The sequence below is a fragment of the Zosterops lateralis genome (assembly GCF_965231275.1).
Source record: "Zosterops lateralis genome assembly, chromosome: 2".
NCBI classification, from domain to species: Eukaryota; Metazoa; Chordata; class Aves; order Passeriformes; family Zosteropidae; genus Zosterops; species Zosterops lateralis.
In genome coordinates, this window is record NC_139763.1 from 4,028,370 (window position 1) to 4,171,421 (window position 143,052).

The 143,052-nt window shown below is 43.8% G+C and overlaps 3 protein-coding genes across 9 annotated transcripts; all 3 read left to right on the plus strand.

Moving 5' to 3' along the window:
• The first annotated feature begins 7,699 nt into the window (after positions 1–7,699).
• B3GALT5 (beta-1,3-galactosyltransferase 5) lies at positions 7,700–22,091 on the plus strand. Of its 5 annotated transcripts, none has more exons than XM_083884996.1 (3): positions 7,700–7,794; positions 18,640–18,822; positions 19,304–22,091. In XM_083884996.1, exons 2-3 carry the CDS (start codon positions 18,742–18,744, stop codon positions 20,255–20,257), a joined length of 1,035 nt encoding a protein of 344 aa, XP_083741122.1. In that variant the 5' UTR covers positions 7,700–7,794; positions 18,640–18,741; the 3' UTR covers positions 20,258–22,091. The 5 variants fall into 5 exon arrangements, 4 of the variants coding, with proteins under 4 accessions (XP_083741122.1, XP_083741123.1, XP_083741121.1 ...); XM_083884997.1 differs by lacking the exon at positions 7,700–7,794 and adding an exon at positions 8,189–8,358; XM_083884995.1 differs by lacking the exon at positions 7,700–7,794 and adding an exon at positions 10,683–10,775.
• A 12,241-nt stretch (positions 22,092–34,332) lies between these two features.
• Positions 34,333–62,407, plus strand: IGSF5 (immunoglobulin superfamily member 5). Of its 3 annotated transcripts, none has more exons than XM_083854815.1 (9): positions 34,333–34,576; positions 36,454–36,655; positions 42,341–42,661; positions 43,361–43,669; positions 47,762–47,890; positions 48,358–48,382; positions 51,709–51,821; positions 53,040–53,113; positions 61,945–62,407. In XM_083854815.1, exons 2-9 carry the CDS (start codon positions 36,598–36,600, stop codon positions 62,011–62,013), a joined length of 1,098 nt encoding a protein of 365 aa, XP_083710941.1. In that variant the 5' UTR covers positions 34,333–34,576; positions 36,454–36,597; the 3' UTR covers positions 62,014–62,407. The 3 variants fall into 3 exon arrangements, with proteins under 3 accessions (XP_083710941.1, XP_083710943.1, XP_083710942.1); XM_083854816.1 differs by having other exon boundaries at positions 34,334–34,465; XM_083854817.1 differs by lacking the exon at positions 43,361–43,669.
• A 19,609-nt stretch (positions 62,408–82,016) lies between these two features.
• Positions 82,017–130,720, plus strand: PCP4 (Purkinje cell protein 4). Its single transcript, XM_083855521.1, has 3 exons — positions 82,017–82,104; positions 100,174–100,225; positions 130,098–130,720. Exons 1-3 carry the CDS (start codon positions 82,096–82,098, stop codon positions 130,223–130,225), a joined length of 189 nt encoding a protein of 62 aa, XP_083711647.1. The 5' UTR covers positions 82,017–82,095; the 3' UTR covers positions 130,226–130,720.
• The last annotated feature ends 12,332 nt before the right edge of the window (positions 130,721–143,052 follow it).

A 143,052-nucleotide genomic window follows, 5' to 3' on the forward strand; every position in this document is an offset into this window, starting at 1 on the left:
AAGAGTTACAGTTTTATTTCAAAACATGGCAATATGTTATAGATTTTTTCCAGAACTAAGAAATAGAATAAAAATATAAATACAAGTAATATAAATATAAATAAGAATATGAATGAGAAATAAATGGCATATTTTTCTTTTCACCAAATGGCTTTTTTTTTTTTTTTTTTTTTTTTTTTTTTTTTTTTTTTTTTTTGTGAAAAATAGATTTTACTCTTTGGAACTCATCATGAAACAGTGGAAACATTTCAAAGAGTCACAATATCAAAAATATTTCATTTCTGTTGAGCTTTTAGGAGAACTGTTTTGAATTTTCAATTTCTTTGAAGGTAATATTGTATCACATTTCCTTTGCATCCCGTTTTTCACCAATGCTGCGCCCAGCAGCAGATGAACTCATAATCAGCAGGATTTGGAGCCTTCTGCTCAACACAGGGCTCTGCAGTACATGTGCAGGGCAGGGTGGGCTTTGTTTTTTAAATTTGGAAACTTTGGTATACTTGGTTTCAACCCAAATGGCCTGAAACTTCCCTCTTGACAAGCCCTTGTTTTGAACCAGATCAAAAAAATATTCCATTTGGATACCTTCCCCTTGGCTTTTGCTCTCTTGCTGGCCCAGAACAGGAATAGGCTGATAATAAATTTAAAAAAAAATAAAATAAAAGCACATTGAACTCAGCATCTCAGAAGGATCCATTTGTCAGAGCCATAGCTGAGTGAACATTTTTTGGCACTTCAATCAGGCTCCATCAAAACCTCCATCTCATGCTCTGCACCAGATAACAGCACTCAGAGCAGTCAGGCCTGAGGAAACATTTGCAGGCAGATAAGGCTGGGAGGGAAGGAGTGGGAGTTTTATTAAACCTGGGGTTCAGTCATTGTTCCCCAGGGATCACATCCTTGGCTGGTGTTGTCCTTCCCTCAGGGGTCAGGGGGATGAGAGCTCTGCCCTTTCCTCATGGGGAGGCTGCACATTCTCTGCTCCCAAAGAAGGGTCCCAGGCATGGATTGCTCCAGGCTGGTCCTGCAGCAGAGCCCAACACTGGTTTTCATCCTCTGATGAAACAGCTCCAGGATGATCCCTGACCTTCCCCTGGGCTTTTCATGGCTGCCTCACTACTGCCCTCACTACTGACCCTTTCCCTTTTCCCTTTTTCCTTTTCACTTTTTCCCTTTTTTCCTTTCTCGTTTTCCCTTTCTTCCCTTTCCATTTTCTTCCTTTTCCCTTTTCCTTTTTTCTCTTTCCCTTTCTTCCTTTCTTTTCCATTTTCCCTGTCCCCTTCCCCTTTATCTTGTTCCCTTTTTCCTTTTTTCCTTTCCCCTTTATCTTTTCCCTTTTTCCTTTTCCCTTTTCCTTTTTCCCTTTTCCCTTTCTCTTTTTTTCCTTTTCCTTTATCTCTTTCCCTTTCCATTTTTCCTTTTTTCCTTTCCCTTCCCTTCCCTTCCCTTCCCTTCCCTTCCCTTCCCTTCCCTTCCCTTCCCCTTCCCCTTCCCCTTCCCCTTTCCTTTTCCTTCTTTCCTTTTTCCTTTTTTATTTTTTTTTTTCTTCAAAATGAGCAGACAGGGCAAAAAACCCCACAAACACATGGAAAGCCTTCACAAACTTCCAGTTAATTGTGCAGTGGGCAGAGACCAAAAAAAAAAATTTAATCTGCTTTCCTTATTCCTTCAGGCAGAAGCCCTGGAGCGTGTGATTTGATTACCATCACTGCAAGGGCCATGCTCTGTGCCTGCTGGGAGAGAGGGGCAGTCCTGGTTCTGGGGGGATCAGGGGGTCACTGGTGCTCAGGGCAGATGTGGACACCCTCAGCTGTGTCCTGTCCCTGTCCCTCCAGACTGTTCCTCACACCCAAATCCAGAATCCCTGGTTGGAAGAGACTTCCAAGATCATCGAGTCCAACCCAACCTTAACCTCAGCTAAACCACAGCATTGAGTGTCCCATCCAGTCTTTCTTTAAACACATCCAGGGATGGTGACTCCACCACCTCCCTGGGCAGACAATTCCAAAGCTCCTTCCAGGAGAGCTCCAAACACCACAGGTACTGAGAGGGGAGGTTGTGCTGCACTTTCCTGGTGGCCCCAGCATTTCATAACCTGCACCACTGATTGAAACAAGTTAAAGCCTAAATGGCTCCAAGCCTAATCCCCCTAATGCAGATGAGGGATGTGGGCAGGGCTGGTGGCACTTGGGTCACACTTTCACCCTGGCTGCTCTGCCAGGTGCTGGAGGAGGGGCATGGAAGTGAAGGGAAGAGTTCATGGGAATCAGGCCCTGGAGAGCAGCACAGGACACGAGATGTGATCAGCTGAGATGGCTCAGCCTGGCTGGGGGGATGAGGAGGGAGCTGCCTGCTCTATGTAGGTCACAGCTGAGGCCAAACCTCTTGAGCCCTGTCCAGCCAGTGAGGCTGGTGGGGATGAGGGTGAGGATGGGATGAAACCCACAGTGCCCTGGCTGCCAGCCCCAAGTCCATCCTCAGAGAGCAGGGAGAGCTGAAAGCCACGCAGAGTCAGGGTTCCCCCTGCTCTTTGGGGTGGTGAGATGGGTTTGGAATTCTCAGGAAGGTTATAGGGCAGGAATTGTTCCCTGGCAGGGTGGGCAGGCCCTGGAATAGAATTCCCAGATTTGCTGTGGCTGCCCCTGGATCCCTGGCAGTGCCCAAGGCCAGGTTGGACATTGGGGCTTGGAGCAGCCTGGGACAGTGGAAGGTGTCCCTGCCCATGGCAGGGCAGGAATGAGATGATCTTCAAGTTCCCTTCCAACCCAAACCATTCTGGCATTCTATGACCTTATCAATGCACCCAAATATCCTAAAGGCAGGTGCCAAGAGGATGGGACCAGACTTTTCAGTGGTGCCCAGCAGCAGGACAAGGCAAAAACTGCAACACACAAGTTCCATCTGAATATGAAGGAAAACTTTCCTGTAGTGGTGACAAAGAGGCTGCCCAGAGAGGCTGAGGAGGCTCCTCTGGAGATACTCAAAACCTGCCTGGACATGACATTCTGTCAGCAGGAAAAAACCTTTCTGTGCTCTGAGGGTTTAAAGTAGGACAGGAGGCAGCCCCAGGAACATTGCTGGGTACAGCAGCCAGCTGTGGGGATAGTACACAACGCTGGCTACACACTTATCTTGTTAACTGTTGATGCTGAGAGGTATTCAGGCCTTGTTTGCACAAGTTGTAGTAGAATTTTACATATTTTGATGTAATTAAGTGAGCACAGTTCCACCACCCCCCCCGCCCAGTGGCAGAGGTGCTGTTATAAAATCAGTGAATTTAAATCATGCACAGTGAGGTACCTGGTGTGTCTTGTCTGCCAAAGTCCCTGCACTGTCTGCAAGAGGTGTGGGTTTGGGTTGGAAAAGACCTTAAAATTCATCTCATTCCATCCCCTGCCATAAGCAGGGACACTTTCCACTATCCCAGGTTGCTCCAAGCCCCAGTGTCCATCCTGGCCTTGGACACTTCCAGCCACAACTTCTCTGGGCAAAACCATTTTGCATCAGCAGAATTATATCTGAGGGTAGAAACCATTTTGCTGCCTTACAAGTAGGTTTTATTGGAAACAATTTCCTTCATATTAGATTGATCTGCACTGCTGTTGTGTCTTTGTAACACAAACTGTGCCCATTGAAGGGCTGGGGCTGTTATTTTGACAAAACAACTCCTCTTGACTGAAATAAATCTGTAGATTTCTGTAGAGAAATCTTGAAAAGCTCTACATGAAAACTGGGTTTGATTTTGCATTAGAGTGAATATCCTTAAAGCTTCCAATGCCATCAGGCAGTGAAGCCATGAAAGCATCCCATTCCTGCACCAAGTGGCAAAATCAGTGACCCTCTTCATCTGCAAGAGCTCCTGTGCCTGCCCCCAGAGCTGCTTTATCAGCAGCTCAGAGAAACCCAAGGACAGAGCTCCTACTCACATTGTCCATCCTGGTGAAAAGAATAAAACGTAGCAAACCTCAACCCCGGCCAAACAATGGCATCTTTTGGTGGGTGTTTGCAGCCTGACCTTATTCCTGGCCTGCCTTATGCCCTGAAAAATTCAGGTGTGGAAATATTGTCTGTCACTTAGCCAGGTCATGGTCCAGCCAGACTTGTCAGAGGAGATGACAACACAGAGCCCCTGATGCAACCAGGGACTCAAACTTTTCTGCTTGAAGGATGGATAAGACCATGGGGGGCTGAGTTTGGGGCTGAGTCTGGCTTGGAAGGCAGAAACACCTCTTGGTTCAAGCAGAATTTTAAGTCTTATGAGGAGGGGCTTAGGAGGTTTCCTAGCCTGGAGAAAAGGAGGCTCAGAGGAGACTTTGTCAGTCTCTGTGACTCCCTGACAGGAGGGTGCAGCCAGGTGGCCTCTGCTCCCAAGTGACAGGACAAGAGGGAACAGCCTCAAGTTTTTCCAGGATAGGGTCAGGTTGGACATCAGGAAGAATTTAGTAACTGAAAGAGTGATTAGACATTGGCAGGGGCTGCCCAGGGAGGTTTGGAGTGCCCATCCCTGGAGGTGTCACCTGGATGTGGCACTGAGTGCTCTGGGCTGGGGACAAGGTGGGGATGGGGCACAGCTGGGACTCCATGGGCTGGGAGGGCTTTTCCAATTTTAATGATTCTGTGAATATCCTGCTCCATGAGCCCCACCTCCTCCTCATCCTCTAAACAGCATCCACACCGTCTTTTTTTTTTTTTTTTTAAATTTGATCTGGCCTCTTTTGATGACTAAGGGAACAGGAAGATTACAGTTTAAGTATATAATTTTCATTTGATGTGACAGGTTAAAGCTACGTACATTCAGAGCAGGCTTAGATTATTTTAGTTCAACTGCAACACTGATTTAGGCCCTGACTCACTCTTTGAGGGGCCTGACTTCATGTAGAGATATATGTTGGCTTAAATTTCCTGCTGGTGAGATGCAGGGACATGTGTGCACTGCTCTGCTGAAATGCTGGGGTAGGGGTGGACTCACACAGCAAACTCAGTCCTGAATCAGGAGCACAGAGGAGTAGATTGTGCTTGTTGGGTGATTATTTTTTTCCCCAGCATGAAAGCTCAGTATTCCAGAGTTTATTTTCCATCCCCTGGTGCCCCTCCCAGACCCTGGGCTGTGTAATCTGCCTGTGCAGTGCTTTTTCTGCCCTGGAGCCTCCCTGGCTTTGCTGACAGCTGGGCAAGGCTAAAAACCTCGGAGAAGCAAATTGCTGAAACTCACAGAGCAGGCTGGGAGCAGTGACCTGGAGGTGACTGGCCTGGCTGGAGGGAGTGGAAACTGGTTTGTGTGGCTTGGCAATGCCTTCTCCCCCTCCACAGTGCCCCTGTGAGCCCCCAGGGCTGCATCCAGCTCTGGGTGTTTAGCATGAGAAATACATGGAGCTGTTGGATTGAGCACAGAGCAGGGACATGGGGATGAGGGGCTGGAGCTCCTCTGCTCTAGAGACAAAGCTGAGAGAGCTGGGCTTTTGTCCAGCCTGGAGAAGAGACGGCTTCAGGGAGACCTTTGAGCCCCTCTCAGTTAATGTGTTACAAGAGAGTTGGAGAGGGGCTTTTCACAAGGAGTGACAGGACAAGGGGAATAGTGTTGAACTGGAGGAAGGCAGGGTTAGAATAGATATGAGAAAGAAATTCTTCCCTGGCAGGGTGGGCAGGCCCTGGAATAGAATTCCCAGATTTGCTGTGGCTGCCCCTGGATCCCTGGCAGTGCCCAAGGCCAGGTTGGACATTGGGGCTTGGAGCAGCCTGGGATAGAGGAAGGTGTTCCAGCCATGGCAGGAGGTGGTACTGGATCATCTTTAAGGTCTTTTCCAACCCAACCCACTCTGTGATTCCACGATTCTCATTTTAGGGCTGCCCTGATGGCAGCTGTGTGAGCTGTGTGATGCTCAGCAACAATGTGGGCAGTGGTTTTCCTGCTTTCCGTGGGAAAAAGCCCCATTTCCAGGTGGAGGGTGGATAATTTGCATGCAGAAGCTTTTGTGTGTTCAGTAGCTGTGTCAGACTTTGTTGGTCAGACTGTGACAAAGGAAGTGTTAGCACTTTCCTAAAACTGAAGGCAAAGTTTTTTTAGGAGTACAAAAGAGAGAGTCATGCACACAGAGGGAGGCACAGGCATTCTTAGGTGCCTTAGCTAATGCTTCCTCATTACAAGAAACTAAAGCTACCCAGGAGTGGGTGGGTTTTTTTTTTGAACAATTGAAAAAAAAAAGCTTTTGGAGCAGTCCTTCCCTCAGCAAACCTGGAAGTGGCTCTGGACCTCTCTTCTCACTCGCATTTCTCCTGCAAAGTACCAAAGTGCAGCGTTTTGTTGAGCAAAGAGCGTTTTGTGCGTCTCCTTAACTACATCTCTCCATCTCCAGCCTTGGAGTGCAGGGAGGAGGAGAAAGAAAGGGAGCTGCCAGCAGCTCGCAGTGATTGATTTGTCTCGTGTTTTTCTTATGCTGAGCTCTAACAACCTGTTTCAAAAAAAAAAAAAAAAGAAGGAAAAAAAAAAAAAAAGAAGAAGAGAATGACAAATCAAAGCGAATATTTTCTCTCTAGAAATTCCTGGTTATTTTGCTATTAAATGTGCGGCTTTATCCATAATGTTTGTCTGAGACTTTTTTTATTTATTTTTTTTAATTTTTCTTTCCTGCTGGAGCTTGCAGCGTTCAGAAGAGAAATGTCTTTCCCCCCGGAGCCATTTGCCTCAATAATTGTCGCGGTGTGAAGCTGACACCAGGGGACAGGTCAATAAAGGTAAAAGCACCGCAGTTCTTCTCCAAATATTGGAGTGAAGTGACCCTGGGAAAGGGATGGGGTGTCCCGCCTGGGTTTGTACTTTGCCCTGGGGCTGTGGGATGTGTCCTGAGCCCGGCCAGCTCCGGGGCCAGGCAGACACGGGGATCCAGGGGAAGGAGGGTGAGGGATGCTCTCCTCTTTGCCCTGGGGCTGTGGGATGTGTCCTGAGCCCGGGGCCGGGCAGACACGGGGATCCAGGGCAAGGGGAGGTGAGGGATGCTCTCCTCTTTGCCCTGGGGCTGTGGGCACTCCGGGGCCGGGCAGATACGGGGATCCAGGGCAAGGGGAGGTGAGGGATGCTCTCCTCTTTGCCCTGGGGCTGTGGGCGCTCCGGGGCCGGGCAGACACGGGGATCCAGGGCAAGGGGAGGTGAGGGATGCTCTCCTCATCCCGCTGCCCGGGGCGCGCACAGGGTGAGCTTTGTTCTCCCTTTTTTCCCGGCTTGTCATTCCCCATCAGGAAAAAAACCCCATCTGAAGGTGCCCCAGTGCAGGTTTTTGGGCAGAGCAGGATTTCTGTCCCTCTCAGCAAACCAGGGTTGTGTTGTTGGTAACCGGGAGCGCCCGGCCGAACTTTCCCAGCGCCGGGAGGGGCCGCCGCTGCTCCGACACCATTTCCCACCTCCCGCTCCTTCCCATCCAAAACACCCCCGAATAAAAAATAAAAACCATCCCCAGAGAGCTCCTGACCTGCCCTGCCCTGCCGATAGAGCCACAGCGGTTCCGTGGGTCTGTCACCCACCGGAGAGAGAGAGAGGGAGGGACGGACAGAGAGGGAGGGAGAAAGGAGAGGGAGGGAGGAGGGAGAGAGGGAAGCGACAGGCAGTGAGTTCAGGTTACCGCCGCCGCATCTCCGCCTTCCTTCCCTTCTGGCTCCGAGGATGAGCCCTCGGCTGGGGCCGGCGGGGCCGCGGGGGGACAGCGGGACCTTCCCCATCCCGCCGGGAAGCGCCGCCGGAGGATGCGCTGCGGGCTCCCGGCGTGAGGAGCTGGTGCCGCTTCTTCCTTCGGCCGGATCCAGGTAGGACCCTGAGCAGGGACCCCCTTCCTTTGGCCACCTCCAGGCAGGACTCTGAGCAGGGACCCTTTTCCTTCCTCACCCCCAGGTAGGACCCTGAGCAGGGACCCCCTTCCTTTGGCCACCTCCAGGCAGGACCCTGAGCAGGGATTCCCTCCAGCCCAGGATGTGCCTCCAGAGCAGCGTCTCCCACTTTCCCAAACTCTGCGGTGGGTGGGGAGAGGGGAAGGGGTTAAAGGTATCTGACCCTGCTGGGGTGAAAATCCACATCTCCCTGTCCCAGGGATGTCCCCAGCGGTGTGTGACCCCACAGTGAGCTCTGGATTATTATGTCCATCCCCTGGTAAAGCTGATCTGGTGGTAATTGGCACCAGGACGGGCTGATTTGGGGGTGAAATGGTGGGAAATGAGCAATCTCACCTGCCAGATTTCATGGGTGAAGATTTTGGCAGCCCCTCCTAAAGAAAGACCAGGAGCAGTCAGGACAAAGCCAGGGCAGAGTTCTCCTTCCTGTCCTGCTGGGAGCTTGGAGAAAATGCTGAAAAAACCAAGCTCCACGAGGTGCAGGTAAGTAATTTAAAAATCCTCCACTGGACCTGATCCCAACAAACATTTCTGTGTACAATCAGCATTTTCAAAGCCAAGTAGTTATTGACAAAGGATTTGCCAGCATGAGGGTTTGGATTTGTGTTATTTTGCCCAGGAAGAATTTTCCTCCCCAAAGTACCAGACTTGATGCTTTAACACTTGAATGCAAAGACTTGGTTGAACTATTGGAGGAGCACAAAGTTCCAAACACCAAAAATTGACTGTGCCAAGAAACAAAAGGGCAAAGCAGGCTCACCTGCTCCAAGGGCTCCCCAAGCTTAAAATAAGGGGAAAAAAACCATCTGCAAGGTAACATCCTGACAGGTCCTCATCCTACAGTGATGTATCATCAGGACTGAGCAGCAGTCAGAGATTTAGGAGTGATATTAGAATATCTTTACTGGCAATATTTCCCATTTTGAATGGCTGAGGGTTTTTTTTTGTACAACCTGCATAATTACCACTTTTCCTCAGTGCTATTTTACTTCTTCTTTTCATGTATCTCGAGACTGTTTCCAAGGGAGAAGAGCAAGATCCTAATTCTATCCGAAATACCATTTTCAGTTTTATTTCTCTTTTGCATTGAGATGAGGAAAACCAACAAGCAGTACTACTTGTGAATGAGGCTGCCATAAATAATTTGGTTTGGGAGCACAGAATTTTTGAAGAAGGGTGCTTCTATAACTCAGAGAACTGGACTTTTTGGAGTCCTGGCAGTGACAACAAGAGCCTAAGGAAGAAATTTCCTGATTGCTTTGTTTATGAAGATAAGAGGAAAGCGAATTGGATTATTATTGTTCCTGTTCAGCACAATGAAGCACACGGGTTTACACAGGGTCAGGTTGCTCTGATTCATCCCATTGTGGACAGTTGCTTATCTGTGCTGAGATCTGGGGTTTGGAATAGAGCAAGTAAGATAAAATTGCTGATTCATGAAGCCATTCTGAAATAAGTTAAATATGCCCATTAGCATCAGTGATAAAAAGAATATGGGGATATTGTAGGAATAGAAGGGAGCATTAGAAGAAGAGTCTATTAGCATTGGAGAGAAACCCAGAGAGGGGTGGTTGGTACTCAGCAGGTGAAGGGAGGACAGAGGCAGCAGGAGGAAAAGGCTTTTAGGCTGAATGTTTGGGGAAAAAATTACTACCAAGATGAGAGAGAAGGAGGGAGTGCCCCAGGGCACTGCTCTTCTCCCTGCCTGTGAGAGAGGATGCCCTTGGCTGGCTGCCTGCCAGTTGTGTTTGCATCACTGGTGCCAGTGGATTAAGTCAAAAGTGTCCAAATATGCTCCTAAAAAGGACACAAAGCACCTGCAGTGGGGGTTGGACTGCACTGGGTGTCCTGTGCAGTGTCCCTGCATTGATGGCCTGAGCTCTGCAACAGGGCACTTCCAGCCCCCACTGCAGCATCTTCCTCCATCCTGGAAAAAGGATCTGGCCTTACTAAATACCCAAACTGAACTTTTTTTTTGTGGGAGTTTAAGGGCCAGGATTCATCCAGAGAATTTTGCAGGTGGCTTGGAAAAGCAAGCTGATATTTTAAAATAGAAGCAAGCTTCCTTAGCTTGGCTAAAGTCCCTGGGAATATATTTCTTTTTTGACTCCTCAGTTGCAGCACTTATTTCCTGTGACATTACCAGAGCAGCGACACCTCTTGCCAAACTCTTTTGGCTTGAGTCACTCCAAGACACAAACTTTTTGCTGGTTCTGAGAGCAAAATTGCAGTTTGGTCTGAGGATGCTTTTTTGGTTTTCCAAAACAGATGTTATGAGCAAGTGCTCATGGTTGGGTTGATGAGATCAAGGTGCATTAAGAGCTGATGGCTCTTGATTTTATTTTATTTTTTTTAATAAGGAGGAAGATGAATCCTCTGGTTCAAAAGATTCCTGTGCCACAAAGGCCTTCCTTCCTTCCTTCCCTCTTGCCATGATCTTGATTCTCCTTTAGGCATCTGGGAAGGGACAGAGGCAGAACCCAAGGACACCTGGTCTGGGCCACTGTAACCATTTTAATAATGGAAATTTCCACATCCAAGGTGACACTCCTGTATCTGAGCTGGGAACACTTGTCTGAGTGGATGAGACCCACAAACATTTGTCCTTTCCCTGTAAAAATAAAGATGCAGCTGTAAAATGGATGAGTGTTGCCTGCAAAAGTCCCCCCGTGCCTGTGCTCTGCCTCTGGCCGTGTTGAAGTTGTGTTTATACAATCTACTGAGACTGTGATTAACCACAGCAAAGTGACACAAAAAAATATGACCCAGAGGAGGAAATGATGCAATTTTGCCTCTGAAGGGGTGAGGTTAAGAAGTTACTGAGGGTCAGGTGGCTCTTCTGAAACTGCCTCATTGCACGATGGGGCAAAGAAGTCAAACTTGGAGGGACTCTTGCGCAGGTACGGAATTTTTGCAAATTTATATTTTAAAGTTTCTCTTTTTTTTTTTTTTTTTTTTTTTTTGACCGTGGTTTTTCTTTGATTGCTGTGAAAAATGTTTCTCTGCTTATTATAGCTGCCAGTGAGAATACAGGCCCTTGAGAATACAGCTGTATGCATATTATCTGTATATGTGGTAAATGGTATTTCTTTTGGCTTACATTAATCTAGAATGTAACTCTAATTTCTCAATCTAATTTTTCTTTCTCTAGAAAATTCATAACTTCACTGTTGTTTTTACTGTACATCTTTTATTTTTTTCTTTTAATTATTCTTAATGCCCTCCTTATTAAAACCCAGAGTGGTAAATGAAAAAACAAAACAGCCCAACCTTTTACAAAGAAAATTCAATCTGCTGTTGGAGTCACAGGGTCAATCAGCTAAATGGGTATTAGTAACATAATGACAGAGCATAAGCCAGGCAACGTAGTAGGATTTTCAAATCCATAACAGTAATGCTCCTTTTCTATCTCTTGTCTAATTGATGGCTTTAGGGACTCCTGCCTTGGGTCTGTGACAGAGTCACTCCCTGGCCATAAAACATTTTGGCCTTTCTGGAGAACCAGAGGCTCATTTTAAGCATGGAAAGCTTAAAAACAAACCCCAAGCCTAAGACCCCTTTTTTTTTCCATGCAGATCCCATCACGGCAGGCCTGGGAGGAACTGGGAAAGCAAACCCCCTTCCCACCAGAGTAGCACTGCAGAAAAAAAGTGAGAGAAAAAAACAAAGAGACAAAAATAATCAAAACGAAACAAGCAAAAAACCAAAAACGAAGTCAAACCAAAAAGAAACACACACACAAAAAAAACCCCAAACCCCCGAAAAAGCCAAACAAAAATAATAAAATAAAGAGAGGATCTGGCCATAAATAATGAGTCCAGCACTCAGTGCTGGAGTGAAAGGAACTGGTGTGTGTGGAGCAGAGGAACAGAGCCTTGCTCTGTCTTGCTGATGGACTGACAAGGAGACACCACGCTGAGAGCAGAGGCTGGTGAGAGGGATATCAGAGGGAGAAAGGTTCAGTAAGGGCAGCACACAAAGTTTTTCCCTTGTCCCACACTTTTTTTGGGGGGAGTTTCCACCCTTTTTGCCTGCCAGTTTGGATGAGCACACTGTTAATACATAAAACTGGTGACCCAGCCACTGCTGAACCCATTGCATCACCAAAATGTCATTTTGGAGAGCTCCAGACTGGCCCCTGCTCCTCTGAAAGACTTGCATTTAGGAAAGAACTAAATGTTTCCCGCTGTTCTTGACATTTTCTTATTATCTATGTGTGCTTAATCCTTCTCTGTGTCATGCTGAGCTTATGAAAAAGCAATTTAAGGGCTTTATTCCAAGGAAAATTAGGAGTTAGCAGCTTTTGCTAGTCCTTATACCAGGGCATACGTTACATGCAGTGATTAGGAAAGGGAAATGGGAATAATGCTGCTGACTGGAATTGTGCAAGATTTGAGGTTGGAGCTCCTGGTCACACTCTTTAAGTTGTGCCTCTGATTTTGGGGCTGCAGCTGTTTGAGTCATTTTTCAAAGCAGGAACTCTTGCAGCACTTTGCGTTTGGGTTTTTCCCTGGCTGATGTGTGTGACCTCAGTGCAAAACATCACCAACCATCCACTGACACCTGGCTGGAGCTTTGCCCCAGAAAAGTTAAGAAAAGTGCTCTTCTTTAAATTGATATTTTCAACCTGTTCCTCAGGGGGACTCCAGACCTACTTCCCTGTCTCTGCCTCAGGCCAGAGAACTGCTTTCCCTGAACTATATGGCACAGAGCCCTGATCTCTTGGTGCTGCTCAGATAATTACACTCATTAACAGACCTAAAGGAGATGTCAGGTTAATTTTGATGCAGTAATTAGGCTTTGGCACAGGAGCTGCCATGGTCTGATCTCTGGGAAACACAGAGGAGCTCCACCAGCAGGGTCAGTGGTGTGAGCAGAGAGACCCTAAAGCCAACCTGGTGCCCATGGCAGGACCTGGGGGGGAATTTGTGGAAATAGGGACTTGCAAAATAGAGATTGTTGTGGTTTGGGATTAAGATCCCAGAACTTGGCCACCTTCTTCATAGGGTCTCAATGATAAATAACATAGAGAACAAATATTTTCAGCTCCTCTGAAGCAGCTGAATGGAGCTTAAAGACTAACTGGCCAAAAAAAAAAAAAAAAGGGAAAACAATGTCCAAGCGTGCCCAGAGGATGATAAATGTGTCTGGGACCAGTGGGGAAACAGATAAAGAGGCCTCCAGTGGGTTTTTGGCAAATGATGTGAAAAGAAGCAAGAGAAAGGAAGTTAGAAATGTTTTTTCCTGCCAATTTTGGTTTCATTTCTGCTGAACCTACACAGGAGAACTGCCTGGTGTCCACTGAGGCTCCGGGATATTTTCATGCTGGCACCAGGATTTTCCTGGAGAAAATCACAGATTTCCCCCAGATTCATTTGGGACACAGGTAGGATCCCGTTGTGACATTAAGCTTGGGAATCCTGCCCATATAAGACACCTGAAAATTGTTATTTTGGAATTGAGTGTTTTACAATTTAATATCTTGAAGTTGGGTTACTTTGATATTTTGAAGGTTGGTGTTCTGGTATTTTGAAAGAGAATTATTTTAGTCTTTTGGAATATGATATTCTAATATTTTGAAACCAGGTTACTTTGGTATTTTTGAGCTTGGTATTTAAATATTTTAAATGTGTTACTTTGGTATTTTAGAACTTAGCATTCTGGTATTTTAAAACAGAGATTTTTGAAACCTGGTTTTCTAATATTTTGGTGGAACAGCTACCAGCATTTAGATTGTCAATGAAAAAAGAAAGTTTAAGGCTTAGCTGTGAAGTCCTGTGCATAGAGAGCTGAAAAGGCCAGCTGCAGACATAGATAAGAGAGAAATAAAGATAAGAAAATGTCTGAGAAGAAGATAAAAGTTGCCTGGCTCCTATTTTCATAGGACAGTCCTCAGATGATATTAGAATAAAACTACCAAAGAAAGGGATGGTTTTATTACAGGTAAACTACTTGATGTTGCATGTGTAGCGTATCAAAATGTGCAAATCCAAAAAAAAATTTAAAAAAGGAAAAAAAACTAAACAGAAAATTATAGTAATTATAAAAGAAAACAGCCAAAAATTCTTACCCCCAAGGAGGAGTCTTGTAACAGGGGAAGGGGCTCAGTTCCTCCATCTTCATTAGGAAGATTGGGAACTAATCAATACACATATTACAAAAAATATATATAAATATTGCAAGTGGGATTATCTTCAGGTAAAACCCAGAATTCCTCCAAACCCTCTCATGGCAATAGCAGAGCCTCTGATAACATCCGCATTAAAATGAAAACCTGAATATTTAGTAGGCACAGGAACCAATTATTCAGTATTAAATACCCTGCAAGGGAAGTTCTGTGATGCCTCCATCACAATTGTTGGTGCCACTGGAACTCAAGAACTGCAGCCCTTTTTCAAACCAGTTAAGTTCAAACTAGGAAAATGATAAATAACGCATCAATTTTTGTACCTGCCTAACTCTCCAGTGCTGTTATTAAGGAAAAAACTTACTGGGAAAATTGACTGTAAAAATCAAGTTTCAGGCAGGAGACACTCAAATTAAAATTCCTGAGTCTAAATACATGTAAACTTCAATTTTTATTCTACACTGACTTCCCAGTCTGAACCTATCCAAAAGAAAATTAAGGATGCAGTAATCCCCATTGTGTGGGCCAGGGAGATTCCTGGAAAATCAAAAAGAGCAGAACCTGTGAGAATCAAATTAAATCAGACACAGGCCTGATAAGACAAAACCAATATCCTTTAAAATTAAAACATTGAAAAGGCTCTTTATTTTGCCAGTCAAAAATGGTAATAGTAAAGATTATCAGTTAGTACAGGACTCAAGAGCAATTTATAAATTTACAAATGGTATAATTTCTAATGGTAATTAACCCAAAAATTGCCAAGTAGCCCGAAACACTCATAACCACACTAAAAAAAAAAAAAAAAAAAAAAAAAAAGTAAACAAATCAATAAATAAATTTGGAATGATTCACTGTAATAGATTGAAAGGAATTTTGGATTATTGGTCCACCCTTTGTATGGACTTTTAAAATTGCCCATAAAGACTTTATTATCTGGCCTGATGATACTTGGGCTGCTTTCAAATGACTTGAAAAATATTAATGAAATCTCCAGGTTTGAGATTTCTAGATCCTGTGAAATCTTTTGAATCATTCCCTTATGCCAAGGATGGCCCAGCTGTTTGTGAGCAGTCAGAGCTGCAGAGTCAGATATTAAACCAGAATATAGTGAAAAGAAATTGTCAGTTAATCAAAGCATTATATTCTAAATTTCACCCTGGTGGATGGGCAGTCACTCCTGCTGGACAAGTAATAGTTTGTGAGAGGATAAAGTAGTGATAGAGGCTATCAAATGTAGTAACTCTCCTGGGGATTATTGGCAAAATTGACTTTACAGAACGTCCATGCAAAGAGATCTGGAATTATCTTTTAGTGGATCCTTTTTCTGGGTGGCTTGAAGCATTTCCTCGTTGCACCAACATGGCAAAAGAAGTAGTGAAAATATTTCTAAATGAAATATTTCCATGTTTTGGAGCTCCTCTAGGAATGTCATCAGACAGAGGGTCTTGTTTTATAGCAGGAACAGTGGGACAAGTTAGCAAAGCCTTGGGAATCCAGTGGGATTTTCATACTCCATGATGGTGACAAGCCAGTGGAAAGGCAGAAAGAATGAATTATACTATGAAGTTTAAATTATTACACCCAACCAGAATAAAATTGAGGAAAAAGGATGAATAACCTTACAACTGGAGCACCGCTCACATGTGTAAGATGTATCTTAATAGTTCACCCAAATTTTTGTTTGCCAGAATCACCTTTAGAGTTTCATGGAGGGATTAGCCATGAAAATTCCTATGAAAAGTGAAAGTAGCTAATATTAAATGTGACTAATTGCTGGTATTTTCTCAAGGAATGTTGGTAGGAATGAGGCTCTGCAGAACCACACGACCTTAGGGAAAAATGTGCTATTACAGGACAAGAATGTTGCACTAACATCAGGGATGGGTTTTGAAGCCCAGCAGACAAAAATTGATAGAAAAAACAACAGGAGAGTGGCAGAAAGGAGAAAACTCTTTGATGAGGTTGGCTCAACTCATGGCTACCAAACTGGAAAATGCATTTGTAGCAGTCATTTGTAACCACTGCAGAGTGTTCACTTGTTTGTGTTCAATGCCAGAGTTGTTGTAACATCTTGTGGTGACAAATGAACCATCCAATGTACTATTGTGACTTCTCTAAAAGAGACAGTCTCAAGTAATAGGAGGGATTTGACAAATAACAAAGAGAATAAAAAAATTCAGCTCCCCTTAAGCTGCTGGGAGAGAGCAGAGTCTTTTTTTTTGTGTGTTCATTTCAGGTGAGTGTGAGAAGAGGCTGCAACTCCCCCATGGTTTGGTGCCAGGATTCCAGGCAAGCCACAGCTGCAGAGTCCGTGAAGTGCCAGTCAGTTTAAGAAAAGTCTCTGGGATGTGAAACAGGCAATTTTTTTTTTTTTTTTGGCAATGCCCTTCATAAAATATTTTGCAGTTGGAACAACAGGAGATGGAAAAAGCTTTGAGATAATTAAAAACTCTGATTTCTGGCAGAGATCACAGAGAAAAATCAGGTAAAACGTCATGCAAAAGGAGTTTATATAAAACTAGAAAGGTTTGTTTTGATGCAAAATGGGGATGGGAGGGGGGGCTTAGCATCTCAGGGGTAGATTTAATTCCCTGATACAGAAACTTCAGTGCTCCTGCTCTGCCTGCACTAATCTAAAATGGTTTTAGTGTTCAGAATTTTCCCTATTCATCTGAAAACAAGGATGGAATGGATGGTTTTTGAAGAAAAATGGCCTTGGCAAGAGGAAACAGCTTGTGTCTCCTGTCACTCCTTTCCCTTGGAGTTCTCACAGTGAATGCCAGGTTGGACACTGGGGCTTGGAGCAACTTGGGACAGTGGAAGGTGTCCCTGCCCATGGCAGGGGTGGACCTGGATGATCTTTAAGGTCTTTTTCAACCCAAACAATTCAATGGTTTCTTCTTATCAAGGCCACTGCCCACCCCTTAATCCCTACACAGGAGAGGATACGTGAACATGTGTGCCACTTGCAGAACTTCTAAAATGCTGCTCACAATTTTGCATGTATTTGCAAACATTTGCATTGCCCAGCTGTGTGTGTTTGTGTGTTTATGTGTGTGTACATGTTGTGCTCCTTCACTCATGGGCTGAAAGGGGAAGGCAATCTGGTAATGGTAAAGGTGAGAGGCTGCTCACCCAGCTGACCAAAACAAGGATCTTTTTTTTGTTGTTTTGTTTTTTGTTTTGTTTTGTTTTTGTTTTTGTGGGGTTTTTTTTAAGATCTGTTAGCAATGCTGAAACAAAAGTAAATAACGGTCCTCGGTCCTGTTACATTAGTCTGATTCCCCCCAAAATCTTGTGAAATAGTTGTTGTGTTTTGTGGCACCTTGCACTTGGATATTTGTGAAAAGGTTTTAATGGTTTTTAATAGAATGTTGCTCTTCATTGTTTTCTTGGTTGAGTGTTTGGTTTGTGCATGTTGTGGAATTTCTGTAATAGAGAAATATCAGACTCTCAGTCTTTTGTGAGCTGGTGACAGGAACAAACTTCTTGTAGGTCTCCATTGTCAACCTCAAAACATCATCCTGTCCTGAAAACACAATTCAGGATATTCCTGTGAGAATGTGAGAACAGATGCAGAGCACATTTTTGTATAATCTTTTGTATATACATATAATATAACTGCATATGTATAATCTCACACAATTCTACATACATATTTAACTAAAGCAGTTGTAAAGTTAATTACAAGACTACTCTGAGCTATAAATACAAGCAAAAATCAGATCTGAGGAATACTCTATTTAAGGATAAAGTGAATTTAAGTGTAAGTGCCAGAAGAAATGTGAACTTTCGAAATATTTTCAAAATTCTTTAGTGAACCATTGCAAAAATGCACTTCACTGTGGGAGCAATTCCAGTAAACCAAGACTCCAGTTCTACTTGTTTCATGCTTTGGAGAATTCCCACTGAAGTCAATGGGGCTGTTCTTGGGGGTAAAATGAGCTGGATTTGGATCCAGGAACACCTGGCTGGACTTTCAAATGAACTTAAATCCTGCAGTGCAAAAACCTTTGATTGCCTGGAAAGGGGAATTTGAGCAAAAGGAAGGCACTAATGTGAATTTGGGGGAGTCTGCACAGAACATTCCTGATCAGAAGGCAGAGATCAAATTTCTACAAAATCTGCAGCTCTGGGCATGGTTAATTTGGTTTGCTGTGTTTTTAGCTGGGGACCCAGAAACAATTCTTTGTTTAGAAGGGGAAAGGTGGAAAGGGTGCCCATCCACCTGGTAAAAAATTGCCCCATCCTTGTGCTCTGAAATAGCAGTAGGAGAGTCTGTGGCTTACTGGAATGAGCAACTCAAACCTTAAAGTCCTCTCACCAGGTTAATTTATGGAGATGTGTAACATTTTTTGTCACTGTAAGGATTTGGGGTTTGCTTTGATGATTTTTCTCTCTCCCAAAATTTCTATTAGATCTATAACCAGATGTCCAGCTCATTAATCTCTTACAAGGTTAAATTGGTAAACATTGTTGTAATTTGGATCTTTCTCACTTAAAAAGGGGAGGGAAATAGGACAAGCCCTTTCTCACCTCAGCATGTCCTAATGAGTCACTCAAACTCTGCACAAGCTCAAACATCCCAGTGAAGTGACCCACTGCTGTTTTGGTTCTGTTCTGTTCTTTTTTTTCAGAGCAGCTGACCCAGCTTCAAAAATGTGACTCATGGCCCCTCCAGCAAAAGGATCAAGAGCAGTTTCTGGGTTGGGGCAAGAGCCCCACAGGACACAAAGGTGATGAAGATGAGAGGAACCTGGCTGGGTGTGCCTCTTGGACAGCTGCTGGCCTTGGGACACAGGCACAAATGGAGAAACATGGTATTTAATTAAAAAAAAAAAAAAAAAAAAAACCAAAAAACAAACCCAAAAAAAAACCAAAACCAAAACCACTATCACTATTATTCTCTGCCCTCTGAAATGGATACATAAATCTGCTCCTTCTCTGGCCGTGGTGGGTCTAAACTTGGTTTGTAGAATGCTGAAAATGGGGAGGAGAAGGTTTGAAGCATCAGCCTGGGTTACCTGGACAGGCTTGTGTGGATTTCTGAGGATACACTGGCTCAGAGGGCAGGTTCAAGTTAAACCCAAATGTGAATCTGCCAGCAGAACATCTCGTGGGGGTGGCAGGAGGAGAAATGCACCTGGGTGAGTGCCCTCAAACAGGCAGCTTTCTATTAGTGCTGGCCTGGCTTTAAACCCCTGTGCAGGGAGTTGGGAGGGGAGCGCTGAGAGGAACCAGAGATTATATTGAACCAGAGATTATTTTTATGGATTTGCCGTTCCCTCTTGTTCCTTTCAGATGGATTCCAGAAGGTTCAGGCTCTTTGTCTGCCTGGTGGGGCTCAGCAGTGCCAGCTTCTGGGTTTTCTACAACTGGCCTGAGTTCTGTGTGTCCTGTGAGAGCAGCCAGAGTTACACCTTCCCCATGGAGACTTTCAGGAGGGTTGAAGGGAACTTCTCACAGCTCCCAGACATCGACTGCCACAAGAACCCTCCTTTCCTCGTCCTGCTGGTGGCCTCCTCAGCCCAGCAGGTGGATGCCAGGATGGCCATCAGGCACACCTGGGGCAAGGAGAGGACCGTGGCTGGGAAGCGCCTGGTGACATTTTTCCTCCTGGGGAGCCCTGTGGATCCCAGCCAGCAGGCTGACATTGCTGCTGAGGGCCAGAGGCACAGAGACATCATCCAGAAGAACTTTACAGACACCTATTACAACCTGACTCTGAAGACCATGATGGCAATGGAGTGGATTCACAGGTTTTGTCCCCAGTCCAGCTTTGTGATGAAAACCGACACGGACGTGTTTGTCAACATTTTTTACCTCACTGAGCTGCTTCTGAGGAAGAAGAAGACTGCTGGATTCTTCACAGGCTTTTTAAAACTCCATGAGTACCCCATCAGGACAAGAGGGAGTAAGTGGTATGTGAGTAGGGAAGAGTATCCAGGAACGACCTACCCACCCTTTTGTTCTGGGACTGGATATGTTTTATCCAGCGACGTGGCCAGCCAGATCTACAGCATTTCTGAGAGTATTCCATTCATTAAACTGGAGGACGTGTTCATAGGACTGTGCCTTGACAAACTAAAGATTGGGCTGGAGGAGCTCCACTCGGAGCAGACGTTTTTCCCGGAGAGGATCCAGTTCTCTGTTCCTCGCTTTAAGAAAATTGTGACGTGCCATGGGATAAAACCATCTGAGCAGCTGAGCTACTGGAACCACTTGGTGGCAGGGACTGAAGGAGGGGTGCTCTAGCACCCACCCTGCTCCACTTAACAAACTGAAATCCTCTGCTTTTACAGGGCTGCTCCCCACTCCAGCAAACTCCCAATTCACTCCAGCTCCAGCACGTTAAAGACTTTTGAAATGGTTATTTTAATCACAGAACCAGAGAATTGTTGGAAAAAGTTGGAAAATATTTCCAAAACCATTGAGTCAATCCTTTGACTAAACACCACCTTGTCAATTAAAGCAGAGCACTGAGTGCCACATTCCTTGAACACCTCCCTGGGCAGCACCTTTCAGTGCTTGATCACCCTTTCTATGAAAAAATTCCCTATTTCTGCCCAAAAACATGCAAACCTCCTTCTCTCCCACTCATCCCACCTCTGTGCATCCCTTCTCTACACAAGTTACAATTATTATTAATTTTTTCCCAGGTTAGGCCTGCTAACCTCTCCTCCAAATCTTGCTGCCAGAGGCCTGGGAACATTTCTGCCGTGGCAAACAAAAAGTCAAAGCACTTTTGTTCAGAGAACAAAATCCTCACCATCTTCCTGGTCGCCCTTGATAAATTTCTGCACCCATCTCTGCAGGCACTGAGGGAATGATATTTGTAGCTGTCAGGATGCTCCCTCCTGGCACAGGAAGATGCAGCCCTGCCCTTGCAGCCAGCTCTGTGTGGGCTGAGCTGCATCCTGGCACAGATCCCTCCTTCAGTCTACACCCATTTCTTTTGCAGGGATGGTAGAATCTGCCCATGCAATGCTCTGGGGACAGCCTTGGGCACTGCAGGTCACCTTATGGACGTGTAAAAGCTGCTGCAGCTCTTTCCTTGTGTGTGCTTCCTGCTGAAAATAATCCATGGTGGAGCCAGTGGAGGGTGTCCTGCTCTTCCTGTTAAAATAGACCCTGGAGACATCTTTTATATTTATGTCTCACTTGGATTGCCTGAGAGCTGCTATGAATGGTTTGCCAAGGCTAAACTAGAGTCACTTACAGTGATTTAGACATTTTTTTCTTCCAAAGAGAAACTGGGTGTGTGAGAGAGAAGACAGGAGGATTTTTCTCTTTTGAACAAGACCTAGTGGGAAAATGTGCTCAAGTAATCATTCAGGCTGGGAGCCCTATTTCTTATTTCATTCCCAAGCAAAGGCTCATGAAATCTCTGGGATGATTGTAAGTTTCAGAGATAAGGAGTGGGGTCTTTACAGCAGATGCTGAAAAATTCCTTCAGGGCTCTGAGGAGGGAGGAGTTCAGAGATCCTCCCTTATGCAATGCTCCTGTTTGATTTTCCTGCAGGCACAGGCAAGGTCAGTGTTATCAGCATGGAGTGGCTGTAATGTCTGTGGGAAGTGTTTTTTTCCAAAAAGCAGTGAAAGTGGAGCTGTTCCCAAGGGGAGCTGGGGGGATCTGACACCCAGCATAGTAAAAGCATGGAAAAAACCCCAGGAAAATAGATTTTATTATTTTGGTGTTATTTATTTTTATTGTTTCTTTTCATTGAAAAGGATTCTTCTTTCTTTCTTTTCAAATCCTTCTTGGAGAGGATTTCCCAAGTATCTTGTTTTACTTGCCTGTGTCTGAAGAGCAGGATAAATATTTTCAGCAGGAAAATCTTGAGAAGTGTTTAATAATGGTTATAATATATTATTTATTTTCCTCTGGTGTACAGTAACCTGAGATCATGCACTTACTTTTGACCACTGATGATGAAAGAAACAATGTTCATTTGTTTGTCAGAAGAGCGGCCTTCTTCATTTTAAGCTTCTTTAATAAACTTTTAACATTTTATTTAAAGAATTAAAATATTTAAATAGCTCAATTTTACTTAAAATTCAGCTATTTTCTGAACAGTTTTTCTGCCTTCAGAAGGTGTGGTGGGACTGAGAAAGCCAAGCCAAATTACTATTCTTTCCAAGTAATATACAGAAATATCTTGTGTTATTCACTGCTCTTGTGCCCAAGGTGCAAGCTGGTTGTTCCTTAAATTTATGGAAAAGTAGTGAGCAGAAGGGAATGTCTCCTGGTCATTCCTAGCTCTGTGTCTTGAGGGGCAGAGGTCTGTGAGCTGGGACAGCATCATCAGGAACATCATGATGTTCTCTTCTTGTTCTCAGAGGTAACAATATAGTAATATAAAACATTAATATATTAATTAATCAAATTATTAATCAAATTATTAAATAATTAATATAAAATATTAATAATGAAATAATGAAATAATCCTGCAGGCAATTGTAGGTTTCACTTCCACCTCTGTGCCTGGCAGTTTGTGGCTTTGCATCAGCATAAAAAAAGTCACCCTTGAGGACCAAGTCCTGCCTGACCTCTTGGCTGTGGCTTTTATGTGAGTTCAGGACTGTTCCCAATCATTTGAATCCAGCTGCTAATTGTTCCCAGTCAGTCACTTCTGCAGAATCAACCTCTGTATTTTTGGGGTTAAATTCTAGTGGAAGATGTGGCAAGGGGGTGGAAATGGATGTTCTTTAAGGCCCCCTCCAACCCAAACCAAACCATTCTGTGGTTTTACGTAATCCATCTCTGATGTGCCATTGGAAACAAGGTCCTCAGGCATGGCCTAAGAAACCATCCTGACACCATGTCTTGGTTTGGAAAGACAGGTGTCTGATAAGGAAGGCAGGAACCTCCCTGGAAGATGTAACCCCCCCCCCCCTCCGAATTATAATGATTTTGAAATTAAGGGGCTTACAGGCAAAGACACGGGAATAGGAATAACAGTTCTTTACTAGGAAAATTAAAATAAAAATGTAAGAGTACAAAAAACCCCAACCAAACTAAAAGAAAATACTGACAGAGTCAGAACACAACCCAACCCCCTGTTGGTTCAGGGTGTTGGTGTCAGTCCAGTCCAGCCCTCCTGCAGTGCCAGATGTGGTTCTGGTGGAGCAGAGATGATCCTGTAGAAGGGTGAAGTTTCCTCTGAAGGTCCAGTGGTGCTGAGATGGGTCCAGTTTCCCTCTGGGAATCCAGTGCAAACAGGCTGTGCTGCTGTTCTCAATGCCAGGTTTGATCCAGGTGGGAATGCTGGGCTCCTCCCCCTGGGTGGAGCATCTCCCCATGGGCTGATGGAATTGTATCAGCCCTGCAGTGAGCCTGGATGGGCCATGGACAGCAGAGATCCCCTGGAGGGAGGATGGGGCCTGGAAGGGATAAAGAACACTGCCCCACCTGTTTTAACAGCTGGTAACAGAATGCACACCTCTGGTTACATCTTGCATTGCAACCCAAGACACACCATTTCCAGGGAGATGTTTGCAATTTCAAGTGACCTGGACAAGAGGTCTCTGTTGCTGCCTTCAGAATGTTTCATCCCCACATCAGTCCCCAATGGCCTGACTGTCCAGGAGCATTTAATTTGTCACTGCTGAAGCTCTGCTGAGGAGCAGATGAGTTCAGGTTGAGATGTCAGGGATTTGAGGAGCTGCTCCTCTCCTCTTTGCAAAGTGACATCCCAAGTGAATGCTTTTAGTTGCTGCACAGAATTTTCCTCAATGTAATGATTTTCTTGGTGTAAATGAGAAACTGATCTTGTCATTCACAGAGAATTGTTTAGGTTGGGAAAGAACTGCAAGTTCACTGAGTCCAACCATGAAGCCCACAAGGTGTCCCTAAGCACCACATCTACACATTTCTGGAACACTTCCAGGGACTGTGATTCCACCACTTCCTTGGGCAGCCTGTTCCTGTGCTTGACCCCCCTTTCTGTGAAGACATATTTCATAAATGCAATCTAAACCTCCCCTGGTGCAACTTGAAGCCATTTCTTCTTGTCCTGTTGCTTTTCACTTGGGAGAAGAGACCAACCCCCATCTCACCACATCCTCCTGTCAGGGAGTTGTGGAGTGACATGAAATCCCCCCTGAGCCTCCTTTTCTCCAGACTAAACCCCTTTCCTGCTCCCTAGGCTGCTTTGAATAAGAATATATATTTATTGAATAATTAATTACTTAAAACATAAAGTTACTCTGCTGGAAAATGTGATTTAAGAAAAAGCAGATAATTGCATGTAAGGCAAATCCATTTGTTTAAACAAAACCACTGTGCTACTGAGTTTATATGTTTCAGCTAAATTAAATTAGCTTTTGCAGCTGAGGGCTCAGGTCATGAATTTTAAAACAATCAAAACAGTATTAGTGGCTTTTTGCAAAATTAAATGAATTTTCCTATGAAAGACCATCAAAACCAATCAGAAACATAAGTAGAACTGTAAACACAATACTGCAGTGTACATATACTTATTTTTTAAATTTCGTATAGGCTGCTAAAAGAATTCAGGCAATTTGGGGGCAGTTTATCTGCAGAAGTTAAGCACTTCCCCAATGTTTTTATGCATTCTGAATTAGAAGTTTATTAATTTTTTTTTAATGAATAACTTTGAAAATGTCATCTAAAAGTTACTCCACTGCTTTTAGTAGGGAGGAGGAGTAGAGAAATCAGCAGAGCTGACAGTGTCTTAGGGTTGGTTGCATTTCAGCATACTCTATTTCTTACATGATCAGTTTTTGGATGCAGAAAAATGAATATTTTTTTCCCCCACAACCCCAAATCATCAACTAATGCCTTCTCAGTTTAAATTAGGATTTTCAAATCTGTGCAGGAAGGATTTGGTCTCACAGCTCCTCTGGTTCAGACTTATTGAGGAGGTACAACCCTCCCAGGCACTCCTGAAAATACAGGGTGGGTTTTTGCAATGGAAGTTTTGCCTTATTTCAAAGTTAAAGGGGACAAAAGGGCTCCTGGTCTCTGCTGGATGTGACAGGAATGCTGCTCCTCACAGATTTGTGCAGGTGACAATGCAATGTCAATTTAAAACTCATGACAATGTTTGGATTCTTTTCACAGAACATGAGAGTGTTGAGCCAACAGTTCAATGTTTGATATTTTATCAGTAAAGAATTTTGCTACCACAGTTTTGTGTGTGTTCACTTGTCCTTCCTGTTGTGAATGTATCAGCATTTTGGGGTGTGGTCATGTCAGGGGGCTGGTTCCTTTTCCAGTGAAAATCAGTACAATTAAATAATCATAATAGAAATATAGAATCATTTAGGTTGGAAATTACATTTAAGGTCATCGAGTCCAACCTTTAGCCCAGCACTGCTGAGCCCAGCACTGACCCATGTCCCCAAGTGCCACAATCCACACAGCTTTCAAATGCTTCCAGGGATGGGGACTCCAGCATTGCCCTGGGCAGCTGTGCCAGGGTTTGAGCACCTTTCTGGGAAGAAATTTTCTCTAATATCCCATCTAAACCCTCCCTGGCTCAACCTGACACCATTTCACTCTATCACTTGTTACCTGCAATAAGAGCCTGACCATCTCACTGCCCCCTCCTGGCAGGGACTTGTGCAGAGCCACAAGGTCCCCCCTGAGCCTCCTTTTCTCCAGGCTCAGCCCCTCGCCCAGCTCCCTCAGCCCCTCCCGGGGCTCCAGACCCTTCCCCAGCTCCCTCAGCCCCTCCTGGGGCTCCAGACCCTTCCTCAGCTCCCTCAGCCCCTCCTGGGGCTCCAGACCCTTCCCCAGCCCCTTCCCTGCCCTGGACATGCTCCAGCCCCTCCAGGGCTCTCCTGCAGGAGCCACAACTGGACACAGCCCTGGAGCACAGAGGGACAATCCCTGCCCTGCTCCTGCTGGACACACAATTCCTCATCCAGCCCAAGGGCCAGTGGCCTCTTGCCCACCTGGGCACCCCTGGGCTCGTGTCCAGCCCCTGGCACCAGCACCCCCAGGGCCTTTTCCAGCTTTTCCAGCCCCTCTGCACAGCCTGGAGCTCCACGGGGTGGTTGTGACCCAAAGGGAGGATTCAACACTTGGTCTTGTTAAATCTGCATTTGAAACTGTTGAATTTTCTCCCCTTCTCAAAAATGACTTAGGAAATAGTGATGGAATTAAAAGAAAAAGATAAATTTAACCACAGCTGGTATCTTTGGGAAGAACAAGAAATGATTTCTGCCCCAGTGTGTGCCTGAGGATGGCTGCCCTGATCCCTCTGGGACCTGGAAGTACAGGGCTATTCTCTTATCACTTGAAAGAGAAATGTGAAATAACTGAAGGCTGTCAGATTGATTTTCAAACACAAGCAGTTATAAACTAAAAACCATAAAGAGAAAAGTTCACCCTGGCTGCCTTTATCTTTTATTTTATCTTGCTTACATTTCTGATGTATTTTGCTTGGTTGTGTGGGTTTTTTTTTTTTTTTTTTTTTTTTTTTTTTTTTTTTTTTTACAGGTGAACTTTAATTCATTAGTTCATGACAGCAATATATTCAATATATTCCCAGTAATATCTACAAATATTGTCACAAGACTTAGGCATATGCAGCACATAGGAGATCCAGCCTGAAAAAGCAGACTTGAATTTGCACATATTCTGGCTGAGCAAATAGAGACTTTTTTCAAAGCCTGATAATACAGGAGATTTGAGCCTGTTCTTCAAAAGAGTTCACTTAAGTACATTTTCACTGAAAAATGTAATTAGATGATTTCAATGGTTGAGAAATAATGTTTCACATATTCAAAAAGGCATTATTTTTTTGCAGGGAAAAAGAAATAAACCCAAGTCCCTTTTTAGAATCTCTCCAAGTGAACCGTGTACACAACATTCCTCACATTCAGCTACTGACCTAACCCGACCTCGTTTAATTTATGCCTTTGGGTGCAGGGACAGAGGCCTGTAATCATCTTCCTGCTCCTCAGGAATCCCAGTTCCATTTACAATTCCACAATCCCAGAATCCAGAATTCCCCTGTACAGCCGGAGGCGCGGAATTCCATAAATTAACAATGTGGTTTGATTTTTACACCTCCAGCTCGTGGATCTTCCAGGCAGCTCTAATCCCTTCATGTTTAATTTAATTATTACTGCTGAAACAGCAGTTGTAAGTAAATGTTTGACTCGAGTACACAAAGGGACCTGCAGCTTTTACAGATCTTGCTGCTTGTAAAAGGTCCAACGAGGGGAATTGAAGAGCAGAGAGAGCTGAGCTGGGAGCAGGGGCAGGATGGGGTGTGGGAGGGATGCTGCTGGGTGCTGACAGACTGAGGAGGGGGTGGAACAGCTCAGGGTGAGGGGCTGTGAGGCACCTCAGCTCATTTTGGGAATGTCAGCCCCTTATCCCGAGGCCAAGCCCTGAGGGTGGGACTCTGGCAGGTTTCCTGAGCCAACACCACCTTCAGCAACTTTGCTGAGGAAAGGTGATGAGTGGGATATGGAAGAGGAGAGGAGTGGAGGCTTTATCCTTTAAAATATCAATCTTTACTGGATTCTTGAGATCTTTTAGTACTCACCAGTTTCCTCAGCTTTTAGGCAATCCCATTTTGTGTGCGTTTCAAAGGAAATGACCAAACAGAATCATGAAATCAGAGTGGTTGGGTTGAAAGGACCCTTTAAAGGTCATCCAGTCCAACCCCCTCTGCCATGGGCAGCGACATTTTCGGATCAGTCAGAGCCCTGTCCAGCCTGGCCTTGAAGTTTTCCAAGGATTGGGAATCCACCACCTCTCTGGACAACCTGTTGTGGCTTTCCTCACGCTCGTTGTAAAAAAATTCTCTCTCATATCTAATCTAAACTGACTCTCCTTCAGTTTAAAGCCATTGCCCCTTGTCCTATCAGTACAAGGTCTTGTAAAAAATCCCTCTCCAGCTCTCTTGTAGCCCCTTCAGATAATGAAAAAGTACAATAAGGTTTCCCTGGAGATTTCCCTGAACAGCCCCAAGTCTCTCAGCCTGGATATCAAAATAAAGTTCACTGCTGCTCTACAGGAGAAAGCCAAAAGCAGTGATTCTGCCACATGAAGAGGAATTGAATATCTGAAACCATCTCTGCCAGAGCCTTACTGCAAAAGGGCACCTTTCAGTCACAGACCTGGAATTACAACCTGAAGAGGAGATTCTGATCTCCAAAAAAAATACAACCCTGCCATTTCTACTTGGTGATCTTAACTGAATGCCCAAAGGGAGCAGCAAGGTGTCAGCCACAGGGATGCATTTCACAAAAATGCAAAAGGGAAACAGCTCTCCCAATCTCACACCTACTGTTCTGGTAACAATCTGCTCTCTCATCATGGCAGTGCCACTCTGGATCATCCCTGTGGGTCAGGGGATTGGGGAATATTCATTAATACTCTATTTTCAGAGGTGTGAGTGTTAATGTTTCTCATAGCTGGCAGCCATGGCAAAATCATCAGGGAAATAAGAAAAGCTTGGGGGTGTTGGACAAGATGAACTTCAGAGGTCCCTTCCAACCCCAACAGTTCTGTGTGATCCTGTGTGAAAAGGGGTTTAATTCCAAAGCCCCATGGTAAGTTTCCTGGGAAATCCTGTGGGATTTGGAGCCCTGGACAGTGTCTATGTGTGCATTCCTCTGACAAAGCTGTTCATCTGTGCCCAGAGCTGGACTCGCTGTGCTTGCTAGACAGAGGTGTTGAGCACCAGTTTTAAAGGAGCTCTGGATAAATTTGCACTTTGTTTGAACTCCTTGAAGAGTCTGGTTTTCCATGTAAGCCTCAGGAAGAGTCTAAAAAGCATGACCTAAAGCAATAATGAAAAATGCAATCATGATTATGAGTGTTGAGAAAGATGTTTCCCTCTCCTTGGCACATTATCACGCATTGAAAAGTTCTTTAGAATAAACTGAAGGATAACCAGAGCAATTAGAGCTGCTTGAACCAGAGACAAAGCATTTCTAAAGCTGAAGAAAATGTTGCCAGGGGAACTGATGTATTAAAAAAATTTCCTTCTCAGATTTACACTCCCTCTGACAGCACCAAACTGCATTTTCTCTCACTGTGTGATAAACTCTCTTACTTCATCTTGCCTGAGCTCCATGATGAATGTCTTCATCTACCTGCCCTGAATGATGACATTTTTATTTTTCCAGCTAACAACTCACTGGTTCCAGTGCTGGAGAGGAGAAATGCACCTGGCAAAGGGGAAGCATGGAATGTGGTTCACAGGGAGTGCTGGCAGGGAAGGACTGGAGAACAACATTCCAGTTGTGCAGATTTATTCAGGCCAAATAAAAACTGTGAGGATATTCCTGCCAGGAAAGGTGTTTAATCCTGTGGCCTCCTGGGTGTGAAAAGTCTGGAAGAAGATTATGTCCAAAGTTTTCCTCATTAAGGGCCCACAGGAATTCTACAAAGAGCTGTGGCTTTATTATAATCAGCAAGGAAAAAAAAAAAAAAAAAAAAGAAATTAAATAAAAAAAACAGATTAGTTAAATTTGTCTTACAAGGTTTTTGAGAATTTATCCTGGCATAGCATAATTTCATGAATCTTCACATCAAGGCAATTGATTACCTGACTTCCTTGGAAAAGGATAAAGCAGGATTCCTCAGAGCAGTGGGAATTGGTCTCAGGTACTTTTGCAGTTTAAACCAGAGAGTCCAGCCTAATCTTTCAGATTCCTTTAGAGCAAAATTAAGGAGGGAGACAATGGGGGGAAATGCATCTCAATGTTTACAAAAGTAAATGACCCAGCCCTATTATTTCCAGAGCTTTTCCTCTCATCTTCTGATAAAGGAAAAATGTGACTACACTAACAGACTAATTAAAAGATTTTTAAAAACTCGTTAGAGACAGAGAGGGATGTGTGTGTCTCACTTAGACTCCTACAGCTAACACCAATAAAATCTGTTTTGTTTTGAATGAGAAACACCTTCCAAAGCACCAGATATTCTGGAGAACAGCAGAGGAAAGGAGGAAGAGCATAGAAAGAAAGGAAAAAAACAGGCAGAGTTGGAAAAGTTATGGCTCAGCATCTCTTTGGCCTGATTTGCTACTGGAGAGCAGCAAGACAGAGACAGCTAATTCAATCCCATGGGCAGCTTTTCTCCTGCCTTTGTCTTTTCTAGGGATTTCAATTCCCTTCCTCTTCATGAGAGAACACAACATTTATTTCTTTGATAGGGAGCCATTTCTCAAAATCCTTGTAATGGTCAAACCTCCTTTCAAGCCCATTTTCATGAAGAAGTGAAGAATCTTATTCCTGTTTCTAGCACCGACTTCAAATCAGCTTTAATCAGTAAGTGGCTCTTCTCTGCTGTTTTAGTGCTCACACAGTCTGATCATGTTTTCTTTGACTCAGCTAAATAAGCCAAAATATGGACCTGTAGGGCCTGGTGATTTTACAGATGAAGGTGTCTAAATGCTGTTCATTTTCTATCACAGAATCACAGAATGGTTTGGGTTGGAAGGGACCTCAAAGCCCATTCAGTTTCACCCCTGCCATGGGCAGGGCACTATCCCAGGCTGCTCCAAGCCCCAATGTCCAACCTGGCCTTGGGCACTGCCAGGGATCCAGGGGCAGCCACAGCAAATCTGGGAATTCTAGTCCAGGGTCTCCCCACCCTTACAGGGATGAATTTTTTCCTAGTATCGAATCCAAACCAACTCTCTGTGAGTTTGAAGCCATTCCCATTGTGACAATTTGTCCCATTCTCCTGCAGGGGAAGCAGAAATTACACTTGTGGCCCCAGTGGCAGTGACAGAAGGTTTCAGTGAGCAAATCCCAGCAAGTCCATTTCCCTCGGAGCTCCCTGCGTGGGATTGCACAGCAAGCTGTGCAGACATATGATCCAGCCTCACACACCCCAGAACAAAAAATGTGGGGGGTTGTTTTAGGAGTTCACAATGTTCAAACCATCCAGAAATGGGTCTGGAAGGGTTGGAGGAGGGGAGGAAAAAGGGTGGAAATTCTCCCACTCACTGGCAGAAGAAAAAGGGAAAAAAAAAAAAAAAAAACGGAAAGAAGAGTCTAAGGGAAGAGGAGTGGGAGGTAGGACTCTGCCTGGTGTGCAGGCTGGTGATTCACAAAGTGACCAAGATGCTTTTCCATTTTAATCAGGCTGGCAAACTTAGGACCTGGTCTTTTGAACATCATGAGCATGGGTAACGTTGTTCATGCACACTGAGGACTCAGAGACTTCACCACCTCTTACCCCACTCCATCCCAACCCAGGGTTTTACTCATCCCAACACCTTTGGCTCATTAGGAAAGCCAAAGGAAGGAAGGAAGGAGCCGATGAGGGCATTAATTAATCATTAATAAAATGTCAATGCACATGCTGGTCTTTTCCAACACAACTGATTTTGTCCTCTCCACACTGAGGGGAGGGGCATGAACCTCAGAGCAGCCTAAGCCTACCTGAAGAGCAATTAGAGAGATGACAGAGCCAATCTCCTCTCAGCAGTGCCAAGTGATAGCTCTGTAAAAGTTTTAAAAGCAGCAATTATCTTTTCCAAAGCGTTTTTATGAAGTGCTATCTTGATTAATTCAAGGTGAAAATTCATTTTTAACCTTCTGCACCTCTCCTGCTTGGGCAACCAGTGTGCTCCTTACATGTTATTTATTCCTTTTCTTGCTCTTGCTTTATTCAGACACACCTGTAGGGAAGGAATTTCAGGAATACTGTTATTTAAGTCAGTGGAACAAGAGTGTGAGATTTTGGACTTTAAAAAAGAAGGTTTGTGAAGAAAATAGTAACATAAAATTATAACTGATCAAAAAATCCTCTTCCCACAGCTTTTGTGGCTATTTTAACAAGTCAAGGTGATATTTTTTTCCAATAAAGCAAAGTTTTTAACATTTATTTTCAGAAATTTCCCACATTTCCCCAAACTGAATGATTCATTTCCCTTTGCTGAACTGAACCTTTCCATTTCGAGTCACTGTGGCATTAATTTCTACTTGCTACTGCTACAGTGCTTAGTAGGAAATACAGTTCAGGGAAGTTTTATGTTCCTTTGTTATGATTTGAGATTCCTGGCAGATGGACTTATAAAAAAATCTGATGTGTCACATCACTTCAACTCACTGACCAACAATGGCATAAAATGGAAGATGCAGTTCTTGGAGGAAGACAAAGGCTGTAAGAACATCTCATGAGACAGCAGGGAGCACACACAACCCCCTCAGTCTCCTGGGGCCATCAGGAGGAATTTCTTCACAGGAAGGGTGATTAAACACTGGAAAGCACTTCCAGAGAGCTGGAGTTACTGTCCCTGGAGGCATTTAATGAAAGACTGGATGTGGAACTCAGTGTTCTGGTCTGGTTGACAAGGTGATGTTTGGGCAAACACTTGTCCTTGATGATCTCAAAGGTCTTTTCCAACCTATTTGATTCTGGCACTCTGTGATGCTCTCCAGTGAAGTGACAGCCTGATCCATCCCTGCCCTAGTCCTTGGATGGGCACCTTGGTTTTTTATGCAAAAGTTTTACACCACAGCTCTTACAAAGCCTTACCTCCACCCCTGCCCCATCTCCAGCTACAGACTGGGCCTCCTGGATGCTCCTGCCCCTGGCTCAGCCCCTCATCCTGTCAAGGGCTGCTGGTGGACCTCAGCACCCCCAGCTGTGGGGGACAGTGACCATTGGCAGGGGCACAGCTGGCACAGGCACTTCTGCTCTGTGCCACACTGCCTGAGACACTTTAACAGTGGATGGATGTGTTCCAGCCTTATCACACTCACCTACACCACTACAACAGGGGACAACAGTGCCAGGTACCATCACACTCACCTGTGTAATTTCAGTGGTTGAGAAATGTTTATTATTATTATTGTTGTTGTTATTAATTATTATTATTAATGTTTATTGTTAATATTCATATAATAGGGGACATCAGTGCTAGGCACTGTTCACTCACCTGTGTCATTGTAACAGGGAGAAATTGGTGCCAGGCACATCACACTCACCTGTGTTGTTTTAAGGGGGAAATTGGCATCATCACATTCACCTGTGCCATTACAACAGGGGACATCAGTGCCAGACACCAACACATTCACCTGTGTCAGTGTAACAGGGGAAATTGGCACTACTGCACTCACTTGTGTCATTGTAACAGGGAAATTAGCACCATTACACTCACCTGTGTCATTTCAATGGTTAAGAAATAACGTTTCACATATTCACATACTAGGGGACATCAGTGCCAGGCACCGTACACTCACCTGCCTCATTGTAACAGGGAGAAATTGGTGCCAGACACATCACACTCACCTGTGTCATTTTGGGAGGGGAAACTGGCATCATCACACTCACCTGTGTCATTATAACAGGGGACATCGGTGCCAGGCACTGTTCACTCACCTGTGTCATTGTAACAGGGGAAACTGGCATCATCACACTCACCTGTGTCATTACAACAGGGGAAATTTGCACTACTGCGCTCACTCGTGTCATTGTAACAGGGAAATTAGCACCCCTGCACACACCTGTATCATTATAACGGGGAAATCGGCACCACCACACTCACCTGTGTCACTGTAACAGGGGAAACTGGCACCACCACACTCACCTGTGTCACTGTAACAGGGGACATCAGTGCCAGGCACCACCACACTCACCTGTGTCACTGTAACAGGGGAAACTGGTGCTGTAGAGCTCACCTGTGTCACTGTAACAGGGGACACCCGTTCCCGGGACCATGGCACTCACACACCTGGTCCTTGCACACCTGGTCCTCGCACACCCGGCCCCACGGAGCCCTCTCCTCCCGCCCTGCCCGTGTCCCACCCCGCGTTCGGCCCAGGATGAGCCCGGGGTGATGCGGAGCTGTCCTGGGGCCATGTGGGCCTGTCCTGGGGCGGTGTGGAGCTGTCCTGGGGAGATGGATACCTGGAGCGATGTGGAGCCGGCCCGGGGCGATGTGAACCTGGACTGGGGCATTGTGGAGATGCATTGCGGGGTGTGGAGCTGTCCTGGGGCCATGCGGAGCTGTCCTGGGAAGATGTGGAGCTGTCCTGGGGCCATGTGCAGCTATCCTGGGGCCATGTGGAGCTGTCCTGTGGCGGTGTAAACCCAGGCCGGGGCGATGTGAAGCCGGGATGATGTGCAGCTGTCCCGGGGCGATGCGGAGCTCTCCTGTGGCGATCTGGAGCTGTCCTGTGGCGATCTGGAGCTGTCCTGGGGCAATGTGAGGCCGGGATGATGTGCAGCTGTCCCGGGGCCATGTGAAGCTGCTCTGTGGCGATCTGGAGCTGTTCTCTGGCGGTGTAAACCCAGCTCAGGGCGGTGTCCAGCTCGCCCCGTGTGTCCCCGGCCGTGCCTCCCTCATTTCCTCCCGGGCCGGTTAAACATTGACCGGAGACAGGGCGGGGAAGGCCCAGACCGTCCCTGCTGTGACGGGGCACGGCCTGCGCCTCGGGGACAGCCCGGAGCGGCCTCCCTTCCCTCAGACACGGTGTTCCTGACACCTGGGGGACGTTTCCGAGGGACGGCAGGTGAGGACTGGCCCGGGATTTTGGCTGGGATCGCCCCCAGTGCGGGCAGCGAGAGCCGGACCCGCCGTCGGAGGGAAAGCGGTGGGAGACAACGCCAGGGATGTGATCCAGGTAAAACCCTGGGCAGCCTTGATTTGCCTCCCAGCAGATGGAGACAGGCGATGAAAGGTGATTTAACCCCTTTTTTTCCCTGCTCCTGACTCAGCAAACAGCCTGCCCCGGGGTGTTTTGTGGCTCTGTCTCTTATTCTGCCTCCTGGCATTTGGGGTTGGTGTTTGTTGTGGGGTGTACAAAGCATTCCAGCCCCTCTCTGGGTGAAGCTGCCATTCCTTTGCGGAGATATTGTTGTTATTTTCCCTTATTTGTATGGTGGATGAGGGAGGGAACAGGCTCAGAGCAGCACTGGCAACCTGAGTCACCCCGTGCACCAGCAGAGAGAAGGGAAACTGAAACTTTCAGTTTCAAAACAACTCAAAACAAACCCAGGCGTTTAATTCACCGTCGGCCAAAAATATCCTGCTTCATCTGGGGTTTGGATAATATTTCCCAGACCTTTAAAAGTCCATCCTGAAACAAAGTAAAACAAAATATTATAGATCCCTCCCTTTCCTGTCTTGCTCTACTTCACCCCAGGCTCTTTAGTGATTTTTTTCCTCCTGGATTTGGTACAATATTCTCACCAATTTATTCTTCACCACCTAAAACTTTGCCCAGCTCAGGTTGCTTTGGTATATCTGGGTTTGTCAGTGAGGTATGAAGGGTGGAAATCCTGCTGGATGTCAAAGCTTCCTGGAAAAAGACCCAGCCCTGTGTTTTGGACTCGTTTCCTGGTGCTTTACTCGGGCTGTTTCACTTCATATGACAGATGACACCATCTCCTGCATTTATATGACAGATGACACCAGTTCCTGTAGTCCTGACTGGTTTGTTTTGTGTGCAGGGAGCTGTCACAGTGTCAGAGCAGGGAGAAATTCCTCCAGGCTGTGCACAGTGACCTTCCCTCCCCACCTGCCTGCTGGGGACTCCTCCACACATAAAATGTGGAGGTTAAAAAGACCCAAAACCTTTCAAAACTCACTAGGAAAGACCCAACCCAGCCTTTGAATGAGCAGGTGAAGAAATCAGCCCACAGGTTTGGCTTGATAAGTTGACAGGGCTGTCCTGTAGGTTCCCAAGGTAAACTGAAAACTGGAAAAACGTGAAAATGTGGATCAAAATGTCAGGTGAACCTGCCAGATTCCAGGCAGGGACAGAGCTCTGGTACCTCCTGGTGCTGCAGCTGAAACCCAGGGTGTCTCTGTGATGACACTTAATATCTATATACAATGTTTATTCACAGTGCTGGCACAAAGAGCACCCCTGGAGTCAGAAACACAAGAAATTTGGTCTGGCCACAAAACCACAACCTCTGGCCCAGGTCCCCTTCACAAAGGCAAGATTCAGTTGCCCAGATGAGGAATTAACTGTAAACCGAGTGCATTCAAAGCCTCTCCCACATATTTTGAGGGGGAGGAGGATAATATCTCACAAGTGAATCACAAACACTGAAAAAGCAGAAAAGAGGGAAGTAAGGTGGTGTCTCACACCCAGGCTCTCTGTATTATTTCTGGTTTATTGTGGGGTATGGGAGGCACTCTCAGGTTCAGAGGAATAACTCTGGGGACCTTTTTTTGCACTGTCAGCCTTTCTGAGGGCTCAGTCTGGGATTCTGAGATTTGATGTTTCTCATCCTCACAAGTGCAGCAGCTCAGAGAACTATTTTTCCCAGTTGCTCACAAGTAACTTTAATGATGCAGCTGGAGCTGCCCTGGCCCTGTCAGTGCTGAAACAGGAGTGTTGTAACAGCCAGGAGGGACTGAGGAATGTCAGGTCTGTAGGAGGAGGTTTCTCTGCTGAAAAAAGTTTTCCCTCTGTGTCATTTGAGGAAAGATTCTGCTCTGCTTCCAAACCCTCCCTCATTTAATCTTTTCCCCTTGCTGGTGATACAGGTCACACAAAGTCACCCTCGTCACAGGACCCAAAGCAGCAGCTCATTCCTGAGTTTCTCCACCAGTCCTGTCCTTCAGCTTCTCCTCAAGGATGCAGTGACCACTGGTGCCTTCCTGCCTCAGGGACCAGGAGAGAATGCTCCAATGGAGAGCTTCCAGAAATCCATTTTACTTGCCCTCATCCTGACTGCCTCGCTGCCAGGTAGGGACACCTTCATAACCCTGGACAAAATAAGGGAAAGCATTTTAATGTGGTGTGAATGGCTTTTGCTGATGAGTTCAGCCTGAGCAGTCAGTGGGATTATTTGAACTGTTTGAAAGGGGGATGTTTGCATTTTGAGCCTGCATGGTCTGATGATTTAAAGTGTGTTTCAGTGTGAAGGACTGAGCAGTGTGTGGGATGGGAGGAGGTGGGAAGGCCACCCTCTCTCACTTTCTCCCTCTCCTTGTTCTTCTCTTCCTCCTCTTTGGGGCTGCTTTTAGGGTGCATCTGAAAATTCAATATCAGCAGCTGGTTTTTACTTCCAGAACTAAATGCAAATTATCGCATCCCTGGTTTGCCACCAATTCACACTTCACATGCCTGAGTCTCAAGGTCAATTCAGATTAAAAGTGTCTTGGTGGCAAAGCCTTAGAGGAAAAGTGAATATTAAGTGATTAGTTGGGTAGTGGAGACAAGGCTGGTTTTTATTTATTTATTTATTATAGTCTAGCTGGATTTTTAATGGGCTCTGATAGGAAGGAGCTGCAGTGGGATGAGGGGGAAAGATATTGTCATGGATTAACAGTGAGAGGAAACACAGTGCAGGGATAAACACTGATTTTTCTGAGCAGTGGAGCTGCACAGGGATGTGTGGTATTCAACAAGCTCTTAAACAACCTGGTGAAGAGGAGGGAGCTGTGAGGTGGCAGACTTTGCAAGCGGTGCAGAATTACTTAGGGCAGCCAAATCCAAAAAGAGACTAGGAAGATTTGCCAGGAAATGTCATGATGCCAGATGAGTAATAAAGGCAGAGAAAGCTTTCAATGCAAAGCATCTCTTAAATGCAATGTCTAGTGGGGAAAAGAATAGATGTCTTGGAAAGAGAGTAAATTGCTGAAAAAGAGAGAAAATATCACCATTTAATGCCTTCAGCAAGGCAGGTAAAGTGAAACCTGGCATGATGTAAATCCACAGAAAGGCTTCATCTCAGGTATTGGCAGTTTTGTTAACCCTTCCATTACAAACAGGACAGGTTAGGTTTGAGAAAGCTGCAAAGTGTGAAGGAGCTGTTCAAAGGTAGTGAATAAAAGAATCATAGGAGGGTTTGGGTTGGAAAGGACCTTAAAAATCGTCCAGTTCCAGCACCTTGCACTAGACCAGGTTCCTCAATGCTCCATCCGGCCCTGAACACTTCCAGAGATGGGGTGTCCAAATTTCAGCTTGGCTTGGAGGGAAATATGAGAGGGCTTCATTATCCTGGGATATTTTCCTGCTTGTGAAAAAAGAATAAATAGTAAAAATGTATTAAAATAATTAATTATGTGGAAGTGGATGGTGAAATGATTATTCAAAATTATTCGTGGCAACCACTAAAAGTATCAGAAGATTTAAGGCTAAACCAAAGCCTGTTCTTTTCTCAGAGCATGTAATTAAATAGTAAAGCTCATGGTCACTGGTGTGGGGGATATCAAATTATAAAATTTAGGCTAAAAAATTATAAAATTATAAAATCTAGGCTAAAAAACCCCTAGAAACAGACATCATAAAGGGTAGATCCATAGGTGCAGAAGCAATTTTTGGCTCAGGAAGTCCCTGGATCTCTTCTTTTTGGGCACTGGGAGGTTGTGCCAGGCACTGCTGTCAAACAGTGAGTGAGAGGAGAGAGGAAGACACGCCTGGGGGCTGTGGAGAGGTTTGTGTGCAGGTGGGAGGAGGGAAGTGTTACTGAGGATCAGGAGTCTGGTATTACTTGACAGAAACATCCTGTAAGCGTTTAAAAAATCCTTGTTAACATAAGTGAACGAGCCAGTCCCTCGCTGCAGGCTTTTTGACAAGCTCTAACCTACTTTGGTTTTCAAAACCTCACAGCCCTGCTCAGCTGCAGGGCTGTGGGGTTTTGAAACAAACTTGAGCTGTTTATTAATTTATTTATTGTTGTGTGTTTAACAGCTCATAGCAGAGCAATGGGGCCGGTGGGGAGGAGGGGGAGGTAGAGGGCAAGGTGGGGTGAGGAGGAGACTGAAGAAAAAATGAAGAAAAAAAGGAATTTAAAAGAGACTGGAAGGAAAAAATGTAGAAATCCAAGCAGAAAGAGCAGAGAGGAAAGGGAGGAAGACAGATATTAGATGCAAAAAGTGAAGGATGAAAAGCAGTGTTTGTGGAAGGGCAATATGTGTATAGAGGGGGAGATTATTTTGAAATACGATAATAAGGCTGAAAAAAACCCGAGGAAATCATTATGGCAAAAGGATAAGCCCATCCTGTCCTTCCCTGTGCTGCATCCAAATAGGTCACCTACAAAAGAGCAGAGACAGAGCCAGCAGAGGACAGGAGGCAAGGAGGAGAAGGTAGCTACGTCTCAATTCCCTTGTTGTTGGAAACTCCAGCCTGGAAGAAAAAACATTGGCTCTTTGGAGTTTATTCGTGTGGAAGAAAAAACATTGTTGATGAAGGGCAAGGGGCATTTGTCTTTGGCAAATGAGGTTCCCTCAGTGCAGGCATCATCCTGCACAAGATGCATTTTCATTGCATCACAATCTGCAGTGGTGTGACAGCGGATTTGTGTGGCAGAGGAGGGAGAACACCAGCTCATAGAGGAGTTGATTTGTGCTCTGCGTGCTGCTGGGAGGCACTGAGCAGCTGGGACACCAGAGGAACTTGATTTAAGCAAATTTTCACCCCTGGTGTCTGCTCTGTAAACATTTAGTGATGTGCCTCAGAGAAGGTGTCCTGTTTTTCAAAAGCCAAGGGGTGATCAGGGAGCCAGCCCAACATTTCTCTGCTGCAAGGATGGTGTTTGCCTGGGTGGGATGTCTCCCCTGCTGGTGTGTGGGGAAGCAGATGTTAAAACAGCTGTTAAGAGCTGAACACGTAATTCCTGTAAAGTGCAATGAAAATCTAGCCCGAGGCCTTAATTTGTTTAAAAGCAACCATCTGCAAGGTATTTTTGAAGCAGGATGCAAATGAAACCAGCACTGACATTTCTCTCCCCAGTGCATGAGGTAAGGTCTAGCAAAAGGACTCCCAGCACTGGCTCAAGGCATTGGTAGCTGGTTTAAATCCCATTTGTGCCATGAATGTCCTCTGTGACCTCACACAGGTGACTTTATCAGTGTTTGTGCACAGGCTGGACAATGGAACAATTGGTTCAGGACTCCATGTGCAGAACAAACCATAAAAGCAAGAAGATAAAGAGGCAAAGGTAAAATCACCAAAACCATTCAGGCAAACAGGTGGAGAAAGCTGATGAAACTCCTTTATTAAGTGTGCTGGGGCTGGGGTCTAAATGGGGGAGAGGTTATGTCCCACTCCTCAGTCCTGCCTCCCAAAGGATCCCCATGCAGGGCTCAGGGACAGGAAATGACCATTTATTGCTTCAGCAGACCTGGCTGGTAGAAGATGTAGATCCTGCCTTACCTATGGACTAATAAAAAATAATTATCATAGATAAATTATTAACTCATACCTTGCTGCCTATACTGCCCTGAATGTCTGAAAAAAGCAACATAGCCAATTCTTTTTAGAGCCAATGATCACTGATTATTCCTGTTTAGGGATAAATTTCAAAGATTAATTAATAGCAAGCATTGTCCTGAAAGTTGCATCATTTATTCAGAGCCCTGGCAGACCACAGCTCCTTGAAAAAGTAAAGTGTTTGCACAGGGATGGAAATAAATTCCAAGTGCACAGAGAACAGTTTGCATTAAGAGGGGCAGACTGGGTACATTTTAATTTGAACAGAAATATGATTTACTTAATCTTATCTGGCTTTATTAATTATCAGAGTAGGTAAAGTTTGCTTTTCATTTAATGTTTTGTCGCTCACACACAAGATACACTTTGCAGACTGAGGTGCATGGCAGAGGTAACATAACCCAGGGAAGGTGGAAAATTTTTGTGAAGGTTTTTGTAAACATGAGAGGACTCAGAGTCAGCCGTAGACAGAACCAAGGAGAGCGAGGTTTGCACAATCCTGCAAAACAAAGAACTCTGTAAATGCTTGCAGTGAGTGGGAGGAAAGAGAGGAGCTATTTATATTAAAGAACAATTCCTGGCACCAACCTGGTTGGATATACAGTGGTTAAATGTGGGCTGGGAACTGCAAAACGGTCTGGACAATGGAGCGGTGAGATTCCAGATTCTGTGTCCTGGGTGCAGTTCACTGAGGCACTGGTTGCAATGTCATCACTGAGATTGGGCTCTGGTTCCATTTATACAACCATCAAACACCCCTGTTGTGTGAAATATACAGTGTGTCCTCTCACATCAGCCACTGACTGAAAGAAAAATGTCTTTTTTCAATAATTTATAGCTAATCCAATAATGAACAAACTGCCTAAAAAAACCCTGGTGTGAACCAAACCCTAAAAAATTACTCCATTGTCTTGAATACTCTGAGCAAGGGAGTGATGACCATTTCAGACTTCCTTTCTCCTGGAACATAATTGAACATTTTTACTCTCAGGCCAAATTTGTGGGCATGGGGTTTTAATTAGACTCCCACAGACTGCAGTGTCTAATTGCTAATTGTCATCGTGCAGAGCTTGGCTGGAACCATTGGGGCATCACTGGCAGTCCTGGTGCTCCCTCAGCAGGAATGTTCCCCCTCATGCCTTAAGTTTCATGTTTTTCAGATTCTGTGCTGCCCAGGGGTGCAGTTCTGAGCCTCATATTCAGTGTCAGTCAGTTCTCTTCACAGAGTAGGGAGACAAAACAAAACTTTTCCTGCTGAAGACCAAGGACAACTTTCAGGCCCAAAAGCACAATGGTGCTGAAGAGAGAAATGGTGTCTGAAGAGAGAAAATAAGAAGGACGGGACCTCACAACCTGAAGCTGTAATTGGACAATTAAATCCCAATATGCAAATGGACCAAAACTTATAAAAATGTAAGATCCCATGACCAGTCAGTCATTTTGTGACCATTCTCACCATCTGTGAGGCAGATCCCGCTGGTGGGACTGTTGGGTCTGCAGGGAGTGAGGTGTCCATGCTTGGACTCAAAAATATTCCTGGATGAGGAATCCCTGTGCAACTGGTGGAGTTGGCAATGGGAGGCCCTGGTCTCTGAAGGGGAAAGAAAAACAAAATGACTTCATTAGGAGCATTCAGCTCTGAAAAATGTTAGCCAAAAATTCACTCTACCTTTCAAGGAGTTAAAACTAATGAGTTCCAGCATCTCTGGTTAACAGAGTGCCTGAGGAAATCTTTAGAAGAAATACATCACAATGTGTGTGATGAATGATTGAGGAATAGGGGAAGGAGCACTGAAGGATAAATGATGGGGCTGCAAAAAATCAGTGACAATCCAAGATATGGAAAAGGAACTGGTTACACCTTTAATTATTTAAAGTGTAGGCAACTCATGTATTTTCCTATTTAAAAGTTTATTTTTTTTTCTGTCAGCAAGATGGTAGTCAGTGATTTACTGAAGGGAAACAGGTGATTTTGGAGTGGGAGAAGGAGAGATGATGTAATTTAAGGCATTTTTAAAGAAAACCACCTAATCTAAGCAGGATCTGAAAGATTAGATTGCAACTTCCATCTCTGAACCGGTTAAGATGTTTTACACTATCCAGCCACCTCTGTTGGTGTTGTATATGTATTTATGGACTGATTTTGGTTCCCTCACAGGTCTGGGTTGGTGTTGTATATGTATTTATGGACTGATTTTGGTTCCCTCACAGGTCTGGGCTTTTGTTACTCCATCACAAAGGGCCCTGAGAATGCCACAGTCCTCGCTGGCTCCCAGGCACGGTTCAACTGCACGGTGTCTGCAGGGTGGAAAGTCCTCATCTGGCTCTCCAAGGGCAGTCCTGTGCTCACTGTGCTCAGCTCCCAGGGCTCTGTGGAAACCACAGACCGCTTCACCTCCCAGAACTACACCAGTGGGGATGAGTTTACCTCGGAGCTGATCATCCACAACACTCAGATGAGTGACTCTGGCAGGATTGAGTGCAGCATCCAGCAACCCAGCGAGAACAACTTTGCCTTTCTCTCTGTGCAAGGTGTGTATGGCCACCAGCAAAAAGGCTGTTTTGTTGTGCTGCACTTGAGGGAATCCTCTGAGGAATTGCTCAAGCTGTCCCTGGGAAGGAGTACATGCTCTCAGTTATCATCCTTTGCCTGTTGCCCTCCTCGTCCTAATTTTACTGTCTGAGCAGGTTTTAGAGTCACATGCAGAGTGCCAATAACAAAAGTTGTAACTGCCCCTGATTTTTCCTGTTCCATCTCTTACTCCTCATCATCCTGCAGCCAGGAAAGCAGGATCCCACCACCAAGCACTATCCATTTGTCAAGGAGGGGCTTGGTGCAGTGATGACATCTCATCACCTGTCTGTAAACCTCTTCTTATATGACTTGAGCATATTTAAAACTCTAGAGAGAAACGGTGTTATTTCATTATGTTGTCCTCCAGCTGGATAAGTGTCAAGATGGCTAAAAAGTGCAATTTCCTGCTTTTTATTGGAAAGGTACTGGAAGCTGAGACTTGTGCTTTAGACATAGTGGGTAAATGTAGTGTAGTTGAAATATCTGCATGTTTCCATCATGCCTGTGGTATGTCTGTATTAATAATTATTTTCCACTTCATATCTCAAAGCATAGCTATTTCTGGGTAGCGAGATAAGATTTAAAAGCAATCCAGCAGGAAGGCAATGCAGCGAAACAATTCTGAAGGAACAAAAAACATCTTTTCCCTCCCGCAGTTAATGGATCTTTACTCATCAAAAATAGCACCTTAACAGTAAGAGAGAACCAAACAATTGAGATTGTTTGCGAAGCCTTAGGATGGGCCCCGGCTCCAGACATTACCTGGATGACAAATGACTCTCTGGTTGATAAGTCCAGCTATGTCACCCAGCAAAGCCCAGGATCTCATGGCCTCCACAATGCCCTGAGCACCTTAACTCTGGCTCCGACGGACACGGAGGTCTTGACTTGTTTAGCTGACATAGAAGCACTCCCCAGCCCTCAGAATGCAACTGTAACTCTTATTTTTGACAACTCTGCCGCGGGTAAGTGGATGTTTGTTGTGCTTTTCCCCCGCTGTACCCAGAGCTGTTGCGTTTTGTTCTGGTTGGTTTTTGCTTTAAAAAGTTGTTTATTTGCAAATCAAATCCTCCAGGGTGTGGAATTCAGAGCCAGGAGTCACAGCATGGTGTATAGGTAGGGTTAAATGCATTTTTACCAGTCTAATGAACCGTGAAGCCCAAGGTAGGACTGAGCAAGACAAAGCCTCTGGCAAATATCTGCCTCAAATATCCTCTGACAAATATCTCTGCCTCAAATATTCTCCTGTGGATTTGCTTCTAGGAAAACCAACCTTTGCTCCTTGACCAAGAAAACACTCAAGGAATTTAGATCTTAAATATCCTTGATCAGACCATGCCTGCCATATTAATTTAATTTCTTACCAAAGAAAGCCAAACCCTCGTGTGAAATTGTTCTCCATAATATCCAATACCAGTTTTACCCCTGATTTGGAAAAAAACAAACCTCCCAGTTTCTCCACACAACCCAGAATAAATTCTGAACTAACATATATGGAATTTTTTGGGCTGTGCATTAGGTTGCTTTTTACTGGCAACTGGTTTACTTAAGGAAATTCAAGGTTACTTTAATCCAAGCCTGGATGTTGTGTAAATCTCTCCAGAACAGTTAGCAAGGTCTTTGATAACTCTAAATATTTTTGCTAAGGTTGTAATCATGCTGACAGCTTCTCTTGATGAACTGATGCTCCTTTTGCAATGGGTGAACAAGGGACATACAAAACATCCTTACAGGGTATCAGTGAGGGGTTTGATACAGACATTTTGACACATAAACAAATGAGAAGATTGAGTAGCTGTGCCCTTTTCTTTCGGTATGAATCATTATTAGCAGGCCTTTTTTAGAAGTGCTTGCTTGATAATGCAGTTGGAAAAGGTCATTTTACCATCCCTAATATGGCCTTTTGTAGTCACATTGATCTTAATTACTGACTAAGCAAAATAGGACTTTCCTGAGGAAGTGAATAAATTCCCCTGCCCACTCATTTGTGATGTTTCCATAGCTACTCCCTGCAAATCAGAAGAGGAGAAAAACAGATGTCATGAAGCACTATTAGTGTGTAATTAGTGATTGTATAGGACCATCATTCATTTCTCTTTGGAAATACCATTGTGCAGCAGCAGCAGGAGGCACTCAAAATCTTATGGGATAGGAGAATCTGAAGTCTTTAAATTATCAGAATGAAATAAAGGCATGACATTCGACACAGGAAGGTATATAATGTATATCTCAAAATCTAAGAGCTTGTCCCAGTTTTCATATACAGGCTCAGCCTTAGCTGGCTGTTGGGAGAGAATGCAACCAGCTTCAAACATATAAGAAATCCTTCCCAAAACTACTGAAATACCAATTTTCCCCTTCACTTTAAAGCTGGAAGAGTCAAATTCCTCCTTGTTCCTCTCAAGCAATACAAGAACTACTCAAAATTGGAGTCCTCTCCAGCCACCAGCCCCTGGTGAGGGAATGTCCCACCTTCCTGCACCTCTGGGTCAGTCTTTCCATACAAAGTGGTGCATTTTTATGTCATTCACTCTTCCTACAGTGGTGTTTGGCTGAGCCTGGAATTTGGGAACTCCTACAGAGTTATCCAGGAGATGCATTCACAAAGCTTTTACATGGAATGGGACCCATGGTGGATTTCCTTGGCTGGGTCCAAGCTCTCTTTGTCTTTGGAGTTGAATTCTTGTGGCTTTTGACCTGCAGAAGCTGAGGACAGAGTCTCCCATGAGTCTGGACATCCTTTGCCTTTGAACTCCGCCAGAAAGCTCCAAAGTGTCCAAGAAACCATGTGCAGGTTTTTCCAGTCTCTCATTCCCCACTGGTCACTACCACCTGCCTGGGAAAATCCCCTTTTCTGCAGACACTTTGTCAAAATCAATGTTTGGACAACTTTGGGAGGAGCCAGAGGTCGGGATGGCAGCAGAGGATGGGCCCCTGTGGAATGAGGAAGTAGCTCTGTCCACTCTAAACCCTTCATTGAACTTGGTTTGGATTTCCTCATGGACTCAAAGGGATTTAAAATCACACCTTTGTGCCCCCACCTTGCAGCTCCTCATTCATACCCAGCTCCAGTTCCTTTCTGCATCCTCTAAAACTGCAGAGACACAAAAATGCTGAAGCTCTGGGAGTGTTTGTGTTGTACCCAGTCCTTCTGGCTTCAGCTCCATAGATCTCTTGGCACATAACCTGACCCTGACAGGGAGTGAAATACCTTGGTGTGGCAGCCAGCCTGCAGGAATGGGCTGGTGCAGGTGTGTTTAGCTCCTCCCTTCTCACTAGGGTTAAGTTTTCCCCTGTCATTCATACTTTAGTCATCTTGAAATCCCTGTGGCATCTCTATGGAACAAAACGTACTAAAATGTAGATATCTGTTGCAGTACTTCTAGATAAAAACACTAAGAACAAGTTTATCATCAATTGATGGCAGCCTACAGGATTTACTGCTAATTTTCAGGTTACTGAGTGCTTGGTTTTTTTTTTCCTAATAGAAGAAATTCCAAACATGCTGATTGAACATTAGGATTAGAGAAGACTGGAACAAATTGCTTAATGATAATGACCTGAGCTTTGGAGAATGCAGATTCCTGGCAGAGGTTCAAGCTTTGTAGGAGGCTCTGGTGCTCTATCTTTTCAGTCTGAAACCTCCAACCCAAAAAAATGCACCCAGGAAAATTTGTAGATAGAAAGGGTTTTAGTTTATTCCCTGCCACAGGTAAAGCTGGTTCCCACATCAGGGGAATTGCCCTGACCTTGAGCAGCTCCCAGTCACCCTCATTCCCGTGGGACCTTTCCCAGAGGCTGCCAGCCAAGTGTGGCCTTGGGACCTCAAATGAGGAAAAGACAATCATAAACCCATCGGATTTCCAGATCTGGATGTGTCTCACACCTGTAATTTGGAATGGAAGATTGTTTCTAAACAACTGCCAAAAGTGTTTTGGGGCTGCTTTCCAAAGGGAAGCCAAATTGGAGGTTTTTCTGGAATATTTGGTCAAACCAAGAGGCAGGATGATGTGACAAGAAGTGGCATCTTCCTTGTACATCCAGCTGCCTGAGAAATATTCCCCATCCCTGGAAGTGTCCAAGGCCAGGGCTTGGATCAAGCTGAGATGGTGGAAGGTGCCCCTGCCCATGGCAGGAGGTGTCACTGGATGATCTTTGAGGTCCCTTTCAACCCAAATCATTCCATGATTCTATAATTCTAAATGCAAGATAATTTTTAAAATTCTGTGCACATGAGAGCCCTGTTTGGTCATAGCAACAGATTTCAGCAAGACATTGAATTATCCTTAAATACCCTCATTTAACCCTGTAGATTATGGCAGAGATAAAGGAATAAGTTAAATGTGAGAATGCTGTAGAGAAGATGGATCAGTAGCTGTGTGTTCTTCACTGGTTTTGCTCTTTGGTGCTTTTACTTGGGGAACAGGTGTCCCACCAAGCACATCCCAAAATCAAACAGTTGTTGGAATCATTGGGAGAAATCTCAAGGCAAAATTGATTAGAAAATCATTTTCCCAGCCTAGACATCACTAACTGTACCAAATCACCTACAACTCTTGCTGTAGTTTGTGGGGAGAAATGGACATTTTTTCAAAGCAGTTCAGCTTATTAAAGGGGACACACACATTTGGTCAAATTAATTGTAACCCAAAGTACCTATTTTCTCTCCACTGACAAGAGCAGCCAGGCAAGACACTCAATATCTGCAGTATGGACACCTAAATTGGATCTTAACACCTCTTCCCATATGTATACAAAGGACTCTGGAATGCCCAGTATAATTATAAGATAAAGTTAAGTTTGAAAGTTGCAATCCTGTGCTTTTCAGAAGAGAAGTAGCAATGGGAGAAGTTACAACTGAAATAAAGAATTTGAATCTGGGAATATTTTAAATTCTTGGGCACCATCCATAAATACAGAGTCTGTTATTTGGAAAACACAGACTCCATGTTAAATATTCACCAAGCCCTTCATAGCATCTCACAGAGAAGGTAAATACGCTGAAAAGGATGTTTTGAGCCTCTGATAGTCCAACATTTCTCCATTTGATTTAACAGAAAATGATTACAGTGAAGACAACAGGAACAGCTGGGTTATTGTACTTGCAGTTGTGCTTTCATTTCTTGGTATTGTTCTCCTGGTCGTTATTATTGTGTTTGCTGTGCGCTGCTGCCTGAAGAGGAGAGGTGAGTGGACCTTCACAGCTGGTTTAAGCATTAAAAACTGGTTTTGATTAGACATAAATCTACCTGTGTCAGCTCTGATGCTGCACAAACACGTGTAAGCAGAAGACTGAGCAGGCAGATCCTGCTCTTAACTATGACCTGTTTAAGATCCTCCTTAATTTCACCTTCATGTTTCTCTTATAAATTTATTCCAATGAGTGTCAGCCCTTCACATTAACTCCCGGGGGGAGGGGGGGGGGGTGTCATGGTTTTTTTGGGAGTATGTTCACTTTAAAGACATTTAAAGGTTCTTTAGTGAAGAATATTTTCGCTGCTCGGCAGGGCTGCCCAATTTTGCAAACAGGGTGGAGAGACGATGCTCCCGTGGTAGCTGGAACTCAGGGCATGCTCTTACAGAAGTTACAGAAGTTTTAAATTTTAATTTCCTGCATTTTAAAACACTTTTTTTCCCCTCCCCTCATTCTCAGGATCTACTTATGAAAACGAAGCAAGGTAAGTCAGAATGGCATGGGAAAACTTTTTTGGTGTTGGCTGGGCTCCTTGAGGCTGCTGCAAGGTGACAAGAGAGATGTGGCAGCAGTGTCCTTGTCCTGGCATCCCTCATCCCACAACTCCCGGTGCTGCCGGGCTCTCAGAGCTTGTGGGGACAGCAGAGGGATGGGGGACAGCAGAGGGATGGGGGACAGCAGAGGGATGGGGTACAGCATCCAGGGAAAGGGACTGACCCTAGGGATGAAAGGCAAACTCGCAGCAGGCTGAACTCCCATCCCACGGTGGTGAAAACCCCATCAAAACCCCAAAGCGCCGCTCTCTGGCTGATGCAGCGCAGAGGTGACAAACTGAGCATCCACTGTCAAGGCTGAAGGACACAGAGGATGTCCCGGGGAGGGCAGGGGAGGAGGATGTTTGGCCACCAAGAGCCCGCCGGGCGATTGCTGCAGCCGCCACAGGATGTCACTGCCACACCGGGGCTGGCAGCGAATCCCGCCGGCGCTTTAAGGCTGGATAAACTGGTAAAAAAAGCTGTTCAGAGGGCAGGTTTAGATTAGCCATGAAGAAGAAGAAGTTCTTGACTGAGAGGGTGGTGAGGCTGGTACAGGTTGTGCAGAGATGATTTGATTCTCCACTGCTGGGAGTGATGTGATTTTCCAGTGCTGGAAGGTGTTCCATGCCCACGGCAGGAGCTTGGAGTGAGATGATCTTTAAGGTTTCTTCTAACCCAAGCTATTCTATAATTATTTTAAAAATCAATAAAGCCGCCCTGTGGATGGGTATCAGCACCTCATTCAGGCATGTTTCAATACAAAGCCACTGCCCTGAGATAAAAACTTTACAAATCAACTGGTGGCTCTCAGCATTAAGATCCTTTTTATCAGCACCTGTGTGGCTGTGACAGCCATGGCAATGGGGTTCATATTATTATTTATATTTAGGCAGCATTTTAAATTCGTTCTCTGCCTACGCTTGTGGGGCTTTTTAACTCCCTGTCCCTTAATGAGTTTGCAGAACGTTCCACCCTGCCTGGCACGTCAGTAATTCCCAGTTTCATTAGCAGCCTCTTGTGGGGAAAGTTTGTGGAGGTCTGTTGACAGATTTCCATTTGTAGAGCACTTTATTGATAGGAGAAAAAAAAAAAAAGAAAAAAAAAAGGAAATTAGATACCCTCAGTTTTCTCCCAAGGAAATGATGCTTACTATGCCATGCCATACGTGCAAACTTCCATGTGATTTCTTACTTTGTGGGGCTAAATTAATCATTTTCCCAAGTGCAGCTATATAAAATAGGGCAGGACTAAATCAGCAGGGATTACTTTGATTCTGACTTGCTTCAGAATCCCAAAAACTTCCACAAGGATCAACTCTACTTAGGCAAAACCAATTGAACGTGCAGGGAAGGACCTGCCCACCAGTGGGGTCTGGAACAGTCAGGCCCATGTCCTTCCCAAACCCTGCCTTGCTGCTGAGGATCTGCAGTGCTTCTTTCAGACAACCTGAACAGGTCCAGAACAGGGCATAACTCTCCTTTCCCTCTATGTTTTTGCATCTAGTCTGGGCAGAAACAATTCCACCTTCATGGCAGAAGTGGGTTTTTAGCTCTCAGTACTACAAAGTTACTATTTCTCCATTAACTTTAAAGATGAGTTGTCTCACTGTGTTCACAAACCTTGCTTATACTTTGAAGTTAAGAAAACTGGGATGAGTTCAGGCTCTGAGGCTCAGTTTGGACTTGGAGATTCAGTGTTGCCAGTTCTTCAAGGTTTGTAAAACAGAGACTCTGAAATCACAAGGATTATTAACAATTACAGAGGCTCAGTTTTTTTGTTGTTGTTGTTCTTTTTTTTTTTCTTCTTTTTTTTTTCTTTGGAGGGAACTTCCCTGCAGTAAAAAGAATGATGCTTGTCCAGATTTTGGAAGCTGCATTGCTGTGGTAGCAAAGAAGTAGTGAGACCAAACATACACTGGTTTATTTCCCATCTTTATTTTTAACTTGGCTGGGTATCTTCCTATACCTCCCACACCTTTTTTTTTTTTGCTTTTCTTTTGTAGCTGCTTTTTATTTGGCCACTCCACTGAGTTTGTTGGGATCTAAGGGTCAGATAAAAGAGACAGCACAGTGTCATGTAGCATGTGGGGGTGGTAGCTCTAAACAATTGCTTTTGTCTTCTAGCAACCATGGCAGGGCTCTTAGTGGTGTCCAACGTGTTTATCTCCTAAAAAAGCCCCATAGTTGACAGCTGACTCACCAGATTTATGTGTGCATTAGCAACATCCCTCTGAAGCTCTGTGGGCCTGCAAAGTGGTTCCTACTAAATATAAAAGAAGTGGAATTACAGAATCATGGAATCATTGAAAAAGACCTGCAAGGCCATCAAGTCCAAGCTGTGCCTGATGCTCATCTTGTCCCCAGCTCAGAGCTCTGAGTGCCACCTCCAGGTGACACCTCCAGGGATGGGGACTCCAAACCTCCCTGGGCAGTCCTTTCCAATGCTTAACAACCCTTTCCATAAGAAATTCTTCCTAATGTCTGACCTGAGCCTCCCCTGGCACAGCTTGAGGCCATTTCCATCATTCCTTGGGAGCAGAGCCCAACCCTCACTACAACTGCAATACAAATATCACTACACCCCTTCCCACTAAAAATTCCTGGTTTTTCCATAGTCCATTTGTGTTTGCCACACCTCAAACCTAGGCAGAAGTGGACCTGGGACTGTCCTGGAGAGGAGTCCATGGTAGCAACAGATCAATAGTAGCATCTCTTCTAGCATCAGAATTTTGGGTAAAAAAGCACCCAAATTCTCTCCCTGTGCAGCTGTGAGGGCACCGTTCTGCAAATTCGGGGATGTGTAACTTTAACCAAGGAATTTCTCTCACGTGTAAAGTAAATTTCAGAGTGAAAGATTAACTTCAGAGAGTTCAGATGAATCACTGACTGTGGGGATGTGAGAGGACAGGCTTTGGTTTTGCAGCTGGGCAAATGATGAGGTGTCATAAATAACCTGGCTGGTGTTCCATTATTGGGCACCTAAATATCCTACAATTCAGAATCAGAGATCAAAATTAATTTTCTGCAAAACCTGTGATCTGGCACAGGTCCTCACTTTTTGAAGGTTGCCTTAATTTCATGGTTTTTGACACTGCAGCTGATGGCAACTTTCCAAACAGAATTTCATGGGTAATATTTCCATGGATTTGTACAAGATTTGTACTGGCTAATTGCTTTATTTTGAGACATGAGACATTTACTTTTTTGTCTCTGTCCTATGACCCAGGAATTCTCCCATCATGAAGAACCTCTAATGACACCTTTTTGTTTTCTAGAAAAGTTTCAGCTGAGAAGAAAAAAGATGGCGAGTTGGAAAGCAGGCAGAGGAATGGCAGTGAAAATCTGGGATACATTCCAGAGGAATTGTGGAACACAGAACAAAGCCCAAGTGAGTCTAAGCTGGTGAATCACAGGTTGTCAAATTGCTTCTCAATATGGGCCTTTTGGACAACAGGTCAAGCAATTAAAATTATGAGGTTTTTTTATATTTACTGAAGGACTTGTGCTTTTCCTGGACATTTTTGATTTTTAGAGGAAAATCCTGCAGAAATATTGAGGAAACATCCAAGTTCTTTGCAATTGAATTTAGATTTAGTCCTGTGGTGTTGTTTTTTTTTTAATGCCTTTGTTCATCCAATTGTTTTCTGGGGCCAGATGTGGGAGGACTGGATTTTCATACAAGCAGCAATTTAGGCAATATTTTGCAGTTGGTCTGTGAAAACAAAACAAAAAAAAAAATCCACCACTACCAACACAAAAAAAAAAAAAAAAAAAAAAAAAAAAAAAAAAAAAAAAAAAAAAAAGAAAAGAGAAGAAGGAAAGAATAAAGGCAGTTAGTGAACTATTATTTTACTGATAAATGACTAAGGCATTATAAATTCTTGTCCTTAAGCACAAAGACTCTTCAAAAGCAAATGTAAATCTCCACCAAATCGTTACCCGCCACTTGCATTTATAACCACATTATTCTCAAAACATTTAATCAAACACTTAATGGCACAAAATTATTGTGCAGAGTCTATAATCCAGGCACGCATCCTTTCCTCTCTGACAAATAAGTGGTGAAGAAATAAGTGCAGGGGAAAGATTTCCAGACTATGTAGTATTGTAAAATGCAGCAGTTATAAAAAGTAAAAGGAAAAATTAAGTGAATCTGGACAAATTGATTCCACAGAATCCTAGACTGGCTTTTTTCATACTTGTTTGTGTTGGGGGTTGATCTTGGCTGGTCACTTCTCTTCTTCACTGACCTGGCTGTCTCCAGGGCTGTTTCCCTCACACTTTCTCACTCCTCTTTCCCAGGTCCTGCTGTGCTGGGTTTTTTTACCTTTCCTTAAACATGTTATGGCAGAGGTGCCACCAATGTCACAGCTCAGGCAGGACCCTGCTGGAGCCACCTGGAGCTGCCTCTGTCTGACACTGAGGGCAGCTCCTGGTGTCACCTCACAGAAGCCACCCCTGCAAACTCCCTCAATACAAAAATCTCACCATTTTAGCCTCAAAAATTACCCTTGGTTTTGCTCACAATATTAAATCTTATTTAGCCATTGTGGTTCATGCCATGGTGGACACTGAGTAAGAGTAATCTTTTATATTCTTGTTGCAGGACTTGCACTTCCTCGAGTGTTTTCAAAGTTTGCTGACCCTGATGACAATTTGCACATCAGTTCTGTACCAAAGGTAATGCTGATATCTTGAATATATTGACCTTTTTCTTTTTCACAGAGTGTGTATTGTGCTAGAGCCAAACATAGATTTTGGGTGGAGGTAGACAATTAGAAGTCAATTACAACTGTAATTGGGTAAGTGGAATGTCCCTTCAGCATTCCGGACTGTTTTTTCCTTCAGACTTGAAGGAGATGTGGATATAAGCTGGAAGCACTGTGAAGGTGAGGTTTGAAGGTCCTTTGCAAACAAAATTCAGTGTAGAGAGAGTAAATAAATGTGCATTTTCTCTGGATCATTTCTTGACTGTATTTTCCAATATTCCAGAAGTTGCTTCAATCAGGAACTTTATGTAGATGTTGAAACCTTTGGTATCTCAGCATTAAGATCTGGAAGGGAAAACAAACACCCAGTGCCCCCAGAGCTTTGCCCCTTTTCCATGTGGATAAAATGTAAAAAGAAGAGCTCAGTGTTTATTCCTCCGCTGGTTCCTTTCTCAGTGGCCTCATTCTGAAGGCTGGTGCTGCTCTCAGCTTCCAGCACAAGAGAAATGTGAACCTTAATTTATGCCATATTTTTGTAAAATCCATTTAGCACCTCTGGGATGGTTTTTGCCAATATTCTCTTGAGAAAGTGGCAGTTATGTGGTACTGAGTTCACTCCTCAACACAGCGATAACTCATTTATTTCTGAAGAGCTCCTTCAACATGTACAATGCAGAAATCTCTCTTGGGGATGACACTGCACATAAATCATAGCAGAGTGTGTCAACTTCTTTTGGCACACAATGAAATTTAGGAAGCACTCAATCAACAATTAAAACAATGATCACATAACACCAGTAAAAAAATAACAGCAATGACACTGATGCATTTGTGCCTGGTAGTTATGACGGCTGATGTGAATTACTTGTCAAACAAAATACTGTTAAAGCAAAGGCTGAAAAGTCTGCACAAAACAGTGGAGGCATCAGTGTGGATCTATAATCCCAAGCAACACTTTCAGACAGAGTTTGGAATGCTTGTGAACAGGATTATGGGGCACTGGCACCATGTGGCACATGGTGTCTGCTCTGACAACCTGGAGAGGTTGTGCTGAACACCCTGGACACATTGTCTTGGTTTGGAAAGACAGATGTCTGCCAGGGAAAGCTGGAGCTTCCTTGGAATAGAGAATGAAACCCCTCTCCCTCCAAATTATGATAATTTTGAAATTAAGGGGCTTTCAGGCAAAGTTATGGGAATAGGAATGACAGTTTTTTTACTAGGAATATTAAAAAAACCCAATTGTAGTAGTACAAAAAAAAAACCCCAAAAAAACCCTCAAGAAACCCAAGCAAACAAAACAAAACAAAAAATCTAGAAACCCTGACAGAGTCAGGGTATGACCTGATACCCTCTTGGTCAGTCAGAGTGTTGGGAGCAGTCCAAAATAAGTCCTCCTGGAGTGACAGATATAGTTCTGTTGGAGCAGAGATGAGCCTGTAGAACGGTCCAGTGATGGTGAGATGGGTCTGGTTTTCCTCTGGGAATCCAGTGCAAACAGGCTGTGCTGGTGTTCTGTATCTCAGGTTTTATCCAGGTAGGAATGCTGGGCTCCTCCCCCTGGGTGGAGCATCTCCCCATGGGATGATGGAATTGTATCAGCCCTGCAGTGAGCCTGGATGGCCCATGGACAGCAGAGATCCCCTGGAGGGAGGATGGGTCATGGAAGAGATTAAGAAACACTGCCCCACCTGGTTTTAACAGCTGCCCATTAATAGAAGACACCCACCTCCTCCTCCCGAGAGTTATGAGGAATGGGTTATACTAGAGATAAAGAAAGGAGATAAAGAAAAAGCCCAACTGGTTTCAACAGATGGCAAATAGAATAAGCATTTTTGGTTACATATTGCAACCCAAGACACACATCTCAGGGCAGGATATTGACTCCAAGAGGCATCTGGATGTGGCACTTGGGGACATAGTTTCAGGGTGATGATGGTGGTGGTGGGTTGATGATGGGACTGGATGATCTGGAAGGTCTCTGCCAACATTGATGACTCTGGGATTTGGTGGTTCTGGGATTCATTTGGCCATTTCCCAGTGCATGGATTCTCATTGATGGTTCATGGGCATCGGTTGGGCACTCTGGTGGCATTAAGGCATTTAGTGACATCTGAAAGGCATTGAATTTGGGTGTTCTCAGACAGCTCCATCCACTGTGAGAACAATAATATTGTGAGTAGAGATGATCAGGAGAGACTGGGTTCACTGTCCTCATTCCAACTGAGACATGAAAGGTGCAGCCTCCACATGAAATCCTGGGTTATATAGCCTAGGAGTTCAAGTGGCCAGGGAAACTTTGAATCCATCACAGAAACACAGCATTATATTGAAACATTTATGATTTTTAAACCAGTTGTAGGTGGACAATATAAAAACTGTTACAGTGGCTTCTACCTGTATCCATAGCTGCACACACATTCTTGAAAAACACCAATAAAGAATCAAGAGGTGAAAATTATTTGTAACTATTTTCCATATATTAAGGGAATATTTAGCCACCTAAAAATGGCTTGGGGAAAAAACTATTTCTCAGTTTGAACATGGCTTCTCAGTATATTGTGATGGCCCCATCTTGTGTATGCAGGAGCTGATAAAATGCTGCTGAAAGTTTACCCTAAATTGTGGATTTGCAGTCCATGATTTAATTTTATCGCAATAAATGCAGAGTAAAACATTTCCCAGACAAAAAGTGTTTTCCTTTTACATTCATAACCTTCCCTGTTAACTGAATAATACAGGTTTTCTCACAAAAGGTGTTCCTGGATATATTCCAATAAAGTTCAATCACCACTGATGCCAATATATTGCCTAATAACCATTGTAGTGCTCTTTCATTATATTTCTTGTCAAGTTGGAGAAATCAGATGTTAACTCATTTAGCTGTTTGCTGGCTAGCGCTGAATCAAACAATTTGCTCAGAAACCACCTGCCTTCCTGCCATCTTCTAAGCACAGAAAATTGTGATTCTCAGTTGGCTTTCCTTGCCTGAGTACTGGAAAAATTCCCAAAGAATTTTTATTTTTATTCTTCAGGACGTTTAAGTGAGAAATAGGGAAAAAAAACCACCAAAAAGCCCAGGAGGATGAAAAGTTATCCTGAGAATTTTTTTCCATAGTGAAGGAGGTCAGGAAGGGGTGGACTCCAACAAATTACTTCTCTCTCTCTGGATAATCAGGAAAAATGAGCAAAAGTCCTTGCAGTGCTTCTTTGGAGGTCAAGAAGAAGGAAGGAAAATACAAGGCTTCCCTGAGGAGCAGGAAGTCCATCTACTGATGGAAAAATTGCAGATTGAAGCTGTAAAACCTTATCTGTTCCAGTGTCTCTGAGGGTAATGGCTTCAAATTTGATCCCTTCTGTTCCATATGTAAAAAAGTTGCAATGTTAAACGATTTGGAAGATTGAAGGAGACTTCATATCAGAGGTTTTGCTTCTTCAGAATTTGTTAACCCATAGACCCAACTGGGTACCAACCTGAAATGTCTGGTGTGTGTCATAAAGGGTGACAACGGAAAAACACTGAGCTCAGCTTTTGGCCATTCAGACTGTTTGAATCAGAAACTAATGCAAAATGTCCATGGAAGATAAATGCTGCCCAGTAATTGCACTGATCAATTCACAACCTGAACAAAAGGTTTGGCAAAGAACAAGGGAGGAAAATCAAAGGTGTGTGAGACGTTTAAAAAATGATGAGTAATGAAGCAAATTATTGAGCTGAGGGAAAAATTACCAGGCACTGAAAGAGGAGGCCAGAAACATCAGTCAGAGGTGCTGGATGGTCTTCTTTGTGATGATATTAACTGAGAAAAGGTCAAACTGAGAGCAGAGGTGCAGGCTTCTGTTTAATTGCAAATATAGTTCCTGTCAGGAATGGGAGAGTGTGATCCTTGCTCCCAGTACCAGAGCTGAGCTGCCAAAAAATGAGTTTTAGGGCCAATATCCCACACAGGGAACAGTTCCTCATTCCCTGACCCATGAAATTTCCAAAACTCAGGAGCAGTTAGGGGGATCCCGTGCCTGGGATTTTGCAGATTTTGGGGCGACCCCATAGACAGTTGTGCCTGAACAAGAGCCACAGGGCCAGTTCTGCCACGTCCTGGGCATCACCTCCAAGGAAATCTGTTTTCCATGTTTTCCATGAAAGAGCTCTAAGGACTGAGCAACATGCAGGATTGGAGAATCTCCTAGATGAGCTTCATAATTAGCTCATTTAATATGCCATAAACATCTCTGTGATAAATCAGGAGCCCATTCCATAAGAGGGTGTGAATGCTCATTTCCAATGGGCTGGATTGATCCCTGCTGTGACTTCAGCACAGGAAACTTCCACAGCCTCACTCCTCCTTTCCAATCCAGAGTGAGTCATGGCTCCCTTAATGGGGAAGGATCTATTTTTCTTCTTAACTACTCCAAATGACACTCTATAAACTGGAAATATTATTTAGCTGTGGTTGTGGTTTTATACCGAGAAGGAAGTGAATGATGAATTGCAGCTCCATTTATTGCCCCGTATAGAACTGCTCTGACTCTGAGGGTTGTTGGGAAAAAAAAATTAAGCTATCAAAATTGAATTAAAAGGTCAATAAATAGAAAAATAAATCAATGAAAGCAAACAATTTTACCCCTGCTGATGAAATGGGCTGCAGATATGTCACTTTATGATATCCATTGGTTAGCATATCTTGCTTAAGAGAGCAATAAATATTGACGATACCGATAGAGAAATGGCAGATGCAGTTTACAGTTTGTTTTCCCAAATGTCTGTGGGAAAAGGGGAGGAGTGAAGGCTTATGGGTGGGATTAACCCATGAAGAAACAAGGGGGAATTTCCAGGCTCTGTTGATGGGCAGGGAAATCTGCTGAGTGTCCAAAAAGTTGACAGGATGGAACTGGTTTGTTACTTGAAGTCATAGTGTGTCTGAGTTATTTTGAGGGTATCCAGAATTTATGGGGTGGGTGTTTCCCTGTAAATGAAGTGAATTTAGATACAAAATTGAAAACTAAGGGCAGAGAGAGAAATAACCTTCAGAACCAGAAAGGTGTACCCCCCAGATTTTTTGTTCTGTTTTTGTCAGCCCAGTGTGTGATGCATGCAGACACATTTGGGATCACTCCTACCACATTAATGTCAGCAGTTTGTTCTAATGCAGTCAGACTTGATTTTTTTTTTTTTTTTGGCTGGCTAATACCAAGCCTTCAGTTTATCACACACTTCCACAATATCAGTGTCTGAGGAGCTGCCATCTGTCACATCAGTGTTGAGATCAGAGTCCTGTTTCACAGGGCCAGATGTGTGCTCATCATTCACATCACTGATATCACACAGGGTGCAGGACTGACTGAAATGTGCTTGTAAGAGCAGAAATCCTTCTCTTACTGACTGAAGATCAGTATTCAAAACACCACGGAAAGATTCAACCCTGAAACCAGCTGATACACACTCAGTTTACCTTCTGATTCATTCATGTGTTTCTGGCTCCCTTTTTGCCTGGCTGAAGAGCTGGATGAGATGAAAAGATCTCTTTTCATCTCTTTGCATCTGTTTCCCCAACCAAACCAACAAACTATGTGAAGCTTTTCCCAGTATTATAATCCTTTTATAGTAATCCCTGTGCAAAGGCACCCAAGGCAGATGATAAAGCAACAGGCAGGCTTTGAAGGATGTGACTGTCAGATATCCATGGTTTAACTGGATGCCAAGCTGACAGTACAAAGAGATTTAAAACTATGTAAAAGAAATGCTGATGTTAGTGCATCCTTCCTGATGGGGGGACCACCTCAGAAAGTCCCTCCTATGATGTTGTGCTGTGCAGAAAGCTACTGGAGATGGGTTTTTCTCCCCTTCAATCTGTAGAGTGTAATGAATTATGAAGCCATTTTTCCTCAGACTAGGACTGGCAGGACTGGCAGAGCACTGGATTAATCTAAAGAGGAAACAACTTTGAAATTGAAACCCAGCAGGAGCTCCAGCAGCTCCAGCAGATCAGGGTGTAAATATGAAGAGGTTGTTGTGGTCCTGCTCCTCTGCATTATTATTTGTAATGTGTTGTAGGAGATCTTCCATTGCATTCAGAAAATGAGTTTTAGGTCAGTGACCAGCAGCCAGCAGCTTCCATTTCAGTGAAGCACAACCTCAGGAAGGCTCTGCTGCTTCAGAGAAAGCCTCCCAGAAAATGGGCCAGCACACAGCATGAGTTGATTGAAATTCATTTAATTATTCATTAATTGATACTGGAGCACAGTAAGCATGAAATAGAAGTAACTCTAAAGCAAATAACACAGAGAGATGCAGCAGGGCAAGGGGTGAACCCTCATGGACATCATCCCTTTGCTCCATCCCTGGGAACAAACTCTGCTCAGTTCCTGTTTTGGTGGTAGTGAGAAGTGCCATGACAGAGAGGGACTGGATGGCTCCTTCCTGAAGATGGGAGTTTTAAAGAAAAAGAGGCCTGGTGGGGTTACCCTTTCCCCAGTGCTCCCATGGGGCTGCCTGGATCCTGCTGCTCATCCCCTGGCCCTGCTGTTCATGTACGAACCTAAATCAGAGAATCCCAGAATGGTTTGGGTTGGAAGGAGCCCTAAACATCATCCAATGCCACTTCCTGCCATGGGCAGGGACACCTTCCACTGTCCCAGGCTGCTCCAAGCCCCAATGTCCAACCTGGCCTTGGGCGCTGCCAGGGATCCAGGGGCAGCCACAGCAAATCTGGGCAATCTGTGCCAGGGCTGCACACCCTCACAGGGAACAATTCCTGCCCAAGATCCCATCCAGCCCTGCCCTCTGGCACTGGGAAACCATTCCCTGTGTCCTGTCCCTGCAGCCCTTGGGAATTGTCTCTCCAGGTTTCCTGGGGCTCCTTCAGGCCCTGCAAGGCCACTCTGAGCTCAGCCCAAAGCTTCTCCTGTCCAGGCTGAACAATCCCAGCTGTGCCAGCCTTTCCTCCCAGCAGAGCTGCTCCATCCCTCTGCTCATCCTGGAGCCTCCTCTGGGCTCTCTCCTTGAGCTCCACGTCCTCCCTGTGCTGGGCCCCAGAGCTGGGGCAGCTCTGCAGGTGGGGCCTCACCTGAGTGGGGCACAGGGACAGAATCCCCTCCCTAAATCTCCTGTAGCATTGTCTCCAAACTGCCCCAAAATTGCCTCTTTCCACAGCACTGCTGGATGAACTTTCTGATTACTATCTTTTTTTCCCTTTAGCAAATCTGATGCAATAAGATTATTTTTATGCAGCAAGTTCTGGGGAATATTCTCACCTCAGTATTTTGCTAAACATGGGATTCAAATCTGACCTATTTCAGGGAGTTTTGGAGACAGTGTGTTCTTGGGCCTCCTCTGAAACTTTCTGGTTACTCAGTATGTTGTTACTGGTTCAGTATCTTTATTCTCACAGACCACAATATCTGGGAATATTTCCTTTCCACGGACATAAAGCTTGCCTTTGGCATTTTTTCAGATTTTTTTTTCCCCATTCTATTTGAGAATTGGTTATTTTGGTGGGAGAGGTAGTAGAGAGCTTCCCTGCTCAACACCACTGAGTTCTTTGGGCAAGAAATTAAGTGCAGCAGAGGGATGTTGGAAAAAGTCATTGAGCAGATCCAGGCAATGCTTTTACTTTCCTCTGCTCTCTGCAAAATAAACAGTAAAGAAGGGTAAATTTAGAAAACAGCAGCATGTTCTAGCAACAAGAAGGGATGGGAGGGTGGAGAAAGAGAGTTGTGTTTAAAACAGAAGGCAGCTGTCTCGTGAAATGCTTCTAGGATAGTTAAATTTATCCCACAGTGGTGCTGGGGCTCATTAAATACCAGAGACATGTTGTCCACATTTGTTATCTAACATTTGCCTCCATGTGTTATTCAATAATGTAGATGTACCAAATGCATTATTGAAGATGTTTAATACTGGAAGAATACCAGAGCAATACAGACTGTACATGATTAATGCTCCAGAAACAAACCTCAGGAAAATTGGTCAGTAGTTAGAGAACTGTATTTGCCTTGATTAAACATTTCACTGAGATAAACAGTGAAATTTCCATTAATTTTCCAAGGGTTTGAGACCAGGTGAGGAATTGCAGGGAGGAGTTGTTGCTACTACATTTAAAAATCCAAAGTTCATGTCACTTGGATGCATTTGAGAGTGATTTTTTTCCTCGTCTTTTCCTCTCCAAGGATATTTTGTAAAAGCACAGAAGTAAGTAGGACTGGAGATACACCTGCACTTGTTTCAGATGAGGAAAAGCTTTCCAAGGCTGCTGAGCATTTGGCCTGCTCTGATCCCAGCAGGGGCAGTTTGAGAACAGGCTGCAGTCAGTGGAAGTGGAATCCTGGCAGTCTTGGGAAGTTTAAAAAAAGCCTGGCTTGGATAAACACTGAGATGCTGAGAGTGATCTCCCAGCCACGTGAAAGGCTGGTGTGCTGTGATTTCTAATGGATTTAGAAAGCAAATATTCAGATTTTTTACACCTTAACAGGTATTTCCTTTAGAAGAACCAGAGGAGAAACACCCAACATCAACTTTTGTTTCAAAGCACACAAATGCAGAGGCCACAAGAAGTTCTCAGGCAGCAAAAGATCAGATAATGAATTCCCAGAACTGCCAGCAGCATGTTGCATGTGAAGCTTTTGCTTCGTTCTGCTTCTCGTGCTTTCCTTTGTGTTTGGATTTTGAGTGGGTTGCCGATGATAGATTTCATTTTGCTGTAATGCTCTGGGGTGAGGGGTTGGCAGGTAACCTCCTGAGACCCGCTGTGGGACTGCTTTTCTGGGATCTCTTTTAGTTCTGTCACTGATTCTGCTCTCCCCTAGGTGCGACCTCAAAGACATTCTGATTATCGGATCAACCCAAAGAAAATTCGGAACGTGACACTCGTGTAGGAGGCTCTTCTCCAAGAAGTTGCTTTTTTTACATGTTTGGATGCCTTCATGCAATGGAGAAAAGTTAAAACCACTTCTCTCAGTTTAAGTTATAAGTTATTTTTCTTTTTTTTTTTTCTTTTTTTTCCCTCACGCAATGAAATAAAACTGCAACCTTTATAAAGCAGCAGGTGATATTGCAGCAAAATAATGGCCATAAATGACATAAATGGACTGCCCAAATTTCCAAGACAATGAGTTTGATGGGACTGTGGAAGAAGAATCCGCATTTTGGGTCTCAAGGAAATCAGCAAAACTCCTGTCAGACAATGTTATGTTATTTTACCACAAGATCAAGGACTGGGAATGCAAGATATTTATTATTTCAGAAAAACTGGTTAATAATAATAATAATGGTTAATACAATATCTACGCTTTTAAACTCGTTTTATGTGCAGCTGATCATCTTGAGCTTTCAGATCAACCACATTTTTCCATTCCTACTCTGTAATAAAATCAAGGGAAGCTTTCATGAGGGCTGCTTCAAAATTTCTAACAAACCCATCTTTGGATCAGAAATGACATTTCTCCATTTCAATACATTATTTTATAAGAAGAATTTGCCTTAAAATTCCATTTCAGAAGAAAACCCAATCACCCATGTGCCAAAAAATTCCTTTTTTAAAAAAAATTGAAATTCAAATATCCTAAGCTGAAAAATGGAGATTTGAAACTCTTGACTTTGAAGAGTTACTTTATGTTCCTGTTCTACTTATGGGCTGAGCTGTGTCACAGCAATGGTGGCTTCTGGAATTCACTTTGAACAGTGTTTTTTCCTCAGGGATAGAGTTGATGATGACCATGGGAAATGCACTTTAACAAAGCAACTTCTCAGCAGAGCAAATTCAGCACATGGACCACATCTAAAATTGATGAAATATTGTGTCTGAAATTTTGTATTTCATAATAAAAAAGTTCAAGCTTATTATTTTATTTTTTTCTTTTACAAAAAGGCAAACTTCTTCCAGAAAAACAAGTTATTTTCAGTGTACTCTTCTTCCTTCCCACTCAAAGAATTCTGAATTATTCAGTGTGTCTCATGTTAATCTTCGGTACGAATCGACACAGGTGCTCTTGAAAGAAGCCCCTGCTTAGAATCCCTTCCAGTGACACTCTGTGCAACAAAACTGAGGAATTTCAAACCTGAACTCAGGAAGGAGAAGTTGTTTTGCTCATTTAGCATTTGGTATCTCCTTAACTCGTGCCAGATTTTGTGCTGCTGGTGGCATTTTCAGCCAGTCTGTCAGAACAAGTGCAGGGTCTGTCTTGTGCTATTTGTGCACAAAGCTGTTTCAAATTCTGACCATCTACTGCCTTTCTATCTTGTTTGCCTAAGGAGGAGCTTTGAAATGAGTTTTATAATGTCACACAGACAATTAATATAAGCAATTTACATTGTCCTTGGAAACATCCTTATTTTGAATTAAACACTCATGTTGAAAAACATCTACCTTATCCTGATACAAGGATTCCTACTGGGGACATCTGCTTGTTATCACTGTGGCTGAATGCAATGTAAACACAAACAAAAATCCACTTTATTAGAGGAATGTCCATTGCATGAGAGAGGGAAGCCCAGGGTAACACCAGCCTGTGACTTGAGGGGGTGAAAACCATGGAGCTTTGGCTCTCTTTTCATGTGCATTGTTAACAAAGGCCTCCTGCTTGTCAGAGAAGTAAAAATAATCTGTAAAGTATAAGAATTCAGTGGTTTCCCAGTAGAAAGTGTTGATTCATTGGGATATGTTTTGCAAAGGGATCAGCTGTACTCCTTTGTTCATCTCCCAGCCCTTGTTTTCAAGCTTAGCTTTGATATTATTTGGTGTCACAGCAAAGCAGCCAACCCAAAACCGAAGAAAACCTTTTCTCCACTTACTCTGAATCCTTCCACATTAATCAAACACATTTCTGCATTGATCTCATGGGCCAGAGTACACAAACTTGGGACTGTGTCGGCAACAACGACATTTCTGTGCTGGGGAGTCCCCACTGAGATTCCCAGGTTGTGCTTCCTGGTGTTTGAGGCTCTTCAGAGGACACCAGCAGTGCTCCCAAAAATGTTTTTTTTGCCAGGCTGTGACTGGGCCAAAGCTCTTCCTGGCATTCCTGATGAATGGAGAGTCTGAGAAGAGAAGGTTGGAGAGTTCATAGCAGCCTCCCAGTACCTGAGGAGGGGCTACAAGGAATCTGGGAAGGGATGCTTCATCAGGAATTGTAGTGACAGGACACAGGGAGTGCCTTCACACTGGCAGAGAGCAGGGCTGGATGGGATATGGGGAAGGAATTGTTCCCTGTGAGGGTGGTGAGACACTTGGAACTGGTTTCCCAGAGGAGCTGTGGCTGCCTCTGGATCTCTGGAAAAGTCCAAGGCCAGGTTGGACACTGGGGCTTAGAGCAACCTGGGATAGTGGAAGGTGTCCCTGCCTATGACAAGGGGTGGCACTGGATGATCTTTTTTGAACCTCCCTTCCAATCCAAACCATTTTAGGATTCTGAGTGAGGGTCCAAACCTGGGAACCACGTGGAACCTCCTTCCCTGCTGCCAACTCTGAGCTCAGTGAGACATCAGGAACAGCCTAGAAATGTCACCCTCCAGCTGTTCATCCTGCCCAGCAGCTGGAAAACTCCTCCAAGGTGCCATGCCCACCTCAGAGACCACCAGGAAAATGCCCATGAACATCCCACAGCAGCAGGAGGAATTAACACCCCCCCTGACTGCACCTCTCACCCACTCAAACAAACAAAAGCTTTTTGCACAAACAGGTACCACAGCCATGGAAACCTGCACATTAACCAGAGTCTGGAGCTCTTTTCCCTCCCTGCCAGCTAAAAGAATGCATCCCACACAGCTGTGGAATGCTTCTAACAGTGTTGGCACGAGGTTGAAAAATTCTCATCGTGTCCTTGGGATTTATGGTTGGGGGCATTTATTTCCTTCCAGATTTGTTTTCTTTGGGCGTGTTGTACAGCCTGTATATCATCTCCAGTACTAGCTGTTACTTATGTTTGCAAATAGAGCTCCACAAATAACAATACATAAAATACAGAGACAATTTTCTGCTCACAGGGAATATAAAATATGCAGGCACTTTCAGAAGGCACAGTAGACTAAAAATATTGAATTTCAGGCACTTTATGGAGACACCAATCTTTTGTACGCATGCATATTGATTTATAATTATGACTTGAGGGACATTTTAGTAATCTAGAAGTATCCAGCTTTTTACAGCTCACAGACTGTGTACAGTTTGATAATATAAAACCCTTCCATGTTTCCTTACAAAATGTTCTAATCTGAATTCCGTGCTTGTATGCGCGGGGAAAAAAATGCATTGAAGATAAACAGTATTTCATGCCACAGTGAGGTTTCCTAAACTTGTCTCACCAGTTTTGTATTTCACAGAAAATTCAGGCTGCCTTCAATACAAAGCCACTTAAAAATAACACTTGGCTTCACTGAGAGGTTTCTTGTTTCAACAAAATGCACCTCAGGTTTGTGTGGGCTGAGTGGAATCAACAGATGAACTCTTGCAGAAGAGTACTCACAATATTGACTGAACATTTGGTTTCTTACTGATCTGATTGAGCAGAGTCTCTATTTTCAATGTTTATTTGGTAGAATGTACAATACATGGTGCTGCTAACCTAAAATGCAGCATTTTTGAGGATTTGGGCCTCCCAGTGACTTAGATGGGAATAGCTCTTTGGTTGCAGGGCTCACCATCCCTTTCCTCAAAAGGATCCTGTATTAGGCAGGAAAAGCACAGCTTCCTACCAGATTCCCCAGCAGAAACTCATGGAAAACTGGAATATGGTCTCCTTGAAGTGTCAGAGATAACTCATTTTCTCATCCCTCGCTCTCCACCCAAGCAGATCTTCCCCAATTTAAGTGGGGAAATGAGGTCCACCTCCAACTCTCCGTGTCTCTGAGTTTCTCTAAATCCCACACCCACATTCCCAACAACACCATAAAATTAATTCAGTGGCCTCATGGTAACTGTGCAAGTAAAATTAAGCAATCAGGATAGACCAAAGTGGGCCGATATTTCCAAGCTATAATAAAACCCAACCAACCCCAGCTGCCAAGGGGCGAGCACAGCTCCCCAAACACCTTTGGCATCTCAGTACTTTTCTTCCCAACAGCCTCCAAAACCCCTCTTAAAGATGAGGCTGAGCATTGAAATTCATAAAGCCACTTGATCTGGAGGAGCAGGCACTCGGCAGATGTGACTTTTATGATTACTCTCCTCCCACTCACCACGATTGACTCTTGTTCCCCAGGCTATAAACTACCTGCCTCTTCCTCCCCCCAGGTGACAAGCAGCTTCATTTAACTTTCTCTGTCTCTCATTTTCCGCCCTCTTCCTCATCCTTTCTTCTCTGCAGCTCCCAAATACATTTCCTTTAAACAAAGGCCTAATTGATACATACCTAATTAACATCTGAGCGTTTGTTCTCGGCTTGTATTTAGCTCTGAAAATTGCTGCTTCTATTTCAAACCCGAATAAGGGCTTGCACTCCTGAAAGTTTGCCTGGTATTTCCAGCAATACCAGTTGATCCAGTAAAACACACACTGGTGGCTGTGTATTCCCATCCTCCCATATACCAGGACTTCAGGAGGACACTGTGCACACCTTCAGTTGACCTTCCTGAACTGCTGGTGGGGAAAAAAAAAGAGAAAGTAATGGTAGCCAAACCAGGTCTGTATTAATATGTCTGCACCAAACCTCTTCAGCCAGCAGGAAAGTTCTCCATGTTGTTGTGAAGGTGGAATTTGTCAGGAATGTTCTACATTGCTGCAGCTTGGAGCTCTGTGTGAGATTCCTGCCCTTCTGCCCTGAGGAATTGAGATTTCTCTTACCCATTCCTCACCCTGCTCTCTGTTCTTTGAGAGGTGCAGGTTGGTATCAACTCCTTCCAGTTACCCTGGAAATAATGGGAATAATCCTGTGGATTATTTATGCTAGATTAGCACAGATAGTTATTTAAATGATGCATATTTGCAGACTCAGAGGAATATTGCAACTCCTTTCCAGCTCAGAGAATTGATGTTTGGGAGCTCCCAGCATCATTTGGCATTAGCTCTGATAGCAGAGCTCGTGTCACACAGATGTTATTTATATTGTTTATTTTCTCCTGTGCTATGATCACTCCCTCAAATGAGGTTTACACCAAGTGCTTTTTTTAAAAAAAAAATCATGTTCAGAGCAAAATGCTCTGTTTGATTTTGTTTTGGGGGAAGAATGCCAAAATCAAGGGAAAGCAATACTGAGAGGTTTTTATTAGAGAAGTCAACCAGATCCACCTCAGCCCTGCCTCCCACTCATCGGTTTCCCATTAGATGGTCCCAGGGACTGCTGTGACCTTGGATCAGCTCATCTGTGCTACTGATTCCCTTAATCCCAGTGCCTTTCCCATCAGATCCTCATGCTTTGGGCTCAGGTCTTACCTGGGCTGTGTTTTCCTGCACCCTGGCTCTCTCTACTGCAAACAGCACCCATTTCATGTCACCCTGATCTTTTTCAGCCTTCTGATGTTTGCATTTTTGTAGTGGAGTTTCTCACAGATTTTCATGTAAACAAAGTGATATTATTGTAAACTGTCCTTCTTGTTTTTCATATCTCTCTTGAGGAAAGACAGCTGATAGACTTCTAGTTTGACCAGTGTGGTTGGAGAGGTGTCAACTTCATCCTCCAATCCATAGTCATTGTCCAAAATCTATATAAACTGAAGTAGAAAAACAAAATTCCCTCTTTTTACCCTGACAACTTGACGGCGTGCATGTCATTCATTTCGTGTCCTATAACAACAATTTCACACCTCCTGTGCAAAGGTGAAGGAGGCTCCTGGCTCAGCCCTGCTGCCCCACTGCTGAAACTCTTCCAGAGAGGCTGCCAGGATGGATTTTCCTTTCCCAGCAGAGCAAGGATTCAAGTGGGGCTACAATCTACCAGATGCTGGGATTATTCCATGCCACAGGGTTTGATTTAGGTGTCATCCTGCTGACAGACAGCCCCTTAATGAACACTGCTCCCTCTAGGTTTGCCTCTTGCCTGTTGCACCTATGAAGATGCCTGATCTGCCTGACAACTGCTGATCCACACTGGAATTGTGTTGGGGAAACAATTCCTGCTTGAAAATCAGCATTATGCTGTGATGTTTTTCAGTATAAAGCAGTTAGACATATTCAAACCATGCAAAACACTGGCACAAAGTCCCCAGAGAAGCTGTGGCTGCCCTTGGATCCCTGGAAAAGTCCAAGGTCAGGTTGGACATTGGGGCTTGGAGCTTGGATAGTGGAAGGTGTCCCTGCCCATGGCAGGGGATGGAATGGTGTGATCCTTGAAGTCTCTTCTAACCCAAACCATTTTGTGACCTGATGATTCTAAAACAGAGACTGTTCTGTTAAAATGCCAATAAATTTAACCACAAATTTTGTGGAGATCTTCATCTTGGAAATTTGCAAGTCTGTTCTCTGACCCTCTAAAAACAGCCTCATGAAGATATAAAGTTACCAGCCAAGCTCTCTGATGCTGCCTGAGCTTGGAAATCACTTTTAATTTGCTCACTGCTTCCCTATTTCCATTTGCAAAATGAAAACTAAAAAGTAGCAAAGAAGGAAGCAGTGCCTGTGCCGAGCCATCAAAATTCACTGGAGAGGCATCTGAGCTGGCAGAGGAACAGTTCCTTTCCCCTACTCCTTTTATCCATTGCCAGAGCAGGGGACAAACACAGAGTGACTGGTTTGGGAGTGCTCCTCACCAGGAGTGTTCACGCTGCTGTGCCAAGGAAGGGAGCAAAGGACTTGGGAGAAGAACTGAAACTGCTACACAGTTTAATAATAGAAAATTATAGAAATATAATAGAAAATATATCATTTCTCTCTAAAATTGTATATAATGGTTACATCATGGATTCTGTGATGCTGCTTGTTACTACTAATAATTACTGATTGTTTAGCTTTGTTTACCCTTCCCTGTGAGGGTGGGAAGCTCTGGCACAGGGTGCCCAGATTTGCTGTGGCTGCTCTGGATCTTTGGGAATGTCCAAGGCCAGGTTGGACAGGGCTTGGAACAGCTTGGGGTAGTGGAAGGTGTCCCTGCTGTGGCAGGGGGTGGAAAGATGTGATCTTCAAGGTTCAAACTGTTCTATGATTCCATGATTACCTTTCCCTAGAGATCCCGAAAAGAATTGTGACATTCTATATTCTGTTGTGCAACCAAATTTGAAGACATTTTAGAACTTTGTATTAAATGACAAGTCACAACTCTGTTCCCTTTGCTCATGCAAAACCTTTGCTGATCTCAGTGGGGTTGAAGCTATTTTTAAAACTAAAATACCTCTGTTATGCAATAGGACCATCCAGAGTTACAAATAAATGTATTCTTTCCAAGGCTTTCATATTTTACTTCTTCTCATGATGTTTAAAGGTTAGCTGAGTATCTTAAATGTGTTTACAAGAGGCAGGTACTAGAGAGGATGGAACATGGAGAGGTGCAAGGCTGGAAAGGACAAGGTAAGGGAGGAGGTGGCTGTGGTACACACAACATATTTCCACTTCTCTGAGGTGATACCTGAGAGCTGAGGTCTTGGGGGACCTGCTGAAATGACTTAGCTGCTGTAAATACAATTTTTGAGAGCATTCAGTGCAACTCCTCAGGGCCCTGAGAATGCCAGCAGCCTCTGGAGCCACCTTTCCCTGTAACCCTCCTCAGCAGGGAATTCCACCCTGCACATCCAAGGGTTTGCTGCCAGTGTTTGAGGTGATGCTGTGTAACCTTCCCTCACACTGGTGTGAGAACAGCTGAGTTGGGAGAAAGAGAAGTGAGAACCCTCTGCCAGGGCTTCTGCTCAGTCTCTGGCAGGGAGTTTGGGTTCCCTGCCCACTGCCCAGCCCCTCCTGGGCTGCCTGGACCTTGCACCTGCCTGTCCCTCTGGACCTGTGTGGTCACATGGGCTCCTGGTGCCTGCCTGGTGGGGCATAGACCCTGTGTGCTGCTGCCAGACCCTTTGTGAGCTGAAGAAAAGCTCTGTTTCCTGGCAAAGAGCTGCAGGAATTCCTCAGATTGTAAAGAAAAACTATTTTGGGACAGATGTAAAAGTTATTTTTACAGACGACACAAACTAAGTGGTTAATGCATCTTCTGTAATTTCCACTGGTTGCACATTATGATGAGTAACCCCCATCCATTCTGGGACAGAATTAATTCCAGATTTAAGTGCAATCCTTTCACCAGGCAGTGAGGCACAGCATCACCCTCTACAACTCCCTGACAGGAGGTTGTAGCAATCTGGGGATGGTCCCTTCTCCCAGACAACAGGAATGACCTCAGGCTGTGCCAGGGGAGGTTCAGGCTGGACATCAGGAAGAATTTCTTCATGGAAAGGGTGGTCAAGCATTGGAATGGGCTACCCAGGGAAGGAAAATCACCATCCCTGGAGGCGTTGTAGGAATGACTGGCTGTGGTCAGGTTGGGATGATGATGTTCAGGCAAAGGCTGGACTCTGACCTTAGAGGCTTTGTCCAACCTAAATGATGCTCTGTGGGATTCTGCTTGTGGTCCTTGGTGTCCTTGACACAGGGGCTCCTTCTGAAACAATCACAGCATCACTCACGCGGCACAGGTATGAACATTCTTTACCCAGAGGATAGGCGGGCTTTTTTTTTTTTTTTTTTTTTTTCTTTTTAGGGGACAAAGCTCCCTTTGCTATGTAACAGTGGACCGAGTGGTGGCACAGGGAAGAGGGAGATGAGCCTTTTGCCTTCACCACTGTGTGTTCACTGAGCCACCCACATGTATCAATGCAGAGGCCACTCAGCTCTGTCACCCTGTGGTGCTGCCCTTAAGAAGATGCCCAAGGAAAATTGTTTCAGTGTTCAGAAACCTTTTCACTGCAACTCCTTTCCTGCTGCGACAAAGCTACTGCTGAACTCTGCAGCACTACGTCCAATAATGTTTTATTTCCCTGCAGAAAGTTTTCTTTCTTACCTTTCTTTGCAGATGCTTCTTTTCTCCCCCTCTGCCTTCAATTTGTTATCAACTCCCAGAGCTTTACTTCTTTAATCAGGAACCCAAATGCCTCAGAGCAGGTGCCTTGACTCCTCAGCTGGCTGTCAAGCTCTGTGAGCAGCCACATGGCACTGCAGAAGAAATAAGGAAGGAAATCTATATCCTTTTCCCTCACTGGCCAGGCTGCTGACAAACTCTGCCCCTGCATTGCAGATGTGATTCAATTATTCCAATGAACCCAATCAGAAATAATTAATGAAGACTTTCTAATGCATATTGGGAAGACCATCCACCAAAACAGGGAGCTTTTCTTTCTTTTGCTGTATTGCTACACTCAGCAGCTTACAGCTAATGAGTTACAAAGCCTTGGTTTACTTGATTCCAACTGCTAATCCCTTTTGGTAGGGCAGAGGTGGATACAATTAATGTCAGAGGACTATGAAGGCACTGATGGTGCTTTGAAATGGGAATTATAGGAAGAGCCACAAGCTGTGGTTACCCACATCACAACTCTTAAATCACTCCTTGGCTTGTGTTTGTTGATTTTGCCACGGAGCAAGACCTGCCAAGCAGCACCTGTGTCCTTTGTGCCCTCTTGTAGCTGCTTAATGATCAAAGTTCACCGTGGGCAAGTGAGTGACAGGGCACAGCTCCTCTCATGTTCTGTGTGTTTGCCCTCCAGGGACACTCTGCCTTCAGCCACGCTGGTGGGTCAGCAACCAAGGCAATTAAAAACATCAGCTAAACAACCTGTAATTGCAACAATTTCCATGGAAGTGCCAGGCTGTGGCTGCTTTTGCTGCTGCAGGTGTAGAGAGGGCTGAGTGTTCAGCCCACACTGCCTGAGTTGATGCCGTGCTGGAGACTCCATTGGTAAGAGTTCACTGAACTCAGTTTGCTCCATTTGCTGTTTTCTGCATCTCAGCCACAGCTGTCAAATGAACAGATATGAGAGCACAGGGTTGTTGCTTTTTTTTTCCTGTCAGGGAGCAAGAAGATTTTATGAAGGCCTTCAGATCTAAGTAAAAGGTCAATTGGCATAATCAGCAATTTAAGTAATAAATCTATCATGCTTTCAATTTCATTAGCCAATTAATGATTCCAGCCCCTGGGTTAGAAGTGGCATTTCAGTGTGCAGGGCATGGTGATTCCCAATGGAACCACAGAATCATGGAATGGTTTGGGTTGGAAGGGACCTTAGGGCCATCCAGTGCCACCCCCTGCCATGGGCAGGGACACCTTCCACTGTCCCAGGCTGCTCCAAGCCCCAGTGTCCAACCTGGCCTTGGACACTTCCAGGGATCCAGGGGCAGCCACAGGTTCTCTGGGCAATCTGTGCCAGGGCCTCACCACCCTCACAGTGAAGATTTTTTTCCTAATATCCAATCTAAACCTGCTCTCTGTCAGTTTTGAAGCCATTTCCCCTTGTCCTGTCACTCCAGGGCCTAGTAAATAATCTCTCTCCCTCTTTCTTGTAAGCTGCCTTCAGGTCCTGGAACAGTACAATTTTAATTTACTTTATGGCAAAGATAATTTATAACACAAAACCTCAAAAGGACACAGTGGTTCCTTCATTCTCCAGGCATCAGTCACACTCTCCTTTAAATTAGAAATGTGTGTAATGGAACAGGGGTAATAAACATCTAATATGGAAATGGACTTCTGTTGGGGTGCTTATGTACTTGCACATTTCTTTGCTTGACATTAATAGAAAGCAGCAAGAAACATATTCTGGCAGTACTCTTGGTCACAGTCCAGAACACTGCAGCAGTGAGGGAGGAAGGAGAACATGGACAGAGAGGGAAGGACACATTTCAGCAGCAGCAAGAGGCTGCCACTTGTGGCAGCTCTGCTTTTGTAAACCAAAACTCATTCTTTTGAAACTGTTTTCTTGAAAGACACTTCTTTGAAGAAGATAGAGACCAGATACTGGCCTGTTCTGCCAACAGCTCTGCTGAGAGCCAAAACCCCCAGTTTTACACTAATCATGAGCCTTTTCCCACTGAACGCCACACATTGCACAGGTTAGTGACAGTACTTGTCACTGCTTTTTCATCCCGGATTTAAATGTGGTCTAAGCAGATAAGAAGCAAACTGTTTATAGATGCAGCACTGAGAGTGTAATTAACCATCCTGCTTAACGAGGTATTAGTGAGTAATGTGTATACAGTGGGCATTCACTTACTTCTCAGTCTTTGCCCTGATCAGTGCTCATCAAACTGAGCTCTCCAATACAAACAACAACAGAAAATCTCATTAGGAAGTAAAGCTTCAGATATCATTGAAGATCCTGTGTCCCCCACACTGGCTACAACAGGACTGGCACAATTTTCCTCCTGCACCAGGGAGGTCCAGCATGGGGCAGCCCCTGCCCTCAGGCCCTGGACTTGAAGGTTTTCTGCCTCCCAAAAATTTGGGTATACTTCAATGCAACTCCAAAGTTCCCCAACCAAGGAACAACTCCTGAGCAGATGGCAGCAGGAACCCCTTGAGTCTGTGTTAGTGCTGCTGAAATCTCCTGCTAGAGGTTGGAACTACACAGAGTTCACACAAAAGCCGTCTTTACTCATCTGAAATTTGTATAGAAATACAGTCACATACCTAATGCCACCTGGCACCATAACAATGTGTTATTGACAAAATTAACACACACAAACAAAAGAATTCCAGGTTTAGGTCAGAGTTCCTTGCACACGGTGTCCAGAAATTTGTTCAAATGTTTGAACTATGTTTCCTTACTTGTATTTAGTATTTCATTGCTGTTCCACTGAGCTGAGGAACCCGATGACCTCCAGAAATCCCTTTTTGACCGAAATTATTCTTTGATTCTATGAATTGTTTCGAATTCCATTGAATTGCTCTGAAACATGAAACTAGGTAGATACATGCTCAGCAAAATGGCAATGTACTCTATGAAATAAGCCAGCAGGTTTTTGGTCTTTCCTGGGTAAGAGCTATGTTATTTAACACCCTCTCCTTCCTCAATATCAGGTGAACTCATCCGTTTACGGTTGCATAACATCATTAAAATTTCAGCTTCTGAAACTTTAAATACAAAGAGACGATGAACTAAATATTTAAGAGAACCTGGGATTAGATTCCTCTGACCTTCACAAACTCCTTCGAGTAATTTATATAAATGAACCTACTTATTATTCATACAAATAAAATGCATGAAAAAAAATGTAAATGCAGGACTACTCCTGTTTTTTATAGCTGAGATCAGAGCTAGTTTGTCCATTAGGCTCATAGCCAGTGCTCCATCACACTGCCAAGGACACTGTAGAGCCTGAACTGCTTCTAATTGAGTCAAAATTGTTTTATTTCTGGTTATTTGAGGGAGCACTGCACTGACTGGACTTTTTTTTTTTTTTCCTGGCCAGATCCTGGTGTAAATGTTGGACCTCTTTGTGCTTTCAGGGCACTTGAGGTGCACAGGGACAAATCAAGTACCCAAGAATGCATTAAACCTCACTGTGCTTTTTTCCTAGTCCCAGGTAACACGGTGCAGCTATTTTTCATTTCTGTGCAGCAGCAAGTGTGAAACAAGCTCCACATGATGTCACTTGCATTTTAAAGAGGTGACATCAGTAGAAAAAAAGCTGTAGAAGCAGCACAGTGCCAGACATGCAGCCTGGGAGGTTGGAGTTGGGGGATCCCACAGCTTGCCCTTGTTCTCACCCTCCTCCAGTGCCATCCATAGAAAACTTTCATCTTTTAGGGGAAAGGTTTCTGTGTCAGCCCTTAGGGGTGTATCCACAATGGCCAAAAAATAGGTTTGGGATCTTTTTTTTTCCCTCACCTGAGTGGAAAGTTAAAGGAGAGAGAGGGGGAAGGAGTGGGAGATGCTCTGGCAGGGCACAAATCAGTTATGTCCTGAAATTACCTCAGGGGAAACTTTCATTTCATGGTCTGCAGAAAGATCCCTGAGAGCCCAGACCTTCCAAGCTCCCCTTCTGATGGTGCTTTGGAAATACCACCATGGAAAACTCTGAATAAAATGGCACCACGTTGAGCCAGGACAGAGAACCACTTCTCTCTTTTGTGAATGTGAATCTATTTTAGAGTTGTGCTGACCTTTGCAAGAACCTTCATTTAATAATACCTCGAATAAAGAGACTGGCTCAGAGAGAGCACTTTCTAGCAAGGATAGAGGGTGGGCAAAGGCCTCAGAAAAGTCATCAGCCATTAAACTGAAATGTCACCATAAGCCCACAGGAAATAGCTAAATGAGGTGTTATTATTGGTAACACAGACATTGTAGAAGAAAGATGAAGGAAAGGGAACTAAGCATTTATTTCTGTTAAAAGTGAGGGGTCATCCTTTTCCATCAGTCAGCAGGGAGTTGCTTTTATTTCCACCTCCATTTTATAATTTTTAACATAAAAAATTACAAAGACTATCATTAAAAAAGATTCTACCAAATTAGCTGCAACTATTCATCATCTTAGGTCTTTAGATGCTGCACAGGATCTTTTTTTTTAGTAGCATACTTATGTCTCCTTTCCTTTCCATGCCTCACACTCCTCTCAGCAAACCAACCATTGCTAAAAGGAGAGATTTAACTCAGTGGGACAGAACAGGCTGTGCTAAAGTGCCTGGTTTTGGGTCTCTGACTATGCCCATTGCTAAATGGGTATTTCTACAGGCCAGCCCAATGTGTCTCAGTCTGTTGTTGCACTTCACAGCTCAGAAATTAAAAAGTGCTGAGCTCATCTTTCCCTTGACTGGCTCAATTTCTGAATGGTGAGTAAATATCTTTACCTTGCTGTGTGGACGAGATTCCACTCTGTGAATAAACTGAATGTGGAAAATAAACTTAGACAGGGCCTCTTGGAGTATCAAGCCCATTTCATGCTTCCTACCTCCAGCCAATGTAACATTAACTCTAACTGGCTCTGTTCAAAAACCAGGCACGCAAGGGAAAAAAGGCCCCAGCAGCTGAGGTTGAGAACTGCAAAACTTCACTTATCAGTCCATAAATATATTTTATAGAAGGGATTTAGCAATAGTGACAACTCCTGCTGTTCACTGACCTTCTTATGTGTGAGTCCTTACATTTATAAGGGTCTTCCCTCCCCAGCAAACTGCTCTGTTGTGATCTCATGCCCTATCCCTGCCCACTCTGCCCAGCAGAGACATTTTTGTGCACTCTGAGAAAGTGAGGGATCCCAACGTGCACTTGCATGAGGGAAGAGCAGAGATGAAGTGAGTTCACACTTGTTTCCTCTTTTGGCAGCCACTAACTATGCATCACTTGACCTGGTGACTTTAGCTTCCTTTTACTGGAATATGTTATGTGTAATTACTGTCAACAAGGCAATAAAAAGGTTTCTGGAGTAAGTGGAAAGAAAGCGTTTGGATGCCTCAACTTAATTACTTTTTTTTTCCTGTAAAATGTCTGGCAAAATTTGGGACTGTTATGACACAAAGATCAAAGGTTGTTTCGGGGGCTCTGCTCTGTCTAAAAGATGAAAGACAAATAAGAGAGAATCTCTTCTGAACCTCAGCTTTTTGCTGTTACAGAGACCAAGAAAAATAATCCAGCAGCTCCCCTGTCCCAGCAGCACTGCTGGGTGGTGCTTGGTGGATGGGGTCTCATTTTTGGCCAAACCAGCTCTCTGCAGCTGGGCTAGGAGAAAAGGATGGGATCCCTGAGAGGGATGCCCTTTTGAAGCTGGGGGCCTTCTAAATCCATTATCTGAACAAGGATTTAGGGAAGAGACTCCCTGAGAATTTGCTCTTAACCTCCCCAAACTCACTGAAGTGAAGTAAGGGAATGAATATACTTTAAACTTCCTTATCTCTCCACATCACAAGTTATAATTGTGGATCTTCTAAAGCACTTTAATTCCTTTGCCTGTACAGAGATTGAAAATTGTTAACTGGTAATTATGATGTCTTTTCACCTTCTAATTAGGAAGGGAACTGCCACAGGTAAGCGCCAGGTAACATGAATGCTCCACATCTTCACATCCTCTGTCTTCTGCAAAGCTGAGCCAGTCAAGGAGTCAAACCCCAGAACATTCTTCAGGCTTTCAAAAGTTTAGGGAGTTTGGCTTAAACTGACAATGGCTTTCTTTACACCCAAGTTAAGGACACAGCTCTGAATTAAATCCATCAAAACCTTTTGGCCAGACAGAAGAATTGACATATATATTTGGGTGATTGGTTTTTGGGCTGTATTTTTTTTTAGGATGGAAGATGACTCACACTGTACAGTAAGTCATGTCTTGTAACTCTCCTGAGAAAAGACTCAATTTTTCAAATTATATTTGATGCCTTTGTGACAACGACAGTGATAAGGTTTTGTTGGAACCATTGACTCATTCCTCTTGCATGGGAACAAAGGTTAGGTTGCAACAAAGACCCTCAGGCCCAGATCTTTAAAAGTATTTTGTTGATTAACTACCCACAGCCATTAGCTTCTTAATTAAAAGGTAAGAAGGCATACTAATGAGAGTTCAGCTGTGGAAACTGTCTCTTTAGATTTTTTCCTGGGCAAATTAGCTGATATGTCTGAGATGACCAGTCATCCATCATCCAGCATCTGAGGCTATGCTTGTTAAATCTATTGCTACCAAAGCCTATAATCACAGCATATTCTCTGTAATAAAGGTTGTGTTCCAGGTCCTCTCCTGTTTTCTAGGATTAAAAGGCACACATCTTTCTGAAACAAAAGCTTTTCCATTTGAAATCGACATCCTTGATTTCAGCTTCAACATGGACTTTTTTCTTTCGTAGAAAGTTTGTGCGAAATCGTTCCTTCTCTTTAAAAATTCATAGAGTGTAAAACCAGCAAGAGGCAGAGGTTTCACTTCACTGTACCAATTTCAAGCGCTGGGAAACTTTAGTTTTTGCAGTCTCAGTCAAAATTCAAATACATTCTACAAAACAGAGCAGTTCTGCTCTGATGGAATGTGGAATGCTGTTCAAGGCACAGCTGTATTTTCATTTTGATCTTTTTGGATTTGGATTTGATTTTAATCAAATTTTGACTGGAAAATACAGCAGCCTGAGGAGTCATCTTCCCCTGCACTCTGTGGTACCTCCTGAAAGGAGTTTGGAGCCAGGTGAGGGTCGGGCTCTGCTCCCATGTCACAAGTGACAGGATAAGAGGAAAAGGCCTCAGGCTGTGCCAGGTGAGGTTCAGGTTGCACATCAGGAGGAATTTCTTCCTGGAAAGGGTGGTCAGGCCTTGGCAGGGGCTGCCCAGGAAGGTTTGGAGTCCCCCTTCCCCATCTAAGGAAGGCCTGGAGGTGGCACTCAGTGCTCTGGGCTGTTGACAAGATAAGCATTGGGCACAGCTTGGACTTGACAGTCTTGGAAGTCATTTCCAGCTAAAGGATTCTGTGATTCTGTCTCTTCTGGAGCAATTCTGTGCTTCTGATCAAACCACTTCACTTTGCAGACACCTTCAGTGGTGGGGTCGAAAGCAAAGCAAGACTGTGCAGTTGTGTGTCGCTGTCAGTGACAGACTGAGCACACAATCAGATCTCTCCTTATACAAATACAGCACCAGAGGGCACCTCGCCTGTGAGGAAAGGCTGAGAGAGCTGGGGCTGTTCAGCCTCAAGAAAAGACTTTAGAGCCTCTTGCAGGGCCTAAAGGGGCTCCAAGAGAGCTGGAGAGGGATTTTTCACATGTAGTGACAGGACAAGGGAGGATGGATTCAAACTAACAGAAGGCAGGGAGGGATGGGATATTGGGGAGAAATCCTTCCCTGTGAGGGTGGTGAAACCTGGGTACCGGTTGCCCAAGAGGTTGTGGACTCCCCAGCCCTGGAACTGAAAGCTCTGTGGGGCTCTGAGTTACCTGATCTAGTGGAAGATTCCCTACCCACGGCAGGGGGTTGGAACAAGATGATCTTTAAGGTCCTTCTGACCCAAATCATTCCAGGACTTTAACACAAGCTTCTCCAATTATGGATTTCTTAGTCTGGCACAGAAGAGCCATCTTCAGTCCCCTTAAACAGGTGAACCTCCCTGGAAGCCTGAGAGCTTTTCTCTTCCAACACCCAGCTCAGATTCTCTTCTCTTTTCTCTGCTGAATCTTTCAGGTAAGTGGGAGTAAAAGGCAGTAAAATTGCAGTCATATGCCACCAGACAAGATTGAACACACACTGAGTGCAGACTTGATGAATAAGAAGGTGGTGTTTTAATAGTCAATTTTCAGAATATAATGGCTCTTGAAAATAGATTGCTTGGAATATTTTCTCTACTTAGAAGTGCTACTACTTGGCTGTGCACTTAAGTAAAAGCAGACCTTTGGGACACCTTTAAATTGAGGGATTGCCATGGGTCAGAAAGGCTGACAGGGAAAGGGGTCCCTCAAAACTAAAATGTGGTGCCACCAGACAGCATAAATGGCAGAGTATAAATAAAACAACTACTAGAGTTACCTGTATTGTAAGAACCTTTTGAAAAGCTCAGGTTGCTGCTGCATTTCCAGAACTCAGGATTTGTCCATTTAAGATGGTTAGACACAAGATTTGGAGGTGACTGTGTGTCTGTGTTTGTGAACTGAAGAACAATCAAGTTCAGCAGGTCCACACTGAGAAGCAGGAGAGGCACAGAGCATTTCAGCCTCAAAGTTCATATCTGGGTTGCTTTGGCTGGCTATGGAAATTTTCTGCAGTGTGTGACATGCAAAGCTGGGAGGCAGGGAACAAGATTTAGAAGGAGAGAGAGAGAACAGCTGCATCTCTGCAGGTCAAAGGCTTTCTCTGGGAAAGGGGAGTTCTGTGCTCACTCAGAAACCTGTCTGAGGGCAGATAATGCACCTTATACTGTGACTGCATGCCAAAAATGTGCAAGTTGTCCTCAGAGCAGAGTCACTGCATGGAGGGCACTGTCACCACCATCAGCACCGCTCCTCTAGGAGAGGCACCAGGCTGGGTACTGTGTTTCCAGAGTGCCACCTCCCAGACACAGCTCAGTGTGCCCTCCAGGGTGCCTCTCTTGAAACCCTGAACTCCTCCAAACAGGTCAGAAAATAAGAATTGTGTATGTTCTCCTGCAGCATTTAATGCTAAAAGGCACTTTTCTCGGGGCGCACAGCCTGAATTATCACCAGAAGATTTTCTGCTTGGATTTGACACATTTATTTTGATGGTGAAGAGTGAGACTGATGTGACTCTTCTCACAGTCAAAGGGACCTGAACAGATTTCCTCTCAGCAGTCTGTGTCTCTTCCCATGTGATTGGGAGCCCTTTGATCAGCAATACTCTGTTAATAATTTATGTTAGCATTGTGCCTTGTATCCATAAGCTGACAGACCAGTGGCACTCCTGTCAGAACAGGAATACTAATGCAACACACCCACAATTGCTCTTCACCAGAAAATGGTGCCACATGAGACCCAGCTTCTTCAGGGGCTAAACTTCATCGTCTTTATTTGGGGTCCTCAAAGGGCAGCTCCTGCAGCTGCTCGTGCCATCAATTCTTACCATGTTTGTTGCCTGCTTGGGCCACTCACAACAAAAACTGGGACAATTCATGACAATTTTTAAAAAATGCCAGAAGGTGGTGGAGGTCCTGGGAATTGTGATGTTTAGTACCTCAGATATCCTGTTTTGTTTCCCAGGAGGGTAAATTTTCTTTTCTCCTTTTCTGGCTGACACACATGTAGAAGCCCTTATTATTTTTCACACCAGTTGCCAAATTCAGCTCCAATTCTGCTTCAGCTTTGCTGGTCCCAGCCCTACATATTTGCCCAGCATCCCTAAAATATTCCCAGGATACACATCCCTGGTTCCACTGCCCGTGGAGCCTCTTCATCCTCAGTGAAGGAGCCCAGCCCCTCCTGCTTCTCCAGCTCCGAGGGAAAATGTGGTTTCTCATCAAATTTATTTCCCTGCCTCTATTAATACTGGCCCTGAAGACAGATGTTAGCAAAGGAAAGAGGCTGCTGCAAGGTAGTCCTTGGAAGTGGGAGGCCTTGTCAAGCTTCTTGGGCACTCCAATATAATACTTTAACTTTTTTTTATTGATTTGAGAAGAATTTGAGGGAGTTAAGTGCATTCCCAGAGCTAATTGAACCTATATTTCTTCACAGCTACGTGAGTCAGAGCATCTGAGTCTGTATTGCCAAATATAGCGATTGTGCTCCATCAAAAGATGGATGCTGGAGCACAACAGCACACGTCCCAAAGTCTTGCCTTAATTACACATTCAGAGAAATGATAGAAAGGGCTGTTTTTCCATGTATCTGTGGAAGAAATGCTGTATATTTTAAAAGGGATGGCAGCAAGAGTGATGAGATAGAGAGGAAAGGCAGAGGTGAGCGGAGCAGTGATTCTCTGCCTGGTTTATAGGATCGCAGAATGTTTAAGGGGTTAAGGAAAGGATCTTAAAAGATCATCTTGGCCCAACCCTTCTGGCCATGGGATACCTTTCACCATCCCAACCTGGCTTTGAACGCTGCCAGGCTTGAGGCATCCACAACCTCCCCGGCCGACCTGTTCCAGCGCCTCACCACCCTCACAGTATTAAAAAAAAAAAAAAAAAAAAAAAAAAAAAAAAGTTAATTTATTCATCCGCAATAATTCCCCATTCCCAGGCTGCCTCCAGCACACCCGGAGTTCGTGTGGGGATGACCGAAGCCACCTCAAAGTGGCGCGCACGGTGCGGGGCACTCGGGGAAGTGCGGGGGGAAGGGGGAGGAGGAGGAAGATAAAGGAAAAGAGGAAGAAAAGGAGGAGGATGAAGAGGAGGAGGATGAAGAGGAGGAGGACGCGGGAAGCGCTCCCGGCCCTGAGGGCTGTGAGGGGCTGTGAGGGCTGTGAGGGGCCGCGAGCGCCGCCAGGGGGCGCCGCGCGCTCTCGGGAACGCGGGGAGCGCAGGGATTGGGTGGGGCCCTCCGCGCGCGCGCGGCGCCGATTGGCCGGCGCGGGCCGAGCCGGGCGCGCGGCGCCGCTGATTGGCCGGCGCCGGCCGGGCCGGGCGCTCGGCGCCGCTTCTTAACGGGCGTCGCGGGGCGGCGGGAGCGCTGAGCGCCGGCGGGGCCGCTGCCAACTGTCACTGCTGCGACATGAGCGAGGTGAGCCGGGCCGGGCTGGGCTGGGGCCACCACTGGGACCTCGGAGGGCCAATGTCACCTTTTCCTCTCTGCGGGCAACCGGGGAGGGAGAGGCGCATCCCGGGCTGGGAAACGCGGGGAGGCTGCGGTGGCCCTGGGGAAGGGGGTGTCAGCATCTCCTCTTAAACCCTGATAAAAGCATCCCCACAGGTGTGTGTGTGTGCCTGTAGCAAGGTGGTGTTTTTGGGACACCATCTCCTGGATGGGGATTCCTAATTAAAAATCCTCGGTAATTTCTCATATCTATGCAGTGCGTTCTTGCGTAGAAAGGAGGGTTTAGTAAGAAAGGAGGGTTTAGTAAGTTGTGGGAAAGTTGCCCTGTTCGAGCTCATGGAAAAAAACCCGCCCTGTTTGTGGTTGGGTTGTGGCTGATGTAAACTTTGCAAGTAGTGTCCTGAGAAGGATTACAGTCGAGGGGAAAAAATGTAAATAGTGCCAAACATGTAAGGATCGCTTGTACCCTTGTAAATAAATAAGCTGAAATGTTGCACTTGTGGGGGTTTTTTTTGCTTGCCCTTTTTTTTTTTTCTTCTCTCTCTCTTTTTTTTTTTTTTTTTTTTTTCCTCTGCAGTGGAAAAGTTCAAACTAGATTTTTTTTTTTTTTTAGTTAAATGCATTGGTAGACAGACTCTTTAGGTTCAGCTGAGAGATCCCACATTTTCTGGTGCATCTCATTCTTTGGGAATCAGCAGAGGTACCTGTAAACTACGCCTCAGCCAACACCTATTTTTGGAGGCTGTTTGTTACAAAACATCTGCTGCTCCATTAACAAATGGGATTTTCCTTTTTTTAGAAGCAAAATTGAGAGCGACACCGGATAAGCTGTGACTCTTTGCTGTGCAGGTGTTACACTCAGCCTGTGGTTTTCCACGAGGTGTAAACTGGAGGTGAAAAGCAGGAGCAGCCCGGTGTGTGGTGCAGGGATTTGTGAGGAGCAGCTCACATTTTTGACTTTCAGGTCATGCCAGGTGGGGAGAGTAGAGGAAATCCTCACTGCTGCTGCCTGCAGGGATCAGGCATAGGGATCTCTTCAGCACCTCTCCTCTGCTGCTGGCTGTATTTTTATCACCTGGCTGGAGTTTATGCAGTGTGGGTTTAGGATTTTGTTGGTTTTTCTTCTGTTTGTTTCAGCCTCTGTGACTTTGCTGCCCAGGCTGGCTGAAGTGTGCTGTGAGATGCAGCAGCACTATTCCACTCTTTAAATTTATAATTTAGGGGGAAAATCTTATGGAGAGGAGTAATAATGTTTGGATGGTGCTGCTGTACCTGTTATCTCTACACGAGGTGTTCTTGTCACAGCTTTGTGCTGGGTTGTGTTTGCTTGGTAATTACCTTTCATAATTTGAATTAGACTGATTGCCTTTTGGGTTTAGAGGCACAGTGAAGATAAAGATCCTCCCTGCTGCCAGCACAGGGGCTCTTTATGCACAGTGCATTTGTTTGTGGCTGACAGAGCTGTATTCCTGGCAAACCCCTGGAGCTGGGAGATGTTTCCCTGGCGCAGAGCTGCGTCCTGTGCCCGTGACACTGAGCACTGCACTCGGTGTCTTCAGTGCTGCTGTCGTTCCCCTGACAAAACTGGGGAGTTAATCACTCACAGCTCCAGTGAAGAAAAGCCTCCCTGCTGTTCCTTGCTGTCAGCTCTTCCCCAAAAGGCAGAGGAGAGCAACTACAGCACTCCACCTCACTGAAAAAGGTTCTTGTTAAAAAATGAGGCAAAAAAAACCCTGAGCAGAAGGGAGGGTCTTAGATAACTGTTTGCTATGGGGGGGGGGGGGTCTTGGTGGTTTTAGCTTGCAATGCTGCAATTGAAAGATTTTTTTTTTTTGCCTAATCTGCTAAAAAAACCCCACAATCTGTGGATGGGGTGATTGAAGAGAGGCTCAATTAGAGCCCTCAAAAGATTATCCCACATACAACAGCATTGGGAGGGTGAAAAGGGTGTTGTTGTGTTTGTTTTTTTTTTTTTTTTTTTTTTTTTTTTTTTTTTTTTTTTTTTTTTTTTTCTTTGTTTTTTTTTGTTTTAATTTTGCTTTATGTTACCAATTGCCTGGATTTGAGCAGTGCTGGAAATGCGTTTGCAGAAATCTCTGAAAAGAGCTTTCATCTCCCTGAGTTATTTACTGAGACTTTGCATGAATTCTCATTTTACTGCTTCAAGCAAAATTAACTTCTTTCCTGTTTATGGGCAGTGATTGGGGTGATTTATGAGTGTGGTGGGGCACTTCAACAGGTTGTGCAGAGAACCTGTGGATGCTCCTGGATCTCTGGAAGTGTTCAAGGAGAGGTTGGATGTGGCTCTGAGCAACCTGTGATAGCAGGAGGTGTCCCTGCCCAGGGCAAGGGGTGGAACAAGATGGTCTTTAGAGTCACTTCTAACCCAAACCATTCTGTGATCACCAGTCTTGTGGTAGAAAAAGCTGAAAAGCAAGAAGTCATTCATCTGACTGTAGTACTTCTCTATTTTCTAGCAGCTAGCTTATATTTTTTCAGGAAGGATAAGGACCTTTTCTATGGGAAGAACACCACACTCCTTTCTCTGCAGTATTTGCCTGAAAATGTGTTTATTGAGTTCCTTTTGCTGGGCAGAAGTCTGGCCCTGTAAATAGCCAATGGGAATGTGAGGTGTAAGGGTTGACCTAATGGCTTTGCAAATTGTGATTTGTGCTTCCTGCTGCCTGGGTTAGTGGCACACAGCTCCCTTGGCTGTATGGGAATTCCTTAGGAATGTCAGTGTGCATCAAAATGCATTTTTAGCTCCGAAAGTCTGCCCTCAGATAACTGGGGAGCCTCTTCAGTAGGTCTGTGGCTGCTCTCCGTTGTTTTTAATGAGCCTAGAGAGGAGAGCTGTGCTGAAAAACATCAGCTGCTGTCAATGAGCAGCCATGAGATGCAGCCTGGCTTCCATTTGAGATCTCCAGTCACACAGGCTGAACTGGGGGAAGAGATCTTGGTTTAATGGGCCCACAGACCAAAGGCAAATCTTTATTCACAGTCAGCAGCTGTACCAGTGAGCCTCCAGACTCACATCTGGCATAAACTCTGTTCACCACAGGGGATCCTGCCATCTGATCAGTCATTTAACTCTCCTGACACGTTGCAGATGATGTTGGGTCGTGGTATTCCCCTGCCACGAGGGTTCACAAGAAGCATTCAATCACACAGACATTTCTGTGGTGTTCACTCTTGCCTTCTGTGTGGAATGTTCGTGGTTGTCATCAGGAATCAGGTCTGGGCTTAGGAAGGAGAGCACCTCAACAATGTGGTCTCACAGCCCTGGCTGCTGTTCCCGTGGCTCAGGGATGAGGAGATTGCCTTAGATGCATTTATTTCCTTTAGGTTTTAAAGGTTTAGAGTGGTGCTGCTGGTATAGGGGACAAGCTCAGCTTTAATACGTGTTATTTAGGGTCTGACTTTAGGAGAACCATTGGGGAAATCTTTTTGATTGCCTGAGGCACCTGTGATTGAAGAACATGCCTTGGAAGAGCCTTGTGCAATGTGAGTGAAGTGCAGCACTGATTAGCACAGTGCTGATGTGCACCCCTTAAGTAGTGTGTACTTTGAGCCAGCACCTTTTTTATGTTTGAGAATCAGCCTAGTTACCAGACAGCAGCAAGAATATTCTGGCTTTCCTTTGGAAACAAGTGTCAACCAACCAGGCACATAAAATTCAGAGAGCTCTTGGGGGTCTGACTCTTAGCTGGGAAGGTGAAGAACTGGTGACTTCATCTGTGTAAATGCAGAGTTTTTGTTCAGCCTTTGGAAGCAAACAACACCAAATTTTGCTCCTTTGAGCTACAACAAACTCCTTCCCTTTGCCTTAGGTTGGCTTTGGAATCCTGTAGCCAGTGCTGTGCTGTGCCCACCTTCAAAAGGATCATGGAGGATGTTTGTGTGTCCTGTAACTGGGACATGCAGGGCATTCCTGGAGGATGAGCTGTCCTGCTGGGTGTGCTCATGGAGACAGCTCTGCTCTGCAGCCTGGAGAGCTGAATCTTTGCTTTGGGGCTCAGACCACCCTCCCTGGGAGGTGTCCAAGCAGCCAACCCTGCAAAGATGCAGGCTGACACCTGGGATAACCCTGAGGTCAAAGATGTTCTTCTGAAAAAGGAGCTTCACCAGAGCTTGAGGTGTGTCTGTAAGACACCCATCAGCAAGGCAGCCTCTGCTTTCCAAACAAGTGATACCCCACAGTTTGGGCAGACTTGGAGAGAGTGTCCTCTTCCCTCAGAGCTGAGGGAGAACCTGAAATATGTCCCTATCCCTCTGGACAGGTCTATTCAGCTGGAGGCTGTTGGAGAGGGACAGGGAATGTGTGAAAAGTTTGGTTGGTGTAAGTGGAGGTTTGTGGCTGAAACTGTGTTTGCTTCAGGTGGTTAAAATGGTAAAAATGGGATTCTTTCCTGGGTTGTTCTCCTGAATTCCCTTGAAACCATTCCATTGAAATGGTATTTAGCATCTTGGAACCACATGAACACGAGTGAGGATTATACAACCATAATCCTGATGGCACTAAATCAAAGGACTGGTGTTTGTGAGGGAAGAACACACCATATTTGTTTAGAGGAGCTCCTGTTCTCTGCTCTGGTGTTTCTAGCCCTGGCAGGTGTCTGAGCCAGCCCCTCACCTTAGGGAGGCCCTTCTGGCTGCATTTTTCAGATATTGCCATGACCCCAATTGTTATTTATTTGCCTCATTATACCCACAGTAGGTACAAAGACACTGCAGCTCTAAAAACCCCAGCAAGAACGTGGCAGAGTGGAGGAGGAAATTCTGCAGCTGTTACAGGATGGGGGTGGGATCGATAAGCACATGAACATCAGTTTTTAATTTTAACTCACATCTATTTATTAGCTGAGTGGTAAATTGCAGCTCAAAAGAGGAGGAAGAAGGGAGAACAATAAGTTTTACATCTGTCACTTTGCCTACTCTTTCCATCAGTGTGGTTTCAGTGGGATCAAGCATCTTCTAAAATAGCACTTAGAAGTGATGTTGGAAATTGATCTTAATTTGATGACACTGGCACAAGCTCATGGGTTTTCTTGCCATGTATAGAATGCCAACAGATTCAGGCAACACACTCTAAAAAAGGACATTTAGCTCTAATAGTGTGCTTCAATATCATGTTTCCTTGTAAAAGAATAACTTACTCCAACCTTCATGCTGCAGGACTTAACAATACAATATAATTTCATGTTGCAAAAGAATATTAGTTTCTAGTCCAATATCCCTAAATCGGTAATGAATTGGCAAGCTTATAGGAGTTATCATCCAACACTTATTACATTATCTAGATCATGCTAGTGATGAAATGTGGTGTAAAGTAGTAGTTAACTTCAGCAGGAACAGTGGTGGCATTTCCATTAAAGGTTTCTGGGTTTTTTTTGTTGGGCTGTTTTGTTTTTTAAATTTGAATAAAATATTCAATTTCCAAACTGCCATTTGCTCATGTCTCTCTCAGCTTTTTCTAGGGATGGCTCAGAAAATGTGTTTGCATGCTTTGCCTCTTTCACTCTGCTATGGAAGAGCTTGTAACAGAGTGGGCTAAACACTGGGTATGTCAATCCTGAGACCCCCCCCCCTTGGCTGAAGAGGATGGCAGAAAGCAGCAGGGGAAAGCAGTGCCTTCCTTCAGCCTCTCACTTACAACAGAGCCTTGAATTCCCTGAGCCATGTACCACGTTCTCTGCAAGGCACAGGATCTTCTCATGAAGATGAAAAACATACATTCCCCCTCTTTCCTTAGAAAGATCTTCTGTTTCTTCAGTTGTTTGGATATTTGGTTTCTAGATAAATAAAAAAAATACCTCTATCTTAAAAAAGATGCCTATAAACTAGGTCAAATCATAAATAATCCCTTTTTAACTACGTCCAGAAAAACAATCTCTAGTTCTCCTATAAAAAGAGGTGGAAAGCAGACTTATATACCTTTGTCTTATTAGGAAAATAAATGGCAAGCAACTGCAAAGGAAATCAGTTGTGAAACATTATAAATGACAGGATTTGGGATCACAGTTTATCCCCATTCTCTGTGTCTGCTTCCTCAGAGACCACACTAAGTCTACTTAGAGGTAAATTGGGCAAGTGTCACACAGAGCAGGTCTTTGGCTGGTGCTGCCTCATCAATTCATACCAAGAGGGATAAAGCCTTATTTATGCACTAACATGGAATTTGGAGGGAGAAACACAAGTTTAGTCAGAGAAGAAATGAAAATTGTCTGCCTGCGTGACTTGAATATTAGTTACAGCTGCACAGTCTTTCCTCTGAAAAAGAAAAGTATTACTTTATAGACCCTGAATGTTCTTGCTTTATCACCTTAGTCTAAGGCATGAAATATGACCTTAACCAGGGGTGTAGCTGACACTGAATGATGTAACAGTAGACAGAATGATGTCAGAGAGCTCTTTTGTGAGAGATGAAAGCAAGAAACAAAAGGAAAAAGAAGAAAGTAAAGTAACTTGCAAAATCTTCTGTCCTTCTGTCCGACCTTGGAGAGCTCAGAGATCCCTGGACTGAGACAAGGAGGTGTGGTGAGAAGGGTGGCACTAGGCAGAGTGGCATCAGATCTTGGAAACACAGACTCTAGCTCTGCCAAAAAGTTTGGATGCATGTATTTAATATCTTTACCATTGAGTCTGAGTGTCCAAATGCCTGACAGAAAGGTCTGAGCTGCTTTGTCACCAGCCTGACCTGGTGTTCCTTGGCTGGCAGTTGGATTCTTGGTGAATTGTTGGGCCACAGCTACTGAATGATGACACAAGTGGAAAGCTGCAGCAGTAGAACCAGAGAAACCTGAAATGCAGTCACTTTGTGATGGTTTAAACTTGGAAGGAGTGAGCAGGGATGTGGAAGATCATGTTGGATCCCTGCACAGCAGGAGTCCCCTAAAAGTGAAAGGGAGGGATCCTTTTGGGGATCCTGGTGGCTGCACACACTGGTGTGGATGGATTTGTGGGATTTCGGGTGCACCTTTTCTGGGAATGATGGAACAGTTCAGAAATACCCAAGCCAGCACTGACCAGGGCTGACCCTGGAAATGGGACAAATCCATGTCCTGCTAAATCAGCTTGACAAGAGTTCACAGGCTCTTCTGGAGTGAATCAAGGGCTGGAAGAGATCTTAAAAGAAGACTTGGGATCTGCACAGCTTCAGAATTCCTGGTCAGAGTGTTGGGAAGCTGACAGAACCCATTGCTAATATCTGGGAATGATTTGCATCTCTACGTGTCTACTGTGACCAACAAAATCAGCCTTGTTATCCAGCAGGTACCACGATCTCAACAGCCTTTTCCCCAAAATGTAAGTGTGTAGCAGCAGATGGAGCAAAAATTAATAGATCTGAGGACATGAGTGATTTCCCTAGGATTTTGATGATATGAGACCTTTTCCTAGTGACAGTCAGGATGTGAAGGAAGACCAGTGCTTTGTGACAATGGTTTTCACAGATGGATTTTCCCATGAAATGTTTGCCTTACCAGGCAGTAGGGCGAGGTTGGCTTGACCAGGTGAGTATCAGGGTATAATGCCTACATAAAAAAGAAAACACATTTTAAATGGCTGAAGTTCAAGTTTAGGTGAGAGGCACAGAAGCAGAAAAATAATCCTCATAAAAATCACAAGTGTGTTCTTCACTTTATTGTAGTGATTTTCATTCTCCAGCCTTAATGTTTCAAGAAATGTTGGGAGTTTTTTTCTCTTAGGGATCTTTCTTTCTCTTTTTCCCTTGGAGGAAATAAGCTTCTCTTTTCAATAACCTGCATTAAATTACTCTTGTATTAAAATACTGAATATTCTGGATGTCGACTCTAAAGCACCTACTTTTAACAGTAATGGAAATGCTCTGAAGAATGACTTTTATTTGAACTTTTTATTGTAGTGTTCCAGGAACAAATCTGAATGACATGGGAATCTGTTTCTTGGAATTCCAAAAGAGCACTTATAAAATGTGAGATTGAGGGAGGCAGAAGATAAACTGCCAGAAATCAGAAGCATTAAGTTGATGGGAAAGGAAGGAGGAGGAAGGATGGCTGGGCAGGCAGATGACATGGAAGGGAAAATGAGCCATGTGGCTTCATGGCTGCTTCACACATATCACTGCTCCAGTCAGAGCTGACAGATACACACCCCTGGAAGAGAGCAAACATATTGTTGGCTTGGCACACTTGAGAGTGCATGTGCCAGCACACATGTGCTGCAATTTAAGCAGGGCAGCCAAATGCCTAAGGCAGGCCAGCTTGATGCCAATTTTAATTTGCCAGTCAGACTTGGCTAGTTATCACTTCTTTCCTTCAGCATATTTTGCAAGCTACTGGAGAGCACTAACACCCAAAGAAAGCTGAATGAACCACTCAGGATGGATTACAGGAGATCCTCTCTTTCTCACAGGGCTTTTATTCTGAGCATTGCTTTGTATTCCTTGTGTGGATCAAAAGCTTTGTGTGCTTCCATCCTGGAACTGGACTTTAGGGATGGATCTGCAGGTGTGGGAACGTTGGTAGCAAAGCTTCTACCTTAATATTGTGAATTGCAGAGAGCACAAATTGCAAATTACCTGAATTCCAGCAATAGCTTTTGCAGTCATCCCATGTAGGTCTTGAATAGATGTTTTTTGTGTGACTGCAGTGTGTCAGGCAGCACAGCTGGATCTAAATCTGCTTTCTGCATGGAACTTCTAAGGAACCTATTTTCCCTCTAGTCACAGGATAAGTATGGGAGACTATTATCAAAATGCACAACTTTTCTTGTAGGAGCACCTAAAGGCCATTTTAATGGCATTACAGGATGTTTTGCCATATTCATGTGTGAAGGAGGTGTAAATGTTTAGATGGCTAATGTTTTTTCTTTTGCTTCATAATGCAAGGCACAAAGTACAGAATGGCTCATAATGTGAGACTGAAGACAGAGGGAATGAAAGAAGACTATATAGAGAAGCTTGCAAGTTTTCATTGAATTTGCGTTGGGAAACAGTTCATAGAATCACAGAATGGTTTGGGTTGGAAAGGACCTTAAAGATCTTCTTGTTCCACCTCTGCCATGGGCAGGGACACCTTTCACTATCTCAGGTTGCTCCAAGTCCCTTCCACTTGGCTTTGGACACTAAAGGGAGGGGGCATCCACAGATTCCTTGGGCAACCGGTGCCAGGGCCTCCCCAGCCTCACAGGGATGGATTTAGGGCAGGAAACCTGGTATGTCTCTGCTGGGGCCAGGGAACCTGGGAACTCTTACAGCTTTTCAGTGAAAATTGCTTTCTTATCTTCTCTGCTGCTGTTAGCAATGAAATGGATAACAGCAACAGTTTCCCCAAGCAGCTGCAGGATCCTCAGAGTTTCTGATTTGTGGAAATCCCGATTTTCTGTCCATCTGTTGGACAGAGGCAGTGACCTGTCTTGTTTTCTGCTTGCTACATGTGAGCTTATTTGATGGCTGTCCCTGATTCCTGGCCATCAAGGTGACCTTGTGCCTCACCCTGCCCGTTTTCCTTTCCCTGTTGTTTCCAATCCCTTGTCTGTGGTTTTTCCTCCCGGTGCCAAGAGCTCTGCTCTGAACCACATTCCCCCTCCTAACAAATCAGCTCCCCTAAAGCTCTCAGCAGGTCATTCCTGATCCAGATTGGAACAACACTGGACTAATCCTCTGCTGAGCCATGCCCCATGTCAAGGGCAGCTCCAGGAGCCCATTCGGGTCTCCCATCCTGGCAGGGATGTGCTCAGAGCCCGCAGTGCTGGGTTTGCATCATCCCCAGGGCGAGGCTGCGCTGCCAAGGCTGCGGCACACTCTCAGTCCCGTTATTCCCTGCCGCTGGAATGACCCTGGAGAAGCTCCTGTCATCCCAGCAGATGGCTGGGGGGCTGCTCCCTGGGACCAGACAGGGCTGCCCGGGCTGGGCAGAGCAGTGGAGTAAGTGATGCAGAAACATCCCCGCCGCTTGGTCTTGCTCTTGTCTTGAAAATCAAAGGCTTTGCCCGAGGCTGAAGGCAGAAAGTTCCTTTTGCGTGGTGGCTTGAAACTGCCATAATTAATATTTTTGGGAAATCCTGGCTGGCCCAGTTAGCAGAGCAGTCTAACTGTGATAATACCTGTTTACCTCTGAAATATGTAGGGAAACAGCAGGGAAATAAGAAGAGGGTTTTTTTTAATTGTTCAACTGGAAATAAAAACATGCCAAGAGAAAAAAAAAAAACAAACACCAGAATTTTTGCAGTCTGGGAAGAAGCAGCCTGTTTTAATAATGATAGCCAGTATGATCAGAGATGAAGCAATTTGTCAGCGCAGATTTTCTCTGTGAATAATCCAAGCTGTCCCTTGAAGACAACCTCTAACTCAATTACAGCTGGGTTTAGAGCTCAGCAAATTGCATTACCCAAAACTTCAGAAGGGCTCGGAAGAATAAAAGATAAAGTAAATTTTTTGGTACAAACCCACTATCCATAATCAGTTACGTTATCCTAGGCAGAGACTCTGACCCCTCAATTGGCTTAGGGCACTCTTCCTCTCTGGGGATGCTGATATGAAAGGATACCCAGGATATTGTCTGTATCCAAATGCTGTTTCCAAATCCCCAAGGTTCTCTTGTTCCTAATCAGGTGCCCTGCCTGTATTTCCCACACAGGGGACTGAGGCTGATAATTTTGGTTGCCCTGGTGCAACTGTTTGTGGATCAGAGACATCAACTACACGACTGAAATGATCAACAGAAACAGTTGAAATATGTATTTCTTTTTTTAGCTGGATCATTTCAATGATTGTTTTCAACACAGCTCTGCTGAAGGGTTATTTTTAACTTGAATAATTTTAGTGCTCCTATTTTCCGTGTGACCTTGCAAACAATTGTTTCCAAAGAAATGAGGCCTTGGGGATGGGAAGGTGTGGCTGAATTGGGCTCTAATGGGAAGTAGGGAGTTCTTAAGGCAGATTTCCTGCCCCAAAATGCCCTTTTTGGAACTGTAATGCCAGGTCTGATGCTACCAATAGATAAGAAATAATAGAAAAAAACAGAAGAAACCACCTTAAGAACCACAGTCAGTTTTTATTTATGCCATCTAGCTTAATCAATTCTTATGTAATTGAAATATTCCTCTTGGGTCACCTTGGAAATGGATAAAGAGGAGACCTCAGTGTAGTTGGGATTACAGGCTGTGTCACCCATGTCCATGTGAGAACTGAGGTCATTTTTTGGCACATGATGCAAAAAGGTTTTTTTTGTAGTTGATTTTACTCTCTTTGCCCTTTGCTAAACAAAACCCAACACGCAATTTAGGGGAATTCCATAATACCACACTGAAGTTCCAATTCCACTCATAAAAGTAATTCTGCTGAGTTGAAGACAACTCCTTGTCCACGTCTGAGTTAGCCCTGTAAATAAACCATGTTGGATGAAACCTTCCATTTCCTTCAGGAAATAAAAAAGGGATTACTTCTCATGGCTGGCATGGTAATTAACAGGATTTGGGAAATACATTCTTGCAGCTGCTTTCAAAATTAACTTCAAAGATTCCATTAATCCCTGCCTCTGAAAAAAAAATATTGTGATTACAATGTCTTTGGAGAAATAATGTTTTAATTCAAAATATGCTAATAACCTAAATATTAAGCAAGCTACTGTTTGTGCTAATTACGTTGATTACATTTGGTGTTGGTGTAAATATTCAGTTTAGAACATTATATGGAATCTGAATACAAAATCAGCAGGTTCTCACTGCGCTGATTTATAAATTACAGCCCAGCATCGGCAAAAGTGGGGCACAGCTAAAGTTCTTTTCTGTGCTATTAGAATATTTAAAATCAGCACTGTTAAGTAGGTTTCTCTATCCCAGACAGTGATTCCCTCAGCCCATTTTCATCAGATGCCTCCTAATTTATCCTGGGACCTGCCCCAGCCCTGGGACCCAGCACAAGGAGGACGTGGAGCTCAAGGAGAGAGCCCAGAGGAGGCTCCAGGATGAGCAGAGGGATGGAGCAGCTCTGCTGGGAGGAAAGGCTGGCACAGCTGGGATTGTTCAGCCTGGACAGGAGAAGCTTTGGGCTGAGCTCAGGGTGGCCTTGCAGGGCCTGAAGGAGCCCCAGGAAACCTGGAGAGAGACAATTCCCAAGGGCTGCAGGGACAGGACACAGAGAATCGCTTCCCAGTGCCAGAGGGCAAGGCAGGAATTCTTCCCTGTGAGTGGGGGTGAAACACTGGAATAGGTTGCCCAGAGATTTTGTGGCTGCCCCTGGATCCCTGGCAGTGCCCAAGGCCAGGTTGGACATTGGGGTTTGGAGCAGCCTGGGACAGTGGGAGGTGTCCCTGCCCATGGCAGAGGGTGGCACTGGATGGGCTTTAAGGTCCCCTCCACCCAAACCATTCCATGGTTCTGAGTGTGCTCAGCACTGAAGGACCTCCTGCTGTCTGTGTCCACTCAGAAGTGCCTGTTCTGAGGATTTACCTTAAACCAGAAGTTCTGTCTGGACAAAAATAAACAAATCACACCTCCTAAACTGAAGCAAATGCCTAAACCTATGAGCATCCATGTGATTAACCACTCTGTGTGCATTTTGTGTAGTCATATAAATAAAAATTAGTGTTCCACACGGGCAATGGCTACACTGCAAATACCACCATTTGCAGTTATCAGAGATTTGTTAATTTTGGACAGATAATAAATACTGTGCTTTCCAGGATGACAATGTGCATTCATGTGCATAACCATGTCCCTTCAGTGACTAAAAAAGTCACAAAAAACCCACTGTCCCTCTGTCAGCTTGTAGCCACCGCAGTTTGAATCCCATCAGCTCCTCCCAGCCCACCTGCGTAGTTTTAATTTATTAAAATAGCTATAAGAAAGCCCTAATAAAATTAGGGACAATCAGGAGCCCAGTCAAGTAGAAAACTGTCTGACCCATGAGGATAATTACAGGAATTGTCAAAGTGCCAGGGATCATTTAGCTTTGACAGGCAGTACGGAAAGATGGATTCTGGTGCTCTTGCTCTGGTAACATTGTGCTGCCCTGACAAAGCAAAACAGACAGAAAACTGGCTGTGGGAAAACTCCCTTGGAGTAGAGGGGCATGCAGGGAGGAGGGGATGCAGAGGTGAGGAAGTCTTTAAGTTGATAAATAATTTTTCTTTCTGTCAGGCTGCTCAGGAAATGCGCTCTGCGATTTCTCACCACGATGTGTAAGACAGAAGTAACAGACACATTATCAGATTTATCCATCATTCCGACAAAATCTTGGCTGTGTCTTCTGTACCTGGTGCAATTCCTTTAGAAGATGTGGCCTTTGAAGGACACTTTCATCTCATAAATATTCAGTGCCACATCTATAAAAATGCGTGGAGGAGTGGAGGAACTTGTAAAGGAGGCACAAGTAGACGAGTGAGGAAGGTTTATTTGTGTAGTGTCTTGTGTAATTTTTGTTGCTTTATCCGAGCTTCTGTCAGGGGTTCTTCAGCTCTGTCTGCAGATGTTGTGTAGGTGACTGATGTGAGTGAACCTGTACGTCACGGAGTTGGTTTGGGATTTGCCATCTGTCTGTGCTGCAGACCAGTTTGGAGGAGAAATAATTAGGAGGAAATGAGTAAAATGATAGAAGTTGTGCCTGGCTCTCCAGCAGTGTGCTTTATCTCTCCCAGCTGTTCATTTCCATGCTTTCTGATATATAATTCTAAAAAATACACTGGTGCTAAAATTTCAGTTCCATTACTTAGAGGCCAGGAGTCCCTTGCAGCTTCAGCAACAAAAATCTTTTTGTCGCAGCAACATAATTTTTCCTGCTCTTCATTTTTATTTTAAACACTGAGATTTATTTTATCCATTTCTAAACCAAATTATTACTGTGTTGTGGTTAAGAGTAATGTTTTTCACACTTCAAGGTGTGAAATGCTGAGTGCCATAATTTCAGGTCAGTACATGACGTTAGAAAGAGGTAGTGACACAAAAATCTCCAGGAAAGGAGAACTTAACCTAAATAATCATATGGAAATCCCAAATTCTGCAGAGTGTAGCCACTCAGGTCATAGCTGCTTGCTTCTTGCCCCTACTTAAATTCTGGATCTTCATTTAGATTCTGATGTATGTCTCCTGATCATTCTGCTGTGATTGGGAAGCTTTCCTTGCTTGGAAAACACCACAAGTCCCTGAGCAGATATTTTCAGTGACATTTTTATTTGCAGAAAGATCATAAACTTCATAAATCTTTGAAATGTATTTTTTCGGTACTTTTTCTCACATTAAGGCTGAAAGATCTGAGGGGGTTTTTTTTAAATTAAAGAATCCTATAAAAAATAAGGTCCTTATGAAACAGTTTAGTTGGACTCAATTTATGTTTCTTAAAGAAAAACCTTTGTATGGAGAACAGGTGGTGGTGCAGAGGGAAGGCTTGCTTGGCTTAGTGCTAGCAAAGTCACAGCTTTCTTGTGTTGCTTAGTACCAACGTGTATTTCCTTTTGTCACACCTTAGGGTATCAAAACAAAGCTTAGAAAAAGTCTAGGATATGCACAAATTTCCCTGTTGGTCTCTTTTCCAATACAGAACATCCTAAATAACATTTCATATGTGTCACCACCATCAGTCTATGCTGACTTTTTCTGCCATCCAGTTTCCTGAAACTTTCCACCTATTCCTATTCTTTTAATTCCACTTCTTGGATATTTTTTTCCATTCTTTTTATGTAGAAACACATCCTGTTGAATATCTGCAGCCACTGCTTTCCTGGGATACAGCCCTCTGTACCTTGTTGACCCTGCACTGAGGCAAAGCACCAGCATGATGTTATTATCTGGAAGAGCCCATTTGTCACAACGTTCTGGCAGTTTCATGTCCCTGATCTTGGACTTTTCTGTGGCTCACCATAAAACAAACAACCCTTCTGCCCCCAAAAATTCTCTAATCAACACCTGGCTGCAATCCCTAACACTGAGGTGCTAATTAAAAGCGTTGCTGAAAAGGTCAGGCTATTTCCAGACAAGAACAGAATGTAAGATTAAAGGCAAAAATTAGGCTTGGGGGTGCAGCAGGGGCAAGAAGAATGAGTTGAAAAGCTGCTGCAGTAATTTAACATTCTTCTTGAAATGTTCTCGTGGCTGCAAGTTCACTTTTGACCTCAGTTTGCTCGCCTTGGGGACTAATTTAGTAGAGATTTTCATAGCACATTAACTGGCCTCTGTGTATAGCTGTGAGAGTTTAACAGGAAAGCAAACCTGTTCTTTTCTTACTGGGATTTTGAGCATATGGCAGAAGTCTTTTTAACTTCCTCTGCTGACAAATTGGGAGTCACTTTGATTTTTGGAGACATTTTTAATTATGTGTCTTTGGTGTTTTGTAAAACCACTGAGTTAAAAATTAATATAGCCCGAAGCAGTCATAAACTCTGTTTCCTCCTACGCAACATGGCAACAAAACTGTTTATCATGTTTTACTGTGTAATCGTTATGGTTCTGCACTCATGTTCATCTCAGCTCTGATGTTTCTTTGATGCCTGGTGGAAAGTTTATTCAGTGTTTCTGTCCTGGTGCTTGCCTTAGAAGATGCTGTGGAATTCCAGAAGCGATCTCTGAATGAAGGGAACTGGCTGCAAGTTGTTGGGGATGGGAATCCTTTCTTTGGGAGGAAAGGCAGAGGGAGCTGGGGCTGTGTTGTATCTTGTATTTCAGTGGTAATAATTTCATCTATTTTTATCTATGGACAATATCTACTACACCAACATTTCATCCATTGCTTCTTGAAAATACCCCCAGTAACTCCTCCTCATGTTTAGTCCCCCTTTTACTCTGAACCACATTAAAAAAGCTCAGCTTTGTTCTGCAACCTGCAGTAGCATCATAAAAGGTGATGAAAGAAGAAAGAAACTCCAGCTGCTAATAATACCAACACCTTGAAAATGTTTTGAAAAGTAGGTCCACTGAATGTATTGAAATAAAAGACTAAAGGCTTTGCAGGAGGATGATCCCATTGTATCTGGCTTTTTCCTGAGTTTCACTGCCTCGTTAATGAGAAGCTGATTCTCACTTTCAAATCCGTTGCAGTCACTTGGAAGACAGCACAGGGCTTATAGATCAAAATATGTCTATAACTAAAGGAAAAGCTCTCAGAAGCTGGTTTGGCAGACTTTCAGGTTTCTTTCTGTACAAGTCCAGTGGTCACCAATCAAACAAATGGCTGCAGAATATTGCACCTGATTTCAGACTTAAAGAAAAATACCGTGACCTCATGAATAGAAAAACCCTAATTTACCAAACCCACGTTTTTATTCTTTTTCTCTTAACAACATTCTGCTCTCCCCGAGGGGAAATCTCGAGACACGAAATAAATGTGTGAATCCATATTCCAGCACTCCATCATAAGCAGACTGAACCTGACAGGTATAGCCTAGGGAGGAAAGAGAAGCTTTCATAAAGCTTAAGTAGCAGAGCCTGAAATGCTCAGGAAATAAGACAACTTGAAAAAGCGTTTAAAAATATACAGGAGAAGAAAAAGGGATATAGGTACCTTTTTATTGATAGGGAAAATAAGGTATTTTGTAAATGAGCATTAAAATCTTCTTTAAAGTGCTGTTTAAAGTTGAAACATGGAATTATTAACCAGGATTTAAATCAAGGGACAAAGCAAAACTGGTTGTTGGGTGGATGTATTGACTTCTGGCTGTTGATAACTTATGCTTTTGTCAAAGGTTTTTATCCCTTTAGAATCCCATTCTCTGTTATTGGCCAGGTTTTTGTCTTGGCTTTGAGGCTCGAGGGAGAAAAAAAATGTATTTCCATTTTCCATGTCAGAGCTAAGAGCACATATGAAGTTTTTATACTCACCTCATGATTAGGTCTATACACAAAAAAATACCTTGGAAATACCACTGCTGGGAAAGGCAAAAGACAGAAACCAATGCAGAGAAGGTTTTAACAGAAAATTTAGAGAAAATGCCGTCAGATAAACCTGGCTGTATGAATTTTCGTAGGAGAATCCACATGACTGTCCAGATGTTGGTAAAAACCATTTGGTTTGCAGTGTTCCTGTACCTGTTCAGTTCCCTGGTGCCTGAGGATGTGCTGCCTCTGATGGCTGAGTGCAGCTGGATTTATTCCCTGACTTTCATATTCCCAGATTTTTAACACGTTCAACCCTAGAGGATGATTTTTTTAGTTCTATTTCAGTAACACACACAAACATGAATAATTTGGCATAAGAAATGTTAGTTTTGCCATACCCTTTAAATACCTTAATCCACCTTGAGATGCTTTCTCTGGGGGATGCAGAATAATTTTCAGAGAGTGACCATTCCTAAGCTGGAATGTTCCCTACTATTGTAACCACTCTGGTACTCTGCCATTGGGAATATTTTGACTGCCCTAATGTTTGCCACCTGTCACTTGGCAGAGTGATCTAAATCAGTTCATTTTTCATGGAAATTCAGGAGGCTATTCTTTGGACAAAGTGAATTAAAGTGGGAAATTCCATCTTCTCTTATGGTCAAAGCAGAAGACGAATCTTCTAGTCAAAATGAGGTCTGGAAGATTCTCCTTAGTCCTCCTTTTGTTGCTAATGTATTTCTAGGAACATTGTTATTGTGTCTTCTTTATGGCATTGCCCAAATTAACTTCAGGCTGGGCTTTGACCCTTATAATTTTGTCCCTGCAAAACCTCACAACTTCCCTGGAGTCTCCTGAGTCATGGAAGGGGAGGCCCAGCAGGGAGCTGAAGAAATGAAACGCTGCAGTGTAGCTCCTACCCTTGGACTGCAGGGAACCTGATTACACCCATACACATCACTCATGGTGATAATTACATCAGGGGGGCACATGGAGTGATGCAGCTGGACTTAAATCAATCTTTTATATTGGAAAAGAACTCCAGGATCACAGAGTCCAACCTCGAAATGGAACTCAGCGTTCCTGGTTCACTGGCAGCGTCTCAAAGCAGCGTTGCATGAGGGTGAATGGATTATCCAACATATGGAGGAGAAATCAGGCTGTAATTACCAGGAATTCCAAGGGGAAAATTCATGTTCAAGTGTGTTCTAACCTCTTGTTTTGTGTTTTTTTTTGTTCCCCCCCAAACAGAGACAAGGAACCGGAGCTACAAATGGGAAAGACAAGACGTCTGGTGAGAATGGTAAGAGTTGACTTTATTTCTGGGTGGAGAATACTGAGTAAAACGGAGCCAAAATACTTCTTACTGCAATGACAGATGCTTGTAGTGAAGGCTTTGGTGTCGTAACTTATCTTTTGATTGTGTTTGAGAAACTGGAAGGGCTTCAGTGGGTTTATTTTCTTTTTATTTGTATGTTTAAACTCTTTGCTAGTCTCTTTTCTGAGTGCGTAGGGTGAACTAAAGGACTTCACAGAAGTCAGAGCAGGCACAAATGAGGCTAAAACAAAACTAGATATGTGTGAAAAGAACATCAAAAAACAAGGTGGGGTATTCTTATGATCTGCTCCATGAATGAGGAAGGTAAAGAGAAAAAAAAGTTTCTAAAGATTTGCTCATAGAGTTTCTTCAGTCTGATTAATCCTACCTAATTTTTGGCCCAGAACTAAGATACCAAAGTTAAAATCCACTTGTTTAGAGCTCATTTTGGGTGTTGCTAGAGAGAAGCTATGGATGGAGCTCTCATGGAAGGACCAGATGGCAAAGAGTCTGAATTTCGTCACTGGAGTGAGTCTGGACTCATCTCCACTCCTCCAAGGGGTGACTCATGGGCCTTTTTCAGACCTTAACAAAGGGGCTGGCAGAGACCAATTTCAGCCCTTTAAGTGGCACAAACAAGTCTAATTAAAAAACATTGGTTGTTTGTTTTGTTTTTTTTCCCCAGAAGAACACAAAACTGAATTTTCAGGAAAACGATAATTGTTTGGGGTTTTATCAGCTGAAATCTCATTTTATTTCTTAGAGGAGCAGAAATGCTTTACGCACAAGTGATAATTGATTTAAAGTCGGTTACCATCAGAAACATTTTTCAAAGGAAAAGATAAAAAAACTTTGGATTTTTTTTTTTTTAAATACCCAGCTGACAAAGAAGCAGCATCAGAAAGAGAACTGAACTATAAAATGTGCTCTCTGCTTCTGTTTGCTCATCCAGTTCTAATTAAAAGAACGTGTTCTGTGTCCATCTCATCCCCTGAAAAGCAGGAAAGGTCTGAAAGATCCCTTCTCTGAAAATCCAAGGCTTTTCCAATGGGCCATTTGAGCAGTTATTTTGAGTATGTGTTCTGGCCTTTTAAGTGTTGGTCAGAGTAGAATTTTTGGGCCCTTTGAGGCAACACATCCTAAAGCATTAAGAGCCTTCTTTATGGATAATTTTCCAATTACAGGGAGGTGACTTTCCCGTAAGGGCTGTTTGTATAATGTTTCAGTAAATGAAATCCATAGATGATGCTCCCACTATGATAAAACACAAATTGGAGTGGAAAAAATAAACACAAATTGGAGTGGAAAAAATAAACCCAAATAAATATTTTGGCTTGTTATAGCGTCTTGAATTAGTGGGAACAAATGTACCCTGACAGCAAAGCAATTTGCATTTTCAAGTTAACAGGGAAGGAAAGCAAGCAAAATTATGTCAGCCATTCGGGCAGCATAGGGAGCGTGTTTTTCTCTTTTCTGTTTGAGCACATTCTGAACTCTGCTCATTTGCCTTGAACTTCTTTCCCAAATAAAAATTTCTTCCCAAATAAAATCATCCCATTGTCAGGTTTAGCTTAGATTTACTGATCCTGCAGCATTTTTAAAAGCAATTTTTTTTTTCTTAGTGGGGATTTTGAGTGAGCAAAGGCTGCATCATTAATTCAAAAATATATATGGTTCTAGTTGTAGCATAATTTTGTGTATAACATACACAGACAGATGCACAGTTAATCTTGGGCAAATAGATAGCAATTATTTTTTTGTAACGAAATTATAGCAGAAAAGCTGTCACCTACATAAAACACAGGAGCAGCAGGGGAGATGGAATAGAGTCCTCTGATCTCCCCAGCCCACATGCTTGCATAAAAATAAAGCAGAATCAGAACTTTGAACCTGAGATTGAATGCTAAATCAAAGAAGCAGAAATGTGTAACTCTTTGTCCTTATTAGCTCTGTGTGGTTAAAACTCAAGCAGTGATTTATTGCTCCGAAAATTGGGGTGTGCTGTAAACCTACATTCACAATATAAATCCTTTGTTCCATGTTTTTCTGGCCAGAAGTCTGCAATATGTCCATGTCTAAATGTTATTAGCCTCTTCTTCAAGTGTTTGTTTCCCTGTCAAAAGGAAACTTTCCCTCTTGTTTCCCTCTTGTTGCAAAGGAAGGAGGGTGGAGAAAGAAAAAAACCCTTTCATCTTTTAAAAAGAAAGGGGAAAAAAAAAGAAAAGTCATGCTCTGACAATGTTTGCAAAGGCAAACCGGTCTGGTTGCTGTCTTTGCTCCTGTTTATAGATCAGGAAAAGCTGCTGAAAACTGGCTCAGACAACAAATACAGATGCTCGGCTTTTCTCAGGCTTGGATTCACACAGTGAGACACTGTGGGGTCGAGCTTTGTTCGTTCATTGCAGTGGAAGATGCGTTTTGGGCTCGCCTCTAGGTTAGGTTGAAACTGAAGAAAATAAAATAATGACCATGGCAATCAGCAGTGTCCCTCTTTTAAGACATGTATGGCCTTGCTGTCACTGTGCAGCACTCGGGGAAATTCACTCTCTGAGGCTTCCTTTTATAGCAGGGATGGTTTGGGTAGACACAAATGCATGTTCTTGTTTGACCTTCCTTGGACAGGAACAGCTTATCCCTAACTGTGTTGAGTTCCTACCCCCACAACAGCAGTGGCAGCTCTTAGCAAACCTCCCTTCAGCTGCAGGGACTGCTCTGCTGCACACACAGGATGGGTGAGGATGGAAGGAACCACAGAGGGACATCTGGTGCCACCTCCCTGCTCCCAGAGCACAGGGTTGTGTCCAGAGGGCTCTGGAATATCTGAATTGAGGAGACTCTCCAGCCTCTCTGGGCTCTGCTCAGGGCTGGACACTGCCCAGGGCACAAGTTGTGCCTCCTGTGCAGGGGAATTGCTGGGCTCAGTCCCTGCCTGTGACTCTGGGGCCATTGCTGGGCCTGGAGCAGAGCCTGGGGCTGCTCTGCCCTCCCTGACACAGGGACAGACATGAGGACAGACAGGAACACCCAGGGACACTGAGGCCCCTCTCCCTGGGGCTCCTCTCCAGGCTGAGCAGCCCCAGCTCCCTCAGCCTTTCCTGGGCACGGAGATGCTCCAGGCCCTTCCTCAGCTCCAGGAGCTCCTGTCCCTGCTGTGCTGAGGATCCAGGGCTGGACACAGCACCCAGAGGTGCCTCCAGGGCTGGGCACAGGGGCAGGATCAGCCCTGACCTGCTGGGAATGCTCATCCCAGGATCCCAGTGACATTCCTGCCCCCAGGACACTCTGCTGGCTCAGGGACAGCTCGGTGTCCCTCAGGACTCCCACATCCTTCCCCAGCAGGTCACCCCCAGGCTGTGCTAGTGCCTGGAGTTACTTTTTTCCTGGTGAAGGACCTGACTTTCCCCTGGTTGAATATCAGACAGTTCTCTGCCCATCTCTCCAACCTGTTGTCCCTCTGAAGGGCTGCACAGCCCTTGGGAGGATCAGCTGCTCCTCCAAGCTCTGTGTCATCACCAAACTTGCTGAGGAGGCTTCTGCCCCTTCATCCCTGTCCCTGGTACACAAGTTAAACCATCTGGGCCCAGTATTGAGCCCATAACCTCACTGAAGGACCTCAGTCTACCTGAAACCCAAGAGATGCTTATTTATTAAATTGCAAATGTAACTTGTGAACCTGTTACATAACGCTGTTCTCTGTGGTGGAAAATCCAGAGGGAAGACAGCACTACTATTCCCACACAGCTCAGTGTGGGATAAGAAGCTGTAATTTCCTTCATGCTCACCTGGTTTGATTAGTTGGGACAATCATATTTGCAGATGCAAATACGAAAACAGAATGTTCCCCCCTGATTATTCTTAGTGAATAATAGTGATTCTTCTCTGTGACCTTGGCAATGTCACAAAGTTCCTTTGTAGGTTAACACTTGTCACTTCTTGTTCTGTTTTACATTGCCCTGTGTTGTGTTTTTTTTTCTTTTTTTCTTGTGGTGTAATTTGCAAGCTGCTCTCATGCAATCTACTCTTTAATAGCCCAGCACAACTGCCAGGGAAACAATTGCATCAGAACCAATTATTTCTATCTTCAAATTTAGCATCGCTCTTTTTCCTATTAATAGATCTCGCCCTTTCTTCTCAAACTACATAAAGCATGTGATTATTAATTGGTATTAATAATTTTTCTTGGAAGATGAGGTTTATCATTCAGTTACATGAATATTTATGATAACAAAGTAAAGTGTTTTCACGGGATGAATTCTATGCCTTCCTGGCTCTGAGTGAAATGAAAATGAGTAAGTTTTTGCATGAACTGAGATGTCATGGTGGATTAATCCAATCACAGCAAGATGGTCAGTTGTATTTCCAGTTTCTTCTCATTCCCAAACACTTGTCAGTGTATGAGCTCTGCTTTGGGGCATTCAGAAAATTATACATGAATAAATATTCTGTGTTGTATCCTGTCCATGAGATGCCTCTGTGTAAAAGATGAAGATGATACAGTAGAGTTGATAAAGCAAATTCTTTTATTTTACATTTAAAATGGAGTCACTTCAGTCTGAATGCTTCTAGAAAACATTAAGGGTAAGGGTGAGTAACTGCAAAGCAATTCTGTGTGGAATAATAAAGATCTCTCTCTAGTAAGCTTTTCTGTGTAGGGATAGGCATCTTGCAGTGTTACCAACAGTCCATTCACCCACTCTCTCTATTCAAGAAATTTGGGAAATTCTGCTCACTGCACTCAGGAATAAAAAAATATCTTGCCAGATCTGACAGAGTGAATAATAATATTCATAGTTATTTATGTAGAGTGCTTAGCTTAATAGAGCTTCAATTCCTGGCTAGAGACCAGGATCATTATTGTAGTATGGGCTAATATAAATATCTCTTTAAGAACTCAAAATTAATTTTCCACTAATATTCTCCAATGGCTGTGTAAAAAATATGCTGTTTTTGGGAACTGCCCTACAAATAAACTTAACTGGTGGAAAAAACGATTCTGAGGAGGGAGGGGAACACATGAGGGTAATTTGTGTAAATATTCAAAGGACCTCATGGAACATGGTTTGCTGTATCTTCCCGGGCCTAGAGGTCACATTTTTTAGTCCAAGGAAAGGACAGAGCCTGAACTACTGCATTGCAATGCTCATGCATTTTCTTTCCCACAAAACATTGCTTGTGTGGCAAGAGAGATGAATCTTCAGTATTGCAAACAACTGCTGAATCGATGTAAAAAAACCCCACCCAAACCCTTTCAAACTGCTGCTCTCTGATATTTCACCCCCACAGCACTAATCAGAAGTTAGGATGGAGAGTATTGGATGAAGGTAATTAATATTGACTTTTCCTGGGTGATAGGTTGAGAGCTGGCAGGGAAATGAGCTTGCCTTGTTGTCTCTTTTCACTGTGGTGTTCTAAAATTCTCTCATCCCTTTTAAGTGGTGCTTCAAGGGATAAGATCTCCCAGTAATGCAGCCTCTCTTATTCTACTTTCAGCCTATATCCAAAGCCAAATTCTGCCCTATTTCATCCAGTCTAGTACTAGTGGGGATTTGTGAAGTGAAATGAGAATGACTTGTTGTACCTCATCCCACATCTCTTAAAATAAAAAGTCTGTGCCTCAGCAACATTCTCAGACGTGTCTGCAACCACCAAATACCATAACACCTTCCCAGAGCCTAAATCCAAAAGTGTCTGAACCCTCAGCACGGTTACATAAGTTGTGTTCGGTCATGTACAGATTGCCCAGGCTCAGGGAGAGGTGTAAAAACCCTGTGAGAACTCAACACTGTGATCTGTAGCCGAGGGTGGATCAGATGAGAGGAGAAAAAGTCCCAAGTGAACAGTTCCAGATGAATCCCATCTCGAGGCATGGCAAAAACACTGCAGGAAACTGCTGAGTTGCAGTTTAGGCATTTGCCTGGGGGAGAACTGCATGGAAAGTTTACCCAGAACCAAACCAAAGATGTCTCAGGTCCTCTCCTGGCCCAGAACCGAACCAAAGATGTCTCAGGTCCTCTCCTGGCCTGGTTCTCTCCCTTTGCCCATCCTGATGTTTTTTATTAAGGAATGTGCCCAAGGAATGAGCCCATCCCTGCAGCAGCCAGCAGGGCTCAGCTAAAGGCAGATTTGAGCCTTTAATAACAAAGCTCTGGAATTGTTCACAGATCTTCCCTGGGGAGGATGCTGAGAGGAAGAGAAGGGAATTATACATGAACTTTATTTCCTCTCCTAGGTGAATTTCCATTTCTGGAGGCCAGGGATGAGCATGAGTCCTCTCCAGAGGGATGCTGTGTGCTTATTTATTTGGGGTGATGAAGGATGGTTCACTAAAACTCTCTGATCAACAAATTTTGGTGTTTATCCAGCAACAAAACTTCTAAAGTGATGATTTTTATGTGTGTTTGAGATAATGGTGGCACCTTCTGCACTGAAACTTCACCTACACCCACATGTGCCTGTCCATGTGCAGTGACCATCTGGTTTCATGGAGAGGAGCCTCTGAAGGGAGTTTAATCAATGTATTTGATCTAAACTGAAGTAATACTTCTTAAAGAGTAAATATTGTTCTTTTTTTTCTGTTATCTGTCAGGTTGGCTTTGACACTGTGCATTACAGCTGCACCTTGTCTGGTAATCAGGAGCCTTCATTTTTTAAAAGTTTAGGCAGAAGCATCTTAAAAAAAAAAAGAAAAAGGATTGTATTAAAAGTTTCATCAATTAACAGCAGTGCTCTTGTAGTCTGTCTTGTGCCCTGGCTCTGGAATTCCCCACAAGTTTTCATTTTGTGTATGATTTATAATCACTCTCATTACTCCCAAATAAGTCCATCTTCCCACACAAAGAACATAGCACTGTCCACATGAAAGATGTCTGTCAGTATGTTACTGTATAATGTTAATTATGCAGCTTTTTCTTGCATGTTTTGGGTTTCTTTTTTTATTTTTTTTTTAATGCAGAAGTCCCACAAGGAAAAGAAAACATGGAGCAGAACAGCACAAGCATAAAATAAACATTTCAGCTTTAAGGACTTAAAAAATGAGAAATTATTTCAAAAATATAAAACTCCTATTAACTGGTACCTTTGACATGGAGAATCTTCACATTTGATACTTGTGCTACCAATGAATCTGTCTAGGTACTTATATGGTCCTCCCCACCATAGTAACTGAGAGTCCTCCAAGTATTTAAAAATAGAGATAACAATAACAATTCTTGCCCTGGTCCACCTCTTTTCTTTCCAGCCTGCCAGGAGAACAACTTGATTAATTTATGGGATCTTTGTTTTGCACACAGTGCCTGCACACAGCTTGGGAACCTTGTGTGCCTGCGTGGATGCGATGTTCTCAACCCGGGTGCATCTAAAAATCCGGCTGCATTTCTAAAAATGTGAGAGATGAACACATGTATAGGAGTTATATATATATTTCTATATGGTCCCTCACAGTCTGCTGCTTTGCAGGAGGTAGAAGTCAGTAGAACTGCAGCATTCCTGCAATATTGAGATCAGGAGAAGCCCAGGGAAATCATCATGAGGTGCCTCGTTCAAGTGGGTATTTGAACACCTGAAAGGTAGCCTGGTTTCTTTCTGAGAAACTGTCTGGAAAATCAGCCAAGGTCATTAGAGGGGAAAAAACAGTCAGTGATTAGAAATGAAGAAAAAATTAAATTAAGAAAATAAAAATAAAGCTGTGGTGATGCTGGTGGGTTCTGCCTTTTGGATGAGTCATAAATATACTGGAGTTCCCATCAAGTGTTAACGAGGAAAGACAGAATTGAAATGATGCCTTTGACAAGTGCCATATTTCTTCTGGAAATCAGCCTGTAATTATCAGTGAGCTGCCTGACTGTGCACCAGGGAGAAGGAGCTTTTTTTCCGTGACTGGCACGTAACTGGCTGCCTTCCACAAATGTGCACTGCCTGGAAAATGTGTTTTCTTGGGAGCAGGAGCCTTTAGCTCTGCTTTGGTGCTGGTGCTGACCCAAAGGGAGGACACAGCTCAAGCCAGCCTCTCAATAACCTTGGTAACACCTATAAAATCACCTCTGAAATGAACCTGCTCCTGCATCATCAAGGGTGGTGGTTTGGGGTGTGTCAGGATTGGAGTCAATGGGATGTGGGAGCTGGAATATTTACATTGGGAATCAGTGGAGCTGGGCTGGCTGGCACAGCTTGGAGATTCATCTCTCCATGTTCATTCTCCGACACTAACAACAGATGATTAAAAGGCTACAAGAGGTGCATATAGCTGAGCAGCATGTTTTTTTTTAATTTAGAGGAAGTGAAAAATGAAAGAGGAACACAATCAATGCCCAACAGTGGTTACCAGGACTTACTGTTGTGGAAACATCACTTTTCTTTTTGACTGTACACACATGACTGTACCCAGACCTGCTTTACTTCACACCACAGGCTTTTGTTTTTCTTCTTTCTTCTTCCTTCTTGGGTTTGTAAATGGAATGAAAACACTTTCCTGCTTAAGAGCTCCTCCGTTAGCAATCGGTAAATGATTAATCTTATTTTTTTTTTCTGAAGGTTTTTAAGATTTTAATTTGTAGCACACAGCTGTCTGCAGGCACTTAGCTCGATGCTCCAAAATTAGCTGGTAATTTGGTGTTGTCAGGCTCCCTTGTGTAAGCAGGCACCAGAATTTAGAACAGCAGGAGTGTTACAGACATGATGAAAACGTGGTCCTTTGCTGAGCTGGTGGCCAAAACAACAAGCAGGAAGGAAGTAGATGCTGCATCAGGAACCAGCACAACACTTCACCTTCAGTCCCTGTGCTCAGAGTATTTCAGGATGTTATATAAAATGTTTAGGTTGCTTGTCCAAAGGAAGAGAAGGGTGTCTAAAAGTCAGCCCCACACATGTCTTGGGTTCCTGTGCCTCTCTCTGTAAGTTTGGGGTGAAATTCTTCATGTCTGGCTTTTTGAGTCCACATCTGTGTGACAGACCTAAAGCTCTGTCTGTTCTCAACGGAGAAAAATGTATTTTTGGTGGCATTTTTTTGTGGTTATCAGAACCACAATGACCTCCTCTGCAGAGCCTGGTGTTCATAGATCTTAATTTGATTTAGGTTTCTAATTTGCTTAGCTCTTTCAAGGCTGAGGAATTTGTGGGTAGTACTAAGATTACAGAGTAATAAAAATAATATAATAAAATAAATCATAAATATAAGAATATTTTGTCTATCTCTAGAGTTAAGTAGGATGCTCAGCAGGGTATTTTAAAAAGTCTGATTTGTACCTGGGCTCTTTACTTATATCCATCTCAAACCACTCCATCTTTATCCAGATTTGATCTATCCTGACCACCTTGTGCCAGCTCTCACAGCCATTTTCTCTGTGGAAATATGGATGTGAAAACAACAAAATATTTTCTGGCTTGAGGATTTTGTTAGCCAGGATACTGGATTTGATGGCAGCATTTCCTTTAGCCAAGCACTCTTAGTATTGGTTCATTTTTCCCCCAGCCCACAGTGAATAGGAAAGACTGAGAAAAAGACGTATTTTCCAAGGAGGAATTTCTGAAAACAGAAGAAAGTTGGGTAGAACTGGATATGGAAAAGGCATTTTGAAAGTCACAGTGGAAAAAAAATAGGGCAGGGTGCTCTGGCAGCTCTTGGGAGATGGTGTGGGTATTCCAGAGCTGGAAATCAGCTCTCAGCACTTCTCCAGGGTCTCACAGTGACATTATTTAATCACCGCTGATGAATGAGTTCTCTAACTGTATTTTGAGTATCTCATCTTTCATTCTAATTTATACCTAAAGCCTCCTGAGACTGCTGGTTGACTCTAGGTGGAGAAAGCATTAATTATTCCTTAGGTTTTAGTGAAACACTGGCACTCCACAGTGACCAATTTACTACTCGTTTAAAAGCTGCCAATAAAAGATGGACATGTACAAATATATTCATTAGCAGAAACTAATTAAAACCCAGGCTAATAGCCAAGAGCACAACATGTTACTGCAGGATTTTGGAATTCATTATGTGCCTGTGCTAATCCAACAGTATCTATCACTGCAGCTCCTAATCTAAGTTAAAGATCTCATACTGATAGACATCTAAAATTTACAGTCCCACTAAAACCCACATAATTGTTTTTACTGCTCAAATTTTAGATCTGAATATAAACAGAACAGTTCAAACAAAAATTTTCCCCTTTTTTTGCTCAGGAAACAAAATTATTTCCTTCCTTCCTTCCTTCCTTCCTTCCTTCCTTCCTTCCTTCCTTCCTTCCTTCCTTCCTTCCTTCCTTCCTTCCTTCCTTCCTTCCTTCCTTCCTTCCTTCCTTCCTTCCTTCCTTCCTTCCTTCCTTCCTTCCTTCCTTCCTTCCTTCCTTCCTTCCTTCCTTCCTTCCTTCCTTCCTTCCTTCCTTCCTTCCTTCCTTCCTTCCTTCCTTCCTTCCTTCCTTCCTTCCTTCCTTCCTTCCTTCCTTCCTTCCTTCCTTCTTTCCTTCCTTCCATTAAAAACTGCTTTGTCTCTTAGGAGTGTTTCTCTCCTTCCAGGCAATTCCTCACCTGGCCCTTGCTCAAACCTAGAGTCTGGGAAATTTTTTGTGAGACTGACTGGAGAGGAATGAGAAGGTTCAGGTGAAGGTTGCTATGACCCCAAATTAGAGCATTAGTCAGGAACCTTCTTTTTGGCAAATTTATGTTCTTTACTAATGACCCAGACAGCAAATTTTCCTGGGAAAACAGGAGGGGAAATTAGCTAGAGGGAGAAGCAGCACTTGACCTGGCTGTGCTGAAGAGACACAAAATTCTCTGGGGGAGGAGAAGGAATGAGAGGTGAGATAGAAGAAATGAGGGAGACAGGAAGAGAAGGTAGACAGAGAAGATCCTGCTTGTGGAAAAGATGAAAGGCAAACCTCAGGTTTTATGAAGAAAGTAAGGAATAACTCACCACGGGCTTCATCCCACTCCCATGGGCACATTCACTTGTTGCCTGTAACAAGGTGTCTCAGTGGCAGGAAAATATCTACTTACACAAGCCAGTGACTGGTTAAAAGCTTCAATATTGTGAGTGAATGTCTCTTGGGCCTTGCAAAAACCAGCAGGAACCACTGCCAGGAGAGCTCTGGAAATGTGCACCACAACTCTGAGTGTTTCCTAGTGCTCACCTCAATCTGTGCAGCCTCTCCTGATTAGCAAAAAGCAGAACTTTCTTCTTTTTTCTTAACCAAATCGATCAGATTTTCTCCTGAAACAATTCCCTGGTGGGGGCAGAACACCCTGGGGTTTTTTGAACTGCCTGGACTGAAAATCCACATTGCTTTTTGTTTTGTTTTGTTTTGTTTCCTGGCACGCTTGGCCAAGCTTATCAAGTGTTTTGTCACATTCAGACAGCATCACTTACAACAACAAAAGGTATCCCTGACACCAGCAAAGGAGGTTGGCAGCTCTGGGCTGCATCACTCCCTATCTCAGCAATTACATTGAAATAAATAAAAATAAACGAAGCCTTTTGCTGCCAGGCCAGAACCCCCACAAATACACAGCAGAATAGAAGCAGCTGCTCTCTAACTCAGCTCAGGTTAATTGTTGGTTTCTACTCTGCAAGTTCAGTCAAGAAATTCAGCCCCAAATATGCACCACAGTACTACAGAATCCTGCAGGAAACTACCTACAGCCCCAGAAAATTACTGCGATGTCCAAAGAGTTGCAGGAGACTCAAAACAAGGGTTAAATTTATCGTAGTTATAAAATCTTTTCTTGCCAAGTTTCAAGTAAATTTGGATATATTTATAGTTTGGAGAGGAAAACAGTAACTTCTTAAAGGTCTCACATAGTACCCACTCAAAAATAATGGCAGTTGTGGATGTGCTTATATTTAATTTTGTTTAAACTTGAAACTTAAAACCAAACTGAGTTGGAATTAAAAGCTCACATAAACAGTTACTTGGGGAGAAACTACAAAGCATGGGTATCCCTTGATGCAGCTTTCTTCACTGGCTTCTTTTGTGTCCATCATCCTCTACTGCAAGAAGAAAAAGAACTAATAAAAGAAAAGAAATAAGTATTCTAATTCCAACTCAGGCTGGACTTCAGCCAGTCCACCATGTAATAGCAGAAATGCTAATGTTAGCTGCAGTAATCTTCTTAAGATGATGAATAGAGACTAAAATTCTACTCTAACTCTGCTGCATCCCAGAACAGCTTCTAGACTGTGTTGTTCCCAAAGTTTGCCCGTGGCATGGGGAGGAATGGGGGGAAGTGCCAAAAATTACATTTCCTTTTTGATGTTCTTCCATAATGGAATGGTTCTGAGCTGAGGAACCTCCGGAGGATTCCATCTCATGACTTTTGCTTTTTATTTCTGTGGTCCCTCCTGTGAAAGCTATAAATACTTAAACACGAATTGTGACACTTTTGTCTGGCACAGCTCTGGAAAAGCTTCAAAGAGGTTCAGCAAGGGAGAGCAGACAATGTCCACCAACCCTCCCACACCTGGTCCTGCTGGGCAAATGGCACAGGAATATACGCTATTGTTTATGGGTCATTATTCTCCAAACTTCTTCCCACTGGGTTCTAGAAAAGCTATTTCTTTCTCTTGAATTTGACAGGGGTAGGAATTTAAGCCAAAGAAGTTTATTTGAGAAGAGACCAAGTGGTGCTGATGGAGAGAATGATTGATTGGCAAAGCCAATGTCTCACCCTCTGCTGACAGCATCCATCACCCTTTGACAGAAAAGGTTCAAACCTCCATGTCTTCCATTTGTCTTCTTACCTTCTTGGCTAAAATAAGCCAGGAATGCTTTTTCCCCCTGTTTCTCCACATTTTTCCCTGCCAGAGGCAGAGCTCACACGGGGGACACAGAGCTCTCACCAGAGACACATAGTTTTGTTGTGAACACATTCATTGGAAAGGTCACCAAGAAATTTCTTCCAGTGACAAATACAGCCGTCTGCTTGATGAATACAATCATTAGGTGAGATTAAAATACACATTTTCTGCTAGTAATTATTTTGCTGGCTGCCAGACCCAGAGATGGCTGCTTCAGGACACCAAACAGCCTTGGATCCAGCTCAGCTCTGTCTCAATGCCCTTCCCTTGATGGGTTCTGTCTCCTGAGAGGTGAAAAGGAGGTTGTCTGATCCTCACCTGTCCTGTATGAACCTGAGAAAGCCAGGATGAGGGTTTATGTGCTCCTGTCATTCCTCAGGATGGGACCCAAATGCAACTGGAGGTCTGGAATACACACAAGTGTATCCACATCTTCCCTCAAAGGTACCACACCTGATAACCTACATTCAGCTCTGAAATCAAAGGCCAGAAGAATAAACAATTCTTCAGGCTTAATTAATCTCACCTCTGCCACCCTTCTGCTTGGTTTTACCACACAACAAAGGATGTAGCCCAGAATTTTCTCCACAGCTAATTCCCATAGCTCAGAATCTTCTCCAAGGACCTGTAGCCCAGAAATTTTCTACATGGCCAGTCTCTGCTTCCTGTCAAGGAATCTGGGTTAGAAATTCTCTGCAGTGTTGGGAGGGAGGGAGGGAGGGAGGGAGGGAGGGAGGGAGGGAGGAAGGAAGGAAGGAAGGAAGGAAGGAAGGAAGGAAGGAAGGAAGGAAGGAAGGAAGGAAGGAAGGAAGGAAGGAAGGAAGGAAGGAAGGAAGGAAGGAAGGAAGGAAGGAAGGAAGGAAGGAAGGAAGGAAGGAAGGAAGGAAGGAAGGAAGGAAGGAAGGAAGGATGGATATTTGGTTTCCTGAGTAAAAAGGGAAAAACAATTGTTTAAATCGTTCTGTTTACATTCAATTCTAGAATTTGAGCAATAAAGACAATTATGTGGATTTTAGTGGAACAGGGACTGGGGGTGTGCTATATCTTGTGCAGTCTGCGCATGGCAGCACTTTGGAGGTAGTGAAGGATGTGAGTCCCTTTTTAAGTCCTTCCTTTCACCAACACAGCTTGTGTTTTCTGAAGCACAGCAGATGAATGAAAGGTTTAGTCCTTCTTCCAGATGTTTGTAAGCTCATGTCCTTGTAATCCTCAGAAACAGAGAGAGGAAGAAAGGATGTCTCTAGATCAGAAAACACAAGCTGGAGAGACGATCTGAGGTTGGCCACCTGTGTGTGGCAGCTCAGATGCTGTTTCTGATCAGCTTTATTGACAATCTGACATGTCTGTAAATCCAGACAGACCTTAAAAAGTGCCCGTCAGGGTTTAAATTCACACAAGGGAAAATGTTTTCTAGAAAAATTTTAAATGAGTAGCAGAGATAAGTAGAGACAAATCCTCAGCATCGAATGTGTAAAACACTACTCAGATTAATTTTTGTCTTCCCTGTAATCATTTTAAGTGACTCAACTGTTTTCAATTTTTTTCCCGTGCTTAAATCTTAAAAAAATCATTGGCAATTCTCAAAACACCACAAAGTAACATTCACCCTCTGCTTTTGATCCCTTTTAAAGATTTTCCAGCTATCCATAACTTTTATTTCGTTCAGTTTACATTCCTTCATTGGTATTAAATGCACTTACTTTGTTTATTGCAATCTGCACTGGTGGCAAGGCCGATTAACAGCTGCTGAACTCTGCTGGTTAAAAGCTCCCTTTTCAGTTGTACACAACCTTGCCAAAATCCAATTGCTCAGGCTGAAATTTGTCATTTTGATTGCTTGCCTCAAGCAGAATTATTTTGGAAGGGTTCAGCAAAGTCATTCCGGTAGTTTCCAAAAATGAGGCTTGAGCAAAATGTTAGCACATCAAGAAATTAGAAACAATTTCTGGTGGCCTTTTGTTTGACTGCTTTGAGTCTTTGTCATTTTGAACAGAAATGTAAAATTTGTCATCTGGGATGTGACTTTTCTATCTGTTATAGAGGCCAAGTTATAAATGTTTAGAAGGACAAGTCTTACATTTGTGTGAGTTCAGTGAAGCAGTTAATTATTTTTTTTTTTTTTTTGTCCGTGAAAACTCAACATCTCTGAGTCAAATAGTAAACACTAAAGCAATTAAACCAACACTGTCTTTGAAAGGCTTAAGGAAATCATAGTTTTCCTTGATTGCTGCTACATTCAGCAATGCTTTGGCCAGGAGCTGAAGCCAAGGGCAGGGTCGTGCCCTTTCTGTGCTTCCCAAAACATCAGAATTGCTTAGGAAAAAATGTGCCTCTGTCCTTGGAAGCAGAAGGTCCCAGAAACTGGAGCAAGGGATGGGATGACAAAAGAGTTCAGTAGGTCTCCTCAGGAAGGTGGAATGACAGAGGATTAGGCAGGTTTTGATGCTTTGGGGATGGGAAACAGGACTGGGAGGGAGGAATATGGACTCGGATGTGAGAACTGGAGGGGAGAGCAGGAGTTGGCTGGTGTGGGTAGAGGCTGGGCTGGAATTTTGATGTTGGGGAATGTCTTGGTGCAGTTCTGGGGAGCAGGAGAAGCCAGATAGAGACACAGCATTGTTGGGGTCTGCTGGGAACTGTGGTGACCATCGGGGCTGGGGGAGAGCTGGGGTTGGCCCTGGGCTGGGACAGAGGAGGTGGAACAGGAGCAGCCACCACGTCTGAAGGCATCAGAGTTTTCTCATTGCTCCTTTCCCATCAGCCTTATGAATCCCACTTAAGAAGTAGTCAAGTTCATTCCCTTTCCTGCTGATTCAGGAACAGGACAGCAGCCTCCCACCATTGCCAGTTACTCCATTAAAACTGGTGTTGGATTTAGCAGTTCCAAGCAGCTGTGCTGAGGAGCCATGTGGGTGTCCATATGTTGCATCAAAATACTTTTTTTTTTTGCTTTAAATCTAGGAAACACTGTGCTCCTAACGCCATACAAGTTTCAATGTCAAAAATTAAACCTGTCCACTCAATGATTCAGGTAATTTTGCCTAATGATATCAGTTCATTTTGTCATTTAGTGACTTTCTCGTGTTCAACTTTGCGACCTGAATGTTCTTTTAAGAAAGCTTTATGTGTGCAATAAACTTGCCACTGAAGCAGGAGAGAGAAACCTTTATGCCCCGGCCTCAGTTAGATTTTCATGTCAATTAGTCTATCTGGCACAGGGTTTAATAACTTTCTAATTGCAATTGCAGCACTTAGCTAAATCAATGGCTACGCCTTCTGATAAAATTGATTTTAAATAGCCGTTGTTAAAAGGCACCAGGTGAAAACTTAGTGAGGTGAAAACCAAGATAAGATTAATAGGAACCTTCCTTTTCTTCTAGACAGCTCATATTAATGAAGCTTACTTTTTGTTTTGTTTTGCCTTAACATGTCCTTGCATTGAAACAACAACAAAAAAATTGAAGTTACAGAGGAAACTTTCTGAGCTTCCTTTGAGATGTTGCAGGATGGGAGGATTAAAAGGGGTGACAGTCCCTTCTGGAGAAGGAGGCAGGGAATGACAAAAGGGATTTGTTCCAGCTCTGAGGACTGGAAAGCATCAAGGCTGGAGGGCCAGTGTGGTACCTCACACACCACTTCTCTGGCAGCTCAGAAATGCACCACACTTCCAGCACGTACAACCTTCCTTTGTGTCCTCAGCGTTCTGTGTGGGTTTGTTAAGTGCACCATCTGTCAGGATAATGAGACCATTTTCACTTCCCTGCTCCATAACCTCCTGATGTAGATAAAGAGCTCAGAATATGGACCTGCTTTCTCCTTCCGCAGGGGCTTTATTGGAAAAACATGCTTGCTTTTAACCACATTAAAAAAAAAAAAAAAAATAAGGTGTGTGGGTGTGATTAATCAATATACAGGCTATAAAAAGGTGGATACTCCTCCTTGCTACACACCTGAGAATAAGCCCACTGCAAGGCAGCCTTAATGATCTACACTTTAAGTCAGATGCTTGTCAGATGCTTGTCAGAACATAGAACTGCACTCTTAGGGGAGAACAACCTCTCCACCCTTTATCTGAAATAGCATCGAGTTTAAAAAGAGGATGTTGCTGAGTCAGTGCCTAGGACCTAGAAGGTTTGGAATTCTGGTTTTTTATGAGATGGGGGAAAGGGAAAAAAATGCAGAAGCAGGGTTTGAAGTACTGTCTAGTGGCTTTGGAGCCCGACCTTGCTCATTATCTTCCCTGCTTTGGAAAGGCTTTGGAAAATTAAATTACCCTACAACCATCAGTCCTCACTCAATAAATACAGAGGCTAAAGGCAGGGACAAGAAATCCCATAGAGCTTTGGTATTGACTTGTTAGAATTCCAGGCTTTAGCCTCCCAGTACAGCAAGTGCCTTTAGGTAATGAACAGGCTGCTCAGAAGGACACCTTGTCCTTCTGGATTCATTCCCCCCTCTTTTATAGGATCTGTTCACTGCCATTTTTTTACTCCCTTATGCTAAACAGTAAATTGTCCTATGTGACAATAAGGTCTTTTCTATTACTCTGGGACAGGGAATTAGTGGAAGTGCAGAGCTGTGCTCCAGTTCTTCCTCAGAGCCAGTAGTCGTGTCCACCTCGGCATCAGTTTCCACAATAGGGAAGGGGAAAGAAAATAACATGGCAAGGATGTGTGGTGGGACTGTATTTCTTCCATTAGGGAATGGTGGAGCAGTGACTTGTGTGCTTTGGCATGTGAGGAACATGTGAGTGGAACTGTGCTGTGAAATCCAGATTCTCTATTGAATGCACCATGTTGGAGAGCTGTGCCAGGAGGTGGATCACTGTCTTTTTCTGAGCTCTGCATGCAGATCCCATTCTCATGTCAGTGTTCCTTGGCTTGGCTCAGCCATGAAAACCATGTTCTTTTCTTCTACAAATGGCCACCCAGCACATCTGACTCCCACATTTTATTCTTCCTCCATTCTCAGCTCTGTTCTGGCTGCCTTTGCCACATGCTGGGTGCAGAAAGGTTCCTTGGAGCACCTCCACCCCTCAGGATGGCAGCAGCCATCACCTGGCTCACTCTTAGCTAAGGAGCAGAGCAGAGGTTTGGTGTTTGCTGTAGCTGGTGAATTCAATTACAGTTCTCACAGAAACTGTCATTTGGCTGCTTGTTCACATGAAGCATTTGATATTGCTTGCCGTGGTGTTAGCTGTAATCCCTTATTAGGGCTATAGAAGGAGTCTTATTGATATACACATAAAGGCATACAGTGTACACAAAAATTCACTATCTCTGAATTAAATTGAAATGAGAGCGAGAGGTGCTGATACAGGTTTTTTTTGTCTGTTCAACTATATTTCTATAAAAAGAAAAGTGTATGCACACTGTTCAGTCAGCTCCTGAGGGAGGATGAGAGGATCCAGATCAGCTGCACAACTGGCAGCTTCCCTGGCCATCTCAGCAGAGGGAACAAATGTTCATTCTGACCCTCTGCTGAAGGTGAGCTGTTCTCTCCTTCTCTATCCCACAGGATTAGAGCACATGGATGGAGTTGTGTGAGAAGGTGTGCCTACCTTTATTATATTTTCTTCCTTCCTGGAGCAAACAAGATTTCTTAGCTGCTGCAGTTTCAGTGTAGTACCTTTCATAAGGGCTAAATAATTCATTTGGTGAGAAAGAATTTCTCATGAAATAGCAGATAAGTGTGTTCATCTGAAATTCTACAGTGTGTAGTTCAGGCAGCACTCAGGCTCAGGCAATGTAACTCATTTAAAGAACAATGCCTACATCTGAGCCAGTCCCTCTGAGCTGCCTTTACAACTGATAGAGAGGTAACCAGTGCAGGAAGGAGATTCAAGGGTGAGATTCATGCTGTCCAAAAAATGTTGGAATTGCACCCTGGGAATCCTTGCTTTTTCTTCATTGGTGTCCTCAACACCTGCAAGTTTGGCTTCCTTTACAGCTGGACTCGATCATCTCAAAGATCTTTTCCAACCTAAATGATTCTATGATTCTAAGTTAGATTAAGGATTTTTTTTCCCCTCTAGGAACTGGTCAGAGCTTTTTACCTAGAATCTGGTTTTGAAATATTTGGCTTAATGAGCTTCTGCAGAACATGTAACCTGGCTTTCCAAGTGGCTCTTGGGCAAGACAGCCTGGAACACACCGACGGTACCCTCCAGCATTTATTTCCTTCTCATCCTCTTCCACATTGCCACTGGATCTTAAATTATCTCCCCTGTGCTGCTGTTTCAGTGTTAATCCTACATTCTCCTGAGGAGCCCCTCCTCTCTTCCTAAGAAAGTTAAGCAAGCCAGCCTGCAGGGGAAATAAACAGATAATGTGGCTTTTTGCGTTCAGCGGAGACACGGTAAACTCAAATTAATGATTCTGTTCGGGCAACAGCCCGAGCAAAAGAAAACAGTGGAAATTTCCTAGAACCAGCCCTCCTGCAACAGGATTTCTCTGCTTTATGGTGGAAAACTACAGCTGGGTGACTGCTTTCAGGAGTCAGAGATGTTAAAATTCTGCACCTTTTGTGAGAAAATTTCATTCTGTGGAACATTCAGTGAAATTCTGGTCAGACTGAATCTATCCAGCACTCTGGCTGAACTTGTGGATGCTGGAGCAGAAGTAACAAAGCCAAATGATGCAGGAGCACGTGAGACCCACTGGCAGACCAAGTTTCATGGTAAATCAGTGTCCATCAGCGTTTCCTGGTCTTTTCTCAGGCTGAACTACCTTGGAGCTGCTCCAGAAGCCTGGACTTTATATCCTTCACATCTCTGGGGCTCTCCTGAAGGGATGAGTTTGGTTTTGTGGAGGGGTGACAAACTTTCTTTTGCCAAATGCTCTCCTAAAAGAATGTCTTAGAGTAAGTTTGTTCATCTCAGCCTGTTTTTACCCCCTCACAATTCTATTCTGTCACTAAAGGACTCCAGGACTTCCTTGGGCATTTTTAACCTCACAAGCTCCACTTCTACCCAATTATTGACTAGTTGCCTCCACAAGCACCCCAAACCAGCAGGTACTGCAAGTTGTTAAAAAACGTGGTACATGTATTAAAGCAGTGGCTTTTTTTTGTGGTGTGATTGTGCTGAATTAATTATCCTATTGCATCATGGAGCAATGCCCACGTTTGTGCAAATAAAAGCTGCACTGTTTGGCCATTATTGAAGTTGTTTGTTTCTTGCACTCAGTCTGTGCAGTAAAGTGAGTGCTTCTTACTGATAATATTTACAAGACTGAGAAGATGTTGAAATAGAATCCTAGAATGGTTTGGATTGAAAGGGTTCTTCAAGCTCATCTCCTTCCAACCACCTCTTCCATAGGAAGGGAACATCCACTGTCCCAGGATCCTCCAAGCCCTGTCCAGTGTGGCCTTGGACACTTCCAGGGATCCAGGGGCAGCCTCAGATTCTCTGGGCACCCTGTGCCAGGGTCTCCCCACCCTCACAGGGAAGAATTTGTCTGCAATATCTCCTTTGCTTAAGGATGTGATATTGAATGGCAAAGCTCAGTTCCTGTCCCTTACGCTGTGCACCTCTGAGTGTGGGATTAAGTCATTTGTAATTAAAACCTGTGATGGATTTTACAAGAGGAGAGTGTTTTCTCACTGTGACTTGCCAAGTGCTCATAAAGTAGTTTTTATTAAAATTACCCTGTAAAGTTAAAATAGCCTCTCATTAGTTGCTAACAGATATGCTGGTATCCAGTGACTCCAGGAAAATCCCCTTATTTTCCACTTAGAAGATGAGCAGGGCAAAGTCTCACTCTTCTTTGTGTATGGAAAAAAACGATCCTCTGACTCCACATCACGGTGCTTTTGATTGATTCCTCTCCTTTTCTGTGACTGACAGGTTTTGCTTTGTAACCTGTGCCACCTTCCCCAGCTCCTGTCACTTTGGCAGGCACGGATTTGATCCCCCTTTCCTGCCACTCCTGTGTGGCATGTTGTGATCACTGCCATTCCTTCAAGCTTCTTCCCCAGCTGTTCTTTTATGGGGGTGGTGGGGCGAGGGAGCATCCCTGGAAAGCAAAGCCAAGGGAGACAGTGCCACACTGGAAGATAAAATCCTCAGGTTTGTGTTTTCCTGGCGAGTGCTCTCAGGTACCGTTGGTCATCCCACAATTAACAGCAAGTGCCAACTCATTTTGAAGCAGTTCCTTTGCAATCTGGAGCAGCAAAGTGTTTGGAAGTGCTGAGGGCAACATCCCTCTCAAGAAACAAAATGGGTTTGGAGCCTTTTGTGTGGTTTTGATGCGAAGTGGTGCAGCATGGCTTGGATCAAAAGGACTAAACTCTCTTTCCCTCAGTACCCCAGGGGTCCCACAGTCTGCCACCACAGTCCCTTGGCAGAGTCTGTCTGGAGCAATCCCAGCTACGCCTGTGGCTGCACCAACTCTCAGATATTTAGGGAAGCTGTGGATGATGCCTGAGCTGTGCTGGGGGCCTTGGATAATGTGCTGGTGTCGAGGTAGCCCTGAGGAAGTTCTCCTGTTGTTATTTTAAACGTTATTGCTGAAGACACTTTTGCAAAAGGTCAGAGCACTGAGGGGTGGCGGAGGGGAAAGAATTTATTGTTCTGCATTTGTAACCACATTAGGGCTCCCAGCTCGGGCTGGGAGCGCCTGGATGCTACCATAATAGGGAAATAACTGATCATATATTAATCAAGCAGTCGAGGAGCCAGTCAGGAGGGCAGCTTGCTTCATGCACTGCTGAAATGCAGCTCCCTCCACTGCAAAGCTGGTTAAAGGCACAGTGTTTAATGGGGAAATGAGAACTGGAAATGGCAGAGGAAATTAGAACCGCGTCGTAATGATTCTCATTTTAAACTTGGCTTGGGCATCATGGGCAGCTGCAGAACGAGACTCCCACGATTCTGGGCTGAATTTGTGGGGAGGATCTTGGCATCCTGACCCGGGGGAGAGGCTGAGTTAGGGCTGGGTGTGTTCTCCTGCTGGTGGGGCATCGTTCTGCAGGGACACAAGGACATGACAGGAGCTGGACTCGATGGTCCCTGTAGGTTCCTTCCAACTCAGGAAATTTCTGTGATTCTGTATCAGTGCCGGCACTTGATCCCCAGCACCATTTCCTTTCAGCTCCCACTGAATTCGCCAGTTTAGCACTCCTCAGACACAGCTTTAGCTGGCAAGAGATGAGATTATAGAGCTGAAATGGCCATTTTAATTTGCTAGGTTCCCAGTTAAACTTGCACAAAGTTTGATCTCCGCGTGGGAATGTGAATTAGGGGCTCTAGTTTCATTCCCAGAATGCCTCCCATGAATTATGTACCTATCTATGCATCAGTTATGAGTTTGTAAACCATTTTAAAAGGCTGGCAGTGATCCATTAATTACTTTGAAGATGAGGAATGATTGCTTAAATAATATTAGCATTTAAGGAAAAATAGTATTTGTCTCTATATTAATTGTTGAGCAAAATCAATTCATCTGTAGTTGGCTACAGTCTACTTGAGAATGCAATTTTTGTAAACTGAATTTTATTGCTATTCCTTTCTGTTCCATTATGTTACCCCAATGTACATATTTTTTGTGCTACTTCGTTTATCTTATGTCAGAAATAATATTCCGGTTCTCAAACATTATTACAACTAGGAAAAAAAAAAAAAAAAAGATTAATCAGACATTTCAAAAGCCCCATGCTGAAATAACATTTTTAAAATTATAGAAGAACAACCATTATTTTCTGCTGCAAAACTAATTTTTCGAGTTTGAGATAGCAACACCATATTCTGAAAGTAAAGGTCAATTTGAAAAATAAAAGATTCTGGTTGCCTAATAAGGTCATGTTCTTTATACCAAATTGTAATTTACAGTTGAATCAAACGAGATTAATTATTTCTGGCTTGCTTTGAGTGATATTCTAGGGCCAGTTGGTGTAGTTCAGATAAAAATAGCTGTTACATTTAGTCTTATCATTAGTGATAACTTTTATGGGGGTTTTTTTGACATGGAGCTTTTGAAGTCTCAGGAGACTGCTGAGCTCCAGGGGTTGCTTTTCAGTTTTAGAGATGGTTCCTTTGTGGACTTTCCATTTCCCCACCATCTTCCACCTTCAACAACCTGAAAACAAAAAAAACCCCTTGTGTAAAGCTGTAATTCCCCACCATCGAGTGCCCCTCTCCTGACAAACAGAACAGGGAGCCTTGGACTCTAGAAGGTGGCCCTGGAATGTCTGGATTCTTTTTGGAGTGATGAAACAACCACAGCTTTAGGGATGGAGTCCTTGTCACAAAATGAGCATCTCACCCTGCAGCACTTCTAATGAGCAGGAAGGGAAATTATTGTTGTTCCTACTCTAACTAGATAAAAATTCTGAGCTTATTGATTAAGAAGCTGAATGTTTGTAGCCAAGAAGGCCGATGGCCCCTGGGCTGGATGAGGAATTGTGTGTCCAGCAGGAGCAGGGCAGGGATTGTCCCTCTGTGCTCCAGGGCTGTGTCCAGCTGTGGCTCCTGCAGGAGAGCCCTGGAGGGGCTGGAGCGTGTCCAGGGCAGGGAAGGGGCTGGGGAAGGGTCTGGAGCCCCAGGGGGGGCCGAGGGAGCTGGGGAAGGGTCTGGAGCCCCAGGAGGGGCTGAGGGAGCTGGGCAAGGGGCTGAGCCTGGAGAAAAGGAGGCTCAGGGGGGGACCTTGTGGCTCTGCACAAGTCCCTGCCAGGAGGGTGGTGTGGGGTTCTGCTGCCCCAGCCCAGGGAGGACGTGGAGCTCAAGGAGAGAGCCCAGAGGAGGCTCCAGGATGAGCAGAGGGATGGAGCAGCTCTGCCCAGGGAGGAAAGGCTGGCACAGCTGGGATTGTTCAGCCTGGACAGGAGAAGCTTTGGGCTGAGCTCAGGGTGGCCTTGCAGGGCCTGGAGGAGCTGGGAAGAGAGAGACAATTTACAAGTACAAGGGGGAATGGCTTCAGACTGACAGTAGGTTTAGATTAGATATTAGAAGAAATTCTTTACTGTGAGCTTAGTGAGGAACTGTAACAACTTGCCCAGAAATTTTATGGCTGCCCCTGGATCCCTGGCAGTGCCCAAGGCCAGGTTGGACATTGGGGCTTGGAGCAGCCTGGGACAGTGGAAGGTTCCCTGCCCATGGCAGGAGCTGGAACTGGATGATCTCTAAGGTCCCTTCCAACCCAGGCCATTCCATGATTCTATTAACTCCCCTAAAAAATGAATCTTTTACTTTGTCAGCCTCAAGCAGATACAGAGGAGAAAGAATGCCCAACATCAACTCTTGGATTTTAACACTGTTGCTTGTGAGGAGTTAAGTGTGGCCTCCACACCTCTGAGCATCCATATGTTTTCTCCAGCTGGCTGGTTGCTCTGTGGAGCCTGGGCAGATAAAATGACTCTTCCCATCACATAAAGATAATGCTCCACATGGATGTCAACATCCATGTGATTCCTGCCCATTTTGGTCCTCTTTAATTAGGGGCTGTTCTGCCTCATTGGACCAGGCTGGTGTAATAGCTTGGGATAAAGATTGTCACAGCTTGAAAAATCTTGGGAGCAGTGGGAGGTAATGATCCTGCCTGAGGCAAAATAGCGCTTCTGGCCTGTCACAGGGCACTGGGATTGTGTCCCACACTCCATTGAATCTTTTCTCCCAAATGCTGCAGTTTAGCCCCTGAAAAATGCAGTGTTTTTATGAGCGTATTCCATCTTTGGTTTGGTCCCATAACTCCTGTTAGATGTGAGCAGGGTGAGCAGGGGCAGAGGATGGCACCTGAGACATGAAGTGCCAGTTGGAGGCTTCAGCCCGTGTGATTTTTCATGCTGAATGGTTTTCCAGAATGTGACAAGCAATTTCTGTTTCATCTGGAATGGGAGATGGGAATTTCTGAGAATAAAGACTCAGTCCCCTTTTCCACCCCACTAACCTCTTCCCTTCCCTGAGCAGTTTTGGGCAGGACTGGTCTGTTTAGGCTGTGTTCAAATGTCACAACAGACTGCTTTAGACTTTCAGCCCATATGGAATAAGCAATGTTTCCTTTTCCCCAGCATTGTCACAATTCATTTTACTTCATAGTTGAAAAGTAAATGAAAGAAATAGCTGGAGGCACATTTGTGAATAATTACATCTGCACCATATTTCTTCAGAGTTCGATGGGTAGATTTATGTGTGAGATTTTATTGTTTTCCTTCAGCTTCATTATCCATCCAATGTTTGCCATGGATCACGAGGTGCTGTAGCAGATCATGGAGGCAGCATTCTAATGCTGTTTCATCTGGAAAGGGAATACATAGATTTTTTTTTTTTTTCAGTTGCAATAGTGCAAGATGATGGGAAGCTTGGAAAGCAGCTCATTAGTTGCTGCTTGAGGCTCTCCTGCTGGGCTGAGTGCTGCCTGTGGTGAGGGAAAACCTGCACCCTATAAATTGTCTCTGATTTCAGCCCTGCAGTGTAATGGTGCTGGTGTGTGGGGTGCCCATTGTTAGCAAGCAGTTGATTTTGTGCTCCAAGGAGTTTGTCCCATCCACTGATCAGATTTGCCTCAACTGGCACCAGATCCAGTCCATGTGAATGTGTGATTTTGGGAAATTCATTGGGTAACAATCTTTTGTTAAGGCCAAACAACTGCTGGTGTGGGATCATTCACCTCCCCTGTTGACAGTGATCAGAACCCAGCAGGGACATGCACTGGCTGCCCTGGTTTATCCAGGTGTGTTCAGAACAGTGGGAGTCCCCCAAAGTATGAAGAAATCTTTCAGGGAAAGCCTTGAAATAGCTGAGTTTAGTGGGAAGAGTTAGGGGGATTTATTTATTATGCTGCTAATGAAAGCAGATCCCCCCTCAGAAAGCAGAAAATGCAGGCCAGGGCTTATCAACTGTCTCTGAATCCTGTAAAATCACAAGAAGCTCGTGAGTTTAAGTCTGCTGGCTACAGTTTTGTTTTCCCTAGTTTTCTCATGAGGGTGGATGTAGTCCAGGGATCCTCAGATATCCTTGTGGCAGGAATCATCGTGTAATTTAGAAAGTGACAATATCAACAGAAGGTCATTTGTGGCAGAGGGTGGGGAGGGAATCCTGATCCACCTTTATTACCACATAAAGGTAGCTTGGAAGAGGTTGGTTTGTTACCAGAATGGTTGGCCCCCACCAGCAGGAATGAATAAATCAAGTCCAGGAGTAAAGCCCTGTGCCAGTGCTTACCTGTGCTCTGCCCTGCTGAGAGCGAGAATTTTCTGGGTTTTCACACCATTTCCAAGCTAATTATCCCTTCTGAAAGGAAAACCAGGAGTGGGAGATGGTGCATGAAAGAGGAGCATTTCTACAGGCTTGCTTTCAGCTCTCTGCAGAAATTTAATGATTTGAGGACTCAAATCCAACAGCCTGCACGCTGGAGATACGTGAACAACTACTGGCAGGTAAAAGTTAGTGTGGCATGGATGGATATGGAGTAGAAAGGGTGCAAAAAGGCTTTTGGTCTTTTTATCAGTGCCCTGAGGTGATTTTCTAGTCTGTGCAGGTCCTGAGCCCAGGCTGGGTTTTCATTGTAATTAATTGGTTAATTCTTAATTTGTAGAATCATAGAATGGTGTGGGTTGGAAGGGACCTTAAAGATCACCTGGTTCTAGTTCCTCAGTCACAAGGGAGTTGGAACTCCTGCTCCTAACCAGTAAAACCATGTAGTTTTCAGGGTGTGATACTTTTTAAATCACAGGGCTACTTTCAGGAAAGCAGCTCAAGGTAAAAGCTAAAATTTTATTCCCTTAGACAAAGCCCAAGTTGGTGCCCCACTGAATTTTCTCTCCAGACTGACAGTCCATCTGTTAAAGTATCTGCATTGTGACAGGTATCAATAGAAAATGGTGTGGGGAGAACTCCGAGAAAATCCACTCCCAAAATTTGGGAAATACCCAATCCAGCTCTTTTCAGTTTAGTGCAGGTCTTAAACTCTTTAAGCAAATATGTCTGTGGAATTATATATATTGATATTAATATATATTCTTTATGTATGCAAGTGTGCATGGGACCATACATGTATAAAAAAGTGAAATAAGGGCATTATTTTTATAATATAATTATATATAGTATAACTATATATAACTATATATATTTTTTATAACTATGAGTAAAAAAACCATTTTTTTTTGTTGGCAGTTGGTTGTATATAATAATACATTATTATAATATTAACAATTATACAGGTATGTCTATTACATTTCATTACTTATATAGATAATGCACATGTTGTTTTATAATGTGTATTATGCACATATGTGTAATCATGATATTTCCCTACCATCTGCTAATTATGAATTTTCTTCATTATTCATATAAATGTCTTGGCCCTTTTGAACACTTCTAATTTCTTAATTACAAGTCTAAGTCATGACTGAAAACTTCTAGTCCTACCATTTCTCAGTGGTGATAGGAAAATAGAAATATAGGATGAGCTTATATGGAATTTTGGTTTTGATGTCAACAACAGTGGGTCAAAAAAAATAAATAAAAGGAAGCCAAACTTTAAGACATTGCAATTTATTGTATTACAGTTGATTTTAAGGCAGTAATGAGGATATTAATCAAGCAAAGTTTTAATTGTCCTGGAAATTGTAGAGACAAATGACACCAAATACTGCATTTTCTTAAGTCTTAACGTGAGATTGCTGAGTCATGGTTGCAAGTTAAGATAGCGCTAAAACTTGGCTGTGATAGGAAATTAGCTGTACAAGCCAGATTTCATCAGGAGGTACAAACCCAGTTGTGTGTATTCATCCACCCATCTGGTTTTCCAACTGGCATTTCCAAAGGACAGTAATTAATACACTGAAAGGATAAAAATCAATGGGTAGACTCCACCTTTACTGTGAGGTTGCCTTTAACCCATAAATACCAAATCAAAATCAGTTCCAATTTCTCCTTGGCTGTGTCACTTCCGACCTTCACGTCCCTTTCCCCACGGAAGATAAACTATAATTGTATTTCTGTACTTAGGGTGGTTGTATTGCTTGAATAGTTACACAAACCATGCAGAGTCTCAGATTTAATGACATGATTCTGTGATTTAATGACATAAAGTTAATGGATTGATTCTCTTCCACAAAAATCTTTGTTTTGATAGCTTAGCTTTTCATTAGACTGTATAATAAAACTTGGTGAGCACTCAAGCTGTTCTTTTTATCCAGATTTTCTCTTTCTTCTTCCATTTGCATCTTTCTTCCTAAATGTTTTCTAAATAAAACAAAATACTAAGTGAACATTTCTCTTAAATTAGCATAGCTGCATTTATTTGGTTGTTGTAGTTAAAATCAATACGGAATATTGCAAAACCTTCCCTTCAAATATTTTCTCAGTTTAGAGTGGTCCATAGAAAATGGAGACAAAAACTGAGTTCTGAGTAAGAACAAGAAGTAAAGGCAAGAAATACTGCAGGACTCATCCTGAAATCATGGAATGGCATCCTTGTTTTCTAATGTGCAGGACAAAAACAATGGGAAATAAGTTCCTTTTCATTTTAATAATACATTGAAAGTGTTGCCTTTATTTGGAATAACGGTACTTGGGGATGAGCATCTTGGAAGTGTTAATGTCAAGAATTAAAAGCAAAGTGGTTCAAAATGGGTGAATTCCCCCAAACAGAGCTTCCTGCAGACTCCTGGTGTGACGTTCACTTCAGGCTGGCACACAACAGTTACAGTAAGTGAGTTTAACAAACAAGTTTATGGTGAAAAACTCAGTGCTGTGAGGAGGTTAGTGGAGCAAACGTGTGCTCCCACTAGCTCAGTTCAGGCAGTTCAGGGTTATCTTTGCAACCAGGGCAGGGATTTTGCCAGGGCTGCACTTTTAACTTGTAGGTGGGTGAAGGAAAATTCAGCAGAGTCAGCTGGGATGTCCACGTGGAGGCCGAGTGCAGCTGAAGGGAAAGCTGGGAATAAAGGAAGGCAAAGAGCCAAGGATCGAGGATGAAAGACAAGAGCAGAGCCTGGAGAGAAGTGAGGGAAGCAGCACAGTGGTGGAGAGATTGGACATAAATGATTCAAAGGGGAAGAGCTGCGTGTGTTGGAAGGGATGAGGCAGGAAACGAGTGGAAAGGATGGGAATTAGCCTTAGGAAGTATTATCTCTTCCTCTCATGTTGGAGGTGTGATAAGAACAGGGTCTTAATGCCTCTACTTTAAAATATTTTAATCTGCCTTTTTTGTTTTAGAGTGAACATAGAATAATTTAGGTTGGAAAAGATTTTTAAGTTCTCCCTGCTGGGTGTCAGAAGAGTCCCTCTGTTCCTCACCACTGGCTCCCTGGGCTGGGGGGGACTTGCCCAGATGATGCCTTGGGAAGGCTGACCTGTAACAGAGACTGGACAGAACTGGAGAATAAAGTAGATATTTATTAAAAGGCCTTTGAGGGTACACCTTGGGCAATACACGAGCCTGGCCAGGGCTACAGCCAAGGTGGACCCAGAATGGTCACAAAATGGATGACCAGTCATGAGGTCTCACGTTTTAATGTTTTGGTCCATTTGCGTATTGGGGTTTGATTGTCCAATTACAGCTTCAGTTTATGAGGTCCCATCCTTCTTGTTTTCTCTCTTCAGTCCACAGTTGTTTGTGCTTTTGGGCCTGAAACTTGTACTCGTTGTCCTTGGTCTTCAGCAGGAAAAGGATTTGTTTTGTCTCTCTACTCTATGAAGAGACCTGACTAACACTTAATATGAGGCTCAGAACTGCACCCCTAGGTAGCACAGAGTCTGAAAAACATGAAAGCTAAAACTTAAGGCACTGCACATGCTGGATGAGTGCTGAGCACCCTTTAGATGTTGCTCCTCAGTGCTCAGCTCCTCACAACCTGTCACAAACTCTGTCACTGGGAGGGGTTTGATGAAACTTGCCCCAAGCTTTTTCCCTGAATCTGCTCCCCATTGCCATGGCTGTATCTCTTGATGCCTTTTCCTTGGCCTTAAAATTGAGAGTCAGATACAGATAAAGAACAAAGGGCTTTGACCTCAGCATTTAATAAGCATCTTTTGGAAGAAGGAGAAAGAAGCAGAATTTTCCACCTGTGCTGTTCAGTGATTATCCCTGTCTGAAACACCTGTTGATTGTTTTTTGTTCTGTTTCCTTTGAGCAGATGGGCAAAAGAAGGTCCAAGAGGAGTTTGACATAGACATGGACGCGCCAGAGACAGAGCGGGCGGCCGTGGCGATACAGTCCCAGTTCAGAAAATTCCAGAAGAAAAAAGCGGGGTCCCAGTCCTAGTAGCTACCTCACAGCTCAAAACAAAGTAATCCCGAGATGATTTATCAAGAAGATCAGAAATAACACAAAGATGCATGTACAGAAATTACCAATATTTAAAACCCCATTGGCAGATAACAACCCATGAGCTTGTGTGTGACTTCCATCCCAGATGTTTCACGCCCATTATCCCTCTGTAACTCACCATTTTACTTGATGTTGTAATAAAAAGTTAGGGTGAAGTAATTAAAGTGTCTGCCTTCATCTGTCTTTCCATATTAATCCAGCAAGTGCAGCGTTACAAATGAGCCCAGCCCAGATGCCTGTTTCCCTCTCCACCTAAAGCTCGGAGTCATAACGGCACCGTATGTTGCAGGGAATTTTTGCTGAGGGATGAGATAGATGCATCTCAGCCCTGCTTCCCTCATTTGGAGAATTCCAGCTGCCAGCAAAATGTGAAAATAAAATGACTTTCTCGTAATGAGCTGAAAGTAAAAATTAAATAAATAAAAAAAACATGTTGCAGACAGAAGCTGGCATGAGGGGTGTAGGAAGCAGGGAGCAGTTTATTTTTGTCTTGCAAGTGTGTCAATAAAGTGGTTTGAGTGGGGAAATTGTGCCTGTCCTTCCTCTTTGCATGATAACATTCAGAGATCTTGGACCGCATTGACTGTTATGGAAAGAAAATAATAAACCAGACACAAAATACCTTTGGAAGTTTGGGATTTATTTTTGTCTGTAAAAATAGAAACTGACCATCTAAACTCTATTTCTTGATGACGTTCTCCAGCCTCTACATAATCAGCAACTGTTTCTGTGCCATCTCTCAATTTCCATTTTATTTTCAGTATTTGAGGAGTAAATCGTAACAGGCTTCCTGTGTCCATTTGCACTATTCTGTATTCAGCTTTGAGCCCCTTTATCACTGTGTTAGCCCAGCTTTGGATCAGCAAAAAGCAGCTACAGCGACGTGTCTGAAATTAGGAAGGGAGTGGTGACAGCCTTTCACTACTTCAGGGGGGACAGATCCAGCTGTCACTCCCAGCTATGCCCAGGGGGATCTTTTCTTCCTCTCCCACCTTCCATGGGAGTGTTTGATCACCAGGGCAAGGGACAAATGAATCATTAGTCACCTTTTAACAGAAAGCCAGAGCAGGGGGCAGGAGTAGGGGGAAAGGGGGAGATTCATGCCCTTCCCACAGGAGCCCATCAGGGCAGCAGTGGTGCAGAGATGTGGGATTACAAAAGAAAAGGAAAAACCTTCTGCAGGTTAAGGCACTTGTGATGCTGGGCATCATTTCAGTGGTGGAGCCAAGAGCTCTGGCCCCATGCTGGTTACAGGGAGCCCTCAGAGATGCTGAGCTGGAGAAATCCTGTGGGCAGTGGAGAAAGCATGTGCTAACATGACTTGTGAGGTGCTTGAGACTGGGTGGGAAGACACTGAAGGTTTTTGAAGTAATTTTGGGAGGAGCACCTAAATGCTGCCCAGATCCTGCCTGTAGCACCTCTGTCTGTGTCAGGGCCTGGCCCTAGGCATGACTTTCCCACTCATCACCTGCAAAGTCAGCATCCTCCAAGCTGCAACTCAGTGCTTTCATTATTTTTTTTATCAGCACTGTTCCTCTGCATTTAAGGATTTCACAAATAAACCTCAAACAACAGTGCTGCTGTGCTGAAAGTGTGGTTCTTGGAGGCCCCAGTTCCCCCACTTGTCTTTCACAGCAACTGCTCACCATATAATAATAGCCTAAGCACAATAATCTAAAAATTGTAATGGCTTTGGATTGTCTTGGTGCCATTTTGTTTAGATGAACATATATTTGTAATAAAAGACTGCATTTGTGTTCTGCATTATGTTATTTGAAACAGCATGAGCTCTGTAATGGCTACTTAATTGAATAAAAACTATGGGTAAGCACTAGGCTTTTATATTTGATCTGACATTCCTTGGACTTAAATTTCCTACACAACAGGAATAATCATATGGTTGGGACACAGAAAAAAATGATTGCATTATTGAAGCACAGCAACAGGGGCTGTTAGTAAATGAATTATGGCTCTTTCAGTAGCAAGGCTTTTCTTCAATGTGCAGTTCAGAATGCATCTTACAGACACAGTCCTAATGTACAGTGAAACATAATGAGGAAACAGTGACCTGGCATGAAATTTGGAATAATCGTGGCTGCCCCTGTCAGACAATTTCCTTTTTATGTAAATGTGTTTGCACACAGATTGAGTTCATGTTCCAGGAGAGCTTTCTTGCTCCTGAGTCTTGTTCTTCATTCATCCTTTGCCCATATCCAAGGTGACAGCAGTTAATTTCTTTTCTTACCACAAACTCACAGTTTTCAAAGACCTACCTGGGTTTGGCTGAGGTGAGAAAAGGAGTTGGATTCAACCAGGATGGGTGAAGGAGAACAGTTAAATATTCCAGGGACAATGTGGGTCTTTTAACTTCCAGACACTCACTGAGCTGTGCTTAACTGAATAACGCAGTAATGGAAAGAAAGATTTAAAAGGAAGATTGAAATTAGGGGGATATCTATGCTGATAACCCCAAAGTTCCCATAGGTAACATGGAAGAATATTCAGAGCAGTAGATTTTGCAGGAAACAGGGTTATGGCTCCCACCACTGACACCCACACCCTCCCCAGACACATCCAGGCTGCTTCTGCTCCAAATTGCTGCCAGATTATCCCAAAAGAGAATAACCTACAGCTGAGTGATCAGAACAATTGCCTGAGCCTTTGAAATCCTTAGTTCACATCGTTGCCTGGACCGTAAAATAACCTGTGGAAGTAAACACGGAGGAGAACAATAGAAGGAACCAAAAGCCATCAAAAAAGCACAGGAATGCCCACAGGAGGAAAACAGCAAAGAATGTGGAGTCTATCAAGTTAAAGACAGAAAAGCAAGCCACAGCCAAACTTGTGGGGGAAGTGGGGAAGTGGAGGTTTTACAGAAAGTAGAAATGAGTCTTGGATTAATGCCCAGAGCAGAGGCTCCTACAGCTCAGTCAGAGTTTGGAGCAACCTGGCAGAATCACAGAATCATAGAATCAAGCCATAGAATGGGTTGGGTTGGGAGGGTTCTTAAAAATAATCTCCTTCTAACCTCCTCTTCCATAGGAAGGGAACTTCCACTGTCCCAGGCTGCTCCAAGCCCCAATGTCCAACCTGGCCTTGGGCACTGCCAGGGATCCAGGGGCAGCCACAGCAAATCTGGGCACCCTGTGCCAGGGCCTGCCCACCCAATATCCCATCTGAACTGACCCTCTTAGTACCAACAAATTAATACCAACAGATCACCAGGAGTGCATGAGGTTCACCCATGGCTGGTGGAGGAGCTCAGATGCACAACTTATGCCTTGTTCAAACCATTGCTCCCACTGGCCTCAGCTTCAGGGAAAAGTAATAACATATTTTAGAAATGTTATTTAGAAAGGGCTCTAGCAGAATTCAGAGATTTCTCAAGAGCAGCTTCATTAGGAGTCTTGAGAGAGAAACAATGATATGATGTAATGCAGCCATGATACATCACCACCACATGGCAGCTGTGGTTCCCAAACCTGCTGCTGGTGGAGATGACAGGTGGGAAATGGTAACCCAGGGGCACCTGGATTTTCCAGAAGTTTTAACAGGACTGCCTTGAGTGCCTCTTAGAGGAGCTGAGGTGTGGGAACAAATGGTCCCACAGAAAAACAAGGAAGGTGACAATTTGTTATACAGGCTCCCCAGGGCAGTGGTCACGGCCCCAAGGCTGCCAGAACTCAAGGAGTGTTTGGACAACAATCTTAGGCACAGGGTGAGATTTTGGGATCTCTGCAGGGCCAGGAGTTGGACTTTGATGATCCCTGTAGGTCTTTTTCCTCTCAGGATATTCCATGACTCTGTAATTCATTTTTCAGTATTGGCTCTATACAAGTGTTCAAAGCCTGATGGGGAAAAAAGCAGAGTGTACTATCAATATGATGAAATTAATATTTAGACATCTATCTCCTGGAAGCATTTAAATGCAAATATTCTTCTCAATCTGAAAACAGCAGAAATCCCTTGTATCGGTTTACATGATCAAGACAATCTTCAGAGTGGAAAGATCCAGGGACTTCCCCTCAAAAGAGAAGCTATGCCATCTCTAATCCATTAAAGTCAGTCATGAATGGGTTATTTAGCTCAATTCTTAAATTAAGGCTGTGCATTTTTTCTCTGGGGTTGGTTTTTTTCATTTTTTTTTTTTTTTAATCCCTAAACTCTCCCTGACAGATGGTCTCCTGCCTTTTAGTATCTCTAGTGATGGTAAGGCTAAAACCTTCCTTGGCAGCTTGTTCCATGGCTGAACTTTTCTTAAAGCTATAAAGGTTGGTTTGTACTTAAAACCTAAATCTTCCCTCCTGCCATTTAGATTAATTTGTTCCAGTCCAGCTATACCTAGTTTCCCTAATCTTATCTCGTAGGTTCTCCTTTTCAACCCTTTTCGTTATTTTTTGTTATTCTCCTTTGAACTCTGCCAATTTATCTGTGTGCCTGGAATGAAATGCAGCCATCCAGATGAAATGTACCCAGTCAGTGCCAGGCACAGCAGCATAATTATCTCCACTATTTTACAAGTGACGAGCCCCTCACCACAAATTTACACGGCTTTTGGCATTTTTTGTGACAGCATTATTCTGCTGGCTTCTAGTCAGAACATCATTTCCCAAGAATATGGAGCTGCTTTGTGATCTCTCTGGCTGGTCAGGATTTAATTTTTTTTTTCCCCTGCAAAAGACTACTCTGGATGTAAAACATTTCTTTTTTTAATTTTACAATCCCCCTGCACCTCTGCAGTACTGGGATGACACAGAAATCTGGGTAAATGTCTTTATCTGTAGCACTTTTTCCTTCAAATAAGGCAGGGATTGTAATAGTTTCTTTCTTTTTTTTTTTTTTTTTTTTTTTAATGCTTTCCCATTTTCTCTTCCTAAATAATTAAAGTCAGGTGCAGAGGCTTCAATGATCTCTAAATCAACCTTTTTTGGAAACACAGAAAAGGTTTCAATGACTTTCCTATTTTATTCTGAAAAGTTAACTTGCCTTTACTGGTGATGACTAATTATTTGATAAGAAAAGTCTTCATATCCACAGCTAAAAATAGCTCTCGAAATAAGCCTGAGGACTCTTGTCCCTTCTCAGTGCGTTGTGATTTAATGATCTTTTCACAAAGGCCAAACTGATACCATTACTCACATTCAGTGGTAGTTTCCAGCACGAATATTCCTGCAGAAATCTTGGGGACTAATGTGGCACAGGGAGGGGGTGTGAGCGCATGATCTGTTGGCCTCATCAAGTACACAGAGTACAGTGACTTTCTGTGCTTGGCTTGCAGATCTTGGCAAAATTATATCCCTGTGTCCCTCGAGCCGTTGTAATTTCTTGTTGGGAGCCAAACCTGTATTTAATAGAGGGAAATAAAAATAATTAACCAGCAGATGATGGGAATGATTAATAACAGAAATAATAGTTACTACAGTGAGGGGAAAATGGACAGGTTTGCAGAAGACTGGCATCACAAGAGCAGCTGGTGACAGGACAAAGGTGAAGTGGCTTCAAGCTGAAAGACAGTGGGTTTAGATTGGATATTAGGAAAAGAATTGTCCCTGTGAGGGTGGGCAGGCCTTGGCACAGAGTGCCCAGAGTAGCTGTGGCTGCCCCAGGATTCCTGGAAGTGTCCAAGGCCAGGCTGGACAGGGTTTGGAGCAGCCTGGGACAGTGGAAAGATGTCCCTGCCCATGGCAGGAGGGTTGGAACTGGAAGATCTTTTCCATCCCTTCCAACCCAAACCATTCCGTGACTCCATGATCTCTCCAAAACACGTTTAATTCAGGTCATACACACAAGCCACAGTGACACTTTTCTTTGTGTGGCGTGGGCAGAGCTGTCACCCAGCTCCTGCTGTGACCAAATCCAGCTGTAGTGGTGGCAGCAAATTGTCTCCCTTGGCACCAGGGACATTTCTGTCCATGTCTCTGCTCTGCTGTGTCCCTGCCCAGGGTTGGCACCATCCCACCTTCCCCACCTCTGCACAGGGGATGCAGTGTGTGCTCCCCACTTTAAGATTTCATGGGGATGTAGCAGTGCCCTTTAGGCACTTCTTTAGGCAAATCTCTCATTATCAAGTGTTTTGCAAAAACTCAGACCGGCCCTGCAAACCTTGAGGTGGAGCCTTTTAGGGGCTGATGGGGTCACATACCTGCCTGAAAGGCTGGGTGGCCTGAACAGGCAAATCTCATTGCCAAAACACCAGCCAAAAAAAGGCTAAAATAGGCATCAGCATTAGAGCTTTGAGCTGATGGGGTCACCATCCTGCCCTAAAGCAGCCCCAGCATTGGGTACCACTTGTCAGGGCAGAGGATGGAGTGGTGGGAGATGGCAGCAGAGCCTGGGAGCAGGGAAAGGGATTTCTGTAGTGGAAAGGGAAGGGTTTTGGAAAAGGTGAAGGGGACAGGTGTAATAACAGCACTTTCAGGGGGAGGATCAGGGTGTGGGCTCAGGGAATGCTGGCAGGGAGAGTGGGAGGGATGGGAGGTGATTGCCTGGTGCCGAGGAGCTGCAGCTCCTCATTTCCCACTCACTCTCGTGCTGATGGGGTGGATTCCTTCAGAGATTTCCCCTTCAGTTATGTAAAAACCAGTGGCGTTGTCTTCAGGGACACCTGGGCAGCAGTGCTGAGGTATCTCAGGTTATGCAAGGCAGCAGCTGAGGATCACAGCTGTGCCGTGGAGATTCTGGCAGAGTTAAAAATAAAAGTCTGATCAGTCAGCCTGTAGTTTGCCCTCTAGACTTCCCCCTGACATATGGTGCCTACAGCCTCTGGAGAGCACCCAAACCTCTCCTTGCATCCAGGGCTTAAAAAGTGAATTGGGAGACATCATCTGTGGAGAAATTAAAATCATTGTTGGTGGGGAAAGCAATTTTATTCCGGTAGAATTCTTGTGCCATCAATGTTCCCCCGTTCACAAAGGCCTTTTCTTTACAAAGGATTAGCCAAGGCAATCAATTGTTTTTATCTGGTAAATGAAAATGAATAAAATGCAATTTGGATGTAAGTAAACAGAAAAGTCATTTTCCACTCAGCATTAGCTCACATCTCAATGGACATTAGCCCTGGGTTTATTGAAAGACAGGTTATTGCCTGGGACATTGGGATTTTAGTGGAATGGAACACAAACTCCAGTTTATTGACATCTGCTGCATAGCAAAAAGATGGATGATTAGCTCCTCTATTTCTGCTCCTTTTCGGAACTGCTGTGTGGATGCCCACAAGGGGAAAGCTTGGATTATGCATCATATTCTTCATGCTTTTATACAGAAGAAGTTAATGGTCCTTTCATAGAAGCACTTTCCATTAATACAAGTTTTCTTGGCATCAGAGAGCTACCTGCTTTTGCTTCATTCTCACAGATGTACATGACTTAGTGCCTGTCATCTGAATTAAAAGTCCATTATCTTGATTCTGTGCTGCACATTGAAACTGTAATCCTGTATGCTTTGTTGTCAATAGTACTAATTTTCAATAGTATTTTTATTTTCCAGCTGCCAAAGCTTCAAGGACTAGCAACAAAGCAAGAAGTAAAAGTAAAAAGAATAAAGGAAATCCTGAAAGTAATCCAGTGAGGAGGGGAAATTCTCTTGATGACTTTTTTTTTTTTTTTTTTTTTTTCCTGCACAGAAGCAGATAATTCTCCTTTGAGGAAACAAATCTCCAAATGGTAAACATCCCTTTTTCATCTGCACAGCATTCCTTTCAGTGCCAGTGCACAGTCAGAGCTCAGGCTCACATGCACAGCAGTGATGAGCAGCTGCTTCCCTGAGTGCACCAGCACGACATAAACCTTGTTCCTGCTCTTGATTTTGATTTTCCTCAGGTGCCAGCTTAGTGCAGGGCTACAAGGCTGCAGCACCAGGGAGGATGTGCTCCATAAAGGTGAGATACAACTCCTGGAGCTGCTTCCCTGCTCCTGAAAGTTATCACCTCAGAATTTATCACCCTGTGGCTGAGAGTCCAGTGGAGCTCAGCCTCCCTTGCTGGAGAGGGCAGGGGGCTTCAACATGTGCCAGGGCAGGTTCAGGCTGGGCATCAAGAGGAATTTCCTCTGAAATTCACGTCTTCCAGCTGAAGGATTGTTAAACGTTGGGACAGATGTTCAGGGTGGATGTGGAGTCCCCATTCCTGGAGGTGTCCAAGGAGGTGGCACTCAGTGCTCTGGGCTGGTGACAGGGTGGGGATGGGTCACAGGTTGGACTCAGTCCTGGAGGTGTTTTCCAGCCTGGATGATTCTGGGATTCTGTGACTCTGCAGGCACAGTGGGGCAGCCCTTGGGCTGCTTTGGTGAGCTTTGTTGTCTTCTAACCCAGCCAGACCTGAGTGAAATTGTAACATATGATACAAAACAGGTGAGTGGTGGAAGTGATTTTAAAAATTAGTCTGTACATATTAGTTGTCATAATTGTGCTGATAATGATGCCTTGTTTGCTCCATTGCATTCAACAAATTATTAATAAAGCAATTAATAGGGCCTTCAGGGCTCAAAGAGAAGGAGGAAATGTTGAAGTATGAATCCCCCTGGGCCAAATCCATACAGACCCAGGAGTGCCCAGAAATGTGAGGATTGAATTAGAACCTCTGAGAAACTACGAGACATAAATCCACAGACATGAGGTAGAAATGCAAGTTTAAACAGAGGATTTAAAGTGCCTGTATTAGCTAGTAAGAGAAGCCCTAAATCCTAGTTTAAAATTCAGTAGCTTTGCCTTTTGCAAAGATAGATAAACTTTAGACATAATGAAAGTAATGTAGCCTTGCTAAAACATTCCTAGATTCATTAGCCTTGCTCAAACATTGCTCACCCTCTGCAGGAGAAGGGAATACAGGTGACCTCATCCCTGATGAGTAACAGCTGTGTTAATTACCCAATACAGCCTGGCCCCTGATGAGTCACAGCCATAGCCAATAAAGATAAGTGTGATAAAAGGGAATGGGTTAGCTGGTGATGGGGATTATGGAGGAAGAGTTTTGAGGAGAATCATAAGTAAGAGAAGCATGAAGAAGAAGAAGGATCCTGGGGAGAGAGAATCACTGCTGTGAGGTCAGGCTGGATCTGCAGTTAGAGCCTGTGGTTGGAACCTGCGGCCATAGTCTAGCTGGATAGAAGCCTGCAGTCACAATCTGCAAACTGATACCTGCAGTCAGAGTTTAGCAGTCACAGTCTAGCTGAGTAAAAGCCTGCAGTCACAGTCTACACACTAATCCCTCCAGTCAGAGTTTAGCAGGAAATAAGCAGCAGTCAGAGGCTGCAAGGGAAATCTACAGCAGGAGCTGCTGCAGCCAGAGTCAGTGAGTAGCTGGAGTCAGGATGGCTGAGCTGTAAAGAGGAATAAACCAGGACCCTTTTCATGCTGTGACAAACAAGAAGTTTAAGTCTTCTTGGCTCATTTCTCCCCCTAACAAGAGGGCTGCTGTAAGAACCCTCTGTGTGTGTGGAAGCCACTTCTTCATCCCAAAGGATAATTTATCAGAAAACCCTGAAGGACATCCCCACCTGTTTGCCACTTCTGGAGTGTCCTTTTCCCTCTCTGCCCTGGAAAGAGCTGACAATAAGCAGGTGATAGATCTGGGACTTGCAAAATGCCCCTGAAAAATGTTTTGCAGCTCAGGAATATAAAACACATGACCAAGGAGGACCCATGTACACAGAAAAAATTGGTTTCTCAGCTCTTCCAGGCTTTCAGGGCATGCCTTAGTTATCGTGGCATGAGCAGGCATGCACTTGGGTTCCTTGTTCTTTGTCCTAGCAATGGAATTTCACTCTCAATTTTCCTGCTGCTTCCTGCTAAAGCATTCCCAGCTGAACAGTTTTTCTCCTGATACACTACGTAAGGCTTGATTGGGTTGCTGGAGTCAACATTAGTATTTTTAGACAATGGTCCACAGCCTCTGATGCAAATCAACTTTAAAAGGTTACTTTTGTTTGTGTGCTTTAGGCTATTCTGTTCCCTCTTGTAACTCCCTTTTCCTGTGCTCTGTCAGCAGTGATATTCTTTAGGTGAGATGATTAGTCAAGGCCACTTAATTCCTTTTGCCTGTCTTTTTGCTGACATAAAACCTGTTGATTCCTACTGAAAAAAAAACATCTGATCTGTTGGCTGTAAGGAACTTCTGTACTTGTGAGCTTAGGAGTTAACTATTGTTCTAAAATCTACTTTCCAATCTGATAAATTCTTAAAAAAACAAAACCTGGTCATTTTTGTTTCCCCCCTTAAAATATCACTCAAATTAAAACAAAAGCATGACTTGCTCAGCTTATGGAAAGCTGGATTGCACTTCAGACTGTATTTTTGTGCATTAATAAGTTTACTGAAGTCTCAGGGGATGAAATTTGCAAAAGCAAGTACCATTTAAAGTCATTGGCACTCTCGTGCACTTTAATCCCCTGGGTGCTTTTGCAAATCTTTCACAGATTGTGTAAATGTGCCATATTCAACTGCAGCAAGTCCATGATGGATGAGGCTTCTGCCAAGCAGGGAAGATTTAGCAGAGCCTCTCCTCGTCCTGCATTTCACTGTTATTAACAAGCTCTCACCTAGAGCGAAATAAATCTGACTTAATTTGCACCAGCTTCCAGTTATTAGCCATCCATTTGTAAGTATAGCTGCAGTGACATCTGATTGTTTTTTGATATGTCTGTTGCATCAGAAACAAAGCCAAACAAATTCTGTCTGGTTATGTATCAGCATCTATTATCTGCTGTGCAGGAATTCCCTGCAGAGAGAGTTTGGAGGAACAGAACCTCTTCCTGGTGCTGAAATTCCCTTTTTTGGACAGTAAACCAAGCTGACCCACTGCCTCTTTAGGCCCTTCCTCAGGCTTTAGTTTGGCTTCCAAACCCTTGAAAGTGTCCAGCCTCTTCCTGCAGCAAAATCACCTCAGTGTGGTGAGATAGAGAGGAGTTTGTCCCATTTCCAGATGGAGCAGATCCCATCCACTGCTCCTTTCTTAGTTACATGGAGCATCCACCTTCACTGCAGTAGGGTTTGTGTTAGAAATGTGATACCAGAGGTAAAGAGTTAATAGGCTGGAAAGTCACAATTAATGAAGACTTGGAAGCACATCCAATAAATCCCTGAATGACAGGGGCTGGGTGTTGGAGGTGGACTCCTTGCAAGGCAGTTTTCACCAAAGTCGGGGAAAAATGAAGAACTAGTAAATGATGCTGAAGGCATCACTTTTAATGAGGATGTGAGGCTCTATTATATAACCCAGGGTATTTATGACTTCATGGCAATTTAGGGATTTTCATTCTGCAGTCAAAAAATTGGTTGGGAATCATAATTGAGAAATTGACATTTTTACAGGATCCTTCTTTCTCTAAGCTGAAAAGAAAGAAAAAGCTCATTGCTACAGCCTGACACTGACACTGCCTGATCACTTCTCTGATTAACCAGGGCCAAATATTTCAGAGAAATCTGTTTCTCGCCTACATGCAGTCAACCAAGCTAATTGATCTAAGAGAGATTTCTTTCTAAATACCCTATTCAGCAGAAAAACTGTGTTATTCTCCCACTTAGTGCAACATGAGAGATTCTGGATTTTGCTGAAGTTTTAGAAGAGTGCACTGTACCTCTGCTACCTTACTTTGGTAAGAGCTGCTAAAATAAGAAGCAAGTTGCAGCCTCTGAGGTCAAAAGCTCTTTTTCTCTATTTTTTTTCGTGTTATTCATGGGTTTTTCTATTTTTTTTTTTTTATTTGCTAGAGTAGTTTCAAGAACCATGTAATTTCTCCTAGGAAAACATGAGAAGCCACCTCTTTAAACTTTGTTGAGATGTTGATGGAAGTTGGCTTTTTTTGTTCTTCATTAACAAAACAATTAAAGTAGTTGGGATTTTTTTCTGGACACTGGGTTGTGCCTCTTGTCTTTTGTCTCAGAACTGTGCACTTGGTAAAGTCAGAGTGAGGAGAAAAACAGGGGTAATACTTTTCCTTAGCTGTGGTATTTAACTTCAGACCTGGCAGGATTATCTAGTTAAGCTCATTAACTGAACTGTCAGTCAAAGCACAAGTTATTTTCAGCTCCTTTTTTCTGGACAATCAATCAATTAAAGATGAGACCAACTCTGAGATATGAAGCTATGAGGGTTTTGACCAGGGCATCCAATTGTTGTGTTTAGCTCCAGATATTGCCCATTTGGGCACAAATATGTGGACATTTAAAGAATCCTGGGAGATAAAAGCATTTTGATTTGGTATTTTGATTCAGCTCAAGTTTTAGGGACGCTAAGAGAACTTCTGCCTTCCTTGGATGAAAAACAGGGATCTGGTGGAGTATGTTTCCCTTAGCCTCCCAAGATGATTGTTTTTCCTGAATTTTCCTGTGGCACTGACATCTAAAAGTCAGTTATTAGAACTTAACTTTCTTGTCTGAGGTATTATGTAAGTTCAGTGTAGCTGTGATGCGTATTTGTATTTCATAACCATTTCTTGAAACTTCTTTGCATGTGTGAGCGAAGCCTAAGCCTTAAGGGATTTAATATTTAGCATATTTCTGCAATCTGGCAAGGTCATCTTTCTGCTGATATATTTGAGTTAGGAATTTACACAGTAAATGCCATAACTATTAAGTGTGAGAGAAAGCCAGAGTCCTGAAAAATTAAGATGTTTGAAAATAGAACCTGACCTTCTCCGATACAGGATTCCTGATGCTCTCCCCACACCCTTTACTTAATATTTCAGTTCCCATCACACATGGTAAAAACAAACATAAATCAATCAGGAGTTTTCCCCCGTTTGCAGACGTCAACAGTTTTCAAAGTG

Bases quoted from the DNA above. Each gene is read 5' to 3' on its own strand.
- B3GALT5 (XM_083884996.1), top strand. From the start codon at position 18,742: ATGAAGATGAGAGGAACCTGGCTGGGTGTGCCTCTTGGACAGCTGCTG. The intron at 18,823-19,303 runs GTATTTAATTAA...TGTTCCTTTCAG, and splicing joins GGCACAAATGGAGAAACATG to ATGGATTCCAGAAGGTTCAG.
- IGSF5 (XM_083854815.1), top strand. From the start codon at position 36,598: ATGGAGAGCTTCCAGAAATCCATTTTACTTGCCCTCATCCTGACTGCC. The intron at 43,670-47,761 runs GTAAGTGGATGT...TTGATTTAACAG, and splicing joins TTTTGACAACTCTGCCGCGG to AAAATGATTACAGTGAAGAC. The intron at 48,383-51,708 runs GTAAGTCAGAAT...TTTGTTTTCTAG, and splicing joins ACTTATGAAAACGAAGCAAG to AAAAGTTTCAGCTGAGAAGA.
- PCP4 (XM_083855521.1), top strand. The intron at 100,226-130,097 runs GTAAGAGTTGAC...TCCTTTGAGCAG, and splicing joins CAAGACGTCTGGTGAGAATG to ATGGGCAAAAGAAGGTCCAA.